The following is a 116077-nucleotide window of genomic DNA, read 5'->3' as shown; positions in this document are numbered from 1 at the left end:
GTATGATAAGCTCCTTATATCTGGGGACCTTTTTTCCTTCTTTATAGAGAAGAAAGGAAGGCGCCACATCTGTATCCTGTTGATAGGAAAACGCTACCCTGGTTCCCCAGCCTTCTCCTCTCTTTCCTCCTTTCAAATTGGCATAGGATGTGTGGCTTGTCAAGTCAATCAGTTGAAATGGAAAAGGAAATGTAATTTGAATGTGTCAGTGCCATTGTGTAGCCCGTAGGCTGTACCAGAATATAGAGACCTCCAAAGAGCCCTGATTATATAATAAATACACCCATTAACAGCTCAAGTTATTTATAATGAACTGTATTTCTACTAATTAAAAGTTCTTACTGATAACACCAGAACAAAGAATTTAGAATTAAATGTAAGGATCTTAATAGAGCTTTATGATTTACAATATGATTTCAGGTACTTTTGTCTCATCCGATCCCATTGCTCAGAGGTGACTTGCCCGAGGCCACACTGCTTGAACCTTGACTTAACTCCCATTTCTCTGCTTTTGCCACCATACAACATGAACATCAATAAGTTTAAAATAATGATAACTGAATTGCATTACAATGAAATAGAAAACATAAAAACTCTAAATTCAGAAAAATTACATGATGTAGTTCCATTCTTAATTAAAATATAAAACAACATACTATATAATTTTTAAAAAAATTATTAAATGCCAAAACTTCCTTTATATGCCTATATAAACAGATACCTGAGTAAGATGAGGATGGAAGGATATGCTCCAAAATATTAAGTGACTCTCTCAGGGGGAGGGTAGAATTATGGGCAATTTTATTTGTGTGTGTTTGGGAGGAAGAGTGTGAGCTTATCTTCATTTTCTACATTTTCTACAATGCACTCCCTATATACTTTCTGAAAAGTCTTTTATCATTGTTATTATTAAATAGTGATTTTGATATTCTACCTTCAACACAGTCCACTTGTTATCTAACTCAATGAAAAGTACATTTGAATATCCAGCCAGCCCTTATTGAGCAAGCATCTTCCTGGTATTTTAACCTACATTACTGCATTTAATTTTCACAATAATTTCATCAGGCAGTATTATTACCCCATCAGAGATAAGTAGGCTGCTTGCTGCTTAGAGAGGTTCATTTGTCCAGATCACACAGTAAGAGATGGTCTTGGTTTTGACGACTCAAAAGTCCACCTTCTCCTTCTGCTGGGCTGCGCCATCCCTCCTACTTTTGACTATCCCATTTCTGTTATAGGAGAGTTGCTCTATCACACGCTAGTGCAGCCTCTCAGATACTCTTCTTCAAAAACACATTTAAAGTGTTAAACAATTTTTACCTGATTTTATATATCATCAAAAGACTGGAAGGATATGCTCCAAGCAGTATATATTACCAGGGAGTAGAACTGATAGTGGTGGGGCTTTTATTTTCTAAGCTTATTTGTGTTTTTTTTTTTTTTTTAATTTTCCACAAGGTTTTTTTTTTTAAAGGTGAATGAGTATCAGAAAAAGTTATAGATTTTTCCTATATTGTTTATCTTTCGAACATTGGTGCATCTCAGTATCAGGTTCACTACACAAACCACTTCTAGAAATGCACCTAACAAAACGTGTACTTCATCACGAACCCCTTCTCTTCTCATTCAGATCTCCTGTTAGACAATAACCTCAGGTCTCTACCTGTTTACTTATTACATATTGCTGTATCTTTAATGCTAGAACAACACTTGATCAATAAAAGCAGTTGGCGCATAACTGGCAAGTGAGTGAATGAGTGAAAAATATACACTTTCCTCTTTCCAAGTTTTAGGTATACTGACATATTTTCATATTAATATTCAAATTAGAATACATGTTAAAATCAGGAGGAGGAAAAAAAATGTATAGGGAATTGCCTTTGCTTCTCAAACTCACACTTGCCAATGGTGGCTGCCACAGGTTGAACTGTGTGTTCCCCTCTCCCACCCCAACCCCCAAAAAGATTTGAACTCCTAACCTTTGGTACCTCAGAATGTGATGTTATTTGGAAATAGGATCTTTGCAGGTATAATTAGCTAAAATGAAGTCATACTGTGTTGCCCCGAAAATAACACCTAGCTGGACAAGTCAGCTCTAATGCGTGTTTTGGAGTAAATATTAATATAAGACCCGGTCTTATTTTGCTATATGAGACTGGGTGTTAACGTAAAGTAACGTAATGTAACGTAACAACATAACACCAGGTAAGACCGGGTATATAAGACCAGGTTATCGTATCATATCATCATATCATATCATATCATATCATATCATATCATATCATATCACCGGGTCTTATATTAATTTTTGCTCCAAAAGATGCATTAGAGCTGATTGTCTGGCTAGGTCTTACTTTCGGGGAAACCCAGGAGTAGAGAGGGAGGGTCCTAATCCAATATGACTGGTGTCCTTCTAAGAAGATGGCCCTGTGAAGACAGGATTTGGGTGATACATACACAAGCCAGGGACACCAAAGATTGCCGGCAAAACCGTCAGAAGGTAGGAAGGATTCCTCTACAGGTTTCAGAGGGAGCTTGGCCCTACTGACACCCTGATTTTAGACTTGTAGCTTGCAGAACTGAGAGACAATAAATTTCTGTTGTTTTAAACCAATTCAGCTTGTGGTACTACCGTGTTTCCCCGAAAGTAAGACCTAGCTGGACAATCAGCTCTAATGCGTCTTTTGGAGCAAAAATTAATATAAGACCCGGTCTTATTTTACTATAAGACCGGGACTTATATAATAAAATAATTAATATAATATAATAATAGTATATAATAATTAATGTAATATATAATAATATAATTAATATAGTATGATATAATGTAATATAATACTGGGTCTTATATTAATTTTTGCTCCAAAAGACGCATTAGAGCTGACTGTCCAGCTAGGTCTTATTTTCCGGGAAACAAGGTATGTTATGGTAGCCTGATGAAACCAACACAGTAGCCTTGAATTTGAATTCTTACAAATCATGGGGAGGAGGAAATAGTCACCTGAATGTCATGACCTACAGGTTTTCAATGACTTTCCAGTTTATTTTCTGATAATGAAAAATATTTTCAAGAACATGCCCAGTCAACACAGAAATTCTAGAAAAGCAAAACAATAGGTAACTAAAACTTTAATATGCCTAGATATTGACATAAAAAATTTGAAAACCAGTGTTACAATATCGGTTTTCAAAGAGTAACATTTACAGTTGTAGCAAAATAAAGTTGTACAAAGTTAAATTTCCTTAACACTTCATTTCAATATTAATCTAACTCTTTACAGCTATCAAAATAATATTATTTCATCTTTTTTTCCAAAGCATTGGTCCTCTTAAGTGAAACGTTATCATGGGGCCCCAATACCTAATACAGAAAGTTTTCTAGTTGTTTTAGTTGGGGGGCTTCCAGGGAGGGCCTCATACTTCCCTAGGTGTCACCTCTTAGGGCCCTAAGCATAGTCTGAGAACCATGGAATTAAAATATTAACAACGAACACTAAGATTTCACTGACAAAGAAAAACTAGGAAGTTCATTCAGTAACCAACACCCTTTTAACTGTCTGCTTGTTCACAGATTTTTCTTTGGTTTCATCACTTTAGAAAAGTTCTTTGAATATCAACTGTTTGAATGGCAGCGCTATTAATCAGAAATTGTATTTCTACCCCTGTGAAATTATCAACAAGGTAGATGCTGTGAATAGGATCCAGTAGCAATGATTTTTTAAAAACATTTTTTAGGCAGTTCATTGTTCATACTAATAAAAACATTTCTCATGAATAAAGCCCAAAGCCAAGATAATCCTTGGGAAGATGAAGCATCCCAATAAATGAAACGGAGATTCTAAGTAAATGGAACGCCATGGGGCCCTAGGACGGATATCCAAACAGGATGGGGAAGGCAACAACGTTCACACAACCTTCTGTGTGATGTGATGTAGACAGGAATGGCTGGGCTGTGGGGATGTGGAGGTATATGTGGACAGTGATACTGATAAAAGATGGGAAGGCTGTGTTGGACCCCAAGGGGCAAAGAACCACGGGGAAGCATCTGCTTAAGGCTATGTGTGGTTAGAGTTATTAACAGACAAAAAGAAAGTCACGAGACACATGGCCTTTTGGTAAGCTGGCTGGACCTGCTCATCAAGGACCTTTCCTCCGGACTTAACGCGTATTCTAGGTAAGTAGTTTATTCATTTCAAACACTTCTACAGATTCTACAAACACTGACGTGGTGCTTATAATGTGCCAGACTCTGTTGTAAGTATTTTACAAATATTAACTCATTTTATCCTCATAACACCCTATGAGGTAGGTACTATTATTAGCCCCATTTTACAGATGAGGAAATGGAGGTACAGAGAGATTAAGCAACTTGCCCCAAGATCATAGGGCTTGAAAATGTTCATGTTGGATTCAAACCCTTTTCAAGGAAAGAAACGACACCTTTGGCTAGGAAATTTGTCCTAGAAAAATCTTAGGAACTGGCCTGAGTAAAAAGAAAATATTGATATTCTACAGCACCAGAATTGACACATTCTCGGCACCAGAATTGATATTCTACTTGCTCATCATACCACAAGGATAAGGTCTCTAAATCACTTATAATTTCAACAATATGAATGTAAATTGTACACAGATGACTACAGGATCTCTTTCATTCTTAGTAAATTTGAATTTGTTTTGAAATGTCTGGAGTGAAATTATACTGTTTTAAGATTGCATACCAGCTAAACCAACTAGAGTCTGATTCAGGAAACACTTGCTTCTCTATCACAGAGACAAACATAAAAAAAACCCCAGTAAATAAATAGTTAGGTTTGTTATTAAAAAAGTGGTTTCAAATAAGGTTTAAGAATAACCTTGTACATCCCAATTCATTACTTTATCATATTCTTGAATTCTTTCCTTTATGTGAGAAAGTTTATTCTTTAGATAATCACAGCGTTCTTTTTTTTCCAGAAATGTAGGATCCTGGAAAAGAAACATAGTTGTTATGTCAGCCTCTGCTTCCTCAGCAAAGAACACACAAACATACATGATCGCGCAGAAAATGATCCTTCATAGCAGATTTCAAAATCTGCCTAAATGAATAACAGTTAAGTTATTCACAATGTTTTTAGTAGACTTTATTTTTGAGAATAGTTTTAGGTTCATAGCAAAATTGGGAGACACAAAGAGCTGAGGCACCTTTAACTTTAGTAGTTAAAATATATAAAAAGTAAATACGTACAGAAACATTTAATGAACGCTCTCTCCAGTCTCTACTGATTTGTGCAATTAAGGATGGAGTTAGAAACATGTAAAATAACTTAATCTTTCTGAAGGAAATGTGCGTGAAGGGTTTTATATTTGTGCTCATTTCCCTGGGTGGCTAAATCAGGACATAGAATGTAATCAGAGGAGAGATGAGAAGAAAAGCTGTCCAGCAGCCAGCCCTGTTCCCTAACAAGCAGCATCTTAAGAATTAAAAAAAAGAACTACTTTAGCTAAAAGAATCTAAAGTCTGTCAGTTGTTACCATTGCACTTGGATAAGAATATGCTTTGAAGAATAAAATGGTTTTACTCACCTTCTTTTTTTTCTTAAACTCTTCATGGATTCGTGAAATTCTCTCATGTTCCTAAAAATAGTATATTGTATACTTGAATTAAAACAGTTGCATTCACTCAAATCCTATCTCAAGAATGTCTCAAGTACACTGGGGATTAGAATAAAAACCAATTTTCACCTAAGACTATAATGAAAATATTCATACACAAAAATTCAATTCACTGGACGAATATGTGAGGGCTTACTGGGACCCTGGGGTGAGCAAGGAGAAAGGACCCTGCCTGCATGAAACCAGAACTGAGTGCCGGCGCCACTGCTTGCCAGCTGTGTGACTTGGGCAAGCTCTTCACCCTCCCCAAGACTCAGTTTCCTTATTGGTAAAATGGAAATAATAACTGCAACTGCCTCACAGGGTGGTGAGAAGGTTCACTTATTTGAAATTATCCCTATAAAGCGCTCACCACATAATGATCACAACATTAGCTATTATTAAATATCATTTTCATCCCCGTTGGAAAGTTATTATGTTATTAGGTACTTTCGTGTTATTAGGTTTTGGGATTAAGAGGTTGAGACTATCCAAGTTTTGAAAAGCACTAATACGAGGTTCCTTCTAAGTTTTGTAATAATAAGAAATTTGTTAAGGGGTTGAACAATCTATCCACAGATGACTAACGGAATGCCTTCATTATCCATGTAAACCCATGCTGTAGAGACTGTCAGACACTGTAAACCTCATAAATAAAATGTAATAATTTACAGTTCTGAAAGCTTCCCTTGAGAACATTTTCCATCATTTACCTACATCTTTCTCCCAATACATTTTAATTCATCAATGCCTTTTACATACTAAGATCACGAGTGTCAAAATTTGTGTTCTGACTGCTGCTAGCAGCACGATGAAGCTGGTGGTTCAGCTGCCATCTGTCTGAACGGGTCCTGAACTCACTGCCTGGGGCCACGGCTGCTGTGCTGGAGCCTCGGGCACAAGGGAGAGCTGCAAAACCTCGCCTCGAGTCTGCCAGAGGAACTGAATTTAAGAGGATGAAGACCGGAGGGATTATTTTGAGCAATGTTCCTATTTCATCGGCTTAGAAAAGTCATATGATTGATTTTTCAAGGTGCACAACCAGGTTTGTGAGAGAACCTGTGCCTCCAAGCAGGCCCCCTAGGCTTTGAAACAGCTCCCTGGGGAGATGCTGGGAAATGAATGAGCCTTAGTGGCAGACTCCTGTCCAGGGCAAAGCTGGCCCACGGCTGATGAGAAGTGAACTACTGTGATACAATGAGTATTTCTACTTTAGATAAGGACTGGAAGACATATCGAGACTAACTGCAGTTGGCCCTGACATGTGGCTGCTTATTTGCCACACCACGTTAAAAAACAGAGGACATGACTATGGTTGACATTGTGTGGAGATGTCATGGGAGGACTCAGTCTCTTGGCCCCTACTGTAATCATGACTCCCTCACCTCCAACTGCAGACACACGTGGCTAAGCCCTTGCCCTATCATACAAAGCCTACAAACCAGAGACCACGGCTCTAGGCTCAAAGACTACATGTCACGGTTGGGTTTTTCAGCATCTTAGTCTGGCAACCAGCTCGCTCTTCTCAATCCAGAGCTGATCCAGATTCTGGGGCCTACTCATTCTTTCCTGCATTCATTTGAGGGCCGCTAAACTTGGTCGCCCTCCTTGGACCTGTGGACCTTGCTTGCTTTCCAAATGATACTAACTGACCCTTGACCTGCAGTATTTGATGGATTTTCCCTGCTTCCTGCTACTAGTGTCACTCAGCCAACACTATCCCATTGCTCCAGGATTGGAAAAATGTCACTACTCTACGCATTTGGCTTAGATAGCTCATAATTACAGCTGAATTAAATGTACACTTTAAAGTACAGGGTCAAAACAAAGATGCCCAATTAATATGGGTCTAAGGAGAACTGTATATACTTTCCTAGACACAGACAGCTGTCACAGATGGTTATGGCTTCTCTACATTTCAAAAAAGGTCAGATTTTCCCCTTTCTTAATTCTCAGCACTCCCCCTAGGCAGCTGCAGACACTGACCTGCTGGCTGCCCGAATGATGCGGCAGTCGGCTCATCACTGCATCCAGCTCATCAAACTTCCTCAGGACGGCCTGAACTTCTGCAGAAAGCTCTTTGTACTCTGAAAACTGGTCTTGGAACACAGCTTTATAGCGTTCTCGTTCATCTTCCGTCTGAATCACAGGGTATTTTCTGTGGGGAAAAAAAATTAAAGTTGTAACTTTTTCTCTAAAACAAGCTGAAGGGGAAATCGGCTTAGCTTATTCCTTACTGACCATAGTGTACCTTCAACTCAGGTAACAAAGAATTGCTCCAATATAAAAGATTTTAAGCAGAGAGGATTAACTTGGAGAGAAACAGGAAAATGAAAAGCCCAAATGGAATCTCTCAATTGCTACCCTGAAAAGGATTTAGATGGATACTCACGCCACGTAGTCCGGCAACACGATAGGTTTAGGAATGTGGCCTGGGGGGATGTGTCCACTCAGTACTTCAGTTTTCATTTTTGTTGATCTCAGTTCTTTGAAATGAACTTCGTGGTCTCTCTGTCTGTCACCACCGATGGCCATTTCACACTACAGTTAGTGAGAAAAAGAGGATTTGTTTATAAACAGAGGCAGAAGGAAAAAAAAAAACCTGAATTTATTTGTAGGAGAAAATGGAGAGAAGGGCAGGAGGAAGAAAAGTGGAAACAGCAATTAACATTTCACTTTAGAATTTCATGATTTATGGTCACAAAGTTGTTCTCAAAGGTTTTGTGACAGCTAAAGGCAATCAGTGAGGTGGGAATAAATACATAATAATAGGTAGAACACCCTCCAACCCCCATCGTGTGTGGCAAAGATGGATGATGAAATGTCAAATGTGGGCTCTTAAGTACTTTGTTTATTTAGGATTTATACCCCAACTAACTAAAATAATAAAAACTGTAGTTAAAATAAGAAATTCAGGGAATAAAAATGGAACAAGGCTACTTAAACGGCAGGAGAAAAAAATGACACGGGAAGCTGAGGTGAACCAATTCCAAACAGCCATGGAGGAGGTCAGAAAGGGAAACGAACTGCGTTGTTTTCATTATCTGAAAGGAAAGCAAGCCAATCCAGAGGAGAGGTCATGGATGTCTTTAATGTACCCAAGGAAGTCTCCTTAACCTGCGATATCCTGAAGAGGCTGCAAGGATTCTGGAGGTGGTAGTTTAAGTCACCCTGGTTTCTAAATTGAAGAGCTCCTAGATGCCTTTTTAGTAAAAAAAAAAAAAAAAGGTACATTCAAAAGAGAGGAAACGAACATAAGATGAAATGGCCCAGAGAGGAAGTATAGGGGACAGTCCTTAAGAGCCAAAATAGCCAACAGAAAGGAAGTTGGAATGGATGGCCGAGTAGACCTACGACGGCAGGCTGAGATGGGTGTGCAGCTTTGGGGCTGGGAGAAGACTGTTTGGGGACCCCGTTGGGAAGTGCCCAGAACACCACCCAAGTAGGTGAAGCTGGTAGATGCCAGGAGAGGGGTTTCCATTTTACATATAAAGGAGCAAAGTTCAGAGAGGTTCAGTACAAGGTCTCACAGCTCTGAAGTGGAAAATCAGCATTAAAACCCAGAACTTTTTGGCTCACTGATACTTTAAATGACTAACACAAGGAAACCAGTTTACTTAGCCATATGTTATTCAATCCTCAAGTTCCCTAAGGTTCTGGGAACAAGCTAGAAATGGGTTTGTGATGGGCAGGGCGGGCAGATGCGGGAGGCCAGACTGCTGGAGGGAAGTGAGCTCAAGCGTGGGCTCCGAGATTCCTCCTTAGAGCAGGAAGCTCCCCTCTACTGGCCCTCTAGGCCTTCAGTTCATGCTTGCTGCATTCAACTCCTTGCACTAAACTGAGAGTGGCGTATGAGGGCCCCTGCTTCACTGAAAACAAAATATAAAACAGGATTTTAAAATCTTGCCAGGCAGCTTTGAAAAGCCTTTGTTCCCTCATTTCCTATCTCTGAGGCTGCCTTTGAGGTTTGGTCTAGCATTAGCTCATTCTAAAAACCACCAGTTTTCAACTCCCCAAACAGTGCAGAGCTGATGAGAGGATTAGACAAAGGAGGGTTATGAAAAGCAGAAGCTCACAGCCACGGTGCTAGGTGAAGGGGGACCAGATCACCTCCATGTGGCTAGCTATTGGGCCCCAAACAGCAGGAATGTGAGTGGGGGGCAAAAAACCCTGTACACACCACTCTAACCAGTGTTCCTGATTGCAAACACAAGGCCCCGAATTTCAGGACCTGTCTTTGCTTCTAGTAAAAACTAGTCTTGTCAGTATCAGTAAAACTTTACTATGAGGCAAGAGAAAGTAATTAAGCAATGGGGATAAGTAATGCTTTGGATATAATTACTAAGCTTTTCAAATGAATGTGCTGTTAGGCTAGAAAGAGCGAGAGCTAGATACGTGTTTCAGTGTGCACTTGCCCAAATTCGGATTCTCTCTCCCTTTGAGTGTATAATGGAATAGGCTCCTTGTCCCAAATCCGTATGTTTACTTTTGATGCCCAGATTAGCTTTTGCCTTTTCTAGCTTGGGAAAGAAATCTGCTCAGCACTTAGGGATTTATGAGAATTTGTTTCTGTCTCTATCTGATCTTATTTTATGTCTGTATATTATTTCTTTTTAAAATGATCTTATTTGCTTTTTACAAATTGTTTTCGTTAAAATACAAAATAAGAAGGGACAGCCTAGTACATAGTTCCAAACAAATGACAGGAAACTGAAATTCAGAGAGGGTAAGTAATTTCCCCAGGGTCACAGAGCTAGTAAGTAGCTTATCTAGTACTCAAATTAAGATCTGCCTGACCCCAAAGTTTATTTTCATCACACTTCACTGCCTCTCCTGTGGAAGTCTGCCAACTCTTCCCTACTAAGGACTAGGAAGAAAGCAGGTGAAAATCATACCCAATAAGAAGCTGGAGAGTCAACCTTTTCAATAGTTTCCTTAGTTAAGTCATGAGATTCCCTCTAACAGAGGTCTGACTCTAGAATACATCTAATTATGTTGACTCAGAGACCTCCATCTCCCAGGAAAAAGGCCTTTGAAAGGATGGACTTTGCATTTAGCTCCCAGATCTTGAAAGAGTACACGAGCATAAATAACTGGATTGCAGGCTCTTAAAAGAAGGCCCAGGAATGGGAGATCCAACTCTGCTAAGGTTATTCATGACGGTTCCAGGACCTCTCAGGATCTGGGACCTTACAACACATGCTGGGCCCCAACCTTCTAGGGTGGCCTGAAAGAGGTACCCTAGAACTCCCTGGCAGATCTTTCTAATCTTGTCCCACATGTGGAACCTGCTTCAGCCACATTCTCACCAATGACACTGACCACTCTATCATTTGCGGCACTTTCCTCCAATTCAGCCAAACGTTTTACTCTGCTCTGCACTTATTCCCATTGGTAAATGCCACTGCCTTAAAGGGACTGACCAGGAAGCCCATAAATTCCACCCAAGCCGAGAATGACCACTACTGCCACATCACTGCCACACCCACTCAGCGAGACAGCCCTGTCCAGCTGGTGTCACCACCTATACCCCCCAAAGCAAACAGATTCTTTTCTTCTGCCCCTGAGGACGTCCTCAAACATATTTCCTAATGTTAGCACTGTGACTTGCTAACTCTGAGATCAGATTTTGATATCACTTGTTAACAAGAGTCAACTTTTAGAAAGTGAATTTCCTCATACGAGGTCTGACAATTAAGTTCGCGAACTCATCCTAGAAAAAGTGCTACATACCTCACTGCTGAATATCACTACGGTCACCTTCAAAGTACTCCCCTTGGGAAGCTATGCACTCATGCCAGCGCCTACTCCACCCTTCATAACAATTTTGGAACCTTTTCTGGAATGGCCATCAGAGCTGTCATCGTATTACTCTTGATGTCCTGAATGTCATCAAAATGTCTTCCTTTATCTTCCGGAAAAGGGAGACGTCACTGGGGGCCAGATCAGATGAGTAGGGAGGGTGTTCCAATACAGTGATTTGTTTACTGGCTAAAAACTCCCTCACAGACAGTGTGCCATGTGAGCTGGTGCATTGTCATGATGCAAGAGCCATGAACTGTTGGCAAAAAGTTCAGGCTGCCTAACTTTTTCACGCAGCCTTTTCAACACTTCCAAATAGTAAACTTGGTTAACTGTCCAGTTGGTACAAATTCATCATGAATAATCCCTCTGATATCAAAAAAGGTTAGCAACATCACTGCAACAAGTTCAAGAACTTAATTGTTAAACCTCCTATATAAGTTTTTAGGCCCCCTTTCCATTATAAACAGTCTTTCTAATCCTGATATAGCTTCTAATCCAAAGGTCCTTTAAACTCAACTTTTTCCATACAGCGAACATTATTTTAGGACTCTTACGGGGCTGCGATTCATTCCTGGCCAGGGTGGAATTTATGAGTTTCCTAGCCAGTCCCTTTGAGACAGCAGGACGTACCAATGGGTTAAGGCCACACTGGCGATCGTGAGTAAGAGTATGGGCAATGACCCACTAAAGCCACGCTCATGATGACTCCCACGTGGGAAGACTGCTCTCCGCATCTAGTCAAACTCACTCATGTCTCTGTACTAATACTAGAAGGCAGCTCTAAGGGGATGTGACGGAGGTTGTACTTAAATCTCAAATAAAGGGCCTGTGTTATTTAAACATCAGCCTTGTATCGATTATCTCAATATTTGAAATGAGTATTTATTAATTTTTTAAAACCTTTAAACAATTTTTAAATAGGTAATACATACACATGATATATAATTCAAAAGGTCCAAAGGGGTACATAACGAAAAGTCTCCCTTTATCCTGTACCCCCGCAGTTAGCGAGGTGCCCTCCTAAAGGCAACTACTATTATCCCTTTCAGGTATATCTGATATATATATATTTTAGACAGCTTAAAGGTGAGCATCCATTCAGCTTACTCTGGTTGTTAGTACCACTGAGTTAGAACAAGTCTAACTGAAACGTGTATCTTGACAGCAATAAATGTTGAATAAATGAACATAAAACTAACTAAAACACAGAGAATCAGGAAGTTAAAACAAAGTACAAAACAAAGAAACAAAAAGCCACACACACACACACACACACACACACACACACACTACAGTAGTATCTCTCTAATCCTATGAATAAGGTTTAAAGTGTATAGGTCTGTAGACCAGCTAATAACAGTCTCATTTGTCCCATACCTGGTCAGTCAGCACTGGGCAGGTATCTCTTCATAGCTAAAGATTTATGAATACGCAACATCATCCCAGAAAAGCAGTTGAGCCATCTCAGCTGCAATTCACAGGATTTCACATACGTCTCAGAAATAATTTAATACAACTGACTCTTTAAAAAGAAGTGGCAAATTGTAAATCCCCAAAGATGACCAATCAACAATGCTAAGTTTGAGACATTATCATCCATAAATTCATTTCTCTAGGAAACGTCAGAGAAATACAAATCTTTAAGCAAATTTTTAAAATTTTGTAGTTCTCGGTGCTTGTGCCCTTCTCTCAGTACACACACACACACACACACAGGCACACACAATCACACTCTACTAATCTTTTGTGTGTGTTTTCCTTTTTCACTAGATTTGTAAGCTCCTGTATAATAACGGTGACGATACTCCTTGTAGTATTCATGTCACTGGCCTACAGCCTAACTGGTACATGTTTGCTCAATGAATGAATTAATAATGACACTGATGAATTAATCACGATCCCTTGGACAGACTCTTCACCCACTTCATAAATCCCTATTTCAGCATGAACAGAATATTTTCAAATAGTATTTGCACATTATAGAAAATAAAGTTAAAAAGAACCTCATAAAAGGTATTTTCAAAATGTAGGCACTTAACAAAGGACTTCTGCAAATTAGCTATCTAATAAAAAAACTGGACAGTATATGACAGTTAAGAGAAGAAAATGCAAACACAACATATGAAAAATGCTCAACCTCACTCCTAATAAGAGAAATGCAAATTATAACTACAAGAGATACTGTTTTCACCTATCAGATCGACAGATGTCAACAAATTTCCTACTACCCTGTGTTGATTAAGGGGTGAGGAAGCCTGTCGTGCTGTTGGGAGTGGAAATTGGTAAAACTTCTACTGGGTAATCTGGTAATCAAAATATATTAATGGAAGTATGTACAAATATATACATATATGCTTAAGGTTATTTACTGTAGCATTGCTTTTTATTTTTCAATTATAGTTGACATTCAATATTATACTATTGTTTTTAATAGTGAAAGATTGAAAACAACCTAAATGTTCATTTATGGTTAAATGAATTATGGTACATCCATACAATGCAATACCATGTAGTTGTAAAAAGAGAGTGCATAAGTTCTTCATGTACTAATAAGGAAACATCTTAGAAATGTATTGTTATGTGGAAAAAATAAGGAACATAACTGTATATGGTAATCTACCATTTGTATAAAACGGGGAGGAGAGCGAATATATATATATATAACACATTTCTAAAGGAAATACAAGACACTGGTAACACTGGTTGCTTCCAAAGCAGGAAAACTGGGAAGCCACAGTATAGGAGGTAAGAGGAGACTTTGCATTAGAGAGTCTTTTGATTTTTGAACCCAGTGAATATACTCTCTTTTCAAAGAAACAAATAAAACCATGAGTTGGATTCTCAACTTACACTTAGAAAGAATGCCCAATATCTTAAAAAAGAACTTTTCAATGAGGTAAAATCATAACTAAAATATATTATTACATATATGTAAATAATTATAACAACAGCATCTCATTTAATGCTCTCAGCAATCTTGTGGGGTAGAAATTATTATTATTCCAATCTTACAGATGAAGGCCAAGGAACTGTATGTTAAAATACCTTCCCGACTGTCACACAGTTAGTAAATCATGGAATAGGAATTTCTTTCTTGAGACAACAAAATTGGCACCTGAGAGCAAAGTGAGGACAGAAAACGACTGCAAAGAACTTGAAAGAGACTGAAAAAAATTTGGGAGAATTACCGACATTTTTAAAAAATTAAAATTTAAATGTAAGGAGAACCAACAGTTCACTTGCATAAGCTTTCATGTAACAAAATTAAAGAAGTTATATATAGCCTTGTCTAATTTGGTCCTTTTAGTATTAGAAAAAAACTGCAAGTACTATTATGAACTTAATGTAATAGATACTCTTACACAGACAGATGATCTCCTCTGTAGATTTATAGATAAGAGAGAAAAGTGTTTAGAAAATCTAGAGATAAATTATAATGTGAACTTTATTCTTACCATTTTCCTTTTTGATGGCAATGATGGCTCACTTATCTGGAAAAGAGTTAAAATGATTTTTCAAAGGCGTGTGATGCTACTATGCATATATTTTCATCCATTTGCATTTATAGCCCAATCTCAATTTTATAGAGGTTGATTCTCTATTTGCCAGATGTTCCTCCTACTCTTTTGGCCATGTTTTGATGACCAATGGAGAACCAGAGGAGGGATAACTGGAATTCCCTATGAATTAGGAGCAGAGAGCATTGTTGGGAATACGGAGATGGTACAGACTGTTTGGTGAGTTGTTTCGAATTACCTAGAGATTTTATTTATTCTTGGCTCCCATTCCCTTGCACAGTTAAAGAGTTTGGGACAGTTACAGTATAAAATTAATAGGAAAAAGCCACAGGCCATTACATCTTCTAACTTTTAGAAAGTTACAGCAAACACAAACCAGCACAACCTCCAACATCAGAGATGATTAAAATCTAATCAACCATTATGAAAAGTCTGATAGAAATGAAAAGTCTGATAGAAACAAGTTTTTGTTGAAAAAGGGAAAAGAAATGAAAGCATTATGTTGATAATTGCAGTCATATTCACGCAGAATTTTGAAATGACATTAAGAACTCTGTTATTAAAGTTACATAAAATTATGAGGATGTGTGCGTGTTTCTCTATCTAGATTTGACACTGATTGGAATTTAAAGTTCTCTACTTTGTATACACAGATGTAAATTTAAAGAAATATGCTTAACATGCCGAGATAAACTTTTAGAAATAACTTGACTCAATGTCGAGTTCTAGTAAGATAAGTATATTTTTTGACAAGAGTATGAGTCACATTGAAACATGTTAAGGTTCTCCATGTAACACCTAAGGTACTTGTTATAAACTGAGTCAAGTTTTTTGTTGTTGTTATGCGTAAGATTCTTGCAAAAGATTAAAAACAAAATACTGAGATGCCAAAAAAACGTGACTTGTACTCATCTTTTGTTATCGGTATATATTATTACAATTGTAATACAGCTTTTTCCTTTCTTAAAATATGTATACATTTTTTGGCACCCTCTGCAGATAACGTCAGTGAATAGGTTATTAAGTAAGTAAGGAGTTTCATTTTTATCTGTAATTTTGCCCAATACACACCATGTGAAATTAGATAGTATCTAGGAGGTCTTTGGAAACATGGGGAAAGAAAGATGCATGATATAGTTGACTTAAAATTAAGAAAAAAATTAAGGTATTACTGAGAATTTCAGTGGCATAGGAAATACTATTACATACTCCTCCTCAGAAGAAAGCAAAACATTAACTTGTTTCAGGGTATAATGAAGTTACTAGAACATATATTTTAGAATAACATTTTTTCTACCATTCAAATAAAATAATTTTAAATAGGACTTATATATAGTCTCATCCTCTAGGTATTATTAATATTAATATTAATATTAATTCTCCTCCTCTTCCTTCTCCTCCTTCTCCTCCTATATACTTAATTAGTTCACTTCTAGAAATAAAATCAAGTGCATGGCTCCCATTCTAATTCTGGAACACTCATCTGGCTAAAATAAGGATAAAACATCAAAATGCCTGGGCAAGTTTTCACAATGTATGTTTATTACAACCTGCCCTCTCAATAATTAAAAAAAAAAAATCAAATGTGGTTCATCATATTCTTACTTGACTTTAACCCGTGGAAAACAGTGGGACACATCATAACAGATTTAAACAAGCACTTTCCTCCTCTAACTGAAAAATTATGTTTTTTCAATTGTCTTACCATACTAAAGAATCAAGATTGTTCTCAAACTGGAATGATGAGACACTTAATTTACTGAATATGTTATTCTTTTTCTTTGCGGGATTTCAGTAGCTGTGTTTTCCCCTTAAGCATCAGAAAGACTTAATAATGCAGCCAACAAACTATGTATTACACATCTCGTGTCTATTTGCAATGTTATACAACAGTAACACACTAGAATGCATTATCTCAGTCATAGCATGTCAGATTCTGAGCTAGGACTGTTGAATTTCAGATCATGAAAACAAACAAACAAAAAAGACTTCTATAAAATCTTTGTTTTGAGAACTATACGTATTTAACAAGGGAGTAAATAACAGAAAAGACATTAAGAAATGAAAGACTGTGACATTCCTTACCTCCTGTTGTTGCATGTATTCCCTGTGTCTCCGAGCTGCCTCATGCCTCCATAACTTTAGGCAAACCAAAGCACTAATGAGATAAACAATCATGGTGATAAACAAGAAGATCATTGCTGCTATCTGTCCTCCTTCCACCCGGCAGAACACCGCATTCACTGGTGTATTAAATATTGGATAGTAGCACAGTCCGCCTCGGTTGATATCATTCACATAGACTATGGCTGCAGCCATATACAAGATAAACAAGGCGACGTTAATTCCAAATTCAGTTAGGGGCCACCAGTTAGAGTCCAAAAGAATGGTCTGATAATACATGGACATGCCAAGAACCAGAATAATAAGGGTGGTGATCCAAGCTAAAGCAGCAACCACAAGTACAAAAGGGGTTTTGGGGCCACTGTAGTAATAGCCCCCATATATACTGCCCAGGCCACCAATGCCTCCCATGGCGTTAGATGGTGAATATCCAAACATGTTATACCACTCGCTGTCCTTGTGAATGTACGCTGTGACACAAGCAAAGACGCCGGCCCCCAAGAGCAGCTCCACCACACCCAGAATTCTCAGCAGGCCTGCCCACGACTTCATGTAGGAATACCTCAGGTTATACTCTTCCATCTTCTCGCTGTATGTTCGAGCTGTTTGTGTGTGTCGGCCTAGAGATCCATAGGGATCCTGGGGAAGCATCGCTTCAGCGTCTTTCCGGGAATTACAGGTTCCTTCTGACCCTCCACAAGTATCTTGGCAGGAGTTGGCGGGTGAACGGTGATTTGGTCTTACTGGAGAGGCTGGAGGTGAGCATTCCACTCCATCGGAGATGTATCTGATGTCTGACACTGGCTTATCCCATTCCGGGTCCTTTTTCTTCCCTCTGAAGAAGTTCTTCCAGGACTCGGGGACAAAGCGCCTCACGGGTTTGAGATCTGGTGCTATGGCCGGTTCCTCTGTGTCACTTGAGTAGAAGTCGGGGCCGAATGGTGGCTGTAATGGGAGAGGGGGTGGTGGCAAAGGATCAGCGCTCACAGCCAGCTCACTGTCATGAAGAGTCTGGAGGGTTCTTATGGTGCCATCTTGATAGGCCAAGTCCCCTGGGACCTCATCGTAGTGCCTGTCCCGATTCCTGGATCTTCCATCGTTTGTCGACATTTGTGATTTCTACACCTGTAGCCAAGATTAAAGTTATCACTTATGCTTAGCAATTTATTATTTCAATGATGCCGATTTTATTTACTTAGTAGCAAATGATCATATTTAGGAAACCAATATGATCATGTTAATTATTATGATATATAAAAATGACAACATAAATGTTTAAACATGTGTAACAATTATGTTAGCCAGGGATATAGTCATCATTCTATATGATTTGAAGGGCAATCAAAATTTTAAATCTTAGCTCTGAATTAAAAGTTGTAAGTCTAATTTATCTATGAGCCCTATAAGCAACAAAATATAAAAAACAAAAATAAGACTTTATTTAACATAAATTTTAACAAGACAGGATGCTACCTCATTCCAAGCAGAGTCCTTTCCTCAAACAGCTAAATAAAAATATTTAAGAGTTTGAGCATACCAAAATTTGATGGGTCAGCAAATACTCTTCATTTTTATTAACTCAAATCTGCTTTGGAATGAACAGCCCAAGAGAAGCAGCCTGCTAAACATAGGGAATGAAGAGCCCCTTTCCTTCCTAAATCAGGAAAGTCAGTGTAGGGGAGGTGCTTCTCCCCCTCTAAATATTAACACTTAATATTAGATTTCAAAAATTGATTTCTCAGATAAAAAAAAAAATCACCAAAGGTAAAGATTCCCCAAAAGTATTATACAACACAGAACAGCAGCAATGATCATGTATATCCCTCTTTCCAGAGCAATTATCTAAAGGTGACTTGCTGTTGCTATGGAGACTCAGGAGGTATCTTAGAGGGTATTCAATCCACCTAAAAAAATAAAGCATAGAAAAAGCACTTTTACTAAACCTGTTGACTTCCTTCATGAAATCAATGACCTGGACACATATACAAAAAGAAGGAAACCACTGCTAATGTAACTCCTAGGTTTAAAGCACATGAATTTCTCCCTCAAATTGCTTGTAAGTATGTATTTACTTGAAGGCTCATTGGGCACATGACATTGTACCTGGCACTATGAAGGTGGTATCAAGATTTAAATGGATAATCCCACATTTATGGTGTTAAACAATTTAGAAATTTCTAAGGTTTTGTTTTATTTTACTTTGTAAAATGAAGACCAATCATTCAACAAATATTTACCGAACACCTGCCATGTACCAGGTTTATCAGTGCTGCGTACCATGCTGAAGGTGTATCAGTGAATGAAGCTAACTGAAATCTCTGCCTTTGTGGAGCTTATGTTCCAGTGTGTGTGTGTGTGTGTGTGTGGGGGGGGGTTAACTGATGATACATAAGGGAAGTGAAATATATCAGATGCAAAGGAACAAAGTTAAGAAAGGAGATAAGGAGTGCATTGTGGGCAGGGTGTTAAAATTTTATTTATTATTATTTTTTAGTTTTCTATTACAGTTGACATTCAGTATTACTGGGTGTTAAATTTTAAATATAACAACCAGGGAAGTCTGCACAGAGAACGTGACCTTTGACTACAGAAATGAAGGAGGTGAAGGAGGAAGCCAGGCAGCTATCAGGGGTAAGTATTCCACACAGGTGGAGCTGCTAGTGCAAAAGCCTTGAGTGCCTGGCACGTTGGAGATCTATTAAGGCGTGGAGGCCAGCATGGCAATAGCAGAGAGAGAGGGTGAATAGTAGAATTGAGGCCATCTGAATCATTAGGGCCTTGAAAGCCATTGGAAAGGATTTTGGCTTTTACTGGGAGTGAGATGAGAAGCCACTGGAGAATTCTGAGTAGAGGAGTGACACCATCTGACTTGTTTTAATAGGATCATTCTGTGCTATGTTGAGAGTACACTCCAGGAGACAAGTGTGAAAACAGGGAGACAGGCTACGAGGCCACTGAAATAATCTAGTTGGCCATGGTGGTAGCAAGAAGTGGTCAAATTCTAGATATAGGGAATTAAACTATTTTTATTATAGAAATTTTCAAACATAAATAAGGGGAAAGAATAGTGTTATGAAGCCTTACGTACCGCTCAACCAGCTTCAATAATGATCAATTTATGACCCATCTTGTTTCATCTATACCCACTACCTTATTCCCTTTGCCAATAGATTACTTTGAAGCAAATCCCAGACATCGGATCATTTCACCTGCAACATACTTCCACCTCTCCCCTTTAGCCTTGAGGAGAAGCAGTCTGAAGAGACTTTGAGATACATGCTAGAAATCAAGGTGGAGGTGTCAAAGAGGCAGTCTATAAAGAGAAGGATGTATTGTCACAGACTAGATAAGATTCACCCAGGAAACGGGTAGAGATGGAGAAGTGGTCTAAATTCCGGGGTCTTCTAATGGGGCACTCCAATTTTATTTTATTTTTTTTAAGGAGGGCAGCTCACAGTGGCTCATGTGAGAATCAAACCGGCAACCTTGGTGTTATTGGCACCACGCTCTCACCAACTGAGCTAACCAGCCACTCCAGGGGTCACTCCAATTTTAAATAATTATCTGGGTCTTCCCAGCATGGTGCAAAGTAGGAGCTCTATAAGTGATAGCAATTAGCAGGTTTTTTTGGTCTGTTTTTTTCTCTTTTATCTGTTTTCTAACAAAGTTTAAATTCTAGAAATGCAAAGTTCCACTATGGTTTTGAATTACATTTTCCTAAGAAAAGCAGAAGCAAAAGCACCAGTTTTAGCAAGTTTTACACAATATTCCTCAATATCTATGCTATATATGCATTAAAGGATACCCCACTGCTTAATTTAACTCACTGGTAAAAAAAAAGTGTGCTTCACTGTAATGGATTTATCTTTACCTGTGAAAAGTGGCTTATTTAAATGAGACCACTTTATCAGTGTTTAAATGAAAAGCAAAAAAAAAAAACATTTTTGAAGAATTGTAGAATAGCAAAATATGTGATTTTAAAAAGGGAACGGTCAGCTGTATTTTAGCACATCTTAAATATCTGGATATCCCTCAGATCTTTCAGGGTGTCATTGGGAGCCCACTTAAGATTCAGCATCTGAAGCAGAGTGGTCTTTGTTTTGTTCAAGCCCAGGACCCTGACTCCATTCCGTTGGGACACATAACTGGGAAAGCCAAGGCGGTGGGAGGAGAAATGGTTTCCCCTCCAGCAAAATGTCACAGGATTTGAGCTTGGTCACCTTTACACAAACAGAATCACAGCTTTAGCGGGCTTTAAAGTTTTGCTGGACCCAAGGAAAGGGAAGGTTTGGGATGTTTTGGAGCGTCCAGGAGGTTGGGAAAGGCCTTGAGGGTTTGAACTTCACCCACGAATGAGTGCCACGGGTTACTAAGCATCTTTGCCCGGGTCCCTGCCGAGTCAGCTCGGCGCCCGGTCCCACCCATCTCGTTCAGGCTTCTGCCCACCCGCCTGAGTGCTCCGTCTCGGCGTCTGAGTGAAAATCCACTTAGTCTTTGGAGATTCTGCCCCAAAGTGGCCGGAACTAAGCCGGCTCAGACTGCCGGGGTCCAAATGACCAGGATCACCGCGCCCGGAAGAACGGCGGCGACGCGCGCGCACCTGTGTCTCCTGAGACCACACTGGACAAGGGGCTCTCCCGACCCCCCGACCCTGCTTTCCCCGCAGACCCTCACCTCTTACCGCGCCGGCGTCCGGCCTCAGCCGCAGGTTACGGCGGGACTGACTGAGCAGCGAGCGCCGCGGACCCGGGAAGCTCCGAGGGGCCCGGCGAGCGCCGAGAGGGGCCGAAGACCCCCTTCCCCACACGCGCACCTGCCGGGCCGCCGAGCCCCGCCCCTGTCACGTGGGCCCCACCCCTCGGACCCCCCTCACCTGCTCCACCACCGGAAGAGCGCGCACGCCGCCCGCGGCACTGAAACTGGATCGGTCTCCCGGGGCGGGGCCCAGGCAAGCCTTGCCCCGCCCGGCTTTGTGTCAGCTCTCCCACTTGGAGCCGGGGCGGGTCGGTGCCCGCACCCCAGCACTCAGTGCCAAGGTAACGAAACCCGACTTTGCACCCAGTGCTCGGGAAAGGTGGTTTCGGGTGTGATTAACCCCTCGGGAGAGTTCTCTCCCTTCCCTATTTTTTGAAAAGTTTGACACTGGATGGAGATTCACGTACTTTGCCCAATGACACACAGCAGGCAGTACATGTTAGGAAAAGATTAACATATAAGAGAAACAAAAAGAAATTCAACATTTTAATTTTGGTATAAATTATGTAAAATAGTTTCCATAAGTATCTAAAATATTCCACTGTACAACATATAAAAATGGTATCTGAGAAGCCAGAGATCCCAGAGAAACTGTGATTAAGGCACAAAGTTTATTTACATTTATAACTGCATACTGAACTGTTTTGTAATTCACATTTACAACCCTATAAAGTTTTTGTATTCTGAATGATTCCTTCATATTTTCTGATATTTGGCATAATGTTCAAACACACTTCACACACACTGACCTCTTCTCCCAACACCACTTCACAAGACTAAATAAATACTAGAGAAAAAAATTAAGATATTTGAAGGCTTGATCTAATCACTTCAAGATGACAGAAGAGTCAGTTTCTTGTGCTGAAATACAAGAGTGAAGACTTAGCAAACTTAATTTACTTGAAAAGCACATTATGCTTGTTAAAGTACCACTGAATAAAACTAATGTGAATCTGTCAAGTAGTAACGTGATTTGGCGGGCTGGTTTCTACGTCCCATCGCTCTCATAATCTTCTATCATCAAGTCGTCGTCTTCTATGTCTTCCTGCACTGAAAAGGGCTGAGGCTGGCTGGCCGGCAGTTCACTCCCACTATTCTGACTCAAAGGAAGAGACCAAGGTTCGTGTTCAGCGGTTTGAGTGGGTTCATCCAGAGCTTCCTCAGCAGGCTGCCCTCCATTAAGCGGGGCTTCATCTCCACTTTCCGGGTCTATCATTCCATGCTCCTTGTCAATGAGGGCTTCCATTTTTAATCTGCCAGATTCATAATGCAGCCATTAATAGCCAAACGAGGGGACTCCCTTAAATGATACCACAAGTATGATGACTATGAAGCCATCTCCTATAGCTTTCGTTTACCTTCACTCTACTTCGCCAGACTAGTTGATTTAACAGTATCAACGAAAGTATAAGGTAAATGACAAATTGTGAATTAATCATTACAAGTTACAATACAAATGAGTTGATTAATGTCTTTAGCAAAGAGTTCTTACATTATTAAAAAGAAAAAATTAAATACAAAAGAAAAATGGGCATAAAACATGAACAACTTACAGGAAAAAAAATAGCAATGGTAACTAAACAAATTGTTCACCCTAATTTGTAATTTTAAAAATGGAAGTGAAAATAATGGGCTACTATTGTCATCTTTTAAACAACTTTTAAATCTTTTAAAGACCTTTTAAGATAATAAAACCCAGTAATGGCAAGAGTTAGGAGAAAAGAACATGCTATACGCAATACACTGTAAGACGGCATAAAATTGTCAACATACTCTTAGAAGCAATATGGGAATATAGAGTAAAGGCTTCAGAAACATGTATATTCGTTTTAGAAATTTTATTTCTAGGAATTCATCCTACGTAAATAGTACTTGTTGTGCATGATGATTTAGCTATAGGGAAGGCTGTGATAATAAAAGCTGGAAGTAAGCTAAATGTACAAAAATAATGTATAAGTTGAATTATAGGAAACTATGCAGCTATTAAAATATTGACTATTAAGCTAAATATTAATATTATCAATACAAATCAAAGATATTAAATGTGCTCATCATAAATGAAAGATAACAGTACTAGTAATTGTAATAAGCAGCAGCACTGACAAATCCTGCCTCCTGAGTCAGATCAAGTAGTTGAATCAATCATAGTGATTAAAAAGGGTTAAAAAGGGCTTTTTAACCCTTTTAAAATGCCTGAATGCATAATTTGACCTTACAAATAAGCTAAGTAGAAACGAAATACAGGTATTATATTAATCACTGTATTAGCCCAGAAATCATTTTGCAATAAAATGAACAGTACAGATAGTACATTTTTTCACTTGTCTGAATTTTCTATGATGAGGAAATAAAAAATGGTACTTTTGATGTAGTTCCTGGTCATTGCAGGCTTCAAACATAGGCTAAGAACACCTCTTAACAGGAAAGGTGAAAAGTGGTTTCCATACATGCAAGATTTGTTGCACTAGAGGATTTTAAAGATTCCTCTGCCTTTGTGATTCCATGATTCTATTTAGTCTGCTTTCCATTGCAAGCTGGTGAAAATATGCTTTTATATGTAATAAAATGGTGGGTCTACAATGCAATCATATGGTCTTTAATGACTGGGTCCAATGTGTATTTCTTGGATTTTACAGATAACATTTATTGATTGTATACTGAAAAAAATAGGTAACATATTCTGTGGACATTTCCATAATAGGTCTATGAAAACTAAAATCATCAGCTTACCTTCCAAAGTGTCGCTTCAGAGGAAGTCTTCCAATATCTTGGATAAAAGAAATCTGAGCTGAAACAGATATCAGACCATTTCGTATCAGAAGGAAAGTACTCAAAGAGTAACGGAAACACATCAAAAGGCACAGAGTTACCTTAAAGCATCTTGCCAAATCGGAACAATTTGGGACCAAAATAAATAATGAGAAAGAGGAACTACAACTGAAAAAATAAGAATTGGGAGTCCATACTAATACAAACAAACAAACAAAGAGACAAACAAATGTGGGCGAAGCAATACCTTACAGTACAATTCACCTACACAAATGTAGAAGGAATAAATATATACCATTAGAAAATCAGTATCTGCCAACCATCATAGGTTTAGAAAATAATCATCCCTAGGTGCTATAACTAGTGGGTGAAATTTTAATGAGAAATAGGATATTACATAGTCTTAAAGTATCTCCCTACAAAATACTTAATAACTTTACATTAGAAAACCTGAGAGATACCATCTTACCAAATAATAGTTAACTTCACCAGTAACAGTATAAACAGACATCATATTCTCTTGATATGATGTAATGAGAAGAAGAGAGCATCACTTCTGTGGTATTCCTGCCAAAATACGTATCCTGGGGCCGGCCCGGTGGCTCAGGCGGTTAGAGCTCCAAGCTCCCAATTCCAAAGGCGGCGGTTTGATTCCCACATGGGCCAGTGGGTCCTCAACCACAAGGTTGCCTGTTCAACTCCTCGAGTCCCACAAGGGATGGTGGGCAGCGCCCCCTGCAACTAAGATTGAACATGGCACCTTGAGCTGAGCTGCCTTCTGGATGGCTCAGTTGGTTGGAGTGTGGGCTCTCAACCACAAGGTTGCCAGTTCAATTTCTCGAGTCCGGCAAGGGATGGTGGGCTCTGCCCCCTGCAACTAAGATTGAACACGGCACCTTGAGCCGAGCTGCTGCTGAACTCCCGAATGGCTCAGTTGGTCGGAGCGTGTCCTCTCAACCACAAGGTTGCCAGTTTGATTTGAGTCCCGCAAGGGATGGTGGGCTGCGCCCTGCAACTAGCAACGGCAACTGGACCTGGAGTGAGCTGCGCCCTCCACAACTTAGACTGAAAAGACAACAACTTGAAGCTGAATGGCACCCTCCACAACTAAGATTTAAAGGACAACAACTTGACTTGGAAAAAAGTCCTGGAAGTACACACTCTTTCCCAATAACAATAAAGTCCTGTTCCCCTTCCCCAATAAAATCTTAAAAAAAAAAAAAATATATATATGTATCCTGAATCCACTCATAAGGGATCATCAGACAAACCTATGAGGTATGATCAAATAATATGGTGAATGTTTAAATAAAACAAAAAATCTATTACAGTAAAAGACACGTTGCCATTAATCCCCCTCAAAATTCTCGCCCTCACTTCAAACACATTTATCCCATCATTCTTGCCCCTTTCTGAAGCAGTTCTGGAAGTCCTCTTTCATAAGTGTCTTTAGTTGTGCTGTCGTGGCTGCCTTGATATCCCGAATCAATTCAAAACTTTCCACAGTCATTTTGACTTTGGGGAAGAGCCAGGAGTTGCACGGTGCCAGATCCGGAGCATAAGATGGATGAGGACACACCGTAATGTTTTTATTTTATAGACACTGCCGTACCAGAAGTGATGTGTGACACGGAGCCTTTAGGTGTGATAAAAAATTATGGTGAATGCTGCTGCCAAGTGCCATCCAAAGGAGAAGCAGGGATCTTCAATTCGGGAGGCGGTGCATCAAACCTTAATAACAGTGTGTGACAAGTTTCAACTGGTTTGGTGCAGTCAGTCGTGTGTGAGCTACTGTTGAGAGGTGTGTTTTAAAGTGTGCTGTAAGTCATCCTCCATTATGACAACATTCTGTGTCACACATCACTTCTGGTATGGCAATTTCTGTCAAATAAAAACATTACAGTGTGTCCTCATTCACCTTATTCACTGATCTGGCACTGTGTGACTTCCAGCTCTTCCCCAAAGTCAAAATGACCATGAAAGGTAAAGGTTTTGAATTGATTCAGGACATCGAGGCAACCACAACAGCACAATTACCCACAAAAAAAGGACTTCCAGAACTGGTTCAGAAAGTGACAACCGTGATGGGATATGTGTTCAAAGCGAGGGGGAGTAAATTGAGGAGGATTAATGGCAATGTCTTTTACTGTAATAAATTTTTATTTACACATTCACCGTATTGTTTGATCATACCTTATATACTGAGAAACAGTCTCTACCTAGTAACTGTCCCATATGCTTCAAAAATGTCATTGACAAAGAAAGACTAAAGTACTGTTCCAGATCAAAGGAAACTGAAGAGACATGGTAACTAAATACATCATGTGATTTTATACTGGGTTCTGGACAAGAAAGACAAGTTTTTGTTGTTATTTTACAAAGGACATCATAGGACAACTGGAAAACTCTGAATAGAGTGTGTATAAATTAGATGCTAGTAGTGTATCACAGTTACTTTCCTAACGATGTGTATACTGTGGTTATGTAGGAGAATGTCCTTGTTTTCAGGAAGTATATGCTGAACTGTTTAAGAATAATAGTATCATGTCTGCAATATACTCAAATATGGTTCAGGAAAAAAGTGTGTGTTCATGTACATATAAAGAAAAAGAGAGTAAAAAGGTAAACATGGTAAAAATTGAACACTGAGGAATCCTGGTGAAAGATATATAAGAATATTTTCTTCCCATTCTCACAACTTTTCTCTTTGAAATTACTTTAAAAGAAAGTTAAAAAACTAGTATAATTTTCAAAATAATAGGCATATATAGGGAAATCTTTGTATTCTGACTCACAGATTAATTTTGTCCAATGCTCAAAAGTCATCCCACTTCTGCCTATGAATGTAGAATATTTTAAATCTTTAGGTTTCATTATTCTTAAAAGCCACAAGATGGACTCTTATTGTATTAAGGCAGACATTTACTCTATAATTCTCTCTTTGAATCAATCATAAGGCAAACCCTATCTTTAAAATTTCTGAGAAGTCTGATGAGCTATGTGGTAGATTATTAATATTTCAAATATTACACAAATTCTCTGTTGTACCTTGAAGATCAGCACCACAGACACGTGACCTAGGACTCTTAATGAAATGTGGCATTTAAAACACACAATAAAAAAGAGAAATAAATGATGGAAAAATCGGTGAAGTTCATAAAAAGGCAAACCTCAGTAGACATAAGTTCTGCATGTGTGCTTTGCAGAGGTATACTAATATTTTAGCATTATTTATAATTTCAAAATTTGGAAATACAATGTAAATATACCATTAATGGACATTGTAGTAGTGAAATCAAACAAAATGACTATTACCAAGGTTAAATAAAATTATTATAAATTTTTTAAAACTGAGTTCGATCTGAATATACCTTAGCTTTGTTAATTTATGGACTGAATGTGTCAACTCGAATTCATATTTTGAAATCCTAACCCCCCATGTGATGGTTTTAGGAGGTGGAGCCTTAAGAGGTAATTCGGTCATGAGGGTGGAGCCCTCATAAATGAGATTAGTGCCCTCATAAAAGGGACCCCAGAGAGAGATCTCTTGCTCTGCTCTCCACCAAGTACGAATATGAGAAGACAGCCAACTGCAAACTACGAAGCAGGCCCTCTCCAGACACTGGATTTGCTGGTACCTTGATTTTGGACTTCTCAGTCTCCAAGGCTGCTTTAGCACTAATTTATAAAATATGAAATGCTATCTATGGCATGTGACATGGGCAAATTAAAGCTTATATCTAATATTTGTATATGCACAGAAAAAAGTCTGAAAGAATTTATACCAATCTGTCAACAGGAACTACCTATGGTTATAGGACACTTTCAACTCTTTATATACTTCTGTATTATCTGACTTCTGTTTTTTCTTAAATCAAAAACCATGTATTCTGGATCAAAAAATAAAGGGAAAAAAGCTTAGTCTCACTAGTATACAGCAATGAGTTGACCTACAAAAAGATAATGTTATAAAACACTACTTCTTGGGGAAAATAACAACCCATCTTATTACCTTGATTTCTCATTGGAATGGTTAGCAAAGCAAGGTATGGCAACAGTTGAGTTTGGAGGCATAAAGCTGGTAAACAGAAGTCAGAAAAAAGTGATTTTGCTGCCAGGCAATTTTCCCGATACTGTATAGAAGGAAAAAAAAGATGAAATGAAAAATAAAATAGGGATATGATTCCTAGACATACTTAAGTTTATTATATCATAAAAGTATATGGATTTATATACTACAAATATATTTTTAAGAGTTTATGTAATTAGTCCTTTATAACTATCCTAGCATTCTTATAAAGCATTTTACCTACACAACAATTTCACATTCGACATAACAAGAAGAATATTTTTTAAAAAGACTGAAGGCAGGAGACCTTAAAAATAAAACAATTCCGCTTATGAGCATACACACATCACAAATTATGTGAGGATATTGTTTCTCAATGAAAGAATTTATTTTCTTCAGTTAACACAAGTCCAATGTTAGGATGATAAGGCGAGAAGCATAATCTTGCCTTTAAGGAGCTTTCAGTCTTAGATAATTCGTATGTAACTATAATGCAAAATTAATATGTGTTACAAAGAGCAAAGCAAGTCAATAATGAACATAAATTACTTGAAAGTCATAAAATTCTCCAAGAAATACACTGGAAAAAATTTCGTAGGTTATGAATTAGAGGCTCATATTTAGTCATATGATTTTAGAACGGCAGGACATCTTAGAGATGAACTAGTCCAACAGGTCAAATTCAGATGTTACAGGAGCCAGGTAGCTAACACAATCAGTACAGTGGAACAGCTGGAGACAGTGGTACCTGCCACTCCTCCTGACAAGGGGCAGATTGTCATGTAAAAATATGGGCCAGTGTTACCGTACTTTCCATTTTTTTGCAGGAAATTCCAGAAATTCTGAAGCCAGAAATCCGTATCTGAGTTTTAATTATCATACTAATTTTTAAAGACTGGCAATTCATTTTTTTAAAAAAGTCTGTGTGTACTATATTCAATTTGTGGGCCACCCGTTCCTGGCCTCTCCGTTTCAATCTTCTCCATTTATAGTTCTGGAAACTAAGTGAACACACTTATTAGTTCTTAGGTAAAATAACTTGTCCTGATGGTTAGAGACAAAGCCATGATTTCTTTTCTTTTTTTAATTAAATTTATTGGGGTGACATTTGTTAGTAAAATTACATAGGTTTCAAGTGTACATTTCTCTAACACATCACCTCTATGTTCCATTGTGTGTTCACCACCCAGTCAGTTCTGCTTCCAACACATTTGCAGCATTTATATTCAATTAAAACTAAAATATAATTATAACTATACTTTGATTCTAATTGTCAATAAATAGGTATTGTGCTTTCAAATTTTGAGTGTTTTTTATTCTTAAAAAAATGACTAAGCATGTAAGAAGACTGTCCTTTTATGTTTTATCATAATTTTAAGAAAATTGTGGGTCTCAGCAAGTATTTCTTGTTAAGAATGAAACATTTTTCTTTTTAAACTTAAAGAAAAATGTTTCATTCATTCTTAGCAAGGGTGGCTGGTTAGCCCAGTTGGTTAGATAGCACCAGGGTTGCTGGTTCGATCCCCGCACGGGCCACTGTAAGCTGTGCCCTCCTTAAAAACAACAACAAAATATATATATATATATATATATATATATATATATACATATATATATATATATATATATATATATATATATATATAAATAAAACAGTTTTACTGACATAATTCACTTACCATAAAGTTCACCTATTGAAAAGGATACAATTCCTTATTTTACCTTTTTGTTTATTAGAAACCATTGGGGTTTGTGCAATGGTCGAAAACTTGATCCTCCCCCTTGGCTATGAGCAAATCCTCGCGCTCTGTTGGAATGCATCACACCTCTCGTAGCTACAGATGTACTATATTCCCTGAGTAAAGAACGTGTCTAAAAAAGGAGATAAAGAAAATAAGAGATTTATAAAGTAGTATTACTACTTTATAAAGTAGTATACTGACTAGTAGTATACTAGTCAGAGCAGTGTTAAAATGTTTTTAAAAATAGATTTTATAGTGAATAATTTCAAATTGGTAAAAAATAAAAAATTAAAAGACTAGAAGAAAGTATAGAAAGAAACAGTTCTTACCCTTCTATCCACTTTTCAATGGTTGTTAAAATTTCTGAGTATACATTAATTTTATAATCAGAAAACAACTTTAGAAAAAAATCAGTGTTATATTATCACCTAATTTTATAATCAGAAAACAACTTTAGAAAAAAATCAGTGTTATATTATCACCAGAAAAATCAGATTAACTGCTGAAGCTTCATTACAAACAATGGGTTGGACGAATTAATTTGATCAGTTATTAAGAAGTTACATAAAATCATGTAAAATAATAGGAATAAAAGTAAATTTCTTTCTCAATTTTGAGGAAATATTCATAAACAAAAACATTTAAATCAAATAGTCTTACATTCCAGTCACCACTGAGGATATCTGCAAAACTCAGAAATTCACTGGCTCTCACAAGATCATCTACTTCCATGAAGAAATCTATGTAGTTTTGATGGAGATATAAATTAAATAACTCTCCTGGCATGTGTGACATTTCTACTACTTCCTATAATATAAAAAGAAACATACATATGTCTTTGGTAAAAATGCAGTAGTCAAATGTATATGCCCACAAATGTAAACAATATGTCTTGTGAATAGTACTAAGTGTTATGAAAGACTTTACCTCTGGTTGAACAAGTAATGTATCCCGTTCATACTGAGATAAATGCGAGGGCAATCGAGGTGAGTCTAATTCAGTTAAAGATGCTCCTATAAAAAAAATTTCTGGAATTATTAAAAACAGCATCAGCTTTATAATTATGTCGCACCTCTCATTTTAAGGTTTTCAACACTTTAGGCATGTAATGCCAAAAATACTAAGTGAGCTGTGAAAAAGAAGAAACAAAATAACTGGAAGTTTATGTGAGTTGCCTCACTATTAGCAACAAAATTTAGAATTCTGATGCCTAGGTTATGGCTTTTCTAAAATTAAAATATTCCATTTCTTAAAGCACTCTACATTTCACCTTTCCAGCTCTGCATTGCTTTCTTCTTTTGATTGTCATCTCAATACAGAGGTCTTTCCTGCTTTATTTACTATATAGGCAGATGCTGCTCTCTGCATGAGGGAACAGGAAATTCCATTCCCTAAAACAAGAGGTTATAAAAGAATGCTGAGGAGGAAAAGAAAGGGTGGAAGGAAAAGAATCAGTGGAATAGTCACTGAGGTTCCGAGGTCAGAGGAGCCAGGGACAGAGAAGTGTCTTCATTTCCACCTAAGTGATGCCTGTTTCATTTCCTTCAGGTGGCATGAAGGTTTCCATTTAGAAATCCCAACTTTTGGACCACCTGGAAAGACTAAACTGAGAGACATTAGCTTAAAACAAGGATACCCGCAGTGAGGAGGGAATGAAGCAGAAATACAGAGGGTGACAAAAAAATATATACACGCTGTAAGAAAGGAAAACTGTATTAAAATTGTAATACTCAACATATACCAATAACAAAAGATGAATACATGTCACATTTGACTTCTGCAATTACAAGAGGTGCTCAAAGTGGTTCCCATCAGTGTCCAGACACTTCTGATTACAGTGAACTGCTGCTTGAGCAGCACTGACCAAAGTGTCCATTTGTATACAATTTTTTGGAACCCCTGGTATATAGACACAATAGAATACAAAGAGGCAAGGAAGATAAGACGGAAAGCAGGTATAAGTGGCATTCACAGAGTTTTATAGGATGATGAAAACTGTGATTTGAAGTAACTGAGTTTTTGGCAACCAGAAAATAGTCTCAGATAGTTATAGTATAGAAATGATAAACCTGATGCTTCAGCGAATGTCTCTTCATATTTGTGACTGACTGATACAGCTCTTTTACAAGACATCTGAAAAACTATCTGAGAGAATACTGAGGATACTGAAAACATAAGACATATGAACATATGGTTCATGATGATTGCTTACTTTTTGTAACATAAAACTTCTAACCTTCATCATTTTCCTTCAAATATTTATATAAACTGTTTTATTATCTATAAAAATCACATCAGATCAACAAAAAAGAAATCTGAACTTTCTTCCTTCAGGATCCTAAGACTGAAAACTGGTATTTTTCCATATAAAGAACAGGAGTTTGGGATTTTATTGAAAGGACAGTTTGGGAGCCTAGAGAGGGGGGCCTGGGGTGGAGGAGCTGAGGGGAAGCAGGCATTAAAGGCAGAAGAGGGGAATGGAACAGCTAGTGAAAAGAAAAGAGAAACATAAGAGAATCCAAAGCAAGTTTAAGCTACCTGCAATTTGTCCAGGGCTCTGGTGGCCAGAGCTCAGTGCTAAGAGGGCTTTGGACAACCAACACTTGCCACTAAAAGTCTAGATGGACCGATGTCTTACCGTCAGCAAATATAATTTTAAAGACTTACAAACATGAACATGGGCTACACTAGTTAGTTTTTATGTTTAATCCCACTCATATTCCAAAAAGACTCTAAATACATTTTCCGGTTTGTCTTAGCCCTTGCCAAACAGTATCTGAGCTAGCCCCCATTCTTTATTATAACAGAACCAAATACATGACATTTAAAAAAATGTGGTATATTATTTCAGTTGTAAGACTAATATCTAAAGAGATTTTAAAAAATGTATAAGGCTTCCTTACTTTTGCAATATAGTATTTTCCCCAAAGCTCTGAAGAGAAAGAGAGAAACATCTTTGCCACCAATAGCTTGGACCTCTGGATTTTCAAAAACCTTATCCGATTTTTTTCTTCGTTTTGATTTTGACAGCGCAGCATCTGATTTTACTGAAGACATTCCTTTTTTCCTTAGGCATGAATTGTTTCCTCCTAAATAATATACACCCAAGTGACAATATTTAAAATAAAATTAAAATATGAAAGCTAAAACTGAAACATTTCAGATAGCTACATTAAGTATTCTAATTAAAAATTATTTTTCTAATAAACAATAATTATAAAATATGTGAACTGACTCAGAGTCCTCTTTGAGTTGCTGAACTATTAAAACAAAATAATTGTCATTTAAAAGTATCTTATGAGGGGGCAGCTGGTTAGCTCAGTTGGTTAGAGCAGGGTTGCTGGTTCAATCCCCACATGGGACAGTGTGAGTTGTGCCCTCCACAATTAGACTGAAACAACTACTTGACTTGGAGCTGATGGGTCCTGCAAAAACATACTTAAATAAATAAAAGTTAAATAAGAAAAAGTATCTCATGACACAGACTTCAAATTTTCACATACACAAATGACACTCTAATACAGTCATTATTACCTTGATTTCTCATGGTGTTATGTGCAAGGTACTGTTCTTGATGCGTAACATTTATTAACTAACTTAATCTTCACAATTCTATTAGGAGAGAACTATTATTACACAGATTAAAGAAATGAGATATAAAGAGGTTAAGTAACCTACTCAAGGTTAACCTTGAGTAAGTGATTTGAAGCCAGCCAGTCTGGTTCTGCAATCCATGCTTAACTTTTCTATATTACCTCTATACTGATTTGGGCAGTCTCCAATTTATGAATATGTCTATGTTCAAATGTCATTGGTAAATCTGCTATTTAAAACTCAGAATGCATCACTTAAGAAAAGCAGCCTGGAATAGTGGAAAGAACACAGGATCTTGGTATGAATGCTCGTATCGATTTCATTAGGCTAGTCTGAGAATTAAATGAAAACAAACCCACAAAAACATTTAATTGCTAAAATAGTTCCTGACCCACTCAAAGATTTTTAATTTCTTCTCTTTACAATTTCTGAGCTCAGAGCAACAATGTTATAAATGGTAGTTAGGATCCCAAACTGGCCCACTTGAGCCTTCCTAACCCGTTAGTTCCCATAGTGAACCTGAGGACGATTTACCTTTATGTTTCTACAGGAATAAGCAGAAGTCACACTAAGGGTTCAATAAATGGCCAGCTGTTAATGAATTTAATAATATTGTGCTCAGGTAGATTTACTTTTGAACTTATTTCGTATCTGTTTATTTCGTATAAGCAGAATTCTGTTTTCAGTTGTTAGGCTGTCTACTTCTCTACAATTATTTTGGAAAACAAAGATGTAAACTAAATGAACATTTTATAATTATGGGTAGAAACTAGTATTTCAGGTGGATTTTAGGAGCTCCAAAGACGGCTTTTAATTTTTTTAAAGTTGATTTCTCAATGTTAAGCATCAAATAGGTCACTTGTTAAATGTTTTTTGATGAAGACTGTATGCAGTAAACTATGACTATTAGAGTAAAAATGTAACTCACTGCCATTAGTGGGGTGATCTCTATAATATAGTATGGCTATGTACCCTTTTTACATATTAATAAAGGGAAATTAATTTATTAAACATATCACATGGAAGATACAAAATAAGTTCAAAAGTAAATCTACCTGAGCACAATATTATTAAATTCATTAACAGCTGGCCATTTATTGAACCCTTAGTGTGTCAAGTACTGGAATAAATACTCTACAAGCATTACTTCACTTATTCATCACATAACTCTTAAAATATGTTCTTATATAAAAGGTGAGAAAATAGAGGCACAGAAAGATTAAGTCACTTGTAAGATTAAGTCACCGCTAAATGTAGAAGCAGGAATTTCAACCAGTAAGTCAAATGAACTTTGAAAGGTAAGGTATTAAAATACATAATTGAATTGAATCAGGTTTTATCTCAGATATATGGGTATATACAATGACATATTCATAGGGGTGTGTGCATGCATGTGTACATACATAATTTTATGATGCTGTCTCTATAAAGTGGAGACAGGTCTGTATCAACGGTAAGTTAAAATATGTTTAGTTTGATTTCTTTTCATGAACAATTAATAGAAAATTGTCACCCATACAATGCTATAAGAATGTATCTATAATAGTTACCTTTTGAGGAAGAAAACTGGAGGCTATTTATTGCACTTCTGATATCACCAGAACATCCTTGACAGAGCAATTCTAGAGACGTTTTATCAGGGACAGTAATATTTCCTCCATTCTAAAATGAGAAAATTAAAAATTTTAAAATGTTTCCTAAAACAAGAAAAACAAAAAACTCCCCTATTTTCTAAACTTAATGGAAGTACATTAGAATCTTTCAAATTTGAATGCTAAAAAGCCTCCATTTTAAAATACTAGTCTGCCTATGAAGGTACAAGCGTCAATGATTTAACATAGTTTAAGGTAAAATTTCAAGAGTATAAAATATTGTTTTACTTTGATTAGGTTGTATTTTGAAGTTCTTTATCGCTCACTATGTACACATACATAGATACAAACATGTACATGTATACACACGGAGACCTCAAAACACAATATAATGTAATAAAATTAAGTACACAAAAAATTTGACAAATCTTTGAAATTTAAATGAAAATCCCTACATTGAGGTTTTCAACATATTAAATCAGTCTGTTGAGTATTAAACAGCCACAATTGCATCAACTCATATTTAAAGCTTAAACTTCATACAGGTGTTTAAGACATATAAAAATACATGTATATTTTTTAAGATATATGTGCAAATTAAAAAATATATACATATCTCATACCCTTGGTAATTCAAGTATAAGGCAAGAAAAATTTATCTATCCCCTCTCCTTGCTCACAAACTCCTAATGAATAAAAATTTAAAAAAAAGAAATGCTCCTAAAACTATTAAAAAAAAAATGTCACCAATCTTTCCTAATATAATTAACTTACAGAATGTCAGAGATTAAATTCTTCTTTAGGTCTTCTTATACCATCATTATTATCCTTGGAGACTCCAGATAGTATCATAACATTTGATTTTATAAAAGCTTGAAGGACCTGGATAGTATGTTTGTTGTTGCTACTGTGATGTAACATATCAACAATGGTAGTTCTAACATTCCCACAGGTCAACTATTTAAGATATAGCACGTTAACGCCATAACAAAGAAGTTATGGTATCTCTTTTAACTAGTATAATGCAACTTGCTAAGAAGTAAATGCCATTTGCAATTTAATGACTTAGTCTTAAAATAAAAAAGTTTTGAATTAATGTGATAAAGTAGTAAGATATTATTTTTATTATTTCTTAATTTTTGTTTAATAAATAAAATGTTTAAAACTATTCTTTGGTAAAAAACAAAAACAAAAACAAAAACCCTATGATCTGTAATTATCATGGTCATAGTAGGGAATGTGGAAAGGTTTTCGAAAAGACAAAAAAATCACAAGTGATCCAACCATCCAGAACTAATTACGTAGCATTTTTTATGTACTTTCTTCCAGTGTAAGTTTATATACAGAGGGTACCAAAAAAATGTATACACATTTTAAGAAAGGAAACATTCAAATTGTAATACTCAATATATACCGATAACCAAAGATGATGACTACAAGTCACATTTGACTTCTGCAATTACAAGAGGCGCTCAAAGTGGTTACCATCAGCGTGCAGACACTTTTGATTACGGGGAACTACTGCTTGAACAGCACTGACCAAAATGTCCACCTGTATATATTTTTTTGGCACCCCCAGTACATGCACAATTTATTGTGATTGACAATTATTTATTTTGTTTTAGCACAGTAAGTTAGAGTCAGAAAAAAACTTCAAACCTATCTGATACTTAATAATTGTGGGATATTGCACAAGTTATTTCCCCCAAAGCTCAGTTTCCTTACCTATAAAATAGGGATAACATACCAATTTTGTACGGTTGGGGTGAGGTTTAATAAGATCAGGTATATCACAATACTTTGCATAGTGCCTGACATGTAAAGGACTGAAGGTATTATTTCTGCTGTTAGCATTATCATATAATGTTGCATCTTGTTATTTTAAAATTGACTTTAAATTGTATCTTCCCATGTCACTAAAGAGTCTGGAAACATTAATTAATAACATAACAGCTCACCACAGTAACTGCTTCCTCATTATTGGACTGTTTTTTCCTCTAATTTTTCACTATTAATAATTGTTGTTTATTCAGCTAAGTGCTCTACACACACATTATTTTGTTTAATTCTTAAAACAACCACTCCCTTGGAGATTCCCTTGATTCCTGTGACTCCAGCAGTGCAAAAAAAAAATTATGTTTCATGTAAGATCTAGAACCATGCTGCGGGGAGTAGTTCTATCAATTTATTTTAACATCACCTTGATTTCAAAGACAGAAGAAACGATGCATTAAAAGTGACAACAGCTATTTCACAACAATGTTAATATACTTAATACTTCTGAACTGTACACTTAAAAATGGTTAAGATGGTATACTTAATAACACTAACATATATTTGAAAATTGCTAAGAGAGAAGATCTTAAATGTTTTCACTCCAAAAACGAATGGTAATTCCGTGATGTGATGGCAGTGTTAGGTAACTATGGTGGTAATCATTTGGCAACACATTAAGTATATAAAATCAACATGTTGTACACCTTAAACTTGCGCTACCATATCTCAATAAAGCTGGAAAAAATGGTTTAAGATGGTATTTTTTTGATGTTTTTTACTACAATAAAAAAATTATTAAATAAAAAATGTGGTAACGGGACAAAAATGGAGTTGGACTGTTGATGACTAATGTTCTCAGATGCCAGCAACAGTTTCTTGGTAACAGACACAATTTAGAATACTAAACCAAGAGAAAGCTAAGTTTAATAGTAGAAAAAGGTTAAGGATTTTTTAAATCAATATTTCCCACATTTTCTAAAATTCTATGCCTTATGAGTGCCATTTAAAAAATTAAAACTTTTTAATTCTAAAAACTGAAATATCTCCAACTCTAAGTCTACATAATACCACTTAAGTTTGGCTTTCTATAATTACAATGTAAGATTCAAATTAATTAGTTAAGAGACTTACCTTATTAGCTTCTATTGTCACTATTCGATTAAGAAATTTCATCATAATTGTTGGTGCCACAGGGTTGAAACTGTCAAAGTTTTATAAAGATAGTGGTTAAATGATTAATTTAAAAATACAATGTGTATGTGAACATTATAAGTAGAAATTTCATTCTTACCTAATGTTTGATATAGCACACTCTTCCTGAATTTCTTTGGGAAATAGTAACCTTTGATTACTATCTCCACTGAGACTGTCAGAGATTATAAATATCAGAGGACATCGACCAATCTGTACATACTTCCTAAAATAAAATATAGCAATGGTGAAATTTAAGCCACTTACTGTTTAACTTAAGAGTTTAGAAAACTTCACTGAAACTCACCTTAGAACTTCATGTAAAGTATGAGAATCTCGATAAAACTGGTTAGGTAAATCCTATTGAAAACACATGACAGATACTCGTTTAGTTTTATTCCCATGTAAATTTATTTTCATATTTATATTTACCAAAACAGGAAAAAATGTTATCTACCTATTCAATGTATTATAACCAGAGCTTTTACAGAAATAAAGGAAAATATGAAATACCTGACATCCTAAACAGTAACATGCATCAACGGGAAACCCAATTTTTACCTCAAATTTCTTAGGGCCACTAATAGTTATAGTATTTCCACTAAGACGTCATTTCCCAAATATTTCTTTTGCTTTTCTACACTTAAGCCATTAAATTTTTAAAGTTCATTAACCTACTCTATTCAAGCTTACTGAATAGGTTTTTAGGTTTCTGCTATCCCAAAGCCTTTTTCTTATATTTTACCACTATTACTACTACAGAGAAAGATAATGTGATTATCACATAAACTATGTCTTGCAATTGTTTACTCAATAATTACAGCAGGATTTCAAAAGCTGTACTTACTTCAACCAGAATTATTTTCTTATCAGTTCTCAGATCATCCCCAAGCATTTGTAGTTTGTTATATTTTGTTGCTCTTAGTAGAAACTCTTTAAAAACTGCTATCTGAGATTGATAGGGAAGTACGTGGAAGCTTGATTCTGAAAGGAAACATTTAACACTTTTATTTTCAACAAATTATATACACATCAATATTCCACACATATATATATATATAACATATACATTAATGAATACATTTACATATGCAAGAAAAGCTCACAATACTATAGACTGTTTTCTAATTAGGCACAACTGTTCAAATTTAAAATTGGATATTCAGGAGTTTTTCCACACCCACGAATGTATTGTGGAGTTAACTGACTTTAGAACACAGCTGTCATTTTATACAATTGGTCAAAAAAATACTTATGACTTTACCGACACAATAAAGACTCTCCAAATGAGTGTGTAACTATAAATAATTTTCAGTAATAAAGGTTTAACAACAAAAGCATAATGACTGATTAGTGAATCTGGGATTAAGAAAAGTTCTCCAAAGACATATTTTATATAGGAGACTTAGATTTTCAAAGACTTGCTAGATTTTCAAAAATAATGTTACTGTTTAGAAAGCAGTAAAAATTCCAGGATAGTAGCAGCACAAGGGTATGCATACTAAGGATATAGTATGCACAGAACATATTAAAGAATATCCCAGAAAAGGGATTTTAAGGAATATTCCACATTATAATAAAATTGTCCTTCTACAGAATCCCTTTCACTTCAAAGTGGCCTAGGAGATTTGGCTAGCCCTAGTTTAGTTACCTACAGTAGCAATAAGAGAAACTATGAAAGTTAAGCATGTATGTGAAGTTATTATGTACTAGATCTTTAAATTGGTATTATTATTATTATTATTATTATTATTATTATTTTGGGATGTTTGTCTTAAGGCTTTCCAAGTTCCAAAGACAGTTTTTGTCTCATGCTTTGATTTGATTCGATTCTAAAAAGTCTGATCTAAGCTCTCTCTTCCTGTTTGGGGGCAGGTTCCTTTAATACATCTTAAAGCTTGATTTACATTTAAACAAAAAGATTTTATTTACACAGTCTAATTTCCTAGCCAGAGCCAAGAAAAAAGTACATAAGCAATGCAAACAGATTGATGTGTTAAATATCAAAACCATTAAGATAATCCTCAAAAAATCCCATTCTCTACTGGAGACACTCTTCCTTTTCTTCTCTTGAAATTTCTCTCTGGAACTTGGAAAGTATGGGGGGGAAAATGCACTCATATAGTTTCATTTGACTGCTGCTCTGACTTTGTGAAACAGTTGCTAGTGGGCAGATGCCAATCCAGTTAGCATAGAAGAGGAAATACATACCTTTCTCTCAAAAACATAAACCAAAAATGATCTTAGGAATCTTAAGGACATGGTTGGGGAGTTTGTTTCAAATGTCCTTTAAGCACACTTTTCCTAGTATTTCCATTACCTTCAGAGCAAACCTTACCACGATTAAACGTCTCCTTGAAATCATCTTTTTGGAAGTCTGGTAAAATTGGATTAATCCACTCTTGTACTTGAATACCATGCTCCTTTGATAGTATTTTTATAGTTGTTGTTTTTCCACATCCAGGAGGCCCTGTTATTAATAAAATAGATCCACCCTAAAACCAAATGAATATTAATTAAAAATCAAAATCACTGGATTGCTAGATTATGTTTGAATTTTCTTTCTAAATATTAGTTATTTCTACAAATATTTACTGAATGTCTGGTAGAAGAAGACTACACTTCACAGTAATGCTAACTGGAATAAACTAGTCTTAAATAAAATAAGGTAATCTTATTATTATAGATAAAATAAGATAATCTTATTTCCTGAACTTTAAGCTTCCGGTAATTCTTTAATCCTTGCATTATGTCCCTCCCAAAGACTACTTAGTAGCCAAATTACAATAATAGCTGGATTAAAAGGGTACCGTCTGAAACAATATTTTTAGAGGTTACTGGAAGTCATAAAATTCAATCTTAAGAGAGAACTCTCTTTGGATTATATACTTTGATATTATGCAAGTATAATATTCTAATGCGAAGACCTCAGTTTGGCTATCAGATTCTTTGAGAAATGCATAATAAGAAACATGTTTACCAGAGATGGGACTCTAAAGACAGACGAGAGAATGTAGGTCCCAGTAATATTCCCTCATACAGTAAATCAATAAAAAAGTTAAAAGCCAAAAAAATGTCAGCGGGAAGACTTCCCACATCCAGTGGTGGACTGTAATCCTGCTCATTTGTTCATCTTTATTAACTAGTATAAGTAAGGACCTATGTGCTTGGACCCAGAAGAGAGCCAGTTCCACTTTTTAAAATGGGTGAGTGTATGAATTATAGTACTATTTGCCATGAGTTTAATGTTAATGATTCAATAATATACATTAAATGAGGTGTCTTTAAACAGACATACATATAAAACAAGGTTATATATTGATGGGTTGATATAAATGTGACTAGAGAAACATAGGTTTCCCAGGAACCTAACCCTGTATGTCTCTTAGGAACAATGGTTCAGTATTTGCTAAATCCTTGTTTGCAGTAACTTTACAGAACATAACTAATGCAAATAATGAGAACTGACTACTTCCAAGCAGATACTTTTCTTTAAAAAAAGAGGAAGATCAAGCACAGGCAGTCATGTATTCTTCTCATGTAATAGAGGTTAGTATCTATTTTCTGACACAGAGTAGGAGCTACATAGCAAAAGTTTGGCTTCCAGTAAAAGAACTGGGAGGTAGACTCCTATCAGAATACTAAAACATAAAGATTACTATTAATTCCCCTACTGTCTTACATTGTATGCAATAGAGTTTTACTATATTTTGAAGGAAAGAAGTTCCCCTGAAAGATAGATTAAACTTGGCAAATATTTGAAGTACTTACAATAAATTTTAAAAATAGTAATTTTAGGTTGCCCATAAAGAAATCTAGAAGTTACTAAAACTTTTATATAACAGAGAGTATATGTTTGGCTAAGTCTAAATTCTTACAGAGAAGAAGCTTTTAAAATTGTAGATAAAATACTTTCCCCAATACCTACATGTATACACACATACCTAAGTTTATCCAACTGGTAGAATAATAACAATAATACATGTGTAGGTTTAAGACATGATAATGTTGATACTAAAAAAAGTACTGATGAGTAAGAGAACACAGTGGACACTGAAAAACATAAACTACTAGCTAAGCTGACCAAACAAATCAACGAGAAAAAGCCTGGATATAAAAGGTGCTTCAGGAAAACTGCCCAAGAATCTATACTCAGGGAAGAGAGATTTTTATGAGCCAGCAGAGGAATACCAGTGCTGACATTGAAAATTCCATCTTGTACATGTTATCTGAACAATAAACCAAAGGGTTATAGCCAGACAGAAAAAAACCAGCATTCAAAAAAGGACCTGTTACCATTGGAGGCAACTAAAACACAAACTGCTTCATCTCATAGTTGACAATTAAAGGGAATGATTTAAAATTTATCCTGTCTTTCCAACTGGAACTGTATTTAAAGGTAACTAAATAGCCCCAGCTGGTGATGGCAAACTTTTCCTTATAGAAAAATGCCAGCTAACAATTATAGAGATAACAATAAAATTTAAAAATCACCATTTCACAATCTTAACAAAATAACTAATTCAGACAAGGACAGAGTACAGATGCTAAAGTATTTAGGTGAAAGACTGCTGGGGAACTGGACACTTACATGTTGCCAAAGTGTCTCCCCACAGATCATGTGCTAGTTGCAAGGAAAAATTACTTCACAATGAAGATTTTTGATTATTATCTCCTTAATCTACTGATCAAAGTTAGCATCAAAAACAGCAGAACCAGACATATTTTCTGATATGATGCAATATAAAATGCACACCATGACTTATGAAGTATTCTTGCAGAAATGTTCAATTTCAGTCTAATCAAGCCCTTCATTCAAACTTCCAAGTTACAGGAAATGCAGGATAGAAGAACAAGTTAGTCATCATGAGGATGGAACAACCTGACAAATCCAGAATCTGAGACTTCTACCAGTCAACTGTCCTGGTCTCTTCAATTAGTCAATGTCTTGGACAGAAAGGGTGAAGGTTGGGACTGTACTAGATTTAAAAAGACCTAAGAGATATAACAATCAAATGCAATGTGTGGTCCTTGATAAGATTCTGTTTGTGACCAACCAGCTCTAAAAGACATTTTGGGGAAAACTGGAGAAATGTGACTATGAACTGAGCATTAGATAACATTAGGAAATTACGGTTAACTTTGTTAGACAGAATGGTACCTATAGTTAATTAGGAAAATGCTTTCTTTTAAAAACAAAATAAAACATAGGCACACTGAAGTTTCTAAGAGTCTGACTGAAATGTCACATGTTTATAATTTACTTTAAAATACTTAAGGGGGAAAATGATAGATATACTATGGGTGTGAGTATGTATTAATAAATTCTATTTTCCTTTATGTTTGAAGCAACTCAAAATAAAGTTTAAAAAGAGAGAGTATTCTAGCTTGGGGGCCAAGAGTAATTGTGGAATTAGGAAATGAAACAAAACACATCAGTGTAAAATGAATGACTGCTTTAGGCTATATTTAGTACAAAAACTGATTCGTAATTTGCCAGCTTGCTTCAGTGTGAGATAATCTGATGTGCTAAATACACTAGTACCCTAACTGATTCACTGTGCTTTATGTTGATGACAGGACATAAGAAGGAAAAAGACATATAAGTAAAGGAGAAAACTCAAAGTCTCAGAATCTTTTAGTGAGGCCAGAAATACTAGTAAGATCAGAGAGTTTTCCACGAAATAGAGTTTTCTGAACTTATTTCTCACATAAAAGTTTAACTTCTTAAAACTAACTATAAGTCAGAAAAACATTTGATGCTAAATATTTAAAACACATTTTTTATTGAATTACCTGTTTTGGTTGCCTTTCTAAGACTTCAGCTTTTAACCAGGTTTCAACTTCTTCAATTTTCTTTTTATGCACAGCAAGTTCATGCTAAAAATATCAAGTTTAAAATAAAACATTTTAACTGAAGGATTTTTGGTACATCACAGATTAATCTAAACATTTTTAATGAAAACACTAAAAAACAAACAAGAAAACACTAAAAAATAAGTAATATGATATAGTAATAGAAAAGGTTGATTACATTTAATTTTTTCTATTGTTATGAAAAAAATGTTTGTAAGCTGACACTATTGTACGAAAACTACTGGGCAGGTTTGGAATTATACGATTTTTTAAAAATCCTGAAATATATTTTGGGAAGGAAATAAATAGGTATTACATTTAGCAAAACACACACACACACACACACACACAACAAAAAAAACCCAGATTAGATCAATTCTATGTTGGGTTAAGTTTAATCTAAGATAAATACAAATAATCAATTGTACAACTTCAGAATAATTGCTGAGAAAATCTGAGCCTTGGGACATAAAAAAAGACACTGGTTTTTTTCTAATTCATTTAGATAAAAAGAATTCTATGAGTAATAATCTGAAAGTGTACATCCCTCTCCTTTATGAAACTAAATTACATAGACATGTTTACATGCTATTTATTACCTGACTTTCTGGTTTGTACTTATCCACCCACGGTTCATTTTCAGACAGATATTCTTTTGAATTTTCTAGACCATAAATGTCTTCTGAGGAAGATAGTTTTCCTCTTTTTCTAGTTGGAAATCTGCTACTTTCTAATGGGGACGACAAATTGTTTCTTCTATGACTTGAGTTTTTCACACCCAATGATGTGGCAGTAATAGTAGAAATGCTTGTATTCTCTGAAAAATCATCAAATGATGGGTCTACCCAGTCTGTTACCTGAAAAAAAGAAATCATGTAAATACTATTGCATTTTTTGCATCTGTTCCCTATGTAATTAAACTGTGTACAAAAAATGTTTGTATATTTGCAACATTTAAAACAAACATCTCGCAAATTAGCTCTTTAAATAGAATTGATGTTATATGTAATACTTATATTTCTACTTTACAGTAAATACAAATGCATACTTGTCTACTTGACCTTGGTAATGATGAATACCATATAAAGGAATATAAGATATAAACTTAATTCTTTTTATCAATGTAATCTTCCCACGATAAAGAATAGGCTGATTCTTTTAAACTTGTTTGTAGAACTGAAACATAAATATTTAAATTACCTACCAAAAAAGAAGCAAAACAAAGAAACATTATTTTACCCATGTACAACGAGAAAAGTAACACTTTTGCCTTCACCAGGTAATACATTACATTTCAATACATCCAAATAATCCCTAACAGCTTCAAGACTTTGTGAGGATATAGTCTAAGACTCCTGATGTTATGAATAATTTGTTAATATGACTTAATTATATTCACTCCTCTTTTAAGGACACAGGGTTAGAATATTATCAGCAGTGGGTAAAGAAATGAAAACTTCTGGGAAAAAATTTGGTCATAGTTACCCAATTCGTCTCCTTCTCTTTAAAAGACTGTCACTATTACTATAATTTTGGCCCTTTTCCTCAATTTTTAAGAGTATATAAAAATATTATGTGTGAATAACAATTCTGATCTACATGTTACTTATATGTTTTATAGTTTTATTTCTTACATAAATGTGGACTGCCATTTACTGAAAAAAGAGAGAAATGGCAAAGTTAAATAATTTACTTAAGATCAGAGAAAAATCAGACAAACCATTAGGAAAATAGCTACTTTGCATATGAGGATGATACTGTCCAACTCTACCTTCATCCTACTCTACCCCCTAACCTTGCTGAGAACTGGCACACTGAACCACATGATTTCTAAGAGGCAGAGCCTCTGTTAAGCTTTAACACCAAATACAATTCATATAGTCCTTTCTTCTACTGCTCTTTCAAGAGTTTTCAGCATTTTCTTTTTGATTGGGATTGCAAATGACTTTTCAAAATTAAGGTTGTACTTTTAGTGCAGAGCTGTTTCATAACTTATTAGACTTTTTAGATCACTAATTAGAACAGATACTGGCACCATTACTTTGATAGCAGTAATAAATCATTAAAAACATGTACAAAAATTTTACTTTTTTTTTTTAAGGCAATTATTACAGGACAATTTTAGTGTATCATACCTTTGTGGAAGATAGCTTTTGTCTAAGAAAAGGTTTTGACATTATAAACTTTAATAGTTCCCATCCGTAGTATATAACCTGTAGTACATTAAAGTATAATTCACCTGGGGGGAAAAATTCTCAATTAAGAAAAACTGTAAAACAGAAGGACAGTAATTAACATATGGGATATAATCAACAGCATAAGAAGGTTAAGGCTCAAGATGAGTGAAAAAGAACTAAGTGAAAGAGAACTGAGTAAACATAGGTGAAACAAGAGTCAAATGCTAAAATAAATTTTAATTTTAATGGCTATAATTGTCAGTCTATTCATGGTATTATAAATGTAAATTATTTGATACGAACTCAATAACTAGAGAAAACGGAAAAACCACATATTTGTGTACCTACCTTTTGTCATTAAGGAAAACTAGACATTCTATTTGTGTAGTTTTTATAGGAAAATTTAAAATTTCCCTTATTTCAAATTACAGTTGATTACAAATTTGTAATTTTGTAATTTGGCAAATTACAGTTGCCAAAATTTCAACAAAAACACTCCACCATACAATGAATTCAGACTTTATCACTCACTTTGGACAAAGATTTTAAATCTTACTGTAAGTTTTTCCTATAACTGTTTTCCTTATTTGAACATATTAGGAAATTTTTTGGCAACACTATATTTTCCGACTTTCATAATTCTTCAGTGTTTATACAAAACTAGTAAACTCGCCAATTTTAAGTTAGCCAGAGGAAAGTTTTTTTAAGGTCTATAAACTTATAAATTGGGAGGTCTATGGGACTTTTTTTTTAATAGCGTGGAGGCACACATAATGTGTAAATACTTCCACGTACTAGAAAACAAATCGTACACATACAGATACAAATCGTTCACGATTAGAGTTTTTTTGCTTTGGCGTTTCAAGAGATACATAGATGTTAAAAACATTGAGTACATCTAGCTGGCAGGTCGAAGTAAAAGGCACAGACTGTCGCTACGGCCAGGAGTCCAGTCGTTCTTTCAAAACAAGACTGACAATTACCTCCTTTAAAAAGCAGGTAACCGTCCTTGACGATGCCAGGGTCCTGAAACGAGACGTCAGAGGTAGAAGAAACCTTCGAGAATATTTCTAGCAGACCCACCACCACCCTACACACTGAACAGGGGTTAATAAGCTCAGACAGTTGTGCAACGTAATGCTGCTCATCAGTGGAGAGCCGAGATCCGCTCGCTTGCGCCGGCTCCAGGCCAGAGGTCTGCACCCCCACCCTCTCATCGCCAAAGGGGATGGGCAAGTAGGAAGGAGGAGCGACGAGACCCCGGGAAGGCGTGCAGGCAGAGATGGACTCGCATCACTAGGACATATACTGCAGCCGCAGCCGCGGCGGCCTTACTTGCGGGGAGCTGCATGACCTCATGCGCGGAGAGGAGCGAAGGAACCCAGGTTCTGCTCCAGTAGAAGGGAAGCCACCAGGTCTTACCCGGGCTCAGCCCCTAGCCTCTCCGAGGTCCCGCCTCACGGGACCTTCCAGACCCATCGGCCCTTCCGCGACAGAGCCCGAAGGGCGGAGGCAGCCAAAGGAACAAGCGACTTAGGCATCCAGCGCACTGCCTGACCTGAATTGCGGACCCGAACTGTGTCCCTGTCTCGGACCCTGAGATGGAATTGTGTCATAGAAGGTCAGATAACCAATGGTTGGTGACTAGAAGGCGGAGATGGGTCGCGAGCGCCGTGCAGGATCTTGAGGACCCCGGGGCCACTGGCGCTTGCCGCGGCCCGCTCCTTCCGGCTCCAGCCTGTTATACTTAGGTCTCGTGTGCCGATATTCCCAGAGCCGTCGCGGGGAGGACCATGTTGCTTCCGAACATCTTGCTCACCGGTCAGGGCGCGCGGCGGGGACGGGCTGGACGGCGGGGCAGGCCAGGGACGCTGAGTGCACTGGGGCCTCGGGCGCCCGAAGTGTGTGTTTGTCACACACACAGCGGGGGCGCTCACATATTCGAGGCCAGTCGAGGGCCTCGAGGCGTGGCAGTTGCCAGGGCCTCGAGATGGGGCCCTCGCGATCGTAGCAGGAGGCGGCGGGGGGGAGGCGGCGGGGGGGAGGGGAACGTTCGTTCTGTTGGCCCGAGGTTGCTCGGTGAGGTGGAGAGAGGTAGACCAATCTAGTTCCCCTTTCTGGCATGCTGCCTGCTCTTCCTGAATCTGGTTTTTGTTTCTAAAATGGATGTTGATTCTTTATTTGGCAGGGTTTTCTTTGGCTTTTTGCGATATCTTGTAAGGCAGTATTTGGCCCTTAGTAGATCTGTTACTGGTGGATGCCTTAGTCGTTAGGCCTTACCTGGCCGTGTTTCATTTTTCCTTTGTATCTGAGAGTCAGATTTCAGTAAAAGGGCTCAGGTGTTTGTGGTATAGGGTGATTAATTTGCTATATATGTTTGTTGAGTTAATGCCAGAGGCTTTTTTCTTTTCTTCCAAGAACAAAAGGCATCTACTGAGCATCTCGTCGTTTCTTGTGTAGAGATGCTGAAAAATTCCCGTGGGGGCCCTTCTGGGTCTCCCGGCCTGTTATACGTGAGGAGTACTGAAATGCCGCATAACGACTTTAAAGAATGTTACTGTTTGTCGTTTAACTCTGAAAATGTTTATTAAATTGTAGCAGTTAATAGCATCATAGGGCATTCATTGAAGAAAATCTAATGGTTATAGGTGCTATTACAACACAGAAAAATTGAGACACTCTGGAAACAAAGCAATAAAGTTTTCATCATTTAACAAAACATAAGCTTGTTGGTAGTGCACAATTTCTGTTTCTGAGAGTTGCAGATTAACCTCTCAACAAATTAATGTTCAGCCTTTAAGATTCCTTAAAAGGAAGATTTTACGGCATCTGAATTGTTTGGGTCAGACAGTGTCCTGGATTTTGATATTAAGGCATATTGTCAAAAATCAAGGTGAGCATTTTATTGAAAACCTGGTAAGTCCAGGGTTCAAACTTGGTGTATTATAGTGGACTTAAGGTAAATGTTATTGTCTTGTATATGGAGACTTGATTTATCCCTGTTATCTTGGATTGTAACGATCAAGTTTTATTATTTCGGTGACATTAAACCCAAACAGCCTAAAATTATGCATTGATGCATCTTGAAATACAATAGATAATAAAAAGGGAAAGTGAAGAACAATGTGTAGCGTTGCCATTTATGTAAAAGGGAATGTATGTGTGTGTATGTGCACATAATATGTATACATATATGTACACATGCTGTTGTGTATACATATACATGAATGTGTACACAAACACATACATAGGACTTCGTTGGAAAGATATATAAGGAACTGGTTTACAGTGGTTGCCTCTAGGGAAGAGTACAGGGGATCACAGGTGGAAATGAGATTTGTCTTTCATACTTCTTAGATTTTTTTCCCGTGAATAATTTCTTAATTTTTAAAAAATTAAAGCGAACAAGGATATTAATTTATGTGGGATGGCTAATTTTACTCTGGGAATGTCCATAGTGTTGGCAAGCAGTCTGAATTGGCATCAGAATCACCCAAGCCACACTCCTGATAGAATCAGATACACTGGGTGAGACTTGGACATCCATCATGCTTGGGGTGGTTATTGTGTGTGTTAATTCACATGGGATTGCTAATTAGGAAACTTCATTTCAGTCATTAACCTTAAGCGGGGCACATAGCTTACTAAAGCCTAGTAAGTATTTCATGAACAGTATTTTTCTTACAGGTACACCAGGGGTTGGAAAAACCACGCTGGGCAAAGAACTTGCATCAAGATCAGGACTGAAATACATTAATGTGGGTGATTTAGCTCGAGAAGGTAAGGGACATTTTGATGTTAAATTTGTTTTTAAAAAGAGAGAGTGTGAGAGACAGATAATGGAGTATTAGTACTATCCTTGAGAGGGTACAACATGCAGAGAAAGATTGCCATTAAGGAGTTATGCTCTACTGGGGATCCATAGAAATCATAAGCATTAAGTGTCTAAAGCTATGTCCTGGCTATTTTGACCATTACATTGCTCCCCAGTTGACTAGCAGTTCTTGTGGACAGTAATAATTGAGGTTTTCATGAAGAGATTGGATTTAGGATAGGTAGAATCTGAATATGAAGAAGAGGGACAATGTTTGGAGATGGGTCAACACAAAGGTTTGGGTGGTGCTGAGGATGTCTTTGGAGACAGTGTTATATTGATCTTACTGGAAGGACAGATTATTTTGAAATCAGACAGTAGAACATGACTGTCCTGTGGTATTTTCTTACATTAATTTGATAGTTGCATGTCTGCATGCAACTGCACATATTCTAAAATATGTTTTTACTTATTTTACCATTTCCCCCTCATCTTTTATCACTCCCTTATTGTGTCTTTATCTTTGTTTATCTTATAATTGTATCTTTATTCTATAATGATTTCTACAGGGTAGAAACTCAATAAATTTAAGGGAACTTCTTAAAGTGTGCCTCATTAAAATTAAAAAGATTTAACATATTTTTAAAATTTAAATATGTTTTGAAAAATTTAACGTATTTAAAATTTTTTAAGTTCCTGACAGTTGCTACTATAGTAACTATTTCAGGTTTGACCTAATGTACGTATTTTTTTCAAATGATCTGAAGTCTGATCACCGGATATCATGGAGTCTGGCAAGATGGCTTCTCCCAAGAGCATGCCGAAAGATGCACAGATGATGGCACAAATCCTGAAGGATATGGGGATTACAGAATATGAGCCAAGAGTTATAAATCAGATGTTGGAGTTTGCCTTCCGATATGTGACCACAATTCTAGATGATGCAAAAATTTATTCAAGCCATGCTAAGAAAGCTACCGTTGATGCAGATGATGTGCGCTTGGCAATCCAGTGTCGTGCTGACCAGTCTTTTACCTCTCCTCCCCCGAGAGATTTTTTATTAGATATTGCAAGGCAAAGAAATCAAACCCCTTTGCCATTGATCAAGCCATATTCAGGCCCTAGACTGCCACCTGACAGATACTGCTTGACGGCTCCAAACTATAGACTTAAGTCTTTACAAAAAAAGGCATCTACTTCTGCGGGAAGAATAACAGTTCCACGACTAAGTGTTGGATCAGTTACTAGCAGACCAAGTACTCCCACACTTGGCACACCGACCCCACAAACCATGTCTGTTTCAACTAAAGTAGGGGCTCCAATGTCCCTCACAGGGCAAAGGTTTACAGTCCAGATGCCCACTTCACAGTCACCAGGTGTAAAAGCATCAATTCCTGCAACATCAGCAGTTCAGAATGTTCTGATTAATCCATCGTTAATTGGGTCCAAAAACATTCTTATAACTACTAACATGGTGTCATCACAAAATACTGCCAATGAATCATCAAATGCATTGAAAAGAAAACGTGACGATGACGATGACGATGATGATGACGATGATGACTATGATAATCTGTAATCTGGCCCTAATGCATGTGACATGTGTACTTGGTCTTGAATCCATTGTACTGAGATTAAACATGCATGCTGGATGTCTTCAAGTTGTATTTTACAAAACTTAAATAGTATTTAATGAGTAAATATAGTTACCATACTTCTCAATTGAGATGTTGGATTTTCTTTAATAGGATTCATAATAGTTTTTCATCCTTTAAGTGTAAAAAATAAAGTCCTCCTTCAATTTAATTGTTTGTACGTTGGCAATTATGTTTTTAGAAGCAGTTTTCCCCCTCATTATCACCAACAGGAGTAACAGTTGCAAGAACTTGAAGTTGTTGCAGTCTGTTCATTACCACTAGTGTCAGCTCTAGTGTCTTCAGATGTTTAAATCATAGTATTATCTCTGGTATATGTCAATCTTATGTTCCATTTTCTCAGATTGCTAAAGCATAACCATCTCCTTTTTGGAGAGACCACTTGGCTAGTATTTTTATTCATAATAAATCCTTCATCTGTTTGCATTTATCTTCCTCAATTGCCCTATTTCTCCAGGTCCTATTTTTCTGTCCCTCTGGTTATATTTAAGGACCTTTGATGTGTCTCCCAGTATCTCCCCACTTTAAAATTTAAAAAAAATTTTCCAGCCTCCCCTTTTGCAAGTCAATTTTCTGCATCTTGTCATATTCTTGATTTTGTAAGTCACTGTCATGCTTATATTTTTAATCCAGGTCTGCCATTTAAGTTATAGTTAATAAAACTTAGATCTTTATTTGCTGTTGTACATAACCATGTTTCTCCGAAAATAAGACCTAGCCGGACCATCAGCTCTAATGCGTCTTTTGGAGCAAAAATTAATACAAGACCCAGTCTTACATTACATTATATAAGACCCGGTCTTATATAAATTTTTGCTCCAAAAGACGCATTAGAGCTGATGGTCCGGCTAGGTCTTATTTTCGTGGAAACATGGTAGCTAGTAGGTCTCCATTTTATACCTGTATGAAATCTGCTTTTGTTTCGTTTCCTGTTGAATTTTACAGTTTTTGACAAGTGATTTCAGAGTCATACAGTAGTCATTCTTTCTATACTTAATAAAAAAGTTGCTATATAATCTACCCTGAATAGGATTACAAGGAACAATCACACTAGACTGTTGGGTCCTCTCCTGCTTGTGTTCACACCATGTTAGCCAGTTGTGTGTCCACCTAATGGTGTATAGTCTCAAGCATCCTCTTTGTATTTTATTGATGAGATGGTATCTAAGCCTTAAAGGAGAAGTGTTTTTTCCTCTCCTGTAATGGCCAGATAAAGGATTTCTGGTCTAACTTGACATGTTAGATGAGGTACTTTATAAGGTTTCTTACAATGTCAATTTCTTTTTTCCTCAGATGACATTTGTATGTATCTGAGAGTCTTACTAGAAAATATTCTGAGACATCCAGCCTCCTCATTTTTTCCAAATGGTGATATATTTTAAGGGAAACGATACAATCTATAAAGCAGTGGTTCTTAGCTAGGGGTGATTTTGCCCTTCAGGGGTATTTGGCAATTTCTGGAGACATTTTTGGTAGTCACGACTGGGGTTGGGAGAGTTGCTACTGACATCTAATGGGTAAAGGTCAGTGATTCTGCTGAACACCCCCCAGTTCACATCTTCCACTCCCATGATAGAATTTCAAGCTCAAAATGTCAGTATTTGAGGTTGAGAAGCCCTACTATAAAAGAAATGAGACTATAAAAGAAAAAAACTGGTTTTAAACAAATGTTTAAATGGGCATTTATTGCCATCCTAGTAATCACATTGAATTGCTGTATTACAGTTGACCTTTGAACAACATGGGTATGAACTGCGCAGGTCCACTTACACACGGATTTTTCAATTGACTCCGCGGTTGGGAATCCTTGTATGTGGAGGGCGAACTGTTGTTATACACGGGTTTTTCATTTTTCAGGAGGTTGGTTCCCCTAATCCTCAAGTTCAAGGGTCAACTGTATTTTCAAAGACCATCCTAATGCCATTTGGAACCAAGACAGGAAACCTAGTCCGGGCATGACGGTTAATAAAACTATTGGAAGTTGTAAATGTGTGACTATGAATGCTTTTTATCCCTGTTCTTCCAGTCTCAGATTCCTCCTCGCTTAACAGCCTTTCCCTTATACGATCATTTAATTATATTTACCAGCATCTTTAATTTTCCTGCCATCAGTTGATCAGTCTGAAGCCTCTGTTCCTAACCCAAGGATGTTTGCAAGTCTAGACAAAGTAATATTATTATATTGAAATTGGATCCATTGCAAACAGAGGTTATAAAGCATAGCTGAGCCCTTAATACTTATAATCTTGATCTGTTTCTAACCCAGGGATTGGCAAGCTGCTGCTGTTTTTATAGGAACCACTAGCTAAAGACTAGCTCACAAAGCCTGAAGTATTTACTATCTGGTCCTTTCCAGAAGTTTGCTATCCCCGCTCTAACCTCTTTTGTGTCCCATTTTTTCCCCTCCACTGGAAGCCTTTGGAACTAACTTCTCTATTGGTCTCTCCGACACTGTTCTCTCCCAATCTTGGCATCTGCTCCTCTGATTTTACTGCAGCCATATTGTAATTCTGCTCCTCCCTCCAGTAATTTCTTTTTTTTTTTAAAGGACGGTGCAGCTCACAGTGGCCCATTCAGGGATTGAACCAGCAACCTTGGTGTTAGTAGCACCGCGCTCTGACCAACTGAGCTAACGGGCCACCCCTCTCCCTCCAGTAATTTCATTCACTCAGGACTGGTTACTCCCTGTTGCTGCTGACTCTTAAATTTATAATTAAAACTTAGCCCAATTTCTAGACAACTAAATGTAACGATCTGAATAGTTCTCAGACAGCTCCAAACTAACAAGTTTATAAAGCACATGCTCTTAGGTTATCCCTACTCTACTTGCCCACTCTTGATTCCTATTCCCCCACACATACAAACACATTCATACACAACACAGATCCATTTGGCCTTTAAATCTTGATAGTTTGAAACCACTATCCCATTCCTCAGACTATGGGTGCTGTGTTCCTGTGGTACTCCTTTCTCATTCTCAAGACTATTGGTGCTGAATCTCCTACTCTTTAGTATCTCTTCCCTGCCTCTTCTACACCATCATGTCCTTTAAAAAAGCTGGGGGAGCAGGAATAACATGACTGAACTTTTTACTGATAAAAGTCTATCCTTAATGAAGTATAGGAGATTATGAACTGGCCATGGTCTACCTTCAGCCTTACCTGCAGCCAGTGTTCCCGATGTCCCCTTGTCTACCCACAGTGCACTATTCCTCACCCACTGGGAATTTTCCACCTCCATGTTTTTATACATGCTATTTCCTTACCTGTAGATGCCCTTATCTGCCTTACAAATAACTCTTTAAAAAGCCCAACTCAAATGTTACATCTAACATGGTGCTAACTTCTCTAAGCAGGATTCATTGCTCTATACTATATAAAACGCCAGGTTATCAAAGCACTCAATTTTTCTAAACCAATTCACTTATTGTTCTGATTGCATTACAGTTATAAGCTTGTAGAATTGAGATAAATGGTGGTAAATGTTTCCAAAGGAAAAAAAATCTGAAAATGTCTTAAATATTGGCAACAGCATCAAAATAGGTAACTAGCATCCCAATATCTTTAAAGAACCGCTTTCACATACGTGCAAATTTTAGGATGGCAGTTAAAGAAAACGTCACAATTTTATAGCTTAAATAACAACAGCTAGGAAGGACTTTTAAGGCAAGAACTTAGCCTTTTAACTGGCTCCACAATTGATGTTTTTCTGCAAGTAATACATCTTTATAAAACTTGGTTTAGAAAATTACTTAATTTTCTAAACTTTTGGTAATTTAATCAAAGGAAGCCTTTTCATCATTGTAGATTACGATCCTATGTATAGACAGCTACAAATTTAATTTCCGGTTGAAACTTAAAATATAAATGTTTCTACTTTTTTTTGAAATTTGAAATGAAGTTTAGAATCCATCCATTTCTCTCCATTCCCTATGGTACAGGTTATAATCACCACTCACCTAAAATTCTGCAGTAGCCTTAGTACGGTATCCTTGCTTTTGGATTTGCTTCCTTCTAATTCGTTCTCACAAATCAAAATTATTTTAGAAAACTTGAAATTTATCATGTCATTTCATGCTTAAAATGCTTTAATGATTCTCTTTTGCCTTAGGATAAAGTCTCAACTCAGGGTAGCCTTCAAGGCCCTTTTGGACCTGGCCTCCGTTTACCTGACCCTTCATCACTTATTTTCTAACTATTCTGACTTTCCCTCCTATAAAAGAGCCTGCCCTCCCTAGTCTCTCAGGCTTTGAATACTTGTTTTCTCTGTTGAGAATAGTCTTCCCTATCTTTTTTTCCCTAGCTAACTACTTCAGGTTTCCACTTAGAAGTCACTTCCTCCAGGAACCCTCCCTAATATCCCACGATTATGTTCCTAACATAATAGGTGCCCATCCTATTGTTCCCATAGCACGATGAACCATAATGTAAAAATGCAGTATAATTTCCAGGTTAGTTGTCTGTCCTCTCATTGTATTTTAACCTCTGAGGGAAGGACTGTATTTATTTTTCTCGTTCTTTTTTGTTCGCTATTATACCCTCATTAACCTTACAGTCACTGGTACCTGGTGTTTGATAAATGTTTTTTGAAATGTATCCTTGCAATCTTGGATTATACTTTTATTAAAACATATTAACATGATTTAACAAATCCTACATTTCAGCATTGGAATAATAGTTGTCTGTCTTTTAGATAGCATGTATTTTAGATTTCACTAGTCTTTTAAGAGTCAAGGATTTAAAATATGAAGGAACCTCAGCAGTTATCTACTCCAGACTCCCACACAGTACAGAATCAGCTGTAGGTATTCTTAGATTTTGTGTATTGTAAAAAAACACACAATACAGTATTGTAAAAATACATGGAAAAAGTACTCCAAATCCTACTAATTTATTTCTATCTTTTTTCTTCTAATCTTTGTCCCTATTGCAGACAGCCATGAATTCTGCGTTTTATGTTTTACTGCTTATATCATAAGCATTTATCATGTAGCTACTTAGTCTATATTACAGTGTTTTTTAACTACCTAATACTTATTTCCTGAGCTTTATTTAATTACATATTTCATCAAGTGAGTAAACCAAGATTTAACTGTTTCCCTATTGTTGAACATTTTAAATCATTTTATAATCATTTTTTTCTGTTTAGAAATTAAATGATTGAGGAAATCTGAATGGGTACGACATTTTTCTTTTTAAAATTATTTTTTAAATAGATTTCCAGAGTTGATTTACTATATATGTATAACTAATATAACAGGCATATAAAGACTCATTGTAACTTGCACCTCTTTAATAGCTGGGACAGTCCAAAATTTTTTTATGTATGTTTACTAGTGATCTTTTCCATCCTGTGTGAATTCTTATTCTTTGTTAAGCTACTTAAGTTTATCTGGATTTTTAAGGTTTTTATATAACCTACATTTCAGTCCTTTGTCCTACTACAAAATATTTCTCCCAGTCTGTTATTTTTCTTTTTTTTAAGTCATATTATTTTTCATTGAACAGAGATTTAACATTTTATGTTTGAATTAGTGATTTTATTTCTTCACAAATTAAAGTGAATCATTCCTTTACAGATTAAATTTTCTGCTAGATATCTTTGGAATTAAGAAGTTAGCTCTTTAATCCACCTAGAGTTTGTGGTATAAAGCTTTAGATTGTTTTCCAAATTGTTAACCAGTTTTCTCTATATGAAGACAGTTTAATTTTTTTAGGCTGATAGAGTTGCTGGTAACTGAGCAGTATCCCAGGGAGGCAGAGGTCACATTAGGGTGCTGGAGAGGTGTGTGGCTTATGTCCCCAGAATCAGCCCACAGACCCTCCAGGCAAAGAGTTACAACTGTCTCTGGCCTTCCCCCTCTCCTCCCCCAGGACTACCCTTTTATCACTTCAGAACTCGTACCTCATTCAGAACTCATTTTAACCTGTTTTTGACCTACGCCAAAATATTAAGGGCGAAGAGGCGGGAAGACTAGCATATTCTCAGAGGTGGCTAAGTAGATGATCTTATCCTGCCTTACTACATACCTCCTAGGGATTCAGGCGAGGGTGGGATTGGTATATCTCACCTTCTGAAGTGAGACTCACTTTGAAAGCCAGCTTTGGTTTGTTGGAAAGTTCTTATGTTAGATTTAAATCTGTTTACAACTGCCCATTATTCTTGTTTTGCCTTCTCAAATGAGACATTTAACCCTTGGCTTTTTGGGACGCTGGAAATTGAGAAGTAAAGATACTGTTTGGGAGCATCTGAGTACTGATTCTATTTCCCCAGACCCAATGAAGATGTGACCTCAGTGACAAGAGGGTTCATTTCTGGAATCAAGAACTTGTTTTTAATAAGTCTCATATCCTTGGCCTAATAAATTAGGAACTTAATCTGCTGTTAATGTGTGTGTGTATCCATGTGTCCCCTGTTTGCACTAATCTGTAGGTCACCAAAAACTGCAGTTCTAATAGCCCCACAAATTCTGTAACTGGCTATAGTCATACTTTAGTTTGTTTCAATTTTTGATAGCTAAAAGTTTCAGATATGTCATTGTCCAAGTCTCCCTCTAGACAAAATGCTGATTATTACTGTTCTTTTTATTTGGTGTCCATGTGACACCTATTGTGTTAGTGCCCTCCCTTATCTCTAAAAGAGTGAAAAAAAATTAATTAAATAAAATAAATTGGTGATATATTTCCTTTCTTAAAGCCTAGAATTAATTGAAAATTACTGAAAGTTACTTAGAAAATACTGCTTTAACAAGCCAATGTAAATCTCTTTCAGGGCAGTTATATGATGGCTATGATGAAGAGTATGATTGTCCCATTTTAGATGAAGATAGAGTAAGTACAATTTTTTTATTGTACACATTTAAAAAATTTAATAGGAAAATTGACAGCAGGTTTTTAAAGGAGCATTCATCTTTTTTTCTTTCCCTTTCTTATAGGTAGTTGATGAGTTAGAAAACCAAATGAGTGAAGGTGGAGTTATTGTTGATTACCATGGTTGTGATTTCTTCCCTGAACGCTGGTTTCACATAGTTTTTGTGCTGAAAACAGATAACAGTATATTGTACAAAAGACTTGAAACAAGGTAAGAAAGGAAAAACATTGAATTCTTAAAAGTGTAAACTTTTCTTCAGATTTCTGAAATTGGCCAACGTGACTGCTTTACTTGGTCTTAGTTAAAACCAAGTCTGCATGGTACCAACATTCGGAATCTGAGAGGAAATATTACTGTTTTTTGTAAACAGCCAAAGACTGAGGTATGAAAAAACTATGAGAACTAGTCTTTTTTGTTTTTAGCCATTGAAAAAAGTTCTAAAATAGTCATCTTTAAAAAACAAAAGCTCTACTGAGATAAATTCACATACCATATAGTTCACCCATTTAAAGTGCACAATTGAGGGCCGGCCTGGTGGCTGAGGCCGTTGGAGCTCCATGCTCCTAATGTTGAAGACTGCCGGTTGGATTCCGACATGGGTCGGTGGGCTCTCAGCCACAGATTTGCCGGTTGAACCTGCAAGGGATGGTGGGCTCCGCCCCCTGCAACTAATAACGGCAACTGGACCTGGAGCTGAACTGCGCCCTCCACAACTAAGATTGAAAGGACAACCACTTGACTTGGTCCTGGAAGTACACACTGTTCCCCAATAAAATCCTGTTCTCCTTCCCCAATAATAATAATAATAATAAATCAAAATAAATAAAGTGCACAATTCAGTGGTTTTTAGTATATTCACATAAGTATGCATCCATTATTACAACCAATTTTAGAAAATGTTCATCACTCCCCACCCCCACTAAAAAACCCTATACTCATTAGCAGTCCCTCACCATTACCCCTCAGTCCTCCAGCCCACGGCTACCAGGAATTTACTTTCTAGCTCCGTGAATTTGCCTGTGAGGTATTCTGGACATTTCATATAAATGATATCATACAATATGTGGTCTTTTGTGTCTGGCTTCTTTTACTTAGCATAATGTTTTCAAGGTTCATCTGTTTAATCAGCATACACTGGTACTTCATTCCTTTGTATTGCCAAATAAAATTCCATTGTACTCATATGGATAGACCATATTTTATTTATCAGATATATGATTTGCAAAACTTTTCTCCCATTCTGTGGGTTGTCATTTCAACTGACCTTGTAAGTAGGTCAATTTAATTTTGATGGTCTTTAAAAGCTTTTAATTTGAGTTTGAATTTTCTTTGTTTTTCACAAGCTAATTGGTTGGCTAATATGTCTGCGTAAAGAGTACATAAGTCAATTTTGTTCACTGTCTGGAATTGGTAAAGTACAGATACATCTATATGATAAAGTACTCAATTAGTATATAATATTCCAATCATATGCATTTCATTATATGCCATCTATTTGTTTTATCTGTCTATACCTAAACTACTCTAATTCTTTTGAAATCTAGGACCATTAACTATAGACTTTATATTTATCTCCTAGCTAGCTTGTGATAGGTAGATATGTTTGCTAACTGACTGGCTGACAAATTGTGGGGGAAGAAAATTTTAGACAAACATAAACATTGGCCTTAATTTAGCCCTCTTGTAGTTTAACCCTCTTAGTTTAACCTCTTATAGGTGCCATTCTATTTTCTATAGGTAAAGAGACTACAAGAAGTATTTTTGCATGATTTTTCGTATATTCAAAAGTGTCCCGTTTCTGGTATGCTCCTAAAACTCTGTTAATGCCATTCAGTTTGCTTGTTGTTTGCTTATCTTCTCTTTGCTTTTTAGGGGTTATAATGAGAAGAAATTAAAAGATAATATTCAGTGTGAAATTTTTCAAGTTCTTCATGAAGAAGCATTAGCATCCTACAAGGAAGAAATAGTTCATCAGCTGCCCAGCAATACACCAGAAGAGCTAGAGGATAATATCAATCAGATACTGAAATGGATTGAGCAATGGATCAAAGATCATAGCTCTTAATTTTCACGACTGGCCACCTTATAATCACTGTTGATATTTCTCTGCCTACATCATATAAATTGTCCAATTATCAGTAAAACTTTTTTTTAAATTAAAATTGTGCTGTAGAACTAGTAGGTGGATAGTATAAAGATTTGTGTTTGGGTTTTTCATCCACGAGAATGCTAAACCATCTCAAGTATAATGAATATAATATTATTAAAGATTAAGAATAAATACTCATCATTTAGTGCTTCAATTGCTAAAGAATAAGTAAATCTGACCAAGTGGGTAGATGGATATCTTTTAAGTTTATGATAGAAGAAAATGAAGATGATCACTTAAAATAAAACTAAAGTCCAAAGATAAACTATCAGAGTTTTCCATTTTTATTTCTTCCTTTAAAAAAGGGGGGCGGTAGTGGTAATACTTGCACTCTGTATAAAATTCAAAAGGTACAAAAGGCTATACTGGAAAGGTAGGTTTCCCTTCCAGGCCACCCCTGTTCTTCAGCCACCCCAGGCCCTTCCCTTTAGGAAATAATGTTACCTAAGTATCTTTTGAGAGATTTTATGCCTGCGAAGTATGTGTGTTGTGTGTATACACATTTTTTTAAGCATATGGTAGCATACAATGTAAACTGTTCTATATTTTCTTCTTTCATTTAGTATATTTTGGAGTTTATACCAGCTCAGAACCTATAGACCCCTATTTTTTTTAAAGTAAGATACAATTCACATATAAAATTGACATTTTAAAGTGTACAGTCCACTGGCTTTTATCATATTCACAAGACTGTGCAACAATCACCATTATGTAATTCCGTAACATTTTCATCACCCCACCCAAAAGAAGTCCCATACCCCTTAGTAGTCACTGCTTATTCTTCCCTTCTCCTAGCCCCTTGCAATCACTAATCTACTTTGTCTATAGGGATTTGCATATTCTGGACACTTCATATAAATGTAATCATGCAATATGTGGCCTCTTGTGTCTGTCTTCTTTCACTTAGCATAATGTTTCCAAGGTCAGCCATGTAGCCTGTACCAGTACCCCATTCTTTGTTATAGTCAAGACTAGTGAATAATATTCCAATGTATGGCTATACCACATTTTGTTTATTCCATCAGTTACACAATTGCGTTGTATCCATTTTTGGTATGAGTTATGCTATGAATATTTGTACAGTTTTTATGTGAATGTTTTCAATTCTCTTGGGTATATATCTAGGAGGGAAATTTCTGGGTTATATTGCAACTGAGTTTAACTTTTTGAGGAAATAACCAAACTGTTTTCCAAAGCAGTTGCATTACTTTACATTCCCACCATCCCACCATTAGGGATCTAATTTCTCCACATCCTTGCCGACATTTGCTACTGTTCATAATAGCTATCCTGTGGATATGCAGTCATATTTTCATTTTGGTTTTGATTTACATTTCCCTAATGACTAATGATGTTGAGCCTCTTTTCATGTGCCTATTAGTCAGTTGTACATGTTCTTTGGACCCCTAATCTTTTTGTTGTGTGTATAAAATTCCATTTAGGATGTGCTATGATTGGTTTAAGCCCCTATTGATGGACATTAAGGTTGTTTCCAGCTTTTTACTATTATAATGATGTAAGAAAGAATAACACATACATTATTACTATGTGCTGGGCACTCTTAAACACATTGCAAAAGTGAACTTTCTTAATCCACATGACTACTGTCTGAGGTAGGTATTACTTGCATTACATGTGATGGAACCAAGGCACAAAAGGTTTAAGTGACTTACCCAAGATCATAGGTAGGAAATACCAAAGTCAGGATTCTATTCTAGCAGACTTACCAATTAAATTGTGCTGCCAAATGCTTATGTAATTTTGCACATGAGCAAGTTTATCTGTCAAATAAATTCCTGGAAGATAAATCGTATGCAAACATAACATTTAGTAAATTTATTTAAACATAGATTGCCTATTACATATGTGCAAGACTCCCCGCGGTAGGGAAGGCCTCCTAAGATAAATTATTGACCTCTAGATGATATTTACCTAGTATACAAAGAAGATATGCACACAAAAAGGGTAAATTGTGACAAGTGCCCTATAGGAGATTCTAATATACTGAGAGAATAGAAGAGATTAAAATTATTTTCTACCATGAGTATCGGAGAAAGATAAATGGATGCAAGGCCTTCAAGAGTGGGTATGGTGGTAAAGAAGAAAGATAACTTGGACAGGAAAATATCACAAAGGGGCTACCCAGTACTACCCAGTACTACTAATCACATAAAATGAGCACAATTACTCCATTGAGCTATTGCAAGGATTAAATAAATAGTGCTTGGCACATACTAAGCACCATATATGTGTTTATTATTATTTTTAGTAGTATAGACAGCTGTTTTGAGAAGACTATTGTCTTCACTACTGGGATTCATTAAATTCTCATGCTAATCAAGTGACTGCTAATTGTCATAACACTTATGATTGACTCATGATAATAAATGAGATTTTCCTTTAACAGAAGGAAGATAATGGAGTGTAATACAGAGCTACACACCTTTTTGGAATTTTGTAAATATTAATATAGTCACTAATTTCAGTCTTAAGTTTTCATGTGAAACTAAACAATGCTTTAACATTTTAAAATGTTTGAAAAAGGACTTAAAAATACCTCATTCACTGTTTGTCTCTGGTTTTAAACCTACTTGTTACCTTTTTGTTTAAATTGGCTAATTTAAACCAAACGAGAAGTGTGCCAAATTTTTAATCATGTTATAATTCTGTAAATTAGACTTCTTGATTTATTCAGTTTCTCAAGAATGCCTTAAGATAATAAGCTTTGATATATGCATAACCAGTGACTTTTTGCCCCCTTATGCCCTTCTTGGTATATTTTTATTTTTGTGGGCTTTGAAATAGAGGTTTGGTCTTCATCTATATTTCTTCTGCATTATAAGCATGTCCTACCACCAATCCCTACCAACATTTAAATTTGTCGTTAACATAAAAGTGACGGGTCAAAAGTGCTGAGAAACATTTATTTGTTCCAATGGAGTGGGGGAGGGTAAAGTAAAAAAACAACACTGTTCTTAAAAACTTTCATTGCTATATATGTGGAAAACAGTATCATGAAAAATCTTTATATTATATATACCTAGGCTTTTACTTAAAATTTAGTTCCTTAACCCTTTTGATGGTATAAATCTCTTTGACAGTCTGATGTAAGCTATGAACCCACTTCCTTCAAGGAAATACAAATATACATATTAATACAAAATGTTCATATTTTTCAAAGATTCAGACCCCTGAAATCCATCCAGAGGTTTATTGTTTAAGGGGTTTATTTTTATGGAAAAGGGATTAAAAAAATAATTTGTAAAACAAGACTAGTGAATAAAAAGCATATGGGTTGTCCTGGAGGTCCTAGCCAGTGCATTAAGCAAGAAAATAAAGACATACAGTTCTGAAAGGAATAAATTATTCTCAGTAAACATGATTACCTATATAGAAATTCCAATAAGAATCCACACAAAAGCTACTTGAACTAATAAGTGACTTATAGCAAGGTCACATACAAGACCAACATACCAAAGTCAGTTGCATTTTCATATAGCAGTGATACATAGTTGGAAATAAAAATGAAAATAACCATTTATATAGTACCAAAAAGCATGGTGTACTGACGTATATGTCTAAAAATATGTGCAAGATCTGCATCCAGAATATTCCAATGAAAGATCCAGTTAGATGGATATACTATGTTCATGAATTCTGAGTCAATATTATTAAAGTCAGTTTTCCCAAAATTGATCTATAAATTTGATACCAATAAAAATCCCACCATAACATAAAAATTGATGAGCTGATCTCATATGGAAACATAGAAACTAGAACAGCCAAACAATCCTGAAAAAGAACTTTTGAAAGAGTGAAAGGACTTACAGTATCTCATTTCAGGATTGACTATACAATAAAGTTTAAGGTGAAGAAAAATTAGTTTTTGCTTGCAAAGCTATTGAATATGTTTGTTACTAAATGAGATAGTACAGACTTTACAGTTATAAATATATTATTAATCTTTTATGATAATTTTAAATCCCTGAGCATCTAATAAGCACATAGCAATGATTTTGTCCTATAACTAGGAGAAATTTTAGAGCCTCAATTCTGTCTGGTTTTCCATATAACTAGGTATGTATGCTTTTGAAAAGTACCTGGTTAAGGGAAATACGGCTGGATCTGAAAAAGAGGAAGACTAAAAGAAGTTTGTTGGGGCAGACGGGTGGCTCAATTGGTTAGAGCATGAGCTCTGGGCAACCAGGCTGCGGGTTCGATTCTCACATGGGCCAGCGACTAGAATGAAGTCAATGAGCTGCTGCTCAGCTTCCCAGTGGCCAGATAGCTCCTTTGGTTGGAGCGCCAGCTCTCAACCACAAGGTTGCCGGGTTGGACTCCCTGGATGGTGGGCTGTGCCCCCTGCAACCAACTAACAAGGAACCTGGACCTGGAGCTGAGCTGCACCCTCCACCACTAAGATTGAAAGGACAACAGGTTGACTTGGAAAAGTCCTAGAAGTCTACACTGTTCCCCAATGAAATATTAAATAAATTAAAAAAAATTTGTTACTGGGAGGAAAAGGTTCATCAGTTTATTTACAAACCAGAGTAATTTTTAAATCTGGTCAAGTTTTTTGACCACTACAGGTCCCGATTCAGTTATTTCACGAATGTTATACCAAATAATACCAAAATCATTTCACCAAAGTAATTAATCTAATGACCCAACATGTTTTGGTGAGGTTAGAGGGAGGCGGGGCCGTCCCAGGAAATCCACAGGAATAGGCCGTCTGAGTATCAGCTAAAGCCATTCCCTCTCGCTCCTTCCCACTGTCAGGCTGTGTCCCCAGCAGTTCCTTTGGCCTACAATGCTCTCCTCATGTCTAAGTACTGAAAGCCAGCGTATCAAGGTCCGCCTCCACCGTTGAACTTCAGCTCAGCTCCATCCTTCTCTTACAGGACTCCTAGACACAGTATTTTGAACCAACTAATTTTACCTTTATTGACGCATACGCTGCCGTGTTCTGTTTTTCCAAGTCTCGTGCTATTATTTAGAATTCGGTTGTCCGTAGTGGGAAAAATACGGGCTTTGTAGTTGGATATTGTAATATGCCGGCGCACTCGCGGAATGAGCTTGGGCGGCCTCACCGGCTTTCCGCTCCGGGCTGCGCCGCGCAGTCACGTGGCTGGAGGATCAGGCGGGGTGCGCGACGTGGAGGCTGGCGCCGGGTGAGCGCGCTCAAGGGGGCGCGAGGGCGCGAGGGCGGCGGGGGTCCTGGTAGCTGAGTGCAAGTTCCCAAACCCTCCGTGGTGGAGGGTGTGGTCGCCAGAGCTGGCAGGTGGGAGCGAGTGGGGTGGACCCCGGGCTGGGGGGCGCACATCCGTGGAAACTCGGCAGGTTGTGAACAAGCTGGCAAGTTGTCTCTTTTTCCCATAATGCTAGTTTAATGGCCTCGTCTGATGTTAAAAAATATAAGGACTAGATTTGGAAGATCCTGTTTCTGACTCTCCTCCACCTATATTTATTTGCTTTTCTATTAATTTTGAGCCTTAACATTACAGCGCACTAAATGGGATGTAGCATCTTGGATTGGATCCTGGAAAAGAAAAAGGACTTCAGTAGAAAAACTTGGCAAATTGTAATGAAGTCTGTGGTTTAATGTTAACGTATTAATTTTGATAACCGTACCCTATATTAACATTAGAGGAATCTGGGTAAAAGGTACACAGGAGCTCTCTGTATTATCTTTACAACTTACTGTAAATTAAAATTATTTTAACAGAAAAGTTAAAACATAAAATCTTATGGCGCTGTGCAGCAGGCCATTATTCACTAGGCAGGGGTCCAGTTCTTTCCTCTTTGCCTGCCTGACAGGAATTAGGTGTCTGTTTGACCAACTTGTTTGCTAAGGCAACAGTTGTCAGGCTAGTTAGTGGGTGTGGATCCTTCTAGTCCAAGTTTTTTGGTCAGGAAACTGTTTTCTTTTTCAAATCTGTCCATCAGATATCTTTAGAACACCTGTTATGCCCAAGCAAATAAGACATATGTACTCCTGCACTAAGGGCGTGTACAATAAAAGCATTAGGTAGGAAGTGAGGACTATTAAAAGGTACGATATAGAGCCAGGAGGGCTCAGAGGTAGGAGAAATCATGTCTGGCCCAGGGTAGTCCGGAAGCCTACTGGAGGGAGTGGCTGCAATGAACTGAAGCGGGCCTGAGAGGAAAAAGCATTCCTAGCATGGAGAATGGCATCAGCTGAGGCTTGAAGGTGAGTGGCCTGGGAGCAGGTGCAGTCCCTCTTCTGCAGAAGTACAAAGATGCCCAGAGAGTTCTGACAGCTGAAACAGGAAGTGAAATCAGGATTCTTGTTGTAGAAAACAGAGTGACACTTTAATATCTATGCCATGGGAGCTATGGAAGGTTTTAGGGCAAGAGATGAGTATCATTGGATCTGTGCTTGGAGATGATTGACTTGGCAACAGTGTGTAGGGTAGCTTGGAGTAAACCAGTTAGGGAACCGTTGGTTTAGTCCAGGAGAAGTAACAAGAAATTCAGCCAGGGCTGTGAAGCTAATGTGCGAAGAAGGTCATGGTTTGGGGAGATTTTGTGGATCTAGAGGGCTTGACAACTGAAGGCACTAAAGAGAAGAAAGAGGAAGGGAAAAAAAAAATTCCAAAATTTTGGGCCTGGTGTTTTGGAGCATGGTTGATGCATTTGCAGAAATAGAGGACACAGGAGGAGGTTTGGCTGAGGTGGGAAGTGGGACGGGTAATTAATTTGTTTTTGAACAATCTGTGTTTGAATTGCTGGCAGGATATCCAGCTGGAGATGTGTATTTAGGAGTGGAAGCCAAACAAATATAGAAGGGACAGGAAGAGGAAAAGGAGCCTGAGCAGGCAGATATGAGAGAGTTGGTATTCCTGTGGAGTTGGGGAGCCAAAGTGGATCAGGGGTCTGGGCATGGTGAGTCAGGAGTCACAGCTTCTGCAGACGTGGAGGTGGCTGAGGAACTGAGACTAGGTCTTGGATTTAGCAATTAGGAAGTCAGTGGTCACTTTTCAAAAAGTTGTTTTAGTACAGAAGTAGGAAGATTGCTCATAGTCTGTAATATGTTCATCCTATGGCCTTTCCCAAATGGCCAGAGTACTGAACAAGGAGCCAGAGATATGGTCCTGGCTCTGCCACTACTTGTATAATTTGGGGCAAGTCATGTATGCCTGGGCCGGCATAGGAAGATGCATCCCTTAATAAAACCAGAAGTGCTCTTTTATTCCTAGTAACAACTCATAGTTCATAGGACTGGGGTTCCATGGGGCACACTTTGGAAAATGCTAATATAGAATGAGGATTTTAGAGCTCCAAAGAACCAAGTAATCTTATCCAATCCCCTCATTTGACAAATGAAGAAACTAATACTCAAATTCTAATTCAGTAAACATTGATTTCAAATTTAGGGTTTATATAACCCTGTAAAGTAGCTATGCTTAAACCCATTTTGGAGATTTGAAAACAGACTCCAAGAAGTTAAACAACTTGCCCAGTATCACAGAGCAGCAAGTGGTGGAGTGAACTTTGAACCCAGAATTCCTGAGACCAGGCCTTCTCCATCACACATCCTGCTGCCTCCCTGGTTGTCAACATTGAATGCATTTAAAACTAGTCAAATGGAACGTTAGTTAACTTCAAATATTTTCCCTTTCTTAGAAGTAATGTGTTCCAAAAGTCAAGTTTAATTTGACTGCATTCCATATTAGTATTACTATTAGCGTAAAAACATGGGCGGGTACATAGCCAACAGTTCCCGAAGTTACATTTTAAAAAACAGTAGAGCATTGGTCCATGTGAAAGCTTATTATTATATTCAACTCTGAATAGTGGGAAGAGGTCCCCATGATGCCTGAATATATGTGGTGCATTAAAAAATATTCTTAGGTAATCCTGTGATTGCTTATGCTTTCCCCTGATTGCTTTTTTCCTTTGTGTTGACCAATTCCATTTTCTTCACTGCTAGCTGCCTGTGACCACACCCTCCTAACAGAGATGTGAGGTTGCATTTATAAACAGAAATCTGCTGCACTAGAGGTAAAACACAGCCTCTTATGTACTAAATAATTTACTATCTACCCTGACAAATAAACATAGACAAACTTACTTATTTAGGAAATAAACTTGTAAAGGAACCAAAATGATTTTATGAAAATTTGGGGAGAAAATGGGTCCAGTAGACTGTGTTGAGTGTTGCTAAAACTAGCTATTTTAGACTTTTACTTTCAGTTCTATTTGATGTCATAAATAATAGAAATTTGGTTTGCTCTGATGTTAATCTCACTGAAATTCTCCAAATGACAGAAAGCAATGGCTAAGAGTGTTAACAGTGTCCGTCATCAGGGATCTGAATTCAGAATCTGGCTCTTGTTAGCTGTGTTATTTAACCTGTCTGTGCTTCAATTTAATTGTCTAAACTTAAGTATTATAATAATAGTGTTGCTTACCATGTGTTTGTGAAGACTAAATAGAATAATCTAAATAAAGCACTTAAAATAGTGCCTAGCACATGGAAGAAAGCAAGCAACAAGTGCTAGCTGCTATTGTCACTAAAAAAATTGTTGCTGATTTAAGGCATACAGTTTAATAATTTTCTTCTCTAGGAGGATACAACTGACAACACACTTCTCATCTTGCCCCCTAATCCAGTTTAAGGTCCCTTATTTTTTTCTGTGTTTTAAACAATTTTTAACATCATATTATTGAGTTATCATTTACATATGATAAAATGCACCATTGTAAGTATACAGTGGATTAGTTTTGACAAACCATCATTCTAGTCAAGATATAAGACTTTTCCGTCACCCCAGAAAGTGTCCTCGTGACCTTTGAAGTTCACCTTCCCACCCCAATCAACTGTTGATCTGTTGTCTGTCATATACATTAGTTTTGCTAGGATTTCATACAGTATGTGTTTTTTCTGTTAGCATAATGTCTGTAAGATTCATCCACACTGTTGCATATCAGAAATTCATTATTTATTGCTGAATATATTCTATAGATGTACTAGAATTTGTCTGTTTTCCTGTTAATGGACATCTGTGTTGTTTCTGGTTTTGGGATAATTTGAATAATGCTATGGGCATTCATGCACACATCTCTGTATGAACATTTGATTTCATTTCTCTTGGGTAAATACCAAGAATGCAATTGCCGGGTCACTGTTTAAAAGAAACTGTCAAACTTTTCAGTGTTTGTACCATTTTATTTTCCCACCAACAGTGTATATGGATGTCCACGTCCTCAGCAACACTTGGAATTAGCAGTAGTATGTGCTGGAATCTCATTGTAGTTTAAAATCGACAGTTCCCTGATGACGAATGAGGTTGAGTGTCTTTCCATCTATGTATCTTCTTTTAGGATGTATTACTTCAAATCTTTCAAGGGCCTTTGTTTTTAAACATTGAAAATATATGTTACTTTGACCCTAAAAATAACAAAAAACCCTTTATACATAATCAGATTTGGCAGCTAGGTGTGGTTTTAATAGTGGAAAAATCAGAAAAGGATCTCAGCAAAAAATGAGACTTAATTATTTTTGAAAGACTGAGATTTTATTTTTGATAATCCTGGTAAGCAACTACTTAAAAGAAGGATATTTAGAAAAAAACGTCAGATGTGTTTTTCTTTTTTTTTTTAAATAAGCAACCTGATTTATTTATTTATTTTTCCCCTTCTTCCGCCTCTCTCCCCCACTCCAGTTCAAGCTGTTGTTTCTCAGTCCAGTTGTGTAGGACACGGCTCTCTGGCCCATGCTGGTATTATGAGCCTTGAACTCCCCCCAGCTGAGACAGTCAGTCTGTCAACTGGCCGCTCATAGCTGGTCACAGCAGCTCTCCTGGCAGCACACGGTAGCCCAGCTCCAGGGAGAGCCGTTGTTCACAATCTTAGCTGTAGAGGGCGCAGCTCACTGGCCCATGTGGGAATCGAACCAGTGACCTCTGCTAGGAGCACAGTGCTCCAACCACCTGAGCCACCGGGCCGGCCCTCTTTCTTTTTCTTTCTTTTTTTTTTTTTAATGAGTCTTGTGAAAAGGATGAAATATTTCTAAATAACTACAGCAAAGCAGCAGTTTTGAAATGTCTGGTGGTGGTGAAAGTCTCTCTTAACTGTACCCTGTACTAGAGAGAGGTACAATGCTGAACATTTCAGGTGCTCTCCAGCCACCAGGTAGGCCACTGTCGCCAGGTAGGTGCTTACAATGGTCTTCACATGGAGAGGGCTGGGTAATGATGATTTCTCTGTAGGGCATTTTACCTGGAGATGTTTTCTTCTAGTAAGAAAGGCAGGTAATTAGCCCCACAGTATCCAGTGTGGAGCCTTGCTGAGGTGACTATTTTGTTTTTCTGCCCTAGAGGCAAGTATTTCAGTTTGTATATTCCTTCCTTGCCTTATTCTTTTATTAAACAAGTATTTATTGAGCACTGATTTTGTCTCAGATACTGTTTTAGGCATTGGAAATGCAGTGGTGATCCAAACAGGCAAAAACTTCTGCCCTTGTGGAGCTTACATTCTTCTTAGGGCCATTTAGAGTGGGTTTGGACACTGGCAAGGGAAAATTTTCAGGATGTCATACCTCTTGAGAGGATCGTAGGCAGGTTGAAGCCACCTTCAGCTTCACTGGGCTCCCACTTTTGCACTACCATCTCCCTTTTAGTGGCATGCTTTGAAAAATGAGTAAAATATGGAGGAGTATGTTAACAGGCCATAGTGCTAAGGAGAAAGATAAAACAGGTAAGTGGGACAGGGAGGAGTAGTTTGCAATTTAAGATGGGGTACCAGGCCCCACTGAGAAAATGGCATGAAGAAAAGACCCACAGGAGGTGAGGAACCAGCTGGGCAACTGTGGAGGAAGAGTATTCCCCCAGGTAGCGGGAACACAAAGCTCTGGGGCAGGAGTACTGGCACCGTCAAAACACTGGGGAGGCAAGGCCGTCAGCCTAGGATGACAGAGAGGGGCAGAGATGAGCAGAGGACCTCAGCATTCAAAAGGCTTTGGCTTTTGCTCTGATTGCTTGTGAAATAGAGGAGGGTTTTGAATACAGGTGCAGCATGATTTGAGAAAGATAAGTGGGGCACCTTCTTCCTTCCCACCTCTCACTGTCCCAAATATAAAACCTCTGCTAGCTGTCTACACAGAAATGGACCAAGTGGAGCTGTTGGAGAGACCGGAAGAACCCTGAGCACCTAAAGTGGATAAAGGGCTGTGAAGGGAGAGAGGCAGGATAGTCTTAATTCATTCGAAGTCTCATTTTTTAGAGACTTCTGAATTTTATGTAGCACTTAGGCTTGTGAAAACCAGACCCTTTCCTTTATAAGCTTGTACATCAAGAGTATTCTTGGCAAAAGCTCTGTCTGCTTTATCCTGATTAGTAGACTACTACATTCAGTAAAAGTCTTTCCTGCCTCCTTTCAATTCCCCACATCTTTGAAATAAGAAGTTGGAATTTTTCTTACCTATAAAAAATCCTGAAATGTTGAAGACCTTGAATTTAGATTGCATTTGTGCTCTTGTGCTTCGCTGGGATAGTCATGCCTGCATAATACAGAAAGGAACTTTTCTTCCTTGGAAAACCTAACTTTCTTATACTGATGGTGTTTTAATTACTGTTTTTCTTAACTACAGATAACCTGTTTTTCCTATGGTAAAGACGACATCTGGCTGATGAGCAGCGTGGTGAGGTCACTGAGTGAGGCAGAGGCGCAGACCTGGGAAACAGAGGACGATGACATGGCAGAAGGTGATTTAGGGTATGGCCTCGGAAGAAGGCCCGGCGGTATTTATGAAGTGCAAATTTCACATTTATTTACATCTAGAAAAAGGTCAGATGAACGGAACTTTGGCCCTCCCCCATTTCCAAGAAAGGGGGAAGAAAGAAGTGGTGCTGTTTTTCAGCATTCCAGGAGTGAGAGCTTGCAACATACATACCCTGAAGTGTCCAGAATTTCCCATCACAGACGACAAAGTAGCACTGGTAAGAATGCCTAGTGTCCTCTCCACCCTTTTTCCCCTGTGAATTTTAGCAGTGCTGCCAGCCTTTCAACACATGAAAATGGGTTGCCAGAGTGGATTTTAGAAATTTATCTTTATTTACCTCTTGGAATTGGTGATGGTTCAAAAGAATTGATGTTTCTATCAAAACAATCTTAATCATAACTAAAAATAAATTATGCTGTACATTAAGGAAATAATACAATTCAGAATCATATTGTGATAGAATGATGCAACTCCAGTGATTGGGAGCCTGTGGATGAGTCCATGACTTCGTTGTGGTACAGAGTTGCTGTGGCTGAATCTTTTGTAATCCACATTGTAAAACTTCCCCACCAAAGTGGAACAAACACAAATTAGAGCAACAGAAAAATAATTTGAGAAACACGTTTCAGATATACAAACACTATGTTGTAGCTGGGGCTCTATCCCCATCCCGCAAAATCCTCCTTGGAATTAGAATGGGGTTATTTACAAATTTTTCTTCCAATTCCACATCACGCACAGAGAATGGATACTGTTTTGCAAGCAAGATATTGAAAACTGAACATGATGCTAAAATGCCTTTGTAAAAACTTGAGGAAACCACTGGGATAGAAACAAGATGTAATAGTATGAGCTCCTGTTTGTTGGGTTATGGACTTTTGTCTTTTTGTCAAAGTTGACCTGATCCTAGGTAAGAATATTGTGTTAGTTTCTTTCCTATTGCTAATAGGTAATTTCCAAATTACCAGAAATTTAATGGTTTAAAACAACAACACAAATTTATTATCTTACAGTTCTGTGGGTCAAAGGTCCAAAATGGGTTTCACTGGGCTAAAATCAAGGTGTCCGCAGGGCTGCATTCCTTCTGGAGGCTCTAGGAGAGAATTACCTTGCCTTTTCCAGCTTCTAGCGGCCACCTGCATGCCTTGGCCTGTGGTCCCCATCCCCCATGTTCAAAGCCAGCAGTGGCTGATGGAGTCTTTCTCACACTGCATCACTCTGACACTGACTCTCCTGCCTTCCTTTCATTTGTAAGGACCCTAGTGAGTACATTGGACCCACCTGGGTAATCCAGGATAGTCTCCCATCTACGGTACTTAATTTAATCACATCTGCAAAGTCTCTTTTGCCATGTATTCGCAGGTTATGGGGATTAAGATGTGGACTTCGTTGGCGGCCATTATTCTGCCTACCACAAGTATTAATAAAACAGAACTTATTATTGTTAACCTAATGTCACTTTTGTCCCTCCTTGGAACCCCATATCATCAGAATAAAAACATGATTAGGTTTCGCCTTCGATACTGTCATATTGATGAAAGTTCAGAATAGCAAAGAAAAAAAATGTTTTGAGAAAATTTTAATATCCCTCAAAATATTCTAAATTTTTTTTCTTTTACTTCTTTTCCTCTTGCTTGTCACTTATCACTTTAATGTTTTTCTATTGCCAGTGAGACCAAATGAAAATGAAGCTCCTGGAAAGCCAGGTTAATGTCTCAATTGATTAAAGAGAAAATAACTGAAGAGAAATAATTGAAGTTTAGGAGACTTCTAGTCATTCTCTTTGGAAAGAAATTAAATACAGGTTACTTCTTAGCTATTCATATCACTGTATTGATCAAACAAGCCAAACACAAAAATTTATTCATTTCACTCACCAACATTCATGTTTTTTATATTGCGTGTGGACAAAAAAGGGGCCATATACTAAACCTGAAAAGCTCAGGGGTGGCCTACATAGCAGGTCTTACAAACCCAGAGACTGAAAGTAACCACACAGGATGGTCTGAACTTAAAAATTTTTAACTAAAAGCAAGTCATGGCAGGCAGTCAAGTCCTATGCCTGAACTTCCTTGACAAAGGTCAATCTTTACCTTAAGTGAGGCTTCCTATTGTCTTTTTTGCATCTAAGATAACACACCCTTGAAATGTCAGAGTCATCTCCTTTGCCAGACCCGTCAGGGTACAACCACTACACCACAGCTAGAGACTACAACCCCTCATTATTATCTTGTTCTCCCCGCATACTGTCTCTAGGTGCTGTGAACTATCCTGTACCCACCAATGTAAAAGAAGTCAGTGTTTTGTTATTGTGCCTTTTTATCCAATCCATTTCCCCGCCTTGCTTTCTAAAGTATAAAATAAGCTGCAAAATGCAAAACTGCCATTCTCTGGAGCAGTTTCCTCAATCTATTGAGACTTTGCTTCCCAGCAATTGTCAGTTTGTCTCAAATAAACTCATGAAAACTCTCATAAAAACACTCTATAGGTTTGAACGTTGACATGTGTTTGTATGTAGTAACTAACTAATTGGTTCACAACAGCTTTATTTTAAAGTCCTTTAAAAAAGTCTTTTTATTCAAAAGTATGTGTCTTTTCATTTATGAAATGTTTTAAGCTATTTTTTGTCATTGTTTGGTTTATTATAATTCTTTTCTCTTTGTAATTTAGGGGACACATGTATTTGATATTTTGTAAATAAATGTCCTGTATTAAGTAGTTAAAAATTTTTTTTTTCCCTAATAGATTCTAATTCAGAATTGTCAAATGTAGAATTAAAGCAACGTCTTGATGAAACATTAGAGGTGAGTACCTGGGTAATATAAAAATTCTCATGTGAATAAAGTCCCCTGATAGATATTTGTTTAAATAATACTAAAATTGTATGGAAGGTAAATGTTGGCTTTCCAGATACTCTCCAAGAGCCTTGGCTGTGTGTAAATCTCGTATCTTTCAATTGGCCTGCTCAGTTTCTTATCTTCCTCATCTCTCAAAAAGCCTGTTTATGTAAACAAGCCCCAGTTCTCCTTGCTCCCTTTATCTTCTACTACTTCTTTAATCTCCTCATGGAGAAAATAGTTATTACTTCCTTCCATCTGTATTCCCTGTATGTGTGGCTTGAAACAACCTGACTTAATTTAACCTCTTTGAGGTCAGAAGACCCACCAGAAATTATCCCAAGTGGTCTGAGGAGGCTGTCCAGCCTGGGAATAGACATTTCTGTGAGGGGTGCCTGTCCTGTGGGAAGCGGGAAGCCCATCTTAGTGTCTGTGACTCTTCTTGTGAAAGCTGCTGTAATCGTTTCCTAGGGCTACTGTAACAAAGTACTACAACTAGGGATTTAAAATAATAGAAATTTATTCTTTCAATTTTGGAGGCTTAGAAGTCCGAAACCCAGGGGTCAGTAGGCCACATTCCCTCCGAGAGCTCTAGGAAAATCCATTGTCTCTTCCTAGCTTCTGCTGATTGCTCCCCACAACCCTCCACATTCCTTGGCTTGCAGCTGTGTCACTCTAGTTCTGTCTCTGTCGACATACGACCTTCTTCCCTGTGTGTCCGCGTCCAAATTTTTCTCGTTTTATAAGGACACCAGTCATTGGATTGGGTTTACCTAATCCAGTCTGACCTCATTTTAACTTGATTACATCTGCAAAGACCCTCTTTCCAAATAAGGTCACAGTCACAGTACCTTATTAGGAGTTAGGACTTGAATATTTCTTTGGGGGCGGACATAATTCATAATAGCTACTGTAGCTGTGTGAATGATCATATTTATGTGGCCTAAAGATTTTTTTTTCCTAATTCTTTTTTTTTTTTTTTTAAGATTTTATTGGGGAAGGGGAACAGGACTTTATTGGGGAACAGTGTGTATTTCCAGGCCTGTTTTCCAAGTTGTTGTCCTTCCAATCTTAGTTGTGGAGGGTGCCGTTCAGCTTCAAGTTGTTGTCCTTTCAGTCTTAGTCGTAAGTTGTTGTCCTTTCAGTCTTAGTCGTGTCGGGCGCAGCTCAGCTCCAGGTCCAGTTGCTGTTGCGAGCTGCAGGGGGCACAGCCCATCATCCCTTGCAGGAGTCGAGGAATCGAACTGGCAACCTTGTGGTTGAGAGCTCCAACCAACTGAGCCATCCGGGAGGCAGCTCAGCTCAAGGTGCCGTGTTCAATCTTAGTTGCAGGGGGCGGAGCCCACCATCCCTTGCGGGACTCGAGGAATCGAACTGGCAACCTTGTGGTTGAGAGCCCGTGCTCCAACCAACTGAGCCATCCGGGAGGCAGCTCAGCTCAAGGTGCCGTGTTCAATCTTAGTTGCAGGGGGTGCTGCCCACCATCCCTTGCGGGACTCGAGGAATCGAGCTGGCAACCTTGTGGTTGAGAGCCCACTGGCCCATGTGGGAATCGAACCGGCAGCCTTCGGAGTTAGGAGCATGGAGCTCTAACTGCCTGAGCCACTGGGCCGGCCCCTTTTTCCTAATTCTTATCTGTGTGGTCTAGATGGGTGAAAACAAAAGATTTGGGCTTTGAGTTCTAAATGGCACCTGATAGTAAGGCTCTCAATTTTGGCCTATGTTGCCCACTGATAAAGCCTGGAGGAATTTCCAACCTCATTTATAATAAGGTCAAAATGCTTTGAGTCAAAGTGCATGCTGAGCTTAAATGTAGACTATCCGAATTGATCATTTTGGGTTGCATATCTCGCAGATAGGAAGATGAATTTCATTTCTTTCCTCAGGAGGTAGAAATTTTAAAAACTGAACTTGAGGCATCTCAAAGACAACTTGAAGGTAAAGAGGAAGCACTGAAAATTCTTCAAAGCATGGTAAGAAGTTAGTTTTAAAGTTTCACATTCCAATGTGAAAATGGCATGGTTTAAGCTTTTAAAACAAGCAGCAGTACTTAATATAATTGGGGTGGGTGTTTTTTGAAGTTTAGATTTTTTTTAAGTTTTATTGAAATAATTTACATGCTATGAATTTCACACGTTTTAAGCATACAGTTCATTTTTACTACACTTAAGAGTTGTGCAACTGTCACCACAATCTCATTTTAGCACATTTTCAATACCCGAAAAAGGAACTTTGTACACATTAGCAGTCACACATCATTCACATCCCCAACCCCAGACAACCACTAATCTACTTTCTGTCTTGCAGATTTGCCTTTTCTATTACAGGTAAATAGAATCGTACATTATGTGTCTGGATTCTTTTGCATTTGGATTCTTTTAGTTGCATGTTTTTGAGGTACAAGCATGGTGGAGCATTTGTCAGAACTTTCTTCCTTTTTATTACCAAATAATATTCCATTGTATAGATACGGCACATTTTGTTTATCCATTCACCATTTAGTTGATGGGCAATTGGGTTTCCACTTTTGGGCTATTATGAATAATACTCGTATGAATGTTTGTATACAAGTCTTTGTGTGGAATATTCTTTCATTCATTCTCACATTCATTGGGAAACAGCCAAACCAAGATCTTCTGATTTGTGAACTATCAAACATTCCACAGAAAGGGGGTTTCTGTGGAAATTCTCATCTCAAATTAATTTTCTGTTGTCTTAAAATAAAAATGTGAACTTCATCGTGCATATAGGAGTGATTAGAAATTGAATTTATACTGATAGGATTTTTACTTTTCTTAGGCAATGTTTGGCAAAGCCACAAGTCATACTCAGGCAGTGCTTCAAAAAACTGTGGAACAAAAGAGATCCTTGGAGAAGGTATTTGCCTTTTTAGCATGGACTTGTTCAATCCAATAAGCTTTCAAATAGAGTTTCCTTCAAAGTCACCATACTAACGGGTATGTCATTTGTGCATACACTCTGCCAGGTGTGTTTCGACTTCATAAGGTTCCTTCCTTTTTGGAGCTTATAAAGAGACTGTCAAAAGGGGAAAAAAATTAAGGTTTCTTTTATTTCCCCATTTTAAGGTAGTAGGAGGCCTGCCAAGTTGATACTTTGTTTTTCTTCTTTTCTTTCTCTGCTTACAAAGCCTGCCTTTTTCTGACCCCCTCATCTTTACCAAAAAGGTAGTTGGGAATAGCTTCCTGTGCCTGTTGGACCCTCCCTTGATGGCACTGCCCTGGGCTCACACCTTCAGGGGTGTATTTTGCTTGTGGTGTCTGCATGGGTTGGGAGCGGGGATGATGAGAAATCTAGGTTCAGACCAAAAAAGTTTTAAGCTAAAGAATTTGAAATTTCTCCTATAGTAAGCAAGCTACGGCAAAGCTCTTTTGAGTGCTACAGAGGCATGTTGTATGTGTTTACAAATGTCAGACACTTTTTGAGCATGGGTTTTTCCTCTGTAACCTATTTCTGTGAAATGATTAAATTATGTATTTCAGCTATTCATAATGTCCTGGAGTGACTTATTTATAGAATTTTCCATGAAAGTGCTATTTTCTTTCTATAGGAAATAAATGCCTTGCAGTGGGAAATAGAATTTGATCATGATAGATTTAAAAATATAGAGGAATCTTGGACCCAAAAATATGACAGGTTTGTATATTATTATTCCGTAGTTTTTCTTTGGAAATCATTTATTTATTATTTATTTTTTATTTTATTTTATTTTATTTAGGCTTTCTTCTTCTTTGAGCTAATTGTAAATATTATAAAATTCTTATTGCTTATCCCCTTGCCAGCTCCATATTTTTCTGTTAATTTTCTTTTTTAAAAAATATAGTATAAACTGCATTTTCAAATATAGTGGAAAAGCCATGTTTTCCAAGCTATTTTAGCACTGGCACTATTTTTTCAAACAAAATGTTTTGAGCAGCTCTTTTATTAGTGTGAATTTAATAATTTTAAATTACAACATACACTTTTTATAAAGTCAATCATTGAGAAATTGACTTGATATTGGGAGTTATAGATGGCTTTAGTACCTAATCTTTTATTATTTTTTAACTTTTAATTTGAGATCAGTGAAGATTTACAGAAAACTTGTAAGAATAGTACAAAGAATGCTTCTATGTCTTTCACCACGATTCTCTAAATGTTAACTCTTTACCACATTTGCTTTATCATTCTTTTTCCCTTTCTCTTTGTAGTTAAATATGTAGATATAATTGTTTTTTGTGAACCGTAAGAGTAAGTTGCATATATGTGACATATAGATGCACAGGGGTCTTTTTAGCTTTGCCCCTTTCCACATCTGTAACTCCTATAGTGAGGCACCTGCTCCTATTACCCCATATATTTACATATTTTTCCATCATAGAATGTGCAGAAAGTAGCTGTACAATTGCTGTACATACCAATGTAAAATAAAACCTACCAACTAGTTTAATATTTGTTTATAGTTTTGTTTTTAGCCTGAGGGTATATAGTCAAAATCAAAAGTTACTTGGTTAGTCTTTTCATGCTTTAGTATGGTTATGCTATTCATTTAAAATAATTTATTTCTATTTGTATTCTATTTTAGAGTATTTTTTCACTGTCCTTGTTGATTTACTTATTTAATTTCGACTTTGTAAAACAGTGACATGCTTCCAAAGTCAGAACTGTTCAGAAAGGTGTACTATGAGAAGTGTCATTCTCCCCCCAGCTTTCACCTCCATTACCAAACTCTTGCCATTCTTCCTTCTCCTCACTGTCTGCAGATAACCAATGTATTATTCTCTGATTTATCCTTCCTGCATTTCTGTTTGCATGAATAAGCAGATATATGTATACTTTATTTCCCCTTCTTTCTTACACAAAAGATAGTTTACTATAGATACTCTTTTGCACTTAGATTTTTTCATTTAATAATATATCCTGGAAATCAGGTCACTGTGTGGATGTGCCATACTCAACCATTCTCCTACCATGTTTCCCCAAAAATAAGACTGGGTCTCATTTAAGTTTTGCTCCAAAAGATGCATTAGAGCTTATGTTCGGGGGATGTCCTCCTGAAAAATCATGCTAGGGCTTATTTTCTGGTTAGGCCTTATTTTCGGGGAAACACTATATATATATATATATATATATATATGTATATATATAATATATATTATATATAATGTATATATAATATATAATAATATATACATTATATATTATATATATATACATTATATATTATATATATATGTATAGGCAGTTAGATTGTTTCCAGTGTTTTGCAATTATAAACAATGCTGCAATACATAACCTTGACATATATATTTTTGTGTTATTGGAGGTGTATTTTCAGGGTAAATTCTTAGAAGTAGAATTGCTGGGTCAGAAGGTAAATGCATATGCAGATTTATTAGATGTTGCCAAATTCCTCTCTATGAGGTTTGTACCGCCTTGCATTCCTGCGAGCAACATGTGTGAAAGTGCCTGTTTCCCTACAGTTTCATAGAGATTATACGTTTTAATTTTTTGATAGTGTTGTTTATCTAATTTGTTTTATTGTATTTTGTTTTGGCTTCACAGAACACAGAAAATTCTGATTCACATGCACAGATTTATACTTGGTCAATAAATTGACTTTTAGGATCCTCTTCAATTAAGTAGAGCTGGCAGAAGATGCTTTATTATGAGGTCTGCCCAAAAACAGTTAATGAGATAGCAAAGTTAACGCTTATTTATTTATTTATTTACAGTTTATAAAGTAATCTAAGTAATTGAAGTAATTTATAAAGTAATTTAAGGGATCTAATAAAATGTATGTGAGCATCTGAAGAATTTCCTCATGGCTTTAGAATGAATCAAAATGCATTTGGAAATGCACAGACCTAGTCTTAGGAAGAGGTTGTACTAACAAAGGTGCTTTATTCCTCAAGGGCTACCTACCTTGCTTGAGAACCTGATTTCATATTTTATTAATTTATTAAGTACTTCATAGAAGCAGAATGTCTTAGATTTACATTTCACTTTTAATTGGGAAGCATTAGCTTCATGACCACTGTTTTAATGATCTGAGGCCAACCCTGAGTACAGTGTAGAGTATTTCTCACAAACATCACTACACAGTGTCTTGACAGGTATTTCATTTAAAGTCGTAAATTGACCAGATAATCTGGCTACTGCTCTTAATTACACACAAAAAAATTGTTTACGCCTTTAATGCTGGGCAATTTAGGAACTCTTGTAAGTGATTCCAATTTTTAGTCAATAAAGCTTCTTATGTATCTTTTATGCAAGTTTTTGAAGGTGGCTTAAGCCTTACATATATTTGGTAGTCAGATGGCTGTTAAGTTGAATGAAAACTTTAGCAGAGAGAATGAGTATTCAAAATGGATGCCTTAGAGATATATCTGGTTATGATTTTTTCTCAACTAAGTATATGGGAGGGTTTAGAGTATGTTCAAAATCTTACCACACTCCTTAGAGTGTTCTAGACTGTTTTGAAGTAGGAAAAATTATATTTAGGTTTTTGTTCTCTAATTATGGGATAAAAATACTCTCATTTAAGTACAAAGTGCTAATGTTTTAGTTATTTGGGAAGTTTTTTTTTCCAGGCTAAACTGTGAAAATGGAGTCCTCAAAGAAACTTTGAAATTAAAAACAGAAGAAATTAAAATGCTGAAGTCTGAAAATGCAAGTAAGAGTGGTATTTTGATAATTCTTTAAAAATAGTATGTTAAAAGATTCATTTTATATAGTGTCCTATCAATAGAGACAAAGTGCTAGTATTGCAAAGTAATATATATTTCAAGGATAATAGAAGCAATATGTCACTTAGGCTTTTTAATTAAGAAAAATTTGAGGTGAAATCACATAAATATAAAATTAGCCATTTAAAAGTGAACAGTTCATAACATTCACAGTGTTGGGCAACCACCTATTTCCATAACATTTCCATCATTCCACAATAAAACCTCATACCTATTAAGCAGTTTATCCCCTTTATCCTTTAATTTTTATACTCAGTGGAAAACAAAATGGTAGATCACCTTATGCTTGAGGAACTTGAGTAGGTTTATGTTTTATTGGAACACTAGTAGGAAAAGTTTGTATAGTTATTCAACATTATTTTCTTCCAAAATGGGTCTTCTGTGACTTTATCACTAATACAATTATTCTTAATTTTTCGAGATATTATTTGACTCATTAAGAACTTGGAATTTTTTACATATACAGTTGACCCTTGAAGAACATGAGGGTTAGGGGCACTGACCCCCATGCAGTTGAAAATCTGCATATAACTTTTGACTCCCCCAAAACGTAAGTTGTCCCTTTGTATCTGCAAGGGAATGGTTCCAGAACCCGCCATGGAAACCAAAATATGCAGATGCTCAAATCCCCCATGTAAAATGGCATAGAACAAGGCATACAGTCAGCTCTCCACATCCGTGGATTCCCAACTGTGGATTGAAAACAGTATTTCCATCAGAGGTTGGTTGAATCCACAGATGCAAAATCTGGGGAACAGGAGGGCCAACTATATATTTATTGAAAAAAATCTGCGTATACGTGGTCCCGTGTAATTCAAACCCATGTTGTTCAAGGGTACGTGTGTATGTGCACACACACACACCCTTATATAATGAGCCACCTTAAGACAAGAGGTAGTGAAGAATATTTAAGTATTTTAAGAATATTAAGGTGGTACCAACTTTTTATAAAATTTTGAGATGATGTTGATTCTCCCTTCTGAGCAGAAACTATTTTGAAGTGGTGGCTTGAATAGACAAAATAAACTCTGAGTCAGGTCATGGGCCCAAGCACTTTGCATAGTGTAGTGAGTTGTGGCAATGGCCCTGAGTGAGAACTGCACACAGGTGGTGCTTTTCAGTACCAGTGATTTGAGCAGATGGAGATTTCTCCTGTATCAGGTTAGTTCTCAGGACAGAAGCTACTCATAACCACCCCTCCCCTGCCTGCCTACCACTCCATCCTGCAACAAGAAGGAAAAGTGACTGTTTTCTGCTCTCCAGTAGATAGCAGGACCCTTCTTGTTCTGAATGATTTGAGTCTCTTGTAAAAACTCTTAACAGAAAAATCTGATAGTTTGGATTGTTGGTACTTTTGATATAATACATGAGATCTCATCATGTGGTCATCTCACTATCCACAGTCTGTCTGGTGTTTTTTTTTATAGAGAATAATTTGCCTTTGTAATTTTCTTTTTGAAAATCCTACAAATTTTCTAAGAGCAAATGAAGATGAGACTTTGGTTGCAGTTAAGGTACTTCCACATTAGAAATAACATTTTATCTAGTGTTACATATGTGTTATCTTACTTGATACCCACTATTCTATCAGATTTTCTGGATGGGGCCAGATTTTGTGGGCCATGCCTGTTGTATATGCATTGGTTGTAAGAAATAAGTATATGATGTTGGTGTAACAAGATTAGGTGAGGACAGAGTTAGCCCTCATAACTAACACTTTTTAATTTAGGGAAATGTCTTTATTTACAAATATTTTCCATTTTAATTAATGATATTTTGTAGTACAGATGTCTTACAGTTCTGTAACACAGAATACAAATTGTTTACTATATAACTTCTTAATTTGATGTTTTGCATTTTGGGATTTTTTTGATAAACTCTCGTTTCTGAAATATTACCAAAAATTATCCTATTTGTTATATTACTTTTTAAATGTTGTATTACTTTTTTTTAATATGCTGCTAAGTTCTTCCCCATGCTTTTAAAAGGATGTTTCATTAACATGCATGATTATTTTGTTATTTAAAATGTTTTTGTGTCATGGCCCTTCCTAGGTTTAAATCAACAGTATTTGGAGGTGCTCGCTATGCTTGATATCAAACAGCAGAAGATGGTTCAGGAAAACATGTGCCATGATAAAGGTGGCTTTACAGAGGTTTCAGGTCTTGAGGTAGGTAAGTAGGTATGAAAGCTTAGGAGGAGCGACATTTTTTACTTTCCTTTTCTGTCATCACCGTTTGCTACGTCTTCTAGGGTAGCACGATACTTAGCAATTTGAGACAGAGAGAGGTCCATCGGTTTGCCGAGGTCAGTTCTTCAGTCTTGCTGGTTACCATACCCCTCAAGCAAGAGATTCCTGGATATTAAGGGATGTGCTAGTCACTTCCTACCTTTTCTTTCTTATTTCTACAGTTTTAGCAGAATCTGTTAGTAGGGTCTCACATTACCTGATCACAGACTATTTTTTTTAGGAGTGTTTTTCTCGTTGACATTTTCATCCATCATTTCCGAGTATGCAACCCTCCCTGAGTAGCTGGCAGTAATGAAAGCAGGACAGTAGGGCCAAGTCTAGTCACAGGAATTCCACACTGTGGATGTTAATATTTACTTTGTTAGGCCAAGTTCCTGCCAAGGACTCAGAACTATAGGGAACTGGTGCCAGGTTAAAGGTGAAGGTGGAGAGTGAAAAGAAGGAAGATAGAATTCCATTAAGTTTTTGTTCTGAGTAACAACATTCTTTCCTCATTTGTATGTATTTGACCTCCACTTGGATCCTGAAATCCCGATCTCAGTTTTCTTCTATTGTTGTTTTCCTTTCCAGTTTCTTTGAATTAGATGCTTGAATAGAAATGTGCATGGGTATGTGTGGGTATGCCCCCGTGTTTGTGTCCAGCTAAGCAGTGTGACACTTAGTAACAGGGTGTTTTTGGATTTACAGCTTGCAGTCCTTGGAGCCTGCCTCTGTCATGGTCCCAAAGGGAGCCCCTGTTCCTGTGCCAAAATGGCAGCATCTGCTCGGAAAATGCTTCTTCAGTCCAAACAAGAGGTATCATATTATCACAATGGTGAAAGCTTTGGTTTTCTTTCTCTATTAATAGTGGAATAAATGGAAGTATCTGCAATGATATAATAGCATTAACTTATAAACTAGATTGTATTTACGTAGTACCAGAATACCAATAGTACTTGGCACGATATTATAGCTCCATAAAGTTGTTTGCCGAAGATTGTAGTTAATATTTCCTAAATTCTATTTTTCTGTCTACACATGGTCCTAAAATTACTGTATATTAGAGGAAAAGGTGCACTTGTGCTTAAAAATTACTAGGATCCACAACATTGATTAATGGGGAGATCAACATGAAGCTTATCAGAAAAGCAGAAAGGTACAGTGCCTTTGTACTAACCAGACCTAGGTTTGAATCTTGTGTCCATCGTTTTCTAGCTGTGTGGCTCTGGACACATATGTTAAACAGAGGGTAATAACTAGTTTGGAGGGTTGTAAGAAATGGAGGAAGTAGACATATGTTTAGCACAGTGCCATGCACATGCCCAGCATTTAATCAAATGATAGCTGCCATTATAATTAGGCTTTAATAACAAATACAGTACATGGACCATAATTTTAATCTTCTACCTTTACTGAAGGTGTGGAATTTAAAGTCTTCAGAGTACATAAACCAGTTAACAGCTAGACACTAACAGTTCATTAGGAAAAACATAAGATTACAGTCAGGATAAACTATGGGAGGTATCGGAAAGATGACATTCAGTATTATTTTCAGTGGTGTTGTTTGGAATGGCCCAAGGCAATACTGAGATGCAGGCCTAAGCATCCTCCCTTCTTCCTTGTTGGGCAGAACACACACAGGGCCTGTCTAGGATAATGAGGTCCAAGAGTTGGATAAACAGGGAATTGACAGGCACCACAAGGGAAATTTCTGGTAATCTAGTTCAGAGTGGGCAGCTACTGTAAAAGAGAGCTGGCAAGTACTAATTAGTTTAAGCAGATGAAATAGACCAAAGACAGACACACCTGTGCTAGGCAGGGAGATTGCATTTGCTAATATGACTCAGCATCCACGCAAGAATTATTCTGGTTTTGCTCTGAAATCTCTCAAACTTTCTTTCAAAACCAGTTGGAACTTTTGCAGAAGAGTAAAGAAGAAGCTTACATAATGGCAGATGCATTCAGAATTGCATTTGAGCAACAATTAATGAGGAAAAATGACCATGCACTAAGATTGACACAAATGGATAAACCGTGTAAAAAAGAAACAAAGTGGAAAAATTGGAAGCAGCTTAAAGAGGATGGTAAATATGAATTATATTGGCAATAATCAGGTGTAATTTCAGTTGTTTTTGGTTATAATCAAAGGTGATTAAGCACATTTAATACAATGGAGAAAATAATTGAAATTTTACATATTTGTGATTTAGTTAAAAATATAGTAACTATAGGAAAAAGAGATCATTTCATGATACATATACAGATGAGCTACTGGGATCAACAAAACCATAAAATAACAGGAGAATCACTTTTTTAGTACTCTTCTATTTCATTTAAACAAGACTATATTTAGTGGAAAAAATAAGAGTGCTAGGATGGTTAAAGAGAAACTACCAAGAAGGAAGTAATACTGAAAATGACAGTGAAACTCATTAAATGTTTCTATCTAATTAAACTTTATTGACATGTGTGATTCTGGAAGAGACTGTGGGGTAGAGGAAGTTATCTTAAATTGGACAAATAAAATATTCTTATAAAAAATAAAACAAATTAATGTTTAGGTTTGGCTCACTAGCCTATCAAAAATCCATGGCTATTTTTGAGTATTATTATTGTAAACGAAATATATAAAAATGGCATGAGGATAAGATTACAATTGAAGTAGATCACCCAATATAAACAAAGTATGTTATTTTTTTAGAAATTTTAGTTTCTCTAAAAGGTCAATGATTTCCTTTGTCAATATTCAGTATAATTCATATTGCTTCCACTTAAAATTCCAATTTGAAACCATTTATCAGTCAAGAAAGATTAGTGGAGTTTATAAGAAGTTTAAATGTTTCAGTACTAAAATTCCGAGATGACTATTTCTAAACATTTTCTAATATGTCAAAATCCATAATTCTAATTCTAACATTCCAAAATTCTCTCATTCTGAGATGAACTTCAGGGCTAGTAAAAATCTTATTATTATTATTTTTTTAAACATTGATATTAATTAGTCATAATTCTTTTATTTATTTTTATTGTATATATTTTTAATTTTATTGGGGAAGGGGAATAGGACTTTATTGGAGAACAGTGTGAACTTCCAGGACTTTTATCCAAGTCAAGTTGTTGTCCTTTCAGTCTTAGTTGTGGAGGGTGCAGCTCAGCTCCAGGTCCAGTTGCTGTTGCTAGTTGCAGGGGGTGCTGCCCACCATCCCTTGCGGGAGTTGAACCGGCAACCTTGTGGTTGAGAGCCCACTGGCCCATGTGGGAATCGAACCGGCAGCCTTGGAGTTAGGAGCACGGAGCTGCAACTGCCTGAGCCACCAGGCCGGCCCCAAGAATCTTATATTATTAAAAGTGAAACTTTTAATAGGAGATACCTATTTCGTTTGAAATTTTTCTTTTCAAACAGTACATATTAGTAAAAGTATATGGATTAACTGTTGTCAATTTAAACTTCATGAACTAAACTTTATTCATCCCTTTGCTGAAATGGTAAATAGCTTGCAAGGGATAATAAAAACAGTAGTAGTAAACAAGAACCATGAAAGTAGGTAAAAGCAGATTATAAAAGCTATTTATTTAGAGTATTCATCAGGTGGAAGTTAGGGCAAAAAAGGGAAAATGTTTCTCAACTTTCATTCTTAAAAAGGCATTCCACATTGTCCTGAAATTAACTTCTAAAAGTTTTTCTGACATGAGCCATTAAGCAAATATAATGGCTAAGTCCTCAGCAGTCATTTGTAGCAAATACAAAACCAGTATTTATGACTGTTTTCTATAATAACCTCTTGATAAAAGCTGAAGGTATAACTTTAATGTCCAACTCAAGTAGGTGATTTTGCCAGGAAACAAGCTAACAGTCCATGTATTTAGCCTTTTAGGAATCAGGAAAACATTTAGAATATCTAGTTCTACTATGGACAACAAATGCATAGGTGATCTTCCTCAGGCACCTCTTCTCTCAATTAGGCCCTTGACAGGAGGTGGAGTGCAAAAATTTCAAAGGTATAGTTTTTGAGGGCAGCCTTGGTATTGTGCTTATTGAAGGCAAATCCCTATCTTGTTTGTTTTGATGGGAGATAGGGAGAATGACAGGACAAAGAAAGGGAGAGGAAAGACATGGTTAAAGTAATCTTACGAAAGCTTGTCACATTGTCATCTGTACAGAAGACCCCCAACTATGTATGGTGGTTGGCCTTAAGGATAATGCCATGTAGATAAGCTGGGTTTTTCTTAAGAGGTAGATTCATTTCAGCACTTGAGCATGTACTCATTTTATATTCCAGAATTCCTGGCTCTTAGCTAGTGACAAACCTCAGGAACTTTTCCATAGAAAATATTATTTGAGAGGTATAGCTTGCAATCTTTGTTTTCTGTTAAGGCACTGAGAGAGACTAGAAGCAGAATTTAAAACAAATGATTCATCTCTGAAAGGTCTTTACAAGTCCATACAAGTTTCAGGAGCTCTTTGTGAGTTTCTCAGTGACAAGATTTTGATTCATTTTACTCATATATTTCAATAATCTTAAGAGGTACAGGATGATTATTACAGGTCATTTTCTTATGTGTGGTTAACACTTAAGGTATCAACGTTTTCTTTTTCTAATTAAAATATTTTATTGGGGATCAGTGTGTTTTTCCAGGGCCCATCAGCTCCAAGTCGTCGTCCTTCAATCTAGTTGTGGAGGGCGCAGCTCAGCTCCAAATCCAGCCGCCTCTTCCAATCTTAGTTGGAGGAGGCTCAGCCCACCATCCCATGTGGGAAATGAACCGGCAACCTTGCTGCTGAGAGCTCGTGCTCTAACCAACTGAGCCATCCGGCCGCCCCTCCAGAAGCTCAGCAGCAGCTCGTTGTCTTCAATCTAGTTGTGGAGGGCGCAGTTCACTTGCCCATGTGGGAATCAAACCGGCAACTCCGTTGTTCAGAACTTGCACTCTAACCAACTGAGCCACCCGGCTGCCCCAACTTTTCTTGATATGGCAGCTTAGACAAGTTCTGAGAGATAGATTATAGGCATATTTCCTTTTTGTACACTGAAAACAGAGATTCATTCACCCACTCATGCAAGCTGCTGAGTGTGTCAACTTGTCTGGCTCTTCCCCGTGCCACAGTAGCTCCGGGAAGAGGTCAGGTGTGAGCCCCATCACTGTGGCTTACCTGCTCTCTGTTTTCTGTGAGAGCATTTGCAGAGCCTTCCAAAAACATTATTGAAGTTTTCTTTGTATAAATCTACACGTTTTGTACCTTCTACTATAAATTCCATCCTTTCTATGGATGAAGAACAATATTAGTGTATTAGTATTTCATGATGTGGACTTTCAAACATTATGTCAGTACCTGGGCTAGGTGCTTTTCACAACTGTGCTTTTTTTTGGGGGGAGGGGTGTTGGTAAAATATACATAAAATTACCACTTTAACCATTTTTAAGTATATTGACATTGTTTTGTAACCATCGCCACCATCCATCTCCAGAACTTTTTCATCTTCCCAAACTGAAACTCTGTACCCACTGAACACTAACTGCCCACTCCCCTCTCCCAGCCTGTGCTCTATTATTTAATGGCACGGCAACCCTGAGCCATAGGTACTACTATTCTCATTCTAGAGGTGAGGAAATGAAGCTCAGAGAACTTTTCCAAGGTCATGCAGTTAGTGGCAAAGTAAGGATTCAAGTCCAGGTCTTTCTGGCTCTAAAGCAGTTTGCATGGTTCGGAGGCCACCTGTGGCCTGCAGTATTCTCAAATATTGTGGGTAAGTGGCTTGACATTTAAAATTGGGAGATAGCACATACAGATCTGGACCTCTGGCTCCTCTGGAAGACTGCAATCTGCTAGCAGGGGCTGCATTCTCCCCTGTGGGGCAGCCATGGTTGGGAGCTGAGGAGTGCTGTGCCCCAGTGGCAGGGCATTGCTGCTTCTCATACTGTGGCCCTCTCCAGCGTTCACCATCCCGGCTCTAAGGCTGTGCTTTTCCAGCTGCACTGTACTGCCTACCTCACTTGTGCTGGAGGTCTCCTGAGGACAACCGACTGATTTAGGAAAGCATTAGCCTTGGTTCATACTTTCCTCTTCCTGGAAGTACTACATCAGGAGTGTCTTTTTATGCTTCAGTTGGATTTTCACGTTCAATTTTAGGATCACTATCACAGAAGACTAAGAAGACCTTAGGGAGGAAACTATTGGATATGCTTCCTTCAGAAAACAGTTCTAAGAGGACTGAAGATCAGGATAATCCTCAGGAAGCCTTTAAGATGCTAATAGATCTGGTTGGTATCTTTGCTTTGTTAGAGGTTGTGGTTACACTCATCTTTTTGCTTCCTAGTAACTCAGCTCCACTCTACATTTGCCTTTTATGCCTTTTTCCCTCTTCCAGTCATAATCTTCATCTCCTTAAACTCTCTGCATGTTCTTCCTGTGCAAGTTTAAAGCTCCACCTCTGAAAAGAGGGGGTTCCCTGTAATTAACTCCCAGTATCTCTGTCATCTGACAAGACCTTCTGTTTATTCAGGATTTTTTTTTTATGTACTCAAGGCACTTCCTCAAACATTATGTCCTTGAATCATTACAAGCCTGAAATCTGTCCTGTTATCCCCATTTCATAGATGACTAAAGAGACTGATATATGAACATACTTATCTATAGAAGAGTGTTAAAAGTTATTTGATTGCATATAAATATATAAACCATATATAACTTCAACATTCTTTTACAGAGATAAGTACATGTTGATTTTATGTACATATACACACACAACATTTTTTCCCTTCTCTTCAGATGACAACAAAATTTTCAACAGAAGGAATGTTTTCTGTCCTTCCTTTTAAAAAATACTCAATAACATGTAGAATCATGCTTGGTATCAGTGGACACCTAATTAATTTATTCATATTGACTGACGACAGATTGAATATTGAACATTCTGATAAAATACTCCTGACTATAGCTCTGTATTCTGTGATCTATTGACTAACTGGTACATTTTTAATTTTTGTGCGTGCAGCTGAATGATAAAGAAGAAGCTTTGGCTCATCAGAGAAAAGTTAGTTACATGCTTGCTAGGGCATTGGAAGACAAAGACTCAAAAGAAAATAAAGAAAAAAATCCTATGAAAGACAATTTTACATTAAAAAATACCTGGCAGAAAACTTCAGAATTCTCTGCTTTGCGTGATCCTATACATTCAAGTGCTGAAATTTTTAATTCTGTGGGCTGCATTTGTTCAATCCAGCACCTTCATACAGATCAAAACTACACAAGAACTCTGAAAAGGTCCCTTTCTTTGCCATCAAATATCATGTTTTGAAGACAAACCAGTTGAAATTTGAACTGAGAGCTGTTTATATCAAGAGACTTTGAAAAAGGATTGTATAAATGTTGCTACATCTTCAGAAGTTGTGTTTTCTGGATATTTCTAAATTTTAGGAGACAGCTTAAATACTCAAATGCTTTCTACGAGAAATTTATTAGTATTCTCTGTTGATGTATTCTATTTATAAATTATATTACTGTATTTTATGGAATTTTCAGTATTTACCAACATCTTAAAAACAAATAGTGATTTCTCATTAGCTCAAGTGACAATATAATGTAAATTAAGGCTTTAAGAAATAACAATGCCTAGGGGTTAATTTTTGAAATACATCTATTTATCTTGTTTTATTTGTGTTTCTCAGGATTTTTCATTTTCCACATAACAGTTTAAAAATAATTTCCTTAAGTTAACTTCAACAAGAAGTTACTATGGTGGGACTCTGGCAGAAGTATATTCAAAGTCATAGCTAGTTACCTTCATAGCTTCTTTTATTGTCAGACTGGTGACATTTTATAGCCAAATCTACACAGAATGCTGGTACATAGACCATTCTGATTTAACTTCTTGGTTTTGATGCTGAGTTTTAGGCCATTTTATTTTCTTTTTCTATAAATATTACATAAGTAATAATCTTTAATACCTTTTGGGAATATTGCTATATTAATAGCATTACAATTATGTCAAAGGAAATGCATTGCTTTGTGAGCAATTATAATAAAACATCTAAGTATGATCTCTAGTGAATTGAAAAAGATATATGGTTACACTGAATACTACTACTTAAATACATAATAGGGTCATAAGGTAATAACATAGACCATTTATAGTTGTGTTAAAAGGAGAGCATTTAGCTGGCATTAGTAAACAATAATTAATAAAAGCTGAAAACTTAGCAAATACATTTTGTAAAAAGGAGAAAGGAAAAGTATTGTTACCAGATATTAAAATGTACTGTCCTGATAATAACATAAGCTACATTATTTAAAGTAGTGTCATTATCAGCAGGGCAATGGAATAAAATAAAGACCATACACAGATCTAGTATATATAATAATTTCATATAAAATAAAAGGGATTATTTAACAATACCAAAATTGGAAGTGTAAGAAATCAAATTAAAAAAACTGGAAAGGTTCTTTTTAATGTGTGTGTGTATGCGTATATATAAAACAAACTCATATAAATTGATAAAATTTGTAATATTCTGACAGATGGACAGAGAATCTGAATCAATAGTTCATAAAAGACAGATTACATGTGGTTAGCAAACATGAAGATATATTCAGCCACAGTAGAAATCAATGAAACAAATTATGAGATATTTGTGAAAGATTACAAAGATTATGTGAGTTCTAGGGATGATGTGAAACATACTTACATACAGTGTTGATGAATGTATATATTTGAGACCCTGTATTCAATTTTTTTGAGTATATATTCTTAAGTGAAATTGCTGGATATGATAATTATATTTTTAATTACGTGAGGAAGCATAGGTTTCCATATGGGCTGTACCATTTTACATTCTCGCCAACAGTGTACAAGGGTCCCAATTTCTCCACATCCTTGCCAACACGTTTTTTTATAGTAGCCCTAATAGGTATGAGGTGATATCTCACCGTGGTTTTGCCTTACATTTCCCCAGTGATTACTAACATTCAGCATCTTTTTCATGTATTTGCCATTTCCATATCACTTTTGGTGAAATGTCTATTCAAGTCCTTTGCCCATTTTTTAAATTGGATTTTTTAAAATCGCTGAGCTATGAGAGTTCTTTATATATTCTGGATATTAACCACTTATCTGATATATCATTTGCAAATATTCTTTCCCATTCCAAAGGTCGCCTTTACACTCTGTTGATTATGTCCTTTGATGCACACAAGTTTTTAATTATGATGTAGTCCCATTTATCTATTTTTTGCTTTTGTTGCCTGTGCTTTTGGGTTCATATCCAGGAAGTCCTTGTCAAATCTAACGTCATGAAGGTTTTCCTCTAAAAGTTTTGATAGTTTCAGGTCTTTGATCCACTTTGAGTTAATTTCTGTATATGCTGTAGGGTAAGGGGCTTCTTTGTTTTTAAGAACTATTGAACAGCTACTGGAGTATAAATTAATACAACTACTTTGGAGAAATATGGCAACATCAACACTAATTAAAAATGCATATGCATATAAATATTCCTTTATTAATAACTGTGAAAGAATGAAAATAACCTAAATGTCCATGTGGTAGAATTCTAAAGATGGCCCTCAAGATTCTCATCTAGGGATGATCTAGGTACTGCCTGCCATCCAGAGATTTTTAAAATGTATGTCAAGTCCAAGTGAATTGACCTTAATATCTAGATAACCCAATCAGATGAGCCCCCATTGTTTTTTAAAAAGCAGAGATTTCTCTCTTGGTAGTAGATGAGGAAGCCAGACAGATTTTAGGCACTGTGGTTGGCTTGAAGATGGAGAGTGCCACGTGACAAGGCACGTGGACTGCCTTGAGAGAGAGACTCCTGGCTGACAGCTAGAAGGACAGGAGGCGCGTGCATTAAAACGGCATAAGCTTGAAAGCAGATTCTTCCCTAGAGCCCAAGATAAGAGCCCAGTCTGACAGCTTGATTTCGGACCATGCAAAAAATATAGTTGAGCAACGCCAGATAACTGACCTATAGAACTGTGAGCTAATAAATTTGGGTTAAGCTGCTACATTTATGGTAAATTTTACACAGCAAAGGAAAAAAATAACAGTTCATAAATAGAGCATGGGTAAGTAGTGTTATATACAGTCTCTTTACACACACACACACACACACACACACGGTATTATATGGCAGTTAAAACAAACTAGATTCATATATATTAACATGGAAGGAATTTAAAAGTTTTGAGTAAAAAATATTGCAGTATGAGACGTATAATCTATCACTCATAAAATGTTGAGACCCAAAACAATGCTGTGTATTACTATATGCACTCTAATAAAATAGTATAAAACCAATGGAAGACACACTCATTTCCTGAGAGTCATTCCCCGTTGAGGAGGGTGAAATGGAAGAAACAGGATGGAATGACAAAGACCCCAATTTTATCTGTAAGTTTTTTTTTCTATTTAGTATATTAATATTTGTTAAGTCTGGGTAGTACGTATTTGCTACATTACTACTACTATTTTTCTGTTTTTAAATACTACCCCTGCTACTACAAATTTGTGATGCTCTATGGGCCAGATCATGAAAATAACTGGTAATTATTTTTATTAAGATTTCCTTAATGCAGTCTCAATTCTATATTTCAGAGAATCGACCTTATCTTACTTTTACACTTTAATCAGAAAAGTCAGAATTAAGTTTGTTTTAAAATACATTTAATAAAAATAACTCAGTTTTATATATTTTACATGTGTAGAATATTTACAAATTCCTTCTACAGCATTTACTTAATGTTTACTATTTTTTCAATATTTGCCTTTTTGACTATTTCCTTCAGTAGTACAGTACTGTCCAGTGTTATCTATTACTAAAAAATTAGCTTCTTGGGTAATCCTCCTGGGTGAGAAAACAAAAAAAAAATCAGGTTGTTCATATTTAATCTATGGCAATTTTAACCAATTTTAATCATTCCAATTACATTTACTTTACTTATTTTGATTTTCCAATAGCACTCGGTAAACATTAAGCATAGGAATTTATGAAGCATAGGAAATTCCAATAGGAATTTATGAGGAGAATAAGGTACACACTGACAATTGTAGTAACTCTGAGGTATACTCAAAAGTGCCCTCGTCCTTTTAAAGAGCATGATGTAAGTATTCTCAATGGGAGCAAATAAAGCTAAAATTAGAACATCACATTCTATCTACTTTATATAATTTAAATTTATAAAAAGTAAGTAGCTACATTTCTTAGCTGTCCTTCAGTCACTAGCCACTTATGAGCCATTTGGAGTTTTCTGAATTCACTTCACTTTCTATAAAAATCAGAGTCTTACCTTGTTCCAAGGCCTCTGTTCTCTTCCGTTTTGTCGCCAGAGATGGATTTGTCTGCTCCTTTAAAGTTTCCACTGGACAGTTTGGTCTTGGCAGCTGACATCCAGGTGTTGGCCCTGGCCGATTACTGAAATACTTAGTTTTCAAAGCCTTTAAAAGGAAAGATACCAAAGAAAGTAAGCTAAGTGAATATCTGAACTGTGTTTAAGAAAATCTAACCTCCAAAATTATTGGGAACATTAAAAATACTATATGAATACCCCTGCTCCCAAAACAAAATTAATTTCAAGTATTTGGACATGCAAATTACTACAAATAAATATCTAGCATCTTACGATTGACTGATAATTCCAACCTAATATAAGAAAGACACTACCTCCTAATTTTTCCACAATTAATCTATAATATGAAATGTCCTTAGTAAAATATTGTATAATTCAGCTCTCTATATATTATGGGCTCTATAGTTCAAAAAATGAGAAAATTGCTTAAAAAGAATTTCCAAGTTTATTTGTCACAATATCTATATGTATTCTAATTCCAAATCATGTAAATATAAATCATTACAAATAAAGCTTTTAAAAAGATACAACAGGTTGTAAATGAGATTAAAATCCAATAATCCACTGCAAATTGATAGAAACTTTACTTGGAAGGAATGGCCCAAGGTTATTTCTATTCACTATCAGTTCAATGATCTATAAGATTCTTAGTTTACTTCAGTCCAAAAATTCCAATAAAAATGCCAGTTTTATTCTAAATGACAAATTCATCAAATTCATACTTTACTTGCAGCATAGTGCTGTTTAATAGCCACAATAATTTAAGGTATTTCCTTTTGGATAATCCTCTTAGGAACAAAAAGAAGTCCATATACTCTTCAAGCATTTCCCCCCTAACATATTATTTGAAGTAATGATTTAGAGATTCCTTACTTCAAGAGTTTCATTTGTAAAGTATTACTTCCCAATCATAGCAGTTCACTAACTAAATTAAGCTGATTCCGAACTACATAGAGATCTAAGAGTCTCATTCCAACTTTGAGAACCAAAACCCATTTTTAATTCATTCTATCAAAATACAACCCAAATCAGTTATCACAACTACTATCTCTCTGTAAGTTTTGAGTTCTATTAATGAAAACAACTTTCTGGATAATTTGACCTGGTCCCAAGTTTCTTACGATGGAGATAATATGTATATACTGTGTTTCCCGAAAATAAGACCTAGCTGGACAATCAGCTCTAATGTATCTTTTGGAACAAAAATTAATATAAGACCCATTATTATATATATTACAATACATTACACTATACTATATTATGTTATATAAGACCAGGTCTTATATTACAGTAAAATAAGATCAGATTATAGTAAAATAAGATTAATTTTTGCTCCAAAAGATGCAATAGAGCTGATTGTCCGGCTAGGTCTTATTTTCGGGGAAACACGGTTTGTATGGGTGAAATGGTAACAAGTTACTTGTCTGAAATTAGAGGAGTAATTCTAATGGTAAAATGTCTAGCAGGTATGTAGTAATACAGCATGTACTGCTAAAAAGAGGCTTATAGAAGTAAATGCATTAAACAGTGATCTATAATAAACTTAAGTGAAAAAAAATCCACTTTGTATCCTTGATATATTGTGCATTAACATATTTTGTTAGGTCCGAAAACTTGCCTTTTTATTTTAATCAATCTTTCTGAAACCAGATCATTGCACTGTGTTGCATTTTTACATATCTTTGTCCCAATTTTAGGTGTTTGTGACTCGACCCTTTATTGTGTGTGTGCCCGTTTTTGAAACAAAGAAAATGTTTTTTTTCCACCCCCAAATCTATAGGGCTTATATTTTTGTCTTCGATAACATTTCTCCCTTCTTTATAAAAGCAGATACTCTGGATCTTCCAAATTTTTGAGTTTGATTGTTATTTCCCTTAAACAACTGTCAGTTTCAGTGTTGTTCTATTTAGAATATCTTTCAATCTCTTGTAAGCACACAATTGTATCAGACTATACCATTTTGTCTCCATTATCACTTCTGACTGACAATGACCAGAGCACACATCTGGATTGTATTTTATGGGAAACAAAACAAAACACTTTTGGCTTAGCACAAGATTTAAATTATAACTGTTTAATTGAAATATACCAGTGTCTTAACATATACAAACCTTGTTATGTTTTCTTATCTAAATTGACTACTTAAAAGCCAATTAATTATGAAATTGATATGCATGTATATGTTCCTAAGCATGAGTAATGTCTCCTGTAGTTGTGTGTGCATGATGTAATTTAACACCGGTCTAAATAGTGGTTATAGCTTGGAGAGAAAAATTGTTATTCCTTAAAACAAAACAAAAACACATCTTTCAGTATTTAAAGAATGTTAGAAAATCTTATGAAATTCTATTTTTATTTTATCAATGCTACAGTTAAGATTATCCTCGTATTTTCTAATATAAGAAAGATATGTTAAAATACCTGTGAGGCTGTAATTCGAGTACACGGATTAAATAAGAATAAGCCTTGGATAAGAGCTAGCAAGTCATCTCCTGCTGCAATGAAGATGTGTTGTAATGGGATTCCAGGAAAACTCTTAAATGTCACGAAATCTGGAAGACTACACATGTCCTGTAAAAACATTTTTATAATTCAAACTTAAGTAAAGGGTTGAAAGGCATATAGATCTCAAATGAAGAAATAAAACTGTCATATAGATATAATGGTCTATGTAGAAAATCCCAAGAAATCCATTTGAAAACTGCTAGAATTAGTAAGTAAAGCAAGGTTGCAAGACATAAAATTAACATACAAAAATCAATTGTAGTTCTATATGTTAGCAATGAACATGTAGATACTGAAATTTTAAAAATGCCATTTAGAATCACTCAAAAACAATGAAACACTTAGATGAAAATCTAACAGAGCATGTGTAGGACTCATATGCTGAAAGCTACATAACACTGATGAAATAAAGTTCTAAATAAATGGTGAGAGCTATCCTATCATGTTCACGGGTTGGAAGATTCGCCACTGTAAAGATGTCATTTCTCCTCTAATTTATAAACAGTTTTAATGCAATTCTTATCAAAATTCTGACAAAACTATTATACACAGATTATTCTAAAATTTATACAGAAGGCAAAGGAACTAAAATAGCTAAAACAACTCTGAAAAAGAACAAAAGTGAGAGGAATTAGTCTGCCTGACTAAACTATGGTATTGGCAGACGGATAGATATAGATCAATGGTACATGAGAGAGAACCCAGAAACTGATCTACACAAATATGCCCAACTGATTTTTGACAGAGGTGCAAAGTATTCACTGAAAGACAGTCTTTCCAACAATTGGTACTAGAGTAACTGGACACACACAAGCAACAAAAAGAGCCCTGACCTAAGTCTTACATCTCATACAAAATAAACTCAAAAAGGGTGACAGCTATCAATAAATGATATCAACAAATGATAGCTGTTAGGGCATGTTTTACAGTTAGAACATATACCAAACTTTCAGTTAGAAAGTTGAGGAAGTAATAGCACATAAGAAACTCCTTATACTGAATTTCAGCTTCAGATAATTTCTCTGCAGTTTTAACCAGAAGGTAAAAAATCTGATTAAAATTTCTCTTTTCTAGTACTTACTTATGCCCCAGGAGACAAGAAGGAAAATAAAAAGGTCTAAATTTTAATTTATGCATAAACAAGTGAGAATATTTTACTAAACATATATATAAAATTTAGCAACTGAAATTGTAAATTTTACCACAGACTTACTATTTCTTTTTTTGTACACAATGGGTGAAAAAATAATACTGAACTATCTTAATTGTGTTAATGAAAATTCTATAAATAAACCTAAACCCATCCATCAAGACTATGTTGATAAACTAACATGAAAATGAAATATGCAGCTGTCAAAAAGGAAAAGGTCAGTAATAAATATTGAGTAAAGAGAGTATTTTGGTTGCCAAAAAAATTATATGGTGGATCCCATTTTTGTTAAAGAATGAGACAGAAAATGCCTCTCTATGTATGTATGTGTTTGTGTGTATATTCTCATAGCTTTATACCAAATTAAAAGTAATTCACCCTATTATGAGGGTTGAGAATTACTGGGATGAAGGAAGAGCTATATATACATAGGAAGCTGGATGGTATATCACAGTTTTAACTTTCACTTTGTATAAGTTTTGTAATGAGTTTGTATTACTAGTAAATTAAGATAATGCATACATTTCTTTAAGTAAATTCACATGACAACACTATATAGAATCCTAACTAAATTTCAAAGAAAATGTATAAAGGCATACAGGCCACTGTTCCTCAGTTGGTGTGCCCAAAGTTTCAAATATTCTTGTTAGCTGATCAAGGTCTGAATCTCCTGGCAGAAAAGGAACCTGAAAGAAAGTGAGAGGCAGATATTTCAAGGTGGTTTGTGATAGTTGTTATGCAAATAAACCTATAAATTTAATAAGAAAAACTAAACTGTAATAAAAATTAAAATGTAATCTGAGGTATACTGGATGTGGCATTAGATCCTGCCATTGCTAACCTAGTAAACAGCACCACACTGCCCATTTTATTCACTCCCCAAATCTTTAATAAATACTTACCATGTAATAGGCACTGTGCTAAGCCCTAGGCATTCAAACGAGGGAACAAGACAGTCCCCACTTTCCCCCTGGGGTAGACGTGAACAATGGTGATACAATGGCTTTTACACAATGATGCATTCAGTGAGAGTACGGGATCCTAGCTCACACAGAAACAGCACCAAACCCACTCCACACAGGTCAGAGAAGGCTCCTTAGAGGAAGCAGTGAAAGCTGAAGGATAAAGAAGAGTTAGCCAGAGGAAAAGTCTAAGATGGAGGAAAACTATTTTAGCAAAAGGGCAGGTCAAAAGATGGGAGGTAAAATACATCTATATCAATCTTAAACAATTTATTAGCAAATGCTTTCTTTGAAGAGGTATACTGGAAAACTTTAAAAGAGGATAAATAATTACAAGTTAAAAATTAGTAAGCTGACAAGAAATTATGCCAAACCAAATTTGCCTCTAGTTGGCATTCTTTTCTGTACACTTTTAGCCTTCTTCATTTCTGGCTTCGTATCTTCTGACAGAATGTTATAGGCATCTCCTAGTTACAAAGATTGCATTTGTGCTGTTTTTTTTTTTTAAGAGGCAATTTCTGAGGGGGAGAGATTTTTGTCCTGCCATCTTAAAAATCTTTGAGACATAATTATTGCTTTATTTGAAAATGTCTTCATTGTGTTAAATATCAATGCAATAACTACTATGAAATCCACTGATACGTATAAGCAGGTACTGGGTCTAGTATGTAACCCAAGATAGACTATTGTTTTTTTCCCTAGAGATGAATAACTATTTCTAATTTCCAGTTAGTAATTTGAATAACTAAATTTAACAATATGCATAACATGTAAACACTCATATGGTAGCTCTTCTACAACCTCATTCTTAACAGCTAATGATCTTAACTGATTTTCATCTGTTACGTATAAGATATGGGTTAGTGGGTTATACATATTTAGTTACGACAACTGTACAATACTCATGTAACATCCACATACTAGTACAGATTCTCAAATGTGAACTTGTGGTAAACTCTGCGTTCTTGAGTAGCAGAATTGCCATGCCAGCTGATTCATAGGACCCAATACTAACACAGGGATTACTATTCAAGTCTAAATGTGAGGGTTTCTTCCATAAGCACCCAGAGGGATGAGTTTATCAAAATGATGTGTAGAACTTACACTAAATTAAAAAAGATGTTTAAGAAGGTATTTTCTGTGTTCAAGGAAATAAATAACATTTTTGTGTCTTAGGTTCACATTTCTCTAAATACACATGGCTTGAGGAGAGGCTAGAATCTGGAATGTAGGGGAAAAAAACTCAGCTTCAGAAGGATTCCCCAATATTCCTTACCCTTCATCAATCAGACGGGCTAACCTAAACTTTATAGTTAAAGTACAAAAGTTCATCCAAACATATTTAGTTATTGTAGAGATATTACCACCATAGTATAACCCAATGAGGGTTTTATTATAGTTATTTCAGAACACAGAAATGATCAATAATAAAACCTTTGTTGTCCTAAATAGGAGGTGTTTCCATCTCACATTAGCATTAATAAAAAGTTTGCATTACGGTTCAAGCCGTTGTTCGGCTGTTCACAGCAGCTCACAGCACGGCAGCCCAGCTCCCGGGAGAGCTGTTGTTCACAACCTTAGCTGTAGAGGGCGCAGCTCACTGGCCCATGTGGGAATCGAGCCGGCAATCTCGGAGTTAGGAGCAAGGAGCTCCAAGCACCAGAGCCACTGGGCCAGCCCGGTTTTTTCTTTTAATTGGTCTGTTTTAATTGGGCTTTTTGTTGTTAAGAATGGTGTTCCTCCCTGGGAAGATAACTGTTACACAAATTATTTTAAAAAATAACTATAAGAATAGTGAGGTATACACAGCAATTCAAGACTTACCCTTAGAAGCAACTCTGCTAATATACAGCCAACAGCCCACATGTCCACACCTACACCATACATTCTAGCTCCAAATAGTAACTCAGGGGCCCGGTACCACCTGAAGAACAAAGAAATATTGTCATTTTACATGGAATTATTAAAGTATTTCTTAAGGAAAACTCTTCAGCGAAACATCATCTTACTGATGAAATTCACTTTTATGGATAAATTAAGAAAAATTGGCTGTAAAACCAAGTAGTTCCGTGTTGCTGACAGGACATAACATACATCCTTGGTCCATTCCCTCACACTTTTTTAGATCATTAACACTTTCTTTCTCCTGAAACGCTCAGCACCATCTTTCTTCTCAGCTGATGACCTTGCTTCCTACTTTACTAAAAAAAATATAAGACATAAAAAAAATTTTCTGCAGACTCACCTACAGTCAGTTGTACTCACACAATCTGCCTTCCCATCTGAACTAAAGATGAACTATCCTTGACTGTTTTAAAAAGCCAGTCCCCCAACTTGGACACTTAAAAATCCTTGAGACATAATTACCATGCTCACTTGCCTATTTTCAAGGATACTGCTTCTGCAAGTCTTTCCTCTTTCTTTTATATTAACTTTTTTGTTCTTTACTAAACTATTACCACCAATGTACAAACATACTATTATTTCTCTGGCCTTAAAAATGAAACTAAAAACCAAAGAAACAAACAACAAAAACGTCTTTAGACCCTACCTCCCCTAACAGCCAACTCCTCATTCTCTGGTTAGTCTGAAGAGTTGTCCTTACTGTCTTCAACTCTTCTTTCATCCTCTCACTCTTTTCAGTCAAGCTTTCATCCTACCATTCCACCAAAATTGCTCTTGTCAAGGTTAATAATGATATCCACATCACTAACACATCCATTCTCAGTCCTCATTTTAACTCAACCTATTAGTAGCATTTGATTGGCATGAAGAGAAAATATGAGAAATTGGTAGATGAAAAGCACTGTATGCAGTGCTCTTCCACATGGGTCCCTGTTTTCCTGAGTTCCTGAATGATGGGCTTAATCTTTGCAGCAATTACATGAATAACTATTTATATCCCTTACTTCTTACTCAGGGTGCAGGTGACTGACAATGAGATCTCTTTGGAAGGTGACAAAGTCATTTAAAGGGATAGAACAAAAAAGATAGTCTCAGATCCTTAAAAGAGTCTTGGAAATTAAAAAAATACCATCTTGATAAGATTTATAATATCTACTGTCCCTAGCTACTTAATGTGATGTTTAATTTTTATACATAAAAAGTGTAAACAGAAAATACAAGTATAATAATGATATTAAAAATACAAATATTAATAATGCACTGCTTTGTTTCAGAGAATTTTCATTCACACTGAATGGTATAAAATATGGAATCAGGACTGACCAACAAAATACACATAGCCCCTCCAAATTAAGTGATTATGTAAAATAGCCACGGAAGTTCCAACCTACCTAACTAAAATGTAAAAGAATAAATTAGTCCCAAAAGTTACTAGGTAAATGTTTGAGGACTGAGTTAATTCAACTCTGTTTGAAAGAAGGGCTGTATTTTTTTTCATTGTGGTAAGATATGCACAACATAAAAAGGGCTGTATTTTTAACAAAACACCAACAATTTCTGAAATCTGCCAAGAGAAGCCAAATGATGCTCATTTGTGATTAATACACTGTAAAATATAAGCTTGCAGTTATTTAAGGGTTTCTTACCTTGTTACAACCTGATGTGTATAAGCTCTATTGGGGCTCCCAAATGATTTGGCCAGGCCAAAATCTGCCAGCTTAAGAACTCCATTTTCATCTAGCAACAAGTTGTTTGGTTTTAGATCCTGTATCATGGAGGTTTTAAACAAACAAGTAAGCAGTGTGGGAGAGACTACTATAACAATACATTTAGTTGGCTTAACTTTAAACTTAGTAAAACATGGTTATACCCCAAATTAAACAACAATCAATATTTTTTTCATCGATGTAAAAATCCTATCAAAGCAAACAAGATTGGTCATATTGTCTAGTGAGACCTTGGATCAAGTTATCTAATTTCACTAGATTTCAATTTACCTACTTTACAGGGCTGCTGTGAGGATTAAATTTTCTATGAAGAGACTATGGTGTAATGACTGGCTCATAGTAAGAACTCGGTAAATAGTTGCTGCCATTAATTTAATAACAATACATATATATGAACTTTAGTAAATAAAAACATTGTACATTTAGAAAGGATGAGGAACATATCATCAAAATCTACGCTAAGAAGATATTAGCAATAACCAAAAAAGGATTCCAAATTTAAGGTATGAGAATTACTAACTATAAATTACATATTCTTAACTATTGACTTAAATGGGGTACCTAAGATCATCTGTCTATCTAAATTCTCAGACTGTTCCAACAGCTGAATGTTCAGAACAATGACTCATCCATTTCAGAAATTTTACTTCATTACTTCATAGAATTTTAGACTACTAGGAATATTATTTTTCTAAAAGGCAAAAGAAGGATGCCCCCTTCTGATGATAATAACACTCAACATTCCTTTGGTATTTTAGCATTGTATAATTTAATCAAGACTCTCTGTATTTTTTTTCCCCCTATAACAACTGTATAGCACAAAGAATAATAAACTTAAAGCCAAAAGATTCAGGTTCTAATACTGTTAGTTATCAGCTACTGATCTTGAAATTATATATAACCTTGGTCAGGTCACTTAGCAATTTAGTTCTACATCTATGAAAAATATTAAGGACTGGGTCTCTTTCATTTCTAAATTTCACGTAGTAATTTAGAATCCTTAGAACACCACCTCGTGGAACAACTGAAGGGAACACAAAAAGGGAAAAGGTGGGATAAAATAGTCCAGCTGTATCTTTATTTAACAATTTACATATTCAGACCATTTATGTAATAAACTACATAAAACTTGACAACATAAAGAAGCAATCACACTTGGTTAAAAAGCTTACCCTATGTAGAATCCAATGTTGATGTAAATATTCTAACCCTTGAAGAGTCATCAACATGTAGGCTTTGATGTGTGACGGTGTCAGCACAAGACTATTATCCTTTATTATAACCTGTAAAGCAGGTATACAATATACCACTAACTTTATTATTCCAAATAAATGCCACCATATAAAACAATTTACAGACATAAAATAAATTTATTCATACAGGAAAATCTTAAGAGAGGTTGCCTAACTCCTTAGGAAGCATGTCAGAATTTCCAGTCATGCGAATAGGGAAAGTAGCTTTGCTTTGGAAAGAAAGCAGTGCTTTGTCTATTACTGCTGTCTTCTCACTTGCCCCAGGATGCCCCTTCTGATAACAGCATTCAACATACCTTCGGGAAACGACCATTCTTAGCTCAATCCACATGGTTAAAACTAGACTGACCACTCCAGAGGTAAGCACATGACTGACCCAAGCATAGTCAATCACCACTGTAGCCTGCTGTCCAGATTGGTTCAGGAATGGATATGATCCAAGCCCAGCCAATCAACCAGGCCAAGTACTTGTGATAAAATCAAAAAGAACAAAGAACTTTCTTTCCTCAGGGATTATTAAACCCTCAGGATATAAGCCTGGAAGTACCTTGGCCACTATATTGAGAAATTATGCCCATGAATGAAAGCAGAGGAAAAAAATAGAGCGAGTTCAAGTGCAAGAGCCAGTTTATTCCTAGACTTATCAGTTATATGAGCTAAAAGTTCCCATTTTCTGTTTTTAAAAATCAGATCAAATGTACCCTTTGTACAGTTCCATGAATTTTAACAAACATCCAGTTGTGTAACCACCAGCATAATCAAGATTTAGTTTTATAACCCCCCCAAATTCCCTCAGGCCCCTCTGTACTCAATCCTTTCTTGTACTTCCAATCCCAACAACCATGGATCTGATTTCTGTCCTTTTAGTTTTACCTTTTCCAGAATATCATATAAATGCAATCATACATCCTTTTGATCCTGGCTTCTTTTATTTAGTATAATGTATTTGAGATTCATCTATACTATTGCATATATTAGTAGTTCATTTCTTTTTATTCCTGAATAGTATTCTGTTGTGTGAATATACCACAGTTTGTTTATATTTTTACTGGATGAAAGATATTTGCAATGCTTCCACTTTGGGCGATTATGAATAAAACTAAACATCTGTGTACCAACTGATTTCTGTGTAGGTATGTTATTATTTCTCTTTGATAAATACCTAGCACTAGTATTGCTACATCATACCTTAAATGTATATTTTACTGTGTAAGAAAACTGCCAAACTATTTTCCAAAGTGGCTGTACCATTCTCACCAGCAGTGTATGAGAATTCCAGTTGTTCCACTGTCAGTTTTTGAGTTTCAATTAATATTAATGAAAATCATAAGATCTTATTTTTCTCAAAAAGTAACTTGGCTTTCAAAAAGTTGAGATTCTGTGATATGGAAAGAAACTCTAAATTTTCAAAAGCCTAACAGTCATTTCTTTAGATGTAAAGTACAGGGTAAGTTGGTAGATAAATGTTAATGAAATCTAAATCTTTGTATTTAACACTGGGAACATGGCTTAATGATTCAGAAGATTCTGGATTTAAGCGTATATCCAGTTTTCAACAAAATTAAGCATTTTTTTGACCACTAGCATCTTCATAAGTAGAAAATAAATATTTAAGTTCTCTTTTGATGAACATAGAAAAGAAATTCCTCTAGGAATCTTAATTTTACCTCTAGATCAGTTTCCATAAAATCAAAGACAAGGCTAATGTTAGATTTATGTCCAAAAGCATCAAGGAGCTGCAAAGCAAAATTGAAAAAAATAAATAAATAAAAATGTGATTCTCTGTTAAATACTTGACAGTATTATTCCAACAATTTTTAAAAATTTAAACAAGCATTTGGAGTTGATAATTCCCTGTAAAGTTTAAGTATTTTTTGGGTAGGAATTAGCACTTTGAGGTACGAAAATACTAAACTTGATTATTTTTTAAAAATCACTAAATACTTACCTTCTCCCCCCAAATTCTGGGAGTTATAATTAAGAAATGACTTATGAAAACCTCACCCTAGTCACCAATTCAGAATAATTCCGACTTAAGAAAATCCTATAAATCACAGTGGCAGCTATCATTCATTGAATGAGTGCATTCTCTAAGCCAGGCACTATTCCAGGTACTTTACATGTATTCAATTAGCTAGTCTCCCAACAACCCTATAAGGTAGGGACTATGGCACAGAACTGTGAGGGAACTAGATCAAGGTCTTACACATGCTAGAGCTCTCTAGGCTTCAAAGTGACTTCTGACAAAGTTAGCCTGTATGCCAACGTTTATTTTATCAGTTACATGGTTTTAAAGACACTGTCTACAGGAACAATTTGGGCAGAAAATACATTTCAGCCTGATTAACTTTTGATCTTTTTTACAAGGCTTGCCTAGAACAATTCATTTTGTTGAGGCTTCGGTCAACATACCACATTCAAAAAAGGCAGGGTCCCAAATCCCAGAAACAACTTACATCATACTCACACCAATTATATTTGGATGACTTAGCTCCTGTAATAATTTTATCTCTCTTAAGGCTGTTCTGTTTATACCTACATAAAAAGACAAAGCAAAAAGTGAAAATTAATTCTCAAATCTCAAATCAATCACAGACATTTTTTTGGGAAAGGTTAGTCTCTCAGGAAATAGCAATGAATATTCTATAGAAAAGTAAGGGCTATTTTGACAAATTTAATGACATCTGTTTTTCTTTCATATTGCTTTATTTTTAAAATAGCTTCCATAGACTACGATAAATGCTGAAAAAAGTATTCACTTTACTTGTAGCACATCAGATCTAAACACTGCTTGAATAATATGTATAAGTGTACAGCATATAGACACGAAGTCAATAGATTCCCTTCTCTTGCCCTATGAATACTGGCAGTAGATTCTTTATGCTAACAGCAGACTAGTGATAAGATAGTATCTTTCTCAATGCAAAGGATAGAACTCAAAATTAAAAATAACATCTGGTACTAGTTACACAGACGATGGGTCCTTTTTATAGGACCCATTTCTTGATGTCTAAACAGGACTTAGCACTCTAGCAAACAAGGCTCTGGAAGAGGGATAAAGAAATTTTTTCCTCCATATATCTATTTCACAGGGAGCTTTGTGTACTTCCATTAAGGTGTATGCTGAATTTTCAAAATAATTAGCTCAGAAAAAAAAGAAACAATGGCTTATAACACCTGAAACAATAATGAAGACAGCAAGACAAGCCACTAATAACCTTGCTGCCCTCCATTTACTAAGGTGATCTGAACCTTCTTCTCTATACCCAAATGGTAGAAATCACAAATATCCTGTCTCTATCCTGAATCTATCTTTATTCTTCTGGGACCCTGCAATAACTCTATCCAGGACCATTGTTAAAACCAATTAATACTTTGCTTATTTCCTCAGTGGGAATAAAAACCTTTCCTGTTCTGTCAAATAATACGAAATACTTACCATCTTTAGCTTCTGATCTATGTCCAAGTTTGATCTGGTAGAGGAAAATAAAACAAACACATTAAAAATGTGTTAAATTATTTAGATTTAATGCATATGTATAAAAACATGCACACACATACTTCAAAAACCTAGCTACAGCAAAAACATGTAACAACTAATGTAGTTAGTAGGCAGGAAGAGTGGGAATTATGAATCAGAAAGGCAAATGCCATACAACGATCAAGCACCTACCACTCCTTGCCCCTTAAGTTTTTGAATTACATGTTCAAAACCACTCAAGAAATGATATAACCATATTATTTAAAGAAAATGAAGTACATATTGGAGGAAACAGTTGTAAGAGTTGAAAGTGATTGCTCTGAAGAGTGAAAACTAGGGGTAGGAGTCAGGCATGTTAAAAAGCCTTGCCCTACTAATTGCCTTTTCAAACCAAAAAGATGTATTATTTGAAATAAAAATTAAACGTAAAAGGCGATTGCACTATTGTTATCGAACAGAAAAAGCTGGCTCTGCTAGCATCAGGTGGACAAAACACTAAACACAGAGAACTGCAGTGGAGAAAGACTGGCTATTTTATTATGAATGGCACCACCCAGGAGATTAGGAAGCTAATGCTCAAAAACCCTGATGGTGTGCAGGTTACAGACTATATAGGGCAAAATCACAAGACACTGGGTTAGGGGTTCAGAGTCATGTTGAAAGCTGACTGGTAAGAGGTGAGGTAAGGTAAGAAATCATTTCTTCAAGTCTTGAGGACAGCTCTGATGTCTCTCTGCTTCCTCATTATATATATGCTCTGGCATCTCTGTCTAGTTTCACAGAAAAGTAGCCAGGGGGTTGTTCCAAACCTTTAGGGCTCTCAGAAGCTGAAACATAACTTAAGTCGATATTATCTTTAACTCAACAGAAACCCATACCTTGTGATTTTTAGTCAAGGTATGCCTACTATTTCTGGCTGCCTCAGGGGGTTAATGACTAGTAAGGGAAAGGGCTACGGCTTACAGGACATGCTATGAAGAAACCGAATAGAGTGCCGGGGCTACATATTAAATCAAAACCATACATTCAATCAGGAATCTTGGGTTTCACTGAGTCACCTTCAAGGAGTAAAAGTCTAGTCCAGAGAAACAGGATGGATTCTATCCTAATTTATGTTTAAAGCAAGCAAGCAAGCAAACAAAACCCACTAGGACTTTGAGACAACTGGTAAAACTCAATATGCCAACAGTTTGAAAAGATTATATCCTTCAGTGAAGTCAATACATTTCTAATGAGTGTCTACAAATGTACTAGCCATAGTTCTAAAGATAATTCGAATGGAAGTAAACAAACAATAAATGTATAAATAAGAGGATTTCAGATTTTGATAAATGCTATGAAGATAGAGAAATATGGCAAAGAACCCTAGGGAAGGATGGAGGCATGCCTCTTTTAGCTAGAGTGAGCAGCAAAAGCTTCTAGGTGGAGGAGATATTTGAGTGAAATCTAAATAAGGAATCAGCCATGCCAAGTTTTAGAGGAAAAATGTATTAGCCAGAAGGCAGAGCAAATGCAATGATCCTGGAATTGGAATGAATTTAAAGTGTTCAAGAAACAAAAAGGTCAGTTGGCTAGAATACAGCCTACCGGGAATAGAACTGAAAAGATAACTTTAGAAAGGGTTGGGAGATTTAAAAAAGAGAGAAATAAAAACTGTGGGGAGAATTAAGGGTTTTACAAAGGAGTAGCTATAGTGCTGGGTTACAGAACATAAAATGGAAAACGAGGTAAGTCAGGAAAAGTAAAGAAGATGATAATGGCAGGAATAATTGTGCCAAGGAAGAGAGGGTATTAGTGTTAAATGAATGAGGTAGATATGCTTCAAAGGAGTTAGGGATTTTGAAGAAGAAACAGATTCAAAGTAGCAACAGGAACAAAGTAGCAATACAAAGGTGGAAGTCCCCTACTTCACCAATAGGCCTTGAGATGTGAGAAAAACAGCCTTTCCTTGAGAGGGTTATTGATTTTTTTTTTTTTTTTTTTTTTAAGATTTTATTGGGGAAGGGGAACAGGACTTTATTGGGGAACATTGTGTACTTCCAGGACTTTCTCCAAGTCAAGTTATTGTCCTTTCAATCTTAGTTGTAGAGGGCGAAGTTCAGCACCAGGTCCAGTTGCTGTAGTTAGTTGCAGGGGGCAGAGACCACCATCCCCTGTGGGAGTCCAGCAGTTGAACTGGCAACCTTGTGGTTGAGAGCCCACTGGCCCATGTGGGAATCGAACCGGCAGCCTTTGGCTTTAGGAGCACAGAGTTCCAACCGCCTGAGCCACCGGGCTGGCCCGGGTTATTGATTTTTGTAGTATGGGAAAGGGCAATCAACCTGGCAGCAGGACTTAAATCCTAGCTTTAACAATTACTAACCATCTGTATCATCTTGAAAGTCACCTACCGTTTTTTCCCGAAAATAAGACCTTCAGCTCTAATGAGTCTTTGTGAGCAAAAATTAATATAAGACCCGGTATAAGACCGGGTATAATATAATACAATATAACATAATACTGGGTCTTACATTAATTTTTGCTCCAAAAGACGCGGTAGAGCTGATGGTCCGGCTAGGTCTTATTTTCGGGGAAACACAGTCCTCTCTCAGCCTCAGGTACCTGAAGTGTAAAACAGAGACATTTACTTTACCTATTTCCGCAAGGCTGTTTTGAGGGTTAAATGAAAAAATGTAGGTGAAAGTGCCTGGCACATAAAGTTAGCTAAATACGGCCTAAGTTTCTTGAATGAATGCAAATAAAAAAGCTACTTAAATCATTTTTAAAAATGCATGCACATCAATGTTGTTCATGTTGGTGAAAGCCTTTCATGATAAATCTGTACACAGAAAATACAGATATGACAGATACATAGAGTGGATGCAGGTGAGGCAGAAATAGGGAAGATCATGATATTAAATAGTTTGAGGACCCAGCAGATTGGCAGTACTCATCCCCTTTGCCAAAGACTGAGTCGAATAAAGCAAACATAACATACTGTTTCCTTTTCATTTCAATTAATAGAAAAGAATAGTTCAATTCGAGCTCCATTTTGGAACACAGGACACTAATAAATTATTCTTCCTATGAAAATGACATAAGTAATTCATTAGTAGAACATGGTCAAGATTAGTAAAACGGCCATCCACCAGCGCACACATCTACTTCTTAAGAGACTCAAATAAAAAAAACCAAACCCTGTAACTCACTTTCTTAATGGCGACTATTTGGTTGGTGTTCTTGTCTCTGGCCTTGTAAACCGTGGCAAACTGGAGAAAAAAGAGAAATAACGTAAGTTTGTGGCAATTTTTCGTGTTTGCCTTTTTACTTTAGATTTTGGGAAGCAAAGAACCCAGGGTTCTTGCAGCGGACTTTCGGCGGCTTGAAACGTACAGGCAGTTGTTCTGTCCACGTCCCGTTCCTCTCTATCATTCAGAAAGGAGAAGGCCGCTCAGGGCTCATCTCCAGGGTATGGAGGGGCAACAGCTGCCTCTGGGCAGCCTTGGCCAAAGAGAACGAGTAGCCAGGCCAGAGAAAACCTGTGAAGGTGTGAGGCGGCTCCGTGGTCTCCGCTCAGCACCGCCGAGTCCCCGATAGCCTCACCTGGCCCTCCCCGAGGAAGTCCAATTTTTCGTAACGCTTTGCTCGCGACTTCACGTCCACAGCCATCTGTCACGCGAATCCCGACTCCAGCTGAAAAGGGCGAGCGCCCAAAACAGCAGGAATTTAAAGCTACCTTAAAGCCTCCAACAGTCACTTCCGTTCACTAGGCTCCGACGCTTTGTTAGCTCCGCCCCCACTTCCGGGATAGGCGTGGCTGCTATTAAATAAGTCCCGCCCGAGCCCACCCAATGGAAGGCAGGGATCGTTGGCTTTTCCGCGCCGCTCCCCGCCCTGTCACGTGATCGCCCGTTGGTACCGGAAGTGGGGAGTTTTCGATGGTGGTTAACCTGTGTCACTTTTTTACCGTTTTAACTTATGTATTTTCTTCACTACCGGGGACCGGTCAGCGTTCTATGATGTTCTGAGTTCGGGATTTGATAGGTATGTATGAGTATGATAGGGTTGGTCCACCTGATTTCTCTGTCTGGTTCACGCTAAAGGGTTCTGTCGCACCGTTACTATGGACGCCTAGCCCGGCAATCTCAGGTTACTTAGAGCGCGCCCAGTTGTTAAGAGCTGCTCAAGAGGCATTCTTACTTAGTCTAGTCTCTTAGTCTAGTCTCTTTATGAAAAAGCACGCCTAGGCAAACAAAATCCAAGTCAACTTTAGAGTTTTGTGCTGTGGAACAGACTTCTGGTCATCAGTTTTTTACTCTGTAACGTGGAAATAATAATAGACCACATACATCATAGGCTGTTGTGAGGCTTAAATGAGACATGCAGAGTTTGGATATATAGTAAGTGCTTATTAAGTGTTAACAGTGATCAGTTCTCAAATTTTGATTCTCATAAGATTTGCATCCAAATCAAACACAATTCATTTATTCAGTATTTATTGATTGCTTACTATGTGCCACTTTGTTGTATACTGAGAAATCAGCAGGAAAAAAGAGATTCCTGCATTCAAACAAGAGTACATAACAAATAAGTAAAATGTTATGATCATAGCGATACGTGCTATAGAGATAATAAAGCAGGGGAAGAGAAGATACTAGGGTTTGCAGTTTTAAATAGGGTGAGCCAAGGAAGACATCACTGAAAAGCCACTGCAGAATTTTGAGCAAATGATATATGATATCATGTTTTAAAATGTTAACTCTGGCTGTTGTGAGAGACTGACTATACCATAGACTTGGGGGTAGGGGGGAGGCGAGGAAAAGCAAGAAAGCCACTTAAAGAATTATGGCAGTAATCAAGAGGGTTTTATTAGGGGGTACCAGTTTTGGCTTCTAGCCAATAGGATTTGCTGACAGACTGGATATGGGTTGGGGAGTTGGAAAGCATAATTCCAAGGTTTTGTGCTAGACCATTTGATGTTTGAGTCGAGATCCTGATTTTCAGAGGTATGTTGAAGAAGGCAAAAACAATACCAAGGCTCATAATTTAGTCAAGGTAATATAGTGTGAAGGTTGAGTCCTTGCTCTGGATCTAGATGATCTCCATTGACTACTGACCCAAGTATTAGATTTATGACTTGGGATAATTACACTTTGTCCCCAGCTTCCTTCTCGAATAGGACCTACTCATTGGGTTGCTGCAAGGCTTAAATGACTTCACACTTCAAAAACCCTTAGAAAAATGTCTGACAGTGCTCAATTTATGTTAGCTATTACATAATTATTCGTGGTTACCTTCCAGCTTTGTCACTACTTGGGTCTTTATCGAGCTCTGATATATTCACAAGCAAAATTCTTCTACATTGCAGAAAACACATTTTTACCACTTCTATCATAATTGTGGCAAGTCATACTTAACGATACATGTCTGACTTAGGCTAAAGTTCCTTCTGAAAGAGCACTGTAATAACTTAACCTCACTTGTAGTAGAAATAAGCTAAATAGTGAGCTAAATTTGATGGTACACCTGTGAGGCTTGAGGTTCCCAAGTGTGCCACGGCATATAAATTCATAATCACTATATTATACCATGCTGGTGAGAAGTAAATTCCTATATGGGGATACTTAAAATAGGGTAACAAAGGTGTTTAGGTGATTTTCTGGGTTCATTAAGTCATTGTACATATAAAATACCATTCAGCATCTGTATAGCATTTTAGTTTACAAAGCAATTTCACACACTGGTCGTAGCCAGCTTCCACGATGGCTGCAATTATTCTTGCTTTCTGGTATTAATGCACTTGTTTCCTCCCACAATTAAAGAGTCTAAGTGTGACCAATAGAATATGGCAGAAGTGAGTGTGTCTAACTTCTGAGTCTAGATCATAAAAGGCCTTGCTGCTTCTGCCTTGTACACTTAGATGATTTGCTTTGGGGGAAGTGAGCCATCATGTTATACATTCACCCAGGCAGCCCTATGGAGAGGCCTCCTGCCATAAACTAGCATCAGCTTGGCAGCCATGTTAGTGAGCCACCTGGGAGGTAGATCACCCAGCCCCAGTCAAGCCTACACATAAGTGCAGCCCCAGACAGCATCTGATTGCAACCTCACGAGACATACTGAGCAGAGGTGCCCAGCCAACCTGCCCAAGAATTCCTGATCCAGAGAAACCATAAGGTATTGTTGTCTTTAGCCACTGAGTTTTGGGTGATGTATTACAAAGTCATAGACAATATACTAATTTGATCCTATCTGTCACACACTGTATAGCACTGGAGAGGAAAACCTAAACTTGGACAAACAAAGCCATTTGTTAATGATTACGTACATTTAAGTGCTTAACCCAAAAATGAAAATACAGCCTACTTACTCTAAGCCAAGCCACAATTCTATGACACCATCCTCCTTGGGAGCTCATTCTGTGACAGCAATTTCCACTGGCATGCCCTTTTGCCATACCTAGACTTACAAATTCTGTAAAAATGATACATTTTTTCATTGTGAGTTTCATGGCAGCAGCTATAGTAAAGGTAGACCTCAGAAAGTTCCAGTATTGGGGTTTCTAAATGCTGGTCCACAGTATTACTCAAGCCACTATCACTTGAACCCACTGTTTCTGAAAGCAAAAAAATTGCTCTGGGCTTCCTTTTACTGAAATGCAAGAGCTAAGGAAAGGAAAGACTAGTGCTAGTTTTTAAGAAAATTTTCTAAATAAAATTTTTGAATAATAAAAATAAATCATGAATCACGTATTTTTCATGACTCACCAGAACAGCTTATTCCTAGCACCAATCCCCTATCTTATATTTGAGTAGGGCAACATTTATACTAGGTCACAAGAGAAGCAGACCAACTCTGAAATAGTAAAAAAAAGTAAAGATTAACCCAGACGCAAATGGGCAAAGTACTCAAAATGGGCAAAATAGACTCAGTAATTCTACTTGTCTATTGCTCATGAGCTACCCTAATTATTAGGGATGACTTCTTTAAAGCATATTCTAGAAATCATTAAAGGTATAGAAGAGAATTTATTTAGCTTTTTGAGGCTTTTCTTTCACAATAATATATGCCGTTGGCACAGGAAGACCCTTTTAAAGTTTCATAAATTGCCGTAAC

General features: G+C 36.6%; 6 protein-coding genes and 1 non-coding gene across 21 annotated transcripts; 3 read left to right on the top strand and 4 right to left on the bottom strand.

Annotated features, from left to right (window-relative positions):
- Positions 1-3123: 3123 nt before the first annotated feature.
- MARVELD2 (MARVEL domain containing 2) lies at positions 3124-22061 on the bottom strand. Of its 7 annotated transcripts, none has more exons than XM_033111204.1 (8): positions 21958-22005; positions 18942-18988; positions 17046-18209; positions 14898-14933; positions 8030-8178; positions 7624-7795; positions 5569-5619; positions 3124-4971 (listed from the first exon to the last, which is right to left on the bottom strand). In XM_033111204.1, exons 3-8 carry the CDS (start codon positions 18192-18194, stop codon positions 4849-4851), a joined length of 1680 nt encoding a protein of 559 aa, XP_032967095.1. In that variant the 5' UTR covers positions 18195-18209; positions 18942-18988; positions 21958-22005; the 3' UTR covers positions 3124-4848. The 7 variants fall into 7 exon arrangements, with proteins under 7 accessions (XP_032967095.1, XP_032967091.1, XP_032967094.1 ...); XM_033111200.1 differs by lacking the exon at positions 21958-22005 and adding an exon at positions 21759-21921; XM_033111203.1 differs by lacking the exon at positions 21958-22005 and adding an exon at positions 21766-21921.
- Positions 22062-22313: 252 nt separating this feature from the next.
- Positions 22314-48123, bottom strand: RAD17 (RAD17 checkpoint clamp loader component). 3 transcript variants are annotated; one of them, XM_033110115.1, is made up of 18 exons: positions 48028-48123; positions 47589-47631; positions 46564-46667; positions 45028-45285; positions 44369-44452; positions 40911-41067; positions 39420-39556; positions 38880-38932; positions 38673-38798; positions 38513-38582; positions 35564-35675; positions 33323-33508; positions 31347-31432; positions 31080-31226; positions 30400-30549; positions 28621-28741; positions 24570-24627; positions 22314-23092 (listed from the first exon to the last, which is right to left on the bottom strand). In XM_033110115.1, exons 3-18 carry the CDS (start codon positions 46603-46605, stop codon positions 22828-22830), a joined length of 2052 nt encoding a protein of 683 aa, XP_032966006.1. In that variant the 5' UTR covers positions 46606-46667; positions 47589-47631; positions 48028-48123; the 3' UTR covers positions 22314-22827. The 3 variants fall into 3 exon arrangements, with proteins under 3 accessions (XP_032966006.1, XP_032966003.1, XP_032966005.1); XM_033110112.1 differs by having other exon boundaries at positions 47941-48078; XM_033110114.1 differs by lacking the exon at positions 47589-47631 and having other exon boundaries at positions 47941-48059.
- A 167-nt stretch (positions 48124-48290) lies between these two features.
- AK6 (adenylate kinase 6) lies at positions 48291-61346 on the top strand. The gene is made up of 5 exons (XM_033110126.1): positions 48291-48426; positions 50293-50385; positions 58846-58904; positions 59009-59154; positions 60817-61346. The coding sequence occupies exons 1-5, from the start codon at positions 48399-48401 to the stop codon at positions 61007-61009; spliced, it is 519 nt and encodes a 172-aa protein (XP_032966017.1). The 5' UTR covers positions 48291-48398; the 3' UTR covers positions 61010-61346.
- Positions 48372-52225, top strand: TAF9 (TATA-box binding protein associated factor 9). Its single transcript, XM_033110124.1, has 3 exons — positions 48372-48426; positions 50293-50385; positions 51187-52225. Exon 3 carries the CDS (start codon positions 51204-51206, stop codon positions 51996-51998), a length of 795 nt encoding a protein of 264 aa, XP_032966015.1. The 5' UTR covers positions 48372-48426; positions 50293-50385; positions 51187-51203; the 3' UTR covers positions 51999-52225.
- On the bottom strand, positions 54640-54713 carry TRNAS-ACU (transfer RNA serine (anticodon ACU)). Its single transcript has one exon. It is a non-coding gene; the product is annotated as a tRNA-Ser (tRNA).
- A 4537-nt stretch (positions 61347-65883) lies between the features above and the next one.
- On the top strand, positions 65884-94751 carry CCDC125 (coiled-coil domain containing 125). Of its 4 annotated transcripts, none has more exons than XM_033110116.1 (12): positions 65884-65945; positions 72708-73056; positions 75585-75643; positions 77563-77649; positions 78476-78553; positions 79245-79330; positions 82267-82349; positions 84477-84592; positions 85361-85468; positions 86562-86736; positions 90783-90913; positions 91648-94751. In XM_033110116.1, exons 1-12 carry the CDS (start codon positions 65904-65906, stop codon positions 91948-91950), a joined length of 1617 nt encoding a protein of 538 aa, XP_032966007.1. In that variant the 5' UTR covers positions 65884-65903; the 3' UTR covers positions 91951-94751. The 4 variants fall into 4 exon arrangements, with proteins under 4 accessions (XP_032966007.1, XP_032966009.1, XP_032966010.1 ...); XM_033110118.1 differs by lacking the exon at positions 65884-65945 and adding an exon at positions 66215-66264; XM_033110119.1 differs by lacking the exon at positions 65884-65945 and adding an exon at positions 66998-67304.
- Positions 94752-95176: 425 nt separating this feature from the next.
- On the bottom strand, positions 95177-112773 carry CDK7 (cyclin dependent kinase 7). 4 transcript variants are annotated; one of them, XM_033110122.1, is made up of 12 exons: positions 112698-112773; positions 112171-112230; positions 108941-108974; positions 107969-108036; positions 107169-107237; positions 105421-105531; positions 104168-104286; positions 102441-102540; positions 100254-100340; positions 98421-98570; positions 95940-96087; positions 95177-95497 (listed from the first exon to the last, which is right to left on the bottom strand). In XM_033110122.1, the coding sequence occupies exons 5-12, from the start codon at positions 107184-107186 to the stop codon at positions 95469-95471; spliced, it is 762 nt and encodes a 253-aa protein (XP_032966013.1). In that variant the 5' UTR covers positions 107187-107237; positions 107969-108036; positions 108941-108974; positions 112171-112230; positions 112698-112773; the 3' UTR covers positions 95177-95468. The 4 variants fall into 4 exon arrangements, with proteins under 4 accessions (XP_032966013.1, XP_032966011.1, XP_032966014.1 ...); XM_033110120.1 differs by having other exon boundaries at positions 95187-95497; positions 112565-112747; XM_033110123.1 differs by having other exon boundaries at positions 95304-95497; positions 107958-108036; positions 112698-112714.
- Between the last annotated feature and the right edge of the window lie 3304 nt (positions 112774-116077).

Source organism: Rhinolophus ferrumequinum, chromosome 7, assembly GCF_004115265.2.
Source record: "Rhinolophus ferrumequinum isolate MPI-CBG mRhiFer1 chromosome 7, mRhiFer1_v1.p, whole genome shotgun sequence".
Taxonomy (NCBI): Eukaryota; Metazoa; Chordata; class Mammalia; order Chiroptera; family Rhinolophidae; genus Rhinolophus; species Rhinolophus ferrumequinum.
This window is presented reverse-complemented; position numbering and strand designations above follow the sequence as displayed.

Coding starts and splice junctions, on each gene's coding strand:
- AK6 (XM_033110126.1), top strand. CDS start 48,399: ATGTTGCTTCCGAACATCTTGCTCACCG. Junction 50,386..58,845: donor GGGTGATTTAGCTCGAGAAG/GTAAGGGACATT, acceptor AATCTCTTTCAG/GGCAGTTATATGATGGCTAT. Junction 59,155..60,816: donor TACAAAAGACTTGAAACAAG/GTAAGAAAGGAA, acceptor TTTGCTTTTTAG/GGGTTATAATGAGAAGAAAT.
- MARVELD2 (XM_033111201.1), bottom strand. CDS start 18,194: ATGTCGACAAACGATGGAAGATCCAGGAATCGGGACAGGCACTACGAT. Junction 7,796..8,029: donor GTGTTGCCGGACTACGTGGC/GTGAGTATCCAT, acceptor TTTTCCCCACAG/AAAATACCCTGTGATTCAGA. Junction 5,620..7,623: donor ATCATTCGGGCAGCCAGCAG/GTCAGTGTCTGC, acceptor TACTATTTTTAG/GAACATGAGAGAATTTCACG.
- CDK7 (XM_033110120.1), bottom strand. CDS start 112,630: ATGGCTGTGGACGTGAAGTCGCGAGCAAAGCGTTACGAAAAATTGGAC. Junction 104,287..105,420: donor AACATTGGATTCTACATAGG/GTAAGCTTTTTA, acceptor TCCATGATACAG/GATCTAAAACCAAACAACTT. Junction 98,571..100,253: donor CAACTGAGGAACAGTGGCCT/GTATGCCTTTAT, acceptor ATGTTTTTACAG/GACATGTGTAGTCTTCCAGA.
- TAF9 (XM_033110124.1), top strand. CDS start 51,204: ATGGAGTCTGGCAAGATGGCTTCTCCCAAGAGCATGCCGAAAGATGCA.
- CCDC125 (XM_033110116.1), top strand. CDS start 65,904: ATGCTCTCCTCATGTCTAAGTACTGAAAGCCAGCGTATCAAG. Junction 65,946..72,707: donor CTGAAAGCCAGCGTATCAAG/GTCCGCCTCCAC, acceptor TCTTAACTACAG/ATAACCTGTTTTTCCTATGG. Junction 82,350..84,476: donor GCTGAAGTCTGAAAATGCAA/GTAAGAGTGGTA, acceptor GGCCCTTCCTAG/GTTTAAATCAACAGTATTTG.
- RAD17 (XM_033110112.1), bottom strand. CDS start 47,964: ATGAGGTCATGCAGCTCCCCGCAA. Junction 30,550..31,079: donor TCCTCAGTGGTGACTGGAAT/GTAAGACTATTT, acceptor CTCCTTTTTTAG/ACACGTTCTTTACTCAGGGA. Junction 23,093..24,569: donor CTGAAGCGACACTTTGGAAG/GTAAGCTGATGA, acceptor TGAATCTGGCAG/ATTAAAAATGGAAGCCCTCA.